The sequence below is a fragment of the Cimex lectularius genome, unplaced genomic scaffold, assembly GCF_000648675.2.
Source record: "Cimex lectularius strain Harlan isolate CLEC.00 unplaced genomic scaffold, Clec_2.1 scaffold71, whole genome shotgun sequence".
Taxonomy (NCBI): Eukaryota; Metazoa; Arthropoda; class Insecta; order Hemiptera; family Cimicidae; genus Cimex; species Cimex lectularius.
Genome location: NW_019392655.1, coordinates 331,434 through 474,046, shown reverse-complemented (window position 1 = coordinate 474,046; position 142,613 = coordinate 331,434). Strand labels below are relative to the sequence as shown.

Sequence of the window (142,613 nt, the reverse complement as noted above, 5' to 3'; positions counted from 1 at the left end):
GTGTCGGTGAGGAATGCCCGGAATGGCACATTTTACCAACACATATTTTATAAAAGATCATGTTTTAATAAAGTAATTACTAGTCATTTAATATGAAAAGTTTTGCAGTCTAATAACTTTTGAACACTGGATCAAGGTTTGATCTTGAAAGAAATAGCAAATTCATTTATTACTGCCAAGCTTTAGATCTATTTTAAGGTCATCATCAGGACGAAACAACCTACAGGTTGACATATTTGTTTTTTGTATACAATCACAAATTTTCTTGAAGACTCAGATGTAACATTGCCAAGGAATAGTCATCAAATATGTCAATCTGTAACATTAAAAAAAAAAAAACCATTTTATTTATACCATATTCATCTTCGTACATTTTACAAATATGATAACAAAATATTTTTTTCACACAGTCACAACAATAACACTAATGCTAGCGCTGCTCCCGGAGTACACATGCCATGAGAAACCAGCCAATGTTGGCACTCAATGCGAGGGGCAAAGAGGTCACGAGGCTATCTTCGATTAAGGGATGGGAATGTGTAGAGAGTAGTTAGCATGGGTTGAGAGATTGGTTTTAAACTTTTGGAATGGATCAGTTCGTTGACAAAAGGAATGTTGAGGTCATTGTGGATAGTGAGGCTAGTTACGTAATAAGGAGCAAAGTTGAGGTTATCGACCTGCAGCATACAATGTTGCGAGTTTGACCTCCTGAAGATCCAACTCCTAACATCGTAATAAGGAGCTTTGACGATTTGTCTGCGGGCTTTTAATTGGAAGATGGGATGTGCTGGATGTTGGACGGCAGAACCCCACAGTTCCACTATGTCCAAAGTGGTCGCAGTAAAGTGTTGCATAATATTAGTTTAGTTTTGACAGTCAAGGCAGATTTTAGTCCTAGAAGTCTTCGTAGTTGTCCAAGTCTTCTGTTGTAGTCTCTTAAGTCTTGTATGGGGATTCCATGTCAGCCTGCTGTCTAGGTACATGCCTAAGTATTTAACTTGAATGGAAGTCTGTATCTCTTTGTTGATGTACAAAACTGTTTTCTCAATGTGAATACATTGAGTACATTTTTCTTCATTCGGTCTTGTCCTCTACTTTTTGCACCAGTTTTCGATAAGCACAAGGTGTAGTTAAGATTGTTCACAGACAATAGTTGTGGGTTATAAGCAGGGTGAAGCAAGTGTCAAAACTGACCTGAGATGTATGAGACGCTACAAGCCTGACTGACAGGCAAAAATGGCCAGTCAGGCAGACAAATGATCACAGGCAATAGTTGATGTAGGTTATAAGCAGGGTGAGGCAAGTATCAAATCGACCTGTGAAGATGGAGAAGAGACACAAGTCTGACACACCACAGCAATAACGATCAGAAATGATTAAGCTTAAAAATTGTTGTAGCTGATGAAATATATAAGCAGGGTGAGGCAAATGTCTAAAATTTCCTTGAAGACCGACTCAGTCCTAACATTGCCAACATGCCTTAAATATGTCAAACTGTAGGCAGATTTAAGATTGTTTTGCCATGATGACCTTAAAATAGGTCGAAAGCTAGGAAGTAACTACTGAATTTGCTTTTTTCTTCAAAACCATAACTTGATCCACTATGGTCAATAGTCAATACTTCTAATTCTAATAACTTTGTTAGTTATTTACTTTATATTCATTAAACTTGTCTCAACCACAAAACTTTAAAACGAAGTGAAGCGAAATCCAATAACTGGCATAAAAAATTAACAGAATGGAGTAAAAGAAACACGGTGACATCTTAGATTTCTTGTTGAGGTCTGCCGATTCATGTATAGCTTGGTCGCTTCAGATTATTTAGGTATGTCAGACCATACAGGAGTTTCAGTAAAATTGATTAGCAACGACCAGGTTATGGGTTTTAGTAAAATTAATTAAGGTTTTTAGTCGAGATAAAAAAAGTCAATGGCACGAGCGGGATTCGACCCCATGAACTTCGGCTAGATATACCGCTACTCTACCACTTGAACTATCGTGACCTCGATCCACTCGGACACTAGCTTCCCATCTCAACCCCACATCTTGAATTTTCTCTCCTTTTTGCCATTTTTTATCTCAACTAAAAACTTTAATTAATTGTAATATATTAATTGGTCAAGCGAACCATGAAATTAGTGAGTTTAAGAGTATTTTTTTCGTCCGATCATCATTTTACGATCGACTGTGTTGCAGCAAATGGAGGCCTGTTCGAACAATTATTATAATGATTTTGAACATTTTTGGTTTGCTAACAAAGGAGATTGTTACATTTATTTAATTTTTTTACTTTACCGGAAAAAAATACTCTTAAACCTTAATCAAATTAATTTGGGAAGAATTTTTTTAAATTTTTACATTGTCTTTGAATAATGTTTTAATAATATTGGTTTTGTTTATTTTCATTCCAACCTACTAAAACTAATTTGTAATGAATGGTGCGTTGAAAAGTGACTCGCCTATTTTTTGGTACGAGACTAACAAAATAAAATGTGCCGAGTCATAATTAGACGCACCAACGTTGATTTTCCTATGGTGCACCGAAAATTGACTCACTTCCTTTTTTTAATGTTAAAATTAAAAGAAATAGGCCTTGAGTCAGATTTAAAAGCACCCACGTTGATTTTCCAATGGTGCATCGAAAATTGACTCACTTTCTTTTATTAACGTATTAATCAAAGGAAATAAGCCTCGAGTCAGATTTAAACGCACCCAATGTTGATTTTCCAATGGTGCGTCAAAAAATGACTCACCCTGTGTAACATATATTAGAATTATACTGCATACACATTTAAGATGGCAGATCGAAAAAAACTATGAATAGGAAGTCCAAAATGATCAAAAATGACCAAGCTACATGTTCAAATTTTCTGACAGTTCTTTTCAAGGTGTGCTTGTAGTTGGGACATTTCAATCATTTTGGTCATCTTTGTTTCTTTTGTCTATCAGGAGACATAACAAAATTGCATGATTATAACTTTTGAAGTTTTATTTTGAACATGAATAACCAGGCTGAGTCCAATTACTGACAATAATTCAATTTTCAATCATCAAATTAAAGCATTTTATAAGAAAGGCCATTTATTTTTTACCTAACTTCATACTTAGATTCTCCATGAATTTTGGCCATTTCTGATCATCCTGGTCTAGCCATTCTCTTGTTTGGTTAATAGACATGTACAATTTACTGATGATGGTGAGAAATGCTGAAACACATCTGACAGGCTAAAACGGCAAGGTGATGATCAGAGATGACCCAACTACCGGTTCATCACACCATAGAGCAAAAAATTATATTATTTATTGTATGATTTTTTTTCCTTTTGTATCGACAATTTTGTAATTTTGGTAATAAAACCATTAATGTCCAGTTTTGAATGTAATCTATATTTTTTTAGATACCTGATAATGGTTCTGCTTTCTCAGGATTTATACCTGTTGGTGAGTAGCTAATTTTAATTATTATCTTTCAGTTTGTTTTTTCAATTAGAAAACTGATTACAGATAAAGTTGATATTACGTACAGCAGGAGTTCGGGTCCTGGTGGTCAACATGTAAACACGGTCAATACAAAAGTGGACGTTCGCTTTCATGTCGAATCCGCAGAGTGGCTCAGCGACGATGTCAAGAAAAGGATATTGGAAAATGTGCGCATGTTATTTCAACAATTATGAGAATGCCTTTCACCACTATTTATTTATTTTTCAGCTAAAAAATAAGATTAACAAAGATGGTTACCTCGTAGTACGTTCGGACAAAACTAGATCTCAAATTTACAACCAAGCGGATGCCATGATGATTTTACGAAGGTTGATTCACTCCGCCTTGGTCACAAAGCCAGCCATCACACAAGAAACTCTCGAAGTGCTGAGAAAACGGTATATCTCTATGAATATTTGAATATTGTAGATAATAATAATAATATTATTATTATTCTTTTAGTAAAGAGAAAGCGAACCAAGAAAGGTTGATGAAAAAAAGAATGCATTCACTTAAGAAAAAGGATAGACAGGATAATTTTTAATCTACTTATGGTTTTTTTGTAAATAATAAAAATTACTAGTTGAGTTCTACCATTTTTTTTGTCAATCATTCCAGGAATTTGAAATATACTTTAGATATATATATGTATTTAATATATATGTAATTTATATATATGTAATTAAAAATTGGTAAATATTAATAAAAACCCATTTTATGTTTAGTGGTCTAATTTTGACCAAATTACTTATTTCAATTAATTATTCTTTTTATGTAATCTTGGTTGAGATAAAAAAGTCAGTGTCACGAGTGGGATTCGAACACACGACCTTCGGCTTAATAGGCTGCTGCTCTAACCACTTGAGCTGTCGTGACTTTGATCCACATAGACACCAACTCCCTGTGGGTTTGAATCCCGCTTGTGACACTAGCTTTTTCATCTCAACCAAGACCTACATAAAAAGAATAATTAATTAAAATAAGTTATTTGGTCAATTAGACCACTAAACATAAAATGGATTAATATTTAATAAGTTAAAAAGCACAACTTCACTAACAGCTCCCCCTGGCCACTTCATAAATCGCTGATTACACAACATTTGAAAAATGGCAAAAAGATGGAAAATTCAAACGGTTGTAGGTTGAGATGTAGAGTTGGTGTCCGGGAGGAGTTAAGTCACAATAGCTCAAGTGGTTAGAGCTGCAGCGGATTTAGCCAAAGGATGTGGGTTCGAATCCCGCTCTTGACACTAGCTTTTTCATCTCAACCAAGGCCTTACATAAAAAGAATAATTAATTGAAATTAATAAAAACATTCATGGCTACTGTTACAAGTGGAAAATGGGAAGACATTTTTTTTTTGGCACTGGGGTGACCAGACTCAGCCAGAAGAGATGAGGGGTTGAGCAAGGCCAAAGATGTGCGGGCGGATTGGAAGCCAAAGGAGGCTGAGCCAGGGCTCAGCGGTGACATCAGTGAGGAGCCCTGCCAGTGAGGAGATGCTAAGCTCAAGCTTGAATAGGTCGGATAAGTCAGAAGAAAGGGTAAAAAGGACTTTATCGTGATTTTGGTACTTTATTTTCTCATCATCGTAGAGTGGAGAGTTTGTATGTGCGAGGGAAGAACTGCTCTGGAACGAGAAGGAAAACAACAGGGAACTTTTCTTTTATGCATTTTTTTTTTAAATTATAGAAGAGAACTTGTTTTATTTCTTTTTTGTTTTCCATTTTATTCACAATACAGAGGACATTTTATTTTCCTGTGTTTATATATACTTTTTTGTTATTTCACCCCGAGGGTTCACTGTTTCCCAAAAAGGAAATGCAAAAAACAGTGTGGTGCTGATTATTTTATTTTTGGAGACAAAGCTGCCACAGGAAAAAAAATTCCACTGAGCCCCAGGTACCCGGAGGCTGGGTGAATTGTAAATGGTCTGAATAGGAACTGGCAACACTACTTTCCAATATGGAAGAACTTGAAAAATTTACTAATTTACAGGATATCGTCAAAAAATGATCTTCGCAACTGGCACATCTTGTTTCATTTTCAAGGGTTCAAGAAATGATTAATTTAATTGATGAAACTCAAATGTTTGCAGATGTAAATCGTCACTGCTGACTCTCCTTACATTGTAGAACTATTCTGACCATTCCATTCTATCCTTGTTGATAAACACTCAAAGACAAATAACTAGACTTTTATTTAGTAGTTTACTATTTTTATTAAATACATTAGATTTCGTGGTCCGATTGACCAAATAACTGATTTCAATTAATTAATCTTTATGTAAGGTATTGGTTGAGATAAAAAAGTCAGTGTCACGAGCGGGATTCGAACCCACGACCTTCAGCTAAATACGCCGCTGCTTGACCACTTGAACCACCATGACTACGATCCACTTGGACACCAACTTCCTATCTCAACCCACCTTTTCAAAATTTCCCTCCTTTTTTCCAATTTTCAAATGTTGAAATCTATTCCATTCTCGCCAACAAATGAACCGGCCACGGAGAGCTTAGTGAAGATATACTTCATTTTACTTTCTAATCCATTAAATTTCATGGTCTATTGACCAAATAACTTATTTCAGTTAATTAATCTCTATGTATGGTATCAGTTGAGATAAAAATTAATAAATAATTCAATTAATTATTTATTTTTATCTCAACCAATAGCCTTGCAGAGGGTTATTGATTAAATAAGCAAGTCTTGTGAAACAGAATTGTATTCTTCAGCGGTTCGAGGGTGTACTATGCTAGTCGGAGGCGGCAAACGATGATCTGTCTCTTCCATGAACTAAGCTGCGATAACTTTTCATTGGGATTCAGGTCAAGAGAAAGTGCCGGCCAATTCATTGTCATAATCGCTACATCTTCCAAGTAATGGGTGACAACTCGAGCTAAATGTGGAGCGAATGCAATCACAGCTTCCAGAACTTGCTCAGTATACCTTAGTGCAGTCAAAGATTCATTCTGTATGATAATCAGTTCAGTACAAGCACGTTGATTCCACCCCTGTTTGAAAAGGTCTTTGAAAAGCTGACATACAAAGCAAAACGTTCTCCACATCTCATTGTTAAGTGTCCAAGCGGGATACTGATTTGCGAATAGTCGTTTTTCTAATCGATGCCTCTCTAGAATAGAGCACCCAATGTGGGACGTCAAGAGACTAGGCTATTCTTACGAAGCCTTCTGATGATTATTTTTGAGCTCACCTTACATTACAGACTGGTTGGAGTTGACCTCTATCAAGGAAGCCATTGATGGTGCAGTAAGATCAATAAAACAATCGTCTCTAGCCGGTGTTCATCTCAATCCACTTTCTCTTCGATTTAGACTAATAGAGGCCAACTGCTGTAGATTATCGCAGATGGTAGACCAGGTCATGGGTTCAAGTTCCATTCGTGACACTAATTTATCTACTCAACAGCCATTCCATAAAAATTAAAAATAATAATAATAAATACAGCTAATTAAATAATCGACTATTAATCACTGTACCTAGTTATGTAAAATAAAAAAATAAATATAAGTGTTCAGTTTTCGTCTTTGAATGCATATAGTTTTAACAGATGAACGAATTAGCTTTTATCTCGAATTTAGCTGTATAAAATGATGAGGTATACATTGAAAACAGCATTAGTTTTGATTTTTTTTTTGTAATTGTTCTTTCACTCTTCATGTGGGCTATAAAGTACAAAATGATTAGATAAATGAAAATAAACTAGGCATTTACAATAGTCTTTTATGATATAACTACTTAACAAATTGAAACCCAAAAATACACTGTCGCTTCGATAATAATTTCTATACCAAGAATTTCTCCTTCGAAACGATAAAATTGGTAATTTATTTGCCAAAATATAAATTTGTTATATAAAAGAAAATTAGCGTACGAGCATTTTCTAAGATCCTCAGTCAAACTAGGTTATAATTAATATTAATTTTGTAAAAAGGCCAAATATACCAATTTAAAATTGTTATCTTTAAACAGCATCTTAAATCACTACGTTTCACAGGTTTATTAAAAGTTTTACTCGCTTATATTCAGCCATTGCTCCTTATGCTGCCATATACTGAGGGAATGAGTGTTTACATTGCCTGTTGTACTACTTCTCATGCCCACTTCCAGGACATCAATGCATACTGTATAATAATAATCGTATGATTCAATCATTACAAATATAACCTAGGACAAAGGGACCGTAGTGGCTGAGAGGTTAAGGCGTCCGACTTATCTGCCACGCTAGCATTTCAGGGTTTGAATCCTGGTAGAGCCCATGGCTTTTTAATTGGTAATAGTTTGCAAAGTTGTCAAGAGGTTTGACCCCCAGAGACTGAACAAAAATTTTCAGTCGTGAGATTCTGTTCAATGAAAGTTTACCGCCATTTTTATGGTGTGGTAAGTTCAAGGCTTTTTTTTAGGAGCACAAGCTAATGGCATTAAATCTTCAAGATAAACAAGCGATTATTGCTGAACTCAGTGAAGTATTGAAAAGTCTATCATGCACAACTGTTGCATAACGCTGAATTTACAAGGTTAAAGGCTAAAGATCCTAATGACGTAGAGCATATAACAACAGCATAACCAAATAGCTAAACTATCACTTTTTACTGCTTAGCTGACAGGGAAATCTGGGGGAGAAGCCAAAACTATCGTCAACACCTAACGGTTGTGACAGGAATTATTTTCCTCTTTTTTTTTTATCTAGGATGAGGACTAGAATCATAGTAGGACTGCTGACTGGACACTACCTCTTGATGCATATGTATGTAGGTGGTGAGTCAAGAAGATGTGACGATGCCCCTAGCGACAAAAAAAGTTAAAAAGGAGAACAAAAGAAAGACAAGACATATAGAAGTAGTGCTGTATATGCTTGTATCTGAAGTCCTGATGTATTTTATTATTCAGTTATTAAAAATAATTAAAAGTATTGTGGTTACTTTACTCCCGCATGAATAGACTAAATAAGAAGAAACACTATGCATGATGAGATTCATACTTTTGAGAGAATAAAAAGGCTTGCAAACATTCAGAAGTCCTTACAAAAGCTTTAGGATCTGATAACAAAACAAAGTGTCATGGGTTCGAATCCCACTCGTGACACTTTTTTATTTCAACCAAAACCTTACATAAAAAAATTAAATTCACTAGTTTCATGGTCTGCTTGACCAATTAATATTTTACAATAAATTAAGGTTTTCAGTTGAGATAAAAAAGTCAATGGCATGAGCGGGATTCGAACCCACGATCTTTCGCTTGATACGCCGCTGCTCTACCACTTGAGTTATCGTGACCTCAATCCACTCGGACACCGACCTCCCATCTCAACCACACCGTTTGAATTTTCCCTCCTTTTTGCCATTTTTCAAATGTCGTATAATCAATTTGATTCTCAGCGACAAATGATTTTTATATTATTATTACATTTTTATCTCAACTGAAAACCTTAATTATAAAAAGATTACTTAAGCTTAATGAAGAGCTCTAGACAATAATTTTATTTTTATTTTTTGCCAAGAGGGGAAAAAGCTGAAGTTTGATCAGGACCCCCCTCTAGGTGAGTGGCACTTGCACCAACCCATAACTGGCAATTTTCCCATCCTGAAACCACTATTGGTACCACAGTGCTTACCAACTCTTATAAGCCACCTCCCAATTCATCTTCTGTTGCCAGACCTCAGATGATGGTCAAGCAGATGAAAATGGCCAACCTCATCCAGCCATTGCAAGACCTAACGGTATTCTCTGGCATCATCTGCCCTATGACTGTATCCAGTTCAAGGCATTCTGGTGCCCATTCACATTTAAAAAAATATTTGGTGAGCGTCATCCCACCAAAAATACACGGGTCTTCCATCTTCGCCATCTTGCTGAGGTACAAGACCTATCAGGAGTTGATGAGTAGTGGACCTCTCCGTATCTCCTCAGATCAAGAATTGGTGACCCGAACCAATCTGACCATCTCCTGCACGTGTCAGATCTTTCCTTCCATTTATGTGAAGTATTCCTTTTAGCCATTTTTTCTGCCTCATCCATGCCGAGTATCCTCATAACCATGTCTTCATTGATCCATTTTCTATCCAGAGCCAATAGATCACTACCGTCAACAATGATAGGACAATAATGAAGACTGCACAATTGACAACTGGTCATAAAGAGGCAAACTCCTTTTATCCCTAACCCTTTATCTTATAATAATTGACTATTTGAATGGAACCAAAAATAAAATTTTCTATGTCGCTAAGTAGCAAGTGAGCAGAACACTGGAGAACAATGGAAGAACTTTCCACTCGTACTGATGCATAAAAAAACCTAGAAGGAGCATCAGGAGCAGGAGCATGGTCGCTCATGTGACCTGTTTGCATAATCATGAGCGATTGCTCCTCATTGCCACAGATGTGCTACATATAAACTTACAAGCATTTATCTCTAGTAACTTACACTTTTGCTAGATCAGCAATTAAATTGTTTATATCATTTGGGTCGGATAATTATTGGAAATATTACAGTCCTATTTATAGTCAAATATCCATACAGTAAAAGTTCAGCTTTCGAACATAAAATCATCAAATGGTCATTTGTTGCTCATCCTTCAAACAATATTTTCCTTTAATTATTTATTAGCAATCAGAAATTTGATTAAAGATGCTGTTCAAATCAGTTGATATTAAATGTTATTCAGAAATTATCAGAAAGTCAAGGAAAAGTCAGTTATTTTGTTTTGAGGACCTTAATTCGCACTTAATAGAGTATGAAAACAAAGTTTCACAATGTATTTCGTGAATTTCAGAAATATCACATGTCTGTGTAATAACCGTTACTAAAAAAGAAAAAAATCAAAATACACAATTTGAATTATCACAGAAAATAATTTATATCTTTGTTTAAAAATAACAAATACTAGTCGGTAAAATTAAAAAATAAGGGACATGCTCGTAGAGTGGATACATCTGTGGTTATTTTAGGGACAGTTTCAGCCTGTTGAGATCAATGTATAATACTTTCTTTTCTTGTTACCTAAATTTCTCAACATTGACATCTAATTTTTTAACAATTCTCTTCTTGACCTGAGCGTCTTCTATACTCGACAAAGCACACTCTTGGCGTAGCTGCGACCACTTCTCTCTGACTCTTTTGACTAATTTTTCTTTGTATCTAAACGCTGTTCTGTCAACAACCGATACGGATTTAACACAATCGTCACCTCCAAATTCACATACTCTGTAATGGTTGAGGATAGCGGCGTCCGACGGTACGTTTACCGTCCCATGTCCGGGTATGAATTCCCAGACGAAGTGGTTTCCCGCTTCTATTACATGCTCCGGTCTGCAGATGTATTTTGAACGCTGCTTGTGAGGATGGAGTTTGAGTCTTCTCCGAGTCTTCCTTAAAGTCGTCAAACTGCTTTCAAAAGGATCGTTCGAAAGCGATTTATCATCTGGCCACTGTAGGTAAAAGAATGCGTTTTGGAACGAAAACGATCCTGTGTTTTTTGTATTAATTCTTGTACCCATCCATCTGAAAATTGTGAACAAAATGTTAAAAATAATTAAATTCACTAATTTCGTGGTCCGCTTGACCAATTAATATATTACAATTAATTAAGGTTTTTAGTTGAGATAAAAAAGTCAATGGCACGAGCGGGATTGGAACCCACGACCTTCGGCTAGATACGCCGCTGCTCTACCACTTGAGCTATCGAGACCTCGATCCACTTGGATACCAACTTCCCATCTCAACCCCACCTTTTTTTTAATTTTCCCTCTTTTTTGCCATTTTTCAAATGTCATGTAATCAGATTGGATTCTCGATGACAAATGAAATGGCCACGGAGAGCTTTAGTGAAGTATACTTCATTTTAAATCATTAAATTCACTAATTTCGTGGTCCACTTGACACGACACAATACAATTAATTAATTAGTGAATTTAATGAATTAAAATGTATACTTCACTAAAGCTCTCCGTGGCCATTTCATTTGTCGTCGAGAATCCAATCTGATTACATGACATTTGAAAAATGGCAAAAAAGAGGGAAAATTAAAAAAAAGGTGGGGTTGAGATGGGAAGTTATTGTCCGAGTGGATCGAGGTCACGATAGCTCAAGTGGTAGAGCAGTGGCCTATCTAGCCGAAGATCGTGGGTTCGAATCCCACTCGTGCCATTGACTTTTTTTTTAATCTCAACTAAAAACCTTAATTAATTGTTAAAAATAATATCAAATTGATAATTAATTTATGTTGAACCAGCACACGGGCACTACTGGGTCTGTCTTCACTCGTGGGTTTATTTGTTTGAGTTATTCAAACGCGTTTCGGCATTATGCCATCTTCAGTGAAAAACTGTTTTTCAAAACCCGCGAGTGAAGACAGACCCAGTAGTGCTCGTGTGCCGGTTCAACATGAGTTCGCCAACTCGCAGACCAAACCCCATCATCTACTGATAATTAATTATTGAAAAACTTACTCAATGAATTCTTGTATCGTGTCATTATGTTTGGGCATGACTATTTCATCTAAATCGATTAAAGCGACAAAACTGAATTTATACATGCTACGGTACAGGCAGTCATTCAGAGCAGCGAACAACCCCTCTGTTCTTATTTCCCTCTGCGAGGCCATGTCCAACTTCCAAGGAAGAACCGTTACACGACCTAAAATCATACCAACAGTTAACAGACAGGTTTTCTGCAATTTTCGACGCAAATAATTGAAGTTTTGATCAAATCTGAAGTTTTAACTGACGGTGTGGATATAAAAATTTATTTACGACATGTAAAGCCAAAAAGGGGGCAGAAGCCGATTGGGAATGGCAGGACGATACAGCACTTTTTGACACTTCATTGGCTAACTTGAGTGGCAATAAAAAATCTCTTCTACTACCAAAGGATGAATAAATTCTTGTATTTTCTGGGTTGCTGTTCCGTATCCCTCAGGTGGACATTAATTTTCAGGGATGTCCATCAGCATCAACGACCTTATTTTGTATTTATTTTTATATTCTTATAAAATTTTGTTTCAACACCATTCTTTTCTCAAAATAGTACTCCTCTTTTCAACAAAGCCCTTACAATCCCTTCCTGCCTTCGCTTCGACCCCGTACACCGTTTTATGGTAAAAAAACATTCACCACGTTTTGCTTTCATGTCATTTTTTTTCCTTGTGTAACAAGAAAACTGTGGCATTTGATATGTTTGATGACAAAGTTTCAACTATTACTTAATTTTAAAACTAGGGCTACTAAAACCCAAAGACAATTCTTGTCATACTGGAAGGCTTAATGTCCAACTACTCGTTGGGTGTCATGGAGGAGGGGTCTTTACAATACTTTTTATATATTATTGACAATTAAAATTCTATGGGCTGTGCCGGGATTCAAACTCAGAACCACACGTGTGGTAAATAAGAGACAGACACACTGCACTCATGGGAAAAATTCTTGCCAAAGAAAGTCATATACATATCTTCATTAGTAAGGACCAGGGTCAATATCATCCCAGGTCACATTCACAGACATGTCAGCAAGGAAAAGTAATCATGCCATCCCATGTTGCATAAACAGCATCGTCAGCAAGGACCAGGGATCCATATCATCCCAGGTCACATTCACAGACTTGTCACTAAGGACAAATAATCCATGCCATCCCATGTTGCATAAACAGCATTGTCAGCAAGGACCAGGGATCCATATCATCCCAGGTCGTATTCACAGACATGTCAGCAAGGACAAGTACACAAGTACAAGGACACACCACATACCACTGATATCTCGCCATATGTTCACTATCTGAGGTTTTTCCAAGCTGAACAAGGGTGTAAAACTGTCCTGTACATATTTTTTAATTTATATTTGAAGCATTAAATAATTATTTACAGAATGGACAATTTGAAAGGTATGTGATTTGGACAAGGTTATCAAATACAATGTTTTTTCAGCTTAACATTGTTTTGTTCTAATTACATTTAATTTTAGAATCTGTTTTTAACTGGTACTTTTCATTTCTGGCAGATGTATTCGTTATTTTTATCATAGTACGTCAACTGGTATCTGATATTCATGTAACTAATTACATGCAATAATTTAGGCAAGTTTTTAGATTTAAAGACAGCGAGAGAGAAAAGATGAGTTCCCACCTAAGCGCATATAATGTCTGAGGATACAGTCTGTAGTCGAAGAGATGGAATCATTGTAAAAGGTAATGTGGTCCATCCCCAACAAACTGTTCAGTTCGATGAACTCCAGCATCTGAAGTGTCTGTTAGGAAAGAGAAAGAATTTTATTCGCATGACTATCATAAGAACAGCAGTCATTCTGACCTGGTTGTACGCGAAATGCAAAGGTTTCACGCAGATTCCGATTTTATCAGGAGGCGGTGTGGGCTGAATTTTTTTATTGCCAGTCGCCCTGTTAACTATCAGTCTATTTGAAGGTGTGAGAACAGATCTGCCCATTATTGAAACAGAATCGGGAACTGTCGTGTTTCCTTGAATCGGACATAGAACGAAGCACGCACTGTATTTTAAATTCCAGTTTTCCCTTATCACCTGAAATTTACCAATTATTTAGATTGCTATTCTTTATTAAATTTTTCATAACTTTACCTTTACTTTTCCTGTTACTGTATGAGTAGTATTACTCGCATTATACCAGAATAAGCACCATACTCGGTCTGGACCTCTTGTTTTGGTCGCACCCATTATTCTTATCAACTTGGTAGTCCTCCAGTCGTAGTAGGCGGAAAATACAAAGAACTTATACCTGAAATTTTGAAACTATTTATTCATGATCTAAAGCGTTATTATATTTTTCTGGGTAATCAGACTGACCTTGTACCCACAACAGTTTGCCAAATTCCATCCTTCGCGGGAATACTGACATTAATGTTGGGCTTGAAGGGCGACAACTGGTTTGGAAGAAGATACTGCGGCCTGGCAAAAAGTCCAACTCTACCTTCTTCGGCAATCCCCTGATAGACCAAATAGTCCTCACCATGCTGCAAATTACAATCAAATGAACAAGTAATCGACCGATTAGATCAAGAGAAAAATTATGTGGGAAGAACTGAAAAATAAAGCATGCAGGAAAAAATATTACTTGAGCTATAATTACAGCATCCTCATAGTTTGATTTCTGGTGTGAATGCGGCCTTCTGTTCCTTGATCTGCTGCTTTGGTCAATTAGGAATATCTCGGTGAGAACAATCACAAAAAATACTGCAAAAAATATGATGACGATGCAAAACGACATGTTGGCACGTTCGCGCAACACGCGCCCAGACACTCTACCCATGTCATCTGGAAAAAAAAGAAGTATTTACAAGAATGTATTAAACTTAATTACACAAGCTAAACTAGAGCCTGATAATATAGATATATACAAATCTGAAAGTCAGAAAAGTCATGCTGGTTTTAATACAATCTGAATGAGCAGAACCAGTGTATTAAATACCACCTTCACTCAGGGGACCACGGTGGCCAAATGGTTAGAGCGCCCAACTCTATTTGCCACATTAGCACTTCTGTGTTTCAACTTGAACTTTTCAATTAGAAATATGAAAGCAGTAGAATAGTAGTTTAACCCCTTGTCCGCAACACCCAATGGGTAGTTGGATGTTAAGTCCTTCTGTATGACAGGAATTACTTCACTTTTTTAACACCTTCACCCTCAACCCTTCCCTGATGTTTGTGTACTTGTTCCAGTGCAGAAGGCATGTTTCCGTCAGTTTGCCCGTTACTGATTGTTAAAACTTGTCAACGAATCTGGTTTAAGCCGTATGAGCTACTGCTTAAATACAAGAATGCTGTTTGGCAAATGGAAACATTGTTAAAGTAGTAGTGGCTAAAAGAACTGTGCCTGGAAACTTATTAATCCACAGGCAGTCACCTCAACCTCAACCTAGCTAGTTCATAAAAATTCAGAGGCCAGATAAACTATTCTTTTGCGGGTCATTCTACTCTATCTTTATCCAACATATAATACATCCCATTTTAAAGTCCTCAGAGGGGGGTTCATGTTCCATACTACATTTTCAAAATCAAAACCTCAAAAACCTGTTTTCTTCAAAAATCGAAACAAGAGATTCATCATGTTCAAGATCAATCAGATGGCATTCCTACTGGCTCTCTATATGAATCCAGGAAATGCCACTCTTCAATTAAGCAGTATAGATCAAGAAATCTCTTTCTGCATGTGGGAGAGAATGATTTTAAAAGGAACGGAGGTGAACAGATGACTGCTGAAAACGGAAAGTTTGCGGTAAATGGTGGGGTCAAGGCAAGGTGATCCCATGTCGCTCAACGTGATAATATGGATGAAATCTGGTAATCCAGGATGTAACATACATCACCTGGCACATGCATACGATTCAGTTATTCTCGCATGGTAGCAAGCAGTTTTAAAATAGGTTTCATTCAAGGAGTTGGAGGAGGAATCTGAACTCCTGTTTAAACACAAGAGTGCTGTTTGGAAGGCGGGTGTGTTGTCAAAATGGTAGCAGCTGCTAGGAGTGTGCCTGAAAAACTGCAGTCACCACAACCTCAATCTCAAAACTATTGCCATTTGACCTCATATTAATTCACGGAAATTCAGAGAAGAGGGAAGACATTCTTCTCAATCTTTATCCAACAAGTAATACAGTACTTCTATTTTAAAGTCCTCAGCATCTAAGTTCCATATTTTCAATATTGCCCTTCACAATGACCTCAAAAACATTTTCACTTCAAAAATCGGCTCATAAGCTAGAGCTAGGTTACTGCCATCATATAACTAAAATTTTAATAATTTGTATAGTTTATGTTTTGAATTTTTCTAAGTGTTGTCGGGCTTTTTTTTGCTAAGATTTTGTTTTTGATTCAAAATAAGCCCCCCCGACTAGGACTAGCTTCAACACATTAGAGTGGTCATAGGTGTGGTAGTCTTGTATCATAAAACATCTAAAGTTTTAATGATTTGTAACCGAGCCTTGCAACAGAGTCGACGGATGACCAAATTTCGTCTTTTTGTGCCATCAACTTGGTTTGGTGTTTCAGCCGTTAAGTCCGCGGGACCGCGTGTTACCTACTTGCTCGTTTTTTATTCATCTTCTAAACTAAGTTTCGAGTTTGTGCTTCTTGTCCTATTCATTTATGGGCGTTCTACTTCATCTAAACCTTAACAATAAATGGTTATAAACCAACAAAATAAATCATATCTTTAATTATTGTTACACCATCTGTAGTAATGCACCATCTGTACAAGCTGCATCTAACGCATAGAATGAAGGTATAACAAATGAACTTGATATTTCTTCAGTGTGTCCTAAAGTAAATATAAAAGTAAATAAGATTAATGTCATTTGTCTTTAGGATTCCTTAATGACAGTATAACCCAGTATTTATAAATTATGGTATTCTCAACTACCATGACGGGCTCGCCCATACGTTTTCCAGTCTGAGAAAGAATCATCAGTATTTTATGTAAAGACTATAATGACAAAAAATAAAAGGGAGAAATAGGGCAAGAAAAAGATGGCCATTTCCACAAAGAGAAAGATATCGACGAACCACAAATTTGGACGATCGTCCCTGACATTCTAACGACCAGTTATCCAAATAATGGGATGGTCTACATTAGCTTCAAATAGGACGTAGGAATTACGAGAAAAAAAATCAATTTAACCAAAATAAGAAAGAAAAGATTCGCGATAAAATAAGATCGAGGTACAATAGAATATTATAAAAAACACTCAACTAGCCGAATAAAAAATAAAACTTATTTAAAAGACCTCGATTCACAGATAACCCACACTCTTACAGATAAGCGTATTCCGCCTGACCTCGGCAAACTAAGTCACTAATTATCGAAGCAAATAGTAAGTAAAAGGAACTACTTTTCACAAATTCCAATCGCTAAGTTGAAACGCACGAAAGGCACAATTCTATTTTCCTTAATCTAGTTCTAACAAGGAACAAAATCGATGGTGATGAGGTTTTTATCGAGTTTTTCTTACTAAAACATTCAGCCGAAGTATCATATAAGATTGTTTAGAAAAGAATAGGAAGTGTTATATTTAAAAAAAATCCCTACGCTCAGTACGCTCGCCTTCTTCAGTGTATGGTCTGAGCGATTTCTGAAAAGTCAAGTCTCTTTTATAACATCGTGAGGGTATGGGTTTGTCGGTGCCTTTGGTATAGTTTATATTGCCTGAAAATAAGCGTACTCGTCTTGTCATATCCAAATCTCATCCTGAATCTTGCGAATCACAAGAAAGCATAGATTTGTGTCTTCGCTCACTTCTCTTAAGACACACGTCGCGGTGCAGGAAAAATCAAGTTTAGCAAGAAATAGTCAATTGAATATAAGTTTATTAAAGCTTATGCTAAGTCCATCTAAGTCAAGTACAAGCAGTTTTAGTGACGTGTTCTTTCATGGCCCTTAGAAAGATTGATGTTTGGAAAAGCAGTTGGGCACTGCCGCTCAGGTAAGTCCAGATTTCGTCGGATGAGCCCCTGCTTGTATACGTGGTGCAAGCTCATTGGCTGTTGCCTGGAAAGCGGAACCATAGCTGAAGCAGTAGCGACGACTTGTCGAAACTTAGTTAATCACAAGCAGTCAGCATGAACAGGAGAGATTTTCTCCTTTTATTTTGAGCAGATGGGATGAACTACGAACAACTAAAATTTTATGGGCATAGTTGCGACGTTAAGGCAACAGAAACCTGTCTGAGACATTCCCACTCATCCATAAGCATCGACACCAAACGCCATTTTTACTTATTCTTAATTAGATAGAATTGGCCCAAATTGATCTTCGCGTCCAGCTAGGTCAAAAGAGTTCTGAGTATACGAAATTTACTTTTGTTGCTGATGACGTCCGCATTAACCTGATGCGCACTGACCTTTTAGTAACAGGGTCGTGTTTGTTGCCCTGAGAAGGGCCTGTGTTGAGCTGTAGAGCGTGACCCGGGTCACTAAAAGCGCCTCAATTATTTGGGGGCAACCTTTACGAGAAGACTGAGGATCCGCCACAAAGATTGATCTAAAAAAGCAAAAGTAGAAAGAGCTATTTTAAGGCCGGTGGTATTGTCTGGTGCTCTTGCAGTTGTGCTAAAGCCAAGCGGGTAGGAAAGGAAAGCAATGGGTCCATAGTATAAAATTTAATGTGCCGAAGCTAGAAGAACCGAGAATTGAGGGACCTTTAAAAGGGAAGAAACCCTTTTACCCCTTAGGCGTCGCATCTTTCAGGCGATGAAGTTCTTTTTCGACTGCACCTGGAGGTACGTGGCTTTGCTTACAGCATGGTGGGAGGGGACACAATTCTACTTACGGAAGAATGATGCTCTTCTCGAAGGTTCACAAGTAGAAAACCCTTAAGGATCAGGACGAATTTCTTCCCCACTTGCCCATTCCGATGGGATGATCAGAATCGATACAACTGACCAGCGCTCACAGTGAGAAGCTCAAAGGACTGAAAAAAGTTCTGTATGAACCTCTCGGTGTACTCCAGAAGATTTGGCTGTTCCATCATTCCCGAGTAGACGGACCCTCTATGACAAGGGACTTCCGAACAACAGGCCGGCACTGGCTTTCCATTTAATAGGAATGCTAACTACCCTTAGGGGAGTCCAGTCGTTCGATAAAGCTTTCTGTTAATCAGGCCCACCATTAAAACCTGGTATCCATCAGGAGTCTCATAAATGAACCACTCTAAACCCAAACCCAATAGCAAGTAACGGGTTTGGAAATTCGCGTCCGTAGTTCAGTCGGCCATGCTCCGTCCTCCGTTTCAGACACAATCTGGTTGTTCACCCACCTGTGATTCTGATCGCGCACCCGCCGTTCGTTCACCGACGATTTCGTCGCTCTATGGGATACACCCCCTCCCTGTAACCAAATTTGGGACTGGATGTTCAGGAGCAATGAAGGACGCAAAAGATTAAGACTCACTCTTATTTACTCTCTGCTAATCATCATTATCGACATTATTTATTCAGGGAAGATGCCATGGACAATTACTGGCTTCAAGCCTCCCCCTTTTATGGAGACGCATGGTTCAGATGGTTCGTAGGCCCACCTCTTCGGGTTGCAATCACTCTACAGCCGAGGGTCCACCCGCATCAGACGGTATTTGGTACTCTTCATAGGGTAAAGTGACGCATAGGTGTGTTGCGTCCTTTTACTAGGTCCACCCCGCCCAGGGAGAACTTAACAGGGGCTGCCACGTGTAAGAATGGGAGAGGTAATGTAAAAGTGAGGGCACTTCATTTCACCGTTCCTCACCTACCGTCCGCGGTAAACCATCAGTGAGACGTAGTAATGTACTCATCACTCTCATTCATACTGGGACGCCAAATGAGTGCGAGAGTCTTGTATAGATCCAATGCACTAGGTGTCGGTGCGTGAGCCCCGTACAAAAAGCCAAGTAAGATGACAGTCGTTGTTGTAAAAAAAGGGAATATAGCTGGATGATCCACCTGGAAAGAATAACATCACGTGCCACGTAGACCTATGGATGGCCAAGAGGGCGGTGGTTTCACAGATGAGTAAGAAGACCTCCGGAAGCTGAAGGAGAAAAGTCTCTCGAACGGCTTGGAACACCATTTAGGAAGAGGACAAGGACCTCAAGGAAAAGTTTCCCTGAATGGCTGATAAATATACAGGCATAAATTTTTAGGCCTAAGGAAAAGTATCAATGTGCCAACATTATAGCTTATTCTACTTAAGTCGTAAATACACCCAAGACGTTAGAACTACTACAATGTACTATGATATATTTAGTTTTTGTTGTGTCGGTCCCTTCATCCTTTCTTTACGCTATATCGATATACCATATATTCTGAATAAATGCAAATATCAAATTACCTACATGTAAAACGACAAGCCGTTAAATTTTATGTGATCTTTCACGATAAGAAAACTCTGAGTTGATCGGTTGGAAAGAATATCCTCGATTCGATCGGTTTTCACGTTTGACATTTGAACGGAAACTGCTATCGGTGGAATTTTGTTGTTCTAGTTGATAGTCGATCGATAGATCAACTTCAAGATAAATGGGAAGTATAGATTTCTTGTTTTTATTAAACTTTCGTTTCAAATTGGATTCGATTGATTACAGATTATGGTACTGAACTTTATGATATTACACCTATTTTCAAACTATTAGACTTTTACATAATTAGAAATGATGCTGAGTGTTGGTCTGAGAATCGGTGAACTCATGCTGAACCGCCTTTGGGTCACTTATAGGGTCCGTCTTTACTCGCAAGTTTTTGGGAACAAACACTAAAATAAGTGCTTACAAATAAGAAACGAATTGGTTACAAACCATTGACTTGCAAATCTCTGTTGACAACCCTTAAAGTAACGAAATTATTAAAAGGTTCCCCTCGATCATCGACCATGTTAGAATTAGTACGAGTAGAACACAGCAAATAATTCAAAGATGTGACTAAACCAAACATTTAGTTGGCTCCATATAGAGAGCGTAAAGGAATGCCGCTCAGCATGAGAACTGTGCTTGAGCACGGCAGCGAGTGCATTGTATATAGTTTTGTGTCCGTTGCATGTGTTGAGAGAGAATATATTAGCGTGAAAGTAGTGTGAGAAGGCCTATGGCGGAATACTGAGTACCACATCGACCCTCAATTAGGTTAGTTGTATAATAGGTGATGGTTTTGTTGCATATAGTAATGATAGTTTTGTTGCCCTAGCTTGTATTGTGATTCAATGTATTTATTAGCGTGAATGTGTGAGAAGGCCTATAGCGGAATACTGCGTAACCCAACGACCCTCAATTAGGCTAGTTATGTAATAGGTGATGGTTATGTTGTATATATCGGGTTGTCCGGAAAATAATGCAGGATTTTAAGTTTTCATTAAAAAAAATCTATATAAAATATTCTGTTTACGTTTACAGGATTACTCATTTGTNATGGCGGAATACTGGCAGCCCATCCACCCTCAATTAGGTTAGTTATGTATTAGGTGATTGTTTTATTTCAAATAGTAATGATAGTTTTGTGGCCCAACTTGTATTGTGATTCAATGTATTTATTAGCGTGAATGGGTGAGAAGGCCGATGGCGGAATACTGGCAGCCCATCCACCCTCAATTAGGTTAGTTATGTATTAGGTGATTGTTTTATTTCAAATAGTAATGATAGTTTTGTGGCCCAACTTGTATTGTGATTCAATGTATTTATTAGCGTGAATGTGTGAGAAGGCCTATAGCGGAATAGTGAGTAACCCATCGACCCTCAATTAGGTTAGTTATATAATAGGTGGTTGTTTTGTTGCATGTAGTAATGATAGTTTTGTGGCCCTAGCTTGAATTGTGATTCAATGTATTTATTAGCGTGAATGTGTGAGAAGGCCGATGGCGGAATACTGACCCTCGTAAGGTTGGTTATATATGTGTAGGGGTGTTGGAGACATTCAGTTTGAAGTACCCCGCCACCATAACGAACGGTAAATAGTAATGATTTAAGAATGAGTGGTAATGTGAATGGGTTTGGATCTTGGAACTGCATGCGTTGGGTGATGAATTGACCTAGCTATTAACACCGCCCGGAGCCAAGGGTAAGACCAAGGTCTGCCCCCAGACCGACAATACCCGGGGTGGGTGATTCTCGAAGCAATTTATTGTAAATTACAAAAGCTGGAATTGCCTGTGAAATGTGAGAAGTGTTAGGCTCAACTCTGAACATTTATTTATGTACATGTGCGGATTTGAGTCTACATAAATGCAAATCCAGACCAAGATATTCAGTGTTCACAGTGAAACCTATTATAAAAAATTAGTTCAAAATAAAAACAGTAACTGAGACAGGTCAAGGAAAACCAAAGAAAAATAGAGGAGAAAAATGATCAACCCAACAATCGATTGATGCTGTGTTAATGTTTGAACATTTTCTTACAGTTTTTTTTCCATATAAAACTTGGATGTAGAAATAAAAGCCAATTTATCAAGAGGGAAATGGTAATTATTTTAAATTGTAAAAGAATTAAGTCGGCCCCTAAAGGTTGGACGAGAACAGCCCCATTAACATTCAAGCGATGACTCAATTTCTCTTCACCATCAGCGTTTTTTCCCCTTTTGGCTAATAGAACTTTTCAAAGGGAAAGCGAGGCGGTTAAAAAGCTTGTTCCTGCAGCCTAAAAAATCGACTTTCAGACTCCATTTGTTGAAAACAGTGTAGAGTTTTTGTTTTTTCCGGCTTCACTGGTGTCTACGGTCTCCCTTTTTATACTGCGACTTAATAGATCTATTGTGAAATTGACCCTACTCCATCTCATAATTCAGAATATGCACTCTTTGAGATATATGCATTGTTAAGAACTTTCCCCCGGTTCTTTGCTTATTTTTTCCTTTCATAGGTTAATAATTTCTGTGGTTTCCCTTTTTCCACATTGACCTACTAGATCTATTACGAATTGAGTCTAGTCTTTATTCATATGCTTAACGTAGTTAAGCACTTTCTGGGGTTCTTCTTCGATTAGCTGTCGCGTGTTTTTTAACCAAACAAGCGAGTTTTCCCAGTGTGTGGCTTACGTACCACAGGGGAGCAAGTTGAGCTTTAAGGTGGGCAATTTTGAAAATAACTCCTTTAGGTTTTTAGTCAACTTCCGATTCTCATTCGTCGTTTAGTTGAAAAATCATCGAATGTAGTTGCTTCGATTCGCCATGAAATAAATGAATTTATTTGTCGGACCTCGGATTATTCAGTTCCTCAAGCATTTCGCGCTATTTTTCAATATTTCGTAATAATTACTGCCAGTAACTTATTTTCACGGAGTTTCAAGTACGGCTTTTCGTCATTACTGCAGTAATTTAAGTTAGTGTTGGTTAGAATCTTTGCGAAGTCTCGCTTTTTCATAATTCAATATTCGTGATCCGCTTGACCAATTAATATCTTTCAATTAATTAAGGTTTTAGTTGAGATTAAAAAGACAGTGCCACGAGCGGGATTCGAACTCACGATCTTCGGCTAGATAGCCGCTGCTCTACCACTTGAGCTATCGTGACCTCGATCCACTCGGACACCAACTTCCCATCTCAATCCCACCTTTTGAATTTTCCCTCCTTTTTGCCATTTTTCAAATATGGTGTAATCTATTTGATTCCCGGCGACAAATGAAATGGCCACGGAGAGCAATCCCACTTTTGTTGCAAGGATGTCCGCTTTCTCGTTGCCTTGAACTCCCACATGTCCTGGGACCCAGCAGAGGCTCACACCTAACATGCTAAATTTGGCTTTGCAGTTCAACACCATCTTTAACCTAATAATGTTTGAGCTTAGTGCTTTGATGACTGCTTGGCTATCTGACATGATAGCTATGTTCTTGTTTTTGTATCCTTTATTCAAATTGAATTGACTACATTTCTCGATTGCGTAGACCTCAGCTTGGAAGATACTGGTGTATTATCCCATGGTTCTGAGTATTTGGTTCCCGGACCGAATACTCCTACCCCTGTATCTTCTTTTGTTCTAGATCCATCAGTGTACCAATAGATAAGGACTTAAAGGAGGTGTTTTCTCTCGTACCCATTCTTTATCTTAGTACCTAAGTTTATTTGGAAATTTTGATTACTTTATCAAGTTTAGATGTTTTATTACAAAACTTGTTATGGCCTTTGCTTTTTGTATTATTTTGCTTTGTTTCTTCCTGGTGAGCTTTTGATCTAGTGTTATGGCAAGTTACATGTATTTCGTTTCCTTGAGGAAACTATATTTTCATTTATCTTTGTTATGTGGTTCTAATATGATTTTGTTTGGGTTGCTTTCAAATTTATTTCCTTTTAGTTAGGAAAGCGAAATGTATATATATATATATTATGCAGGGTGGGCGACCAAGACCCGAGGGTTTAAATGCTTGGGTAGACCCGTACCCCATCCCTAAAAGGTCCGGGACTTGGTCGGGTCACGTATTCTGCATAAACCTCTTGGACATGTTCACAAACCCCAAAATTTTGGACCATTTAATCTCGGGGAGTGATTTCGTGATGTCCTCTCCTTCAAAGATTTCAAATCTAGACCTAGCATACCTATCACACTCTGCGAGTGCCTTGCCGTTTCTTCTTTTATTTCGCAAAAACGGCAAAAGGGATCTGGTAGGATACCCATTACGAAGAGGTGTCTTCTCAGTGGGCAGTGGCCCGTCAGAATACCTACCAGCCTCCTAATTCCCTTCCTTGAGATAGAGAATAGCCATTTCGATTCTGCTGGTTTTAGCGAAGTGTAACTTAGTTGTTTAAAATTTAATAAAGAATTTAATTTAATATTTTAAAATTTAATGTAATATTTAAAATTTAATGTAATATTTAATAAAGATACTTACATTTATTAGGTCTTCGGAAGAGGATCCCTCTTCCCATCTTCCTTATTTCATCCTCTCTCGGATTTTCTATTCATCAGATCATTTATGTGCGGAACTTCACTGTCCAAGAAGAAGAAAATCCATATAAAGGATTTTTGGCAATCCTATCTATCATTTCCTAATCCTCGCCTCCAGACTGGCTGCAACCCTGAAACAAATTGTGGTGTGTAACTATAAACATTTTTTTATTATTACGTCACAACAACTCTAAAAGAAAGAATGAATTTTATACTATAAAGTTTTAAGAGCGGAGAAATGATTATACACGATTCACTATCTCACTAGGGAGGACGGTTGGGAGGGTTCGGAATGAATGAGGCGGAATGAGGGTCCAGGGTTTTAATGAGAAGTCTGATTTTACTTTTGCGGTTTCGATGACAATGGAATTTGAAGTATGAAGAGTAATTCTGGATACGACGTAGAGTGCTTGGGCAATGTTTCGAAGGATTTTGGGCCAGAGAGGCTGGGTTCTTTGGAGGTTGGAACGTTTTGTTGAATCCCACACCAAGGATGCTACCTTGCGGAACACCTGCTTTATCGTAGTGGAGTGCAGAAGGTTTGGATTTGTATTTGAAAATACCTATCGGCCTGGTAATAAATTAATAGAAAGATTCCCTTGAGCCGGGGTGCTGCACTCAACCGAAGGTTAGTCTCACGTCTAGGAAAGTATCTGAGCAGTTTACGATGATATGCCCTGTGGCACTGTTGAGTGGTAGAGTGATGTCGCTTGAACTCCAGTTAATGGAGGACTTCAGAGGATATAGGTGTTTAAGGAGGTATTTTTAAATGATTTTGCCAAATAATGGCAGCAAATCGATGGGACAATATGGCTTTGTTGGCTTCCTTCGGATTGGTAAGTAGGTAAGGAAGGTCGTAAAAAAGGCCATTAGTGCTTCTTGGCTGAGAATATTTATATGCATCTAGGTCGGCCTATCCTCACTGTTTCGCCTTCAGTCCAGCCACAGATCCAACACCGAAGATGGCGAATTGCCGAAACATGTCATACTGATCAATACAGTGAGGATCGGCAGACCGAAATGATAGGAAGCTACCAAATTGTAGGTTCCTGGTACCTAATAGTCAACATGGAGAAAGCTTTTAGTTGAAGATGAAGTAGTCTAAGACCTTTAGTTTTGCTTACATGTCTGAAAGTATACAGGGACAGAGTTTTACTGCATGGACTGATCATCCTGACCTGCCTAGCCTCATTGTGTCACCTTCAGTCAGAACTAATACTGAAAATAGCGACTCGTCTGATAGAAAAACCTAGCGAGGAGAAAGTCCAAAATGATCTGTAACGACCAAATTTCAGGTTTAAAACTTTTATGGGTGTTCTTCTTTATTTAATAACGCTTTTCTTCCATCCATTATCCATTTTCTTAAACTCTGCCTCCCAATATTACTACCTGTTCTACTTCACATCTATAACTACTCACTCCAAAACTGTTTTTCCGACAGCCTGGCAAAAAGCTCTTGTCCACCCTGTCAATAAAACCCCCAACCCATCCTCCCCTACAGATTATCGTACGATTTCCATCCTCTCAAACCTGTCCAAGCCCCTAGAAAGATTAGTCCAAGCACAAGTCTCCAGGCACCTTGAACAGTCCCATCTTCTCAACCCCCTCCAATCTGGCTTCCGCCAAGGTTATTCCACCCAATCAGCACTAATAAAAATTACCAGTGACCTCCACTTTGCAATGGACCAACGGAAAGTTACTATACTTGTCCTTCTTGATTTTTCTAAAGCCTTCGATTCTGTCCCTCACTCTTCTCTCCTCTCTAAACTCGAATCTTTTTCCTTCTCCGCCAGCACCATCCGTTGGTTCCACTCCTTACCAATCGCCACCAAGCTGTCTCCCTTCCCAATGGCCTTACCTCCTCCTTCCTCCCTCTAAAATCTGGGGTGCCCCAAGGCTCTAGCATCTCTCCTATCCTTTTTTCCATTTATATCAATGATCTGCCCGACTCCATCCAGTCCTGTAACTATCACCTATATGCCGATGACTCCCAAATATACATATCCTTCCACTCTTCCGATTTTCACTCGGCCACTCTCAAGATCCAAAAAGACCTAAACTCCATCAACGAATGGGCCCATAAAAATTCCCTAGTCCTCAATCCGTCCAAATCCACCGCCATAATTATCGGGTCTGGGCAACTCCTCAATTCCCTCCCCAGCATCCCACCTCTCATGCTAAATAACCATCACATCCCCTTCTGCTCTTCGGTTAAAAACCTAGGAGTAGTCTTTGACCAAAACCTTTCCTGGCATTCTCACATTTCCCAAATTTCCCGCCATTCCATTGCCTCCCTCAGCCTGTTTCGTCGGTCCTGGGTCCTCTTACCTTTCTCCACCCTCAAACTCCTTGTATCTTCCCTTATACTTCCCTTCTTCGATTATAGCTGTTTGGCATACGGTGATCTCTCGGAGGGGGAGAACGCGCGATTGAAGCGTATTATGAATTGTTGCGTAAGATTTGTGTACGACACCCCACGGGGATCCCGGGTGTCGGGGTTGTATTCCCAGCTTTCCTGGCTATTCCCCTCCTTTCCTAGGTTGCTTTCTTTTCCAGTCCATCCACACTCGTCGTCCTCCTTACATCATCCAATCCCTCCAATTCAATTCCTCACATCTCACTCGTAAGACACGTTCATCCCCAATCGACCTTATCCTTCCGCAACATATAACCCATACCTTCGAAAGATCCTTTCTGATCCGAGTCCCTAAACTCTGGAACTCCCTTCCCCTTTCTATTCGGCACGCTGCATCCTTTTCCTCCTTTAAATCCCACCTGTATAATCTCCTCCTCTCCCTCCAAGCAGAGACCTCAGGTTAACATTTGTTATTTTTGTTTAATATTCTTGTAATTTTTTTCTTCTGTCCTGCCTTACTGGTATACATTGTGTCAAGATTTCTATCTTTTTTTTTTACTTTTAACTTCATAGAAGGAACTTCCTTTATTTATTTCATGTAAATTATTCTTAGGGGACACCAGTCCCAGAATAAAGTTATTTTTCTTCTTCTTCTTTTCCGAAGAGGCTGTTCTAGTTCCGTGACACATAAGATATGTTCGGATCTGCTCATTCATGATATGCTTGGCATTCCCAGACCATGTTTCCTTAAAGGTGGAGGAGTGTACCACCTTTAAGTACCGAGTTCTATTGCGTGAATTTCCTGGATGTTTCTGAAGGCGACCATGTCCGGTTTTGTTGAAAGGCGTTATCTCCTGATTTTGTTAGAAGCATAGTATCGGATGGTTAGGAATGTCTGCAGTGTGTAATAAATTGAGAATGGGACTATGGATGCTGCTTTGCGGAACGCCCGCTTTTGTACAGTGGATGCAAGTACTTGTAAGTAATTACGGGACAAGTAGGATTTTAAGATGAGGTCATGGATGGATCTACCACCCTGTGGCACTGTGGTTGAATGATGACACTTGAACCCGAATTGATAGGATTAAATGACAATAGAGCTTTCAGGGATGGTAAGTAAGCGTTCCAAGAGGGGGTTTTATACGACTTAGCCAATTAATGGCAGCAAACCGAGGAGGAGGTGGGCGATAAAGAAATAATAGGGTTTTTTGAAGTTTTTGATTGCGTTTTATGTGAAATAGGTAGTTCTAAGGACTGAGTTGTAAATGGTAGGAAGAAAAATTATAGGATTTTTTTTTACTGGGAGGTGATTGATGATAAATTTGACCTCTGATGGAGTGAAGGGTTTGGGTTTAGAGGGAGGAGAAAGTACTAGGACCAAAAGAATTAAAAATCTAACGAGGAGTGACTTTTTTAAAAACAATTTTGAAAGAATTTGTTTTATTATGATACAATAAAAAAAGTGTAGGAAAAGAGGGTATTTAAAAAAAAATATAATTGACCTTTGATATCAGTGATAAATCAACTAACCGATACTACACTGACAGGCAAAATATTCCACCCGATTTTTTTTTTCATTTTCTCGATGAAAGAAAATTCTGCCCTTAATTTGTCTCATTGTTTAATTTTTACGGAATTTAAAATGTTTATTCAGTTTCATTTGAATTCTGAAGCAATAAACTTTAATTTTCATCTTTGTCTTTTTAATTTCAATTTTTAAACTTAAAAATGCCACTTAGTGCTGAGGATGATGGGCGTAGTGTGGCACTTATTGATGACTGACGTTCCAGCAGGTATGCGGCTATTGCCGTCGGATTTCCCTACGAATCTCTGCGAGACGTCGTTAGACGTTTTTGAGAAACTGGGTCTTACCACAGAAAGCCCTAGGGTATTAGGAACATAGGATGACCTTTCTTTGACTTTGCGAAGTATGCGAAACCGGCACCTTACTGTTCAATCGAGTCATCAGCTCCAGGAATTTCAAGGTGTCCAAATTTCTGAACGCACTGGTCGAAGAAGATTAAATCAGTATGGACTGATGGCATTTCGCCCCATGAGAGGACCAGAATTGACCAGAACACACAGAGTGCACGGCTCGAACACAGCCGATTGGTCTGCTGTCCTTTTTACAGATGAGGGTAGATTTGCTCTATGATCTCCAGATGGGATTGAAAGAGTGTGGAGAAGGCGAAATGAAAGGTACGAAGCTTGTAATTTTCCCAGACCTTTTCAACGTGGCTCAGTGATGGTGTGGGCGGGAATTTGAATGAAGTAGTTGTTCGTGAAGGGTCTTTGACGGCCACTCGCTGCGTGGATGAAATTTTGGAACATCAGGAGTTGCCTATCCTTGATGAAATCAGCGATCCTATTCTAATGCATGATAATGCCCGTCCCTCACGCCACTTGCATAGTACAAACGTACCTTCAACAGCTTAACATCAGGGACTTAGCCTGGCCAGACTTGAACCCAACCGAACATTTATGGGATAACCTCGAAAGACGAATAAGAACACGTTCATCATTTCCTGATAAAATCCACGATCTTGAAAGGACTTTTCGTGAATAATGGGCTAACCTCCAGCAAAGAGACATTTCCAGACTGGTAGAAAGTATGTCGATGAGTGTTCAAGATGTAATTAAGGTAAGAGGAAGAAATACACGATATTAAAATGTAATTAAAAATCTAAAACAAATTTTTTCTGTCCGTCTTGTTTAAATTTATTAATTTAATTTTAATACATTTGTACTCTCTCACCCAAGAGCGTGCAATGAAATCCCTCTCATTAAAACGAACTATATTAACTCGAACGTTCTACTTTTCAGCCTGTAAAACGTTTAGTAAGCCGCTTACAATTATTTTGTTCAAAATATTTGTTTATTCTTTTGAAAACTTTACTTTGAAAAATTACCACGTAAGTCAGTATATTCTAATGTGAATTCAACCCTAATAATTTTGCCACATTTATCTTATCTAGACAAATAAACGGAAAACATTTTATTTATTTACCATATTTTCCTTGTTATAAATGAATAAACACGGTTTGCCGGAATTAACAAGGTAAACTTTAGAATCTTACAAGTGCTGGATTGGTATGGGTTATTTACCTAGTGTAAGCTAACTAAATTATTGGAAGATCCCAAAAACAATGTTGCTATACAATCCTCAAGGCGTATAACTATACTGTTATCATACAATTACGTTAGATGCCATCAAACAGCTTAGACTCATGAGAACAAAAAACAATTATTTATCCTAGCTGAATTTTACATTAAATACTTTACAATGTATTGAAAGGAAATATTCCTCATGTTTTCATCAGTATGTATTTTCCTTTGTTAGTGATATTTCAAGGTTGTTTAATTCCTAGTTTCCAAAGTAATCAGCTTTACTTTATTTGTCAAAGATAATCAGGTAGTTTGTAAAGGAATTTCGACAATTGGTCTTTTTCATCCTAATCTAAATAGGGAAACCTGTCCTCAAAGTTATTAAGAGGCCTCATTACGATCTTAAGCACCGCGGCCGATACTGGTCTATTGTTCATCTCCTTCATTATCTCTATTCGTTAACTTAAAGCTTTTAACAAGTCCCAATGCTTTGTTAAACGCTCTTTGTGTATCTTTCAGGCCTTGGATTTTCCTCTCACAGGAGTAGGAAACACAGTTCACTATCTTTCCGACGAAAGCACGACTAAAGGATCCACGAGAACTTGTCATGAACTGCAGTAGTTCGAGTCGGTGCTGATAAGCCTGAGATCGTTCGTTTCAAATTAACCAAAGCGTGTACCAAATTGCATACAATTCCGTCATGTAAACACTACAATGCGGCGGGAGAGATTATGAAGTGGCCTCGCTGGAAGTGTTTAAATAAAGGGTAGCTGCGAAGACCATAACGGTCACTGCACGGTATTCCCCTCGTTGACGTTTTTTCCTAAATCAAAGGACAGCCTGAGCGAGTCCCTCACTTTGATGCTGCCACAGAAGTATTTTGGGGAGTAAATACTGCAACGCGAGGAACATTGCCAATGGTATTGTGGGGTAGACCACTTGGCTAAGACGGCGAGATCGTCCCAGTTGAGTACCAAGAAGGACCCAGGACGGAATTGGCTCGGTTGTCCAGTTCGAGTCATCCTTGCCTTACCTAAGACAGGTGTAATATACTGTGCCTTTCGAAAGCACCCTTATGTTCCTGTAGCACACCGGCGACTCCTAGTTCATAAAAAAAAGATTAACAAAGGCTTCAGTTCTTATACGGTTATACACCTCAAAGTACTTTCTCCTAAGACCAAGTATGTCACCACAGTTTGGTAGTAGGTGCATTAATGTCCCTGCTTCCTCCCCTAAGGTATCTCTGAAGTATATTCCAAGAGGTCGCGGGCGGGTTCGGAGTTGTTAGTGTTGCACTGGCATCACAGGATCGCAACCGAAAACGGATGTCACGGTGTGGCCTTGAACCCCACTGAATAGCCAAGGGGAGTTGCTTTCCGAAGTTCTAAACCGGAGACAACTTGAAGACGCTGGTAGTAGTCAATCAAGCCCCTCCGAACGTGTATGGTATCACCGACAATAAATGCAAGCACGTTTACATGCCCAGGGAGATGCCATTCTAGGTATGCCAATTGATGCCACCACTCCAAAATACAACTTCACCAAGAAGTACATAATACTGATACCAGAACGGGCCAAAGGAACACCTCTAAAGGCAAATTCCTACTGATATACTGACGGCTCCAAAACCTACAAGGGTACAGGAGCTGGGGCCTTTGGGATGAACTCCAAGACCGAACTGACGGTAAACCTAGGCAAGTATGGTACAGTTTTCCAGTCTGAAATCATAGCGATTGAACAATGTGCCAGAGAAATAAAAAGGCTAGGAATACATTCTCGGAAGATATCTATTTTGTCTGACAGCCAGCCAGCTGGGAAAATATGATTTTGATGCGGAAGGCGGTATGTCACGGCTGTGCAGGAGGGTGACCCTATGGAAGAATATTATGCTCATTACGTTTATAAGTATTTATAAGGGTTTGTACAGTCATATTTATATTTGCTTGGAATCTGCCAAATATTAAAAGCTGTTGCGATATTTAAGTTTGCATCGATGTACATTCTTAATAATTTGCTCAACTGGCTCTTCAATATTCAAAATACGTTATCGCTGAACGATTGTCAGCCTATAATTGCCTATAATCTCAGGAAGGCAAATATATCGAACATCCGCGCTTATCACTTACGGGTGACCTGTTTGGCTGAATGAGATGACTTGACTGGCTTGTTTCGACCAAAACGGTAAGCAGTCCCTGTGTACGTAGATTTGACAAAAAGTAACGAACAAAATTTAAGCTGTTTTTATTAAGTTTATTTAAATTTTCGTTCGGGTTTTTATTTAATTTATTTTGGTAGAAATGGCTCTAACATTTTGAAAACTAAGATTTCCGACTGCGAAGATAGATAACCCTAAGCGGTTGCAACCGAGTAAATAATATGGGTTTTTCACATCACTCGTTTTTTTCCACATTGCCTGTAACAAACTAGCCGGCCTTTATTTACCAAACGATTAAAGGTTTATTTTAAAGCGTTGAAGGTGAAATTCAGTAGAAGTTAACAAAGACGTAAAAAGAACTCCCCATCACCTTCATACTACTCGCAAACATAAATTACTGAACCAAATCCCTAGGTCATCGTCTGTTCATACGACGTGGAGGATTTCCATGTAGGGTTAGTTAGGAAAAACCGGAATATGGAGAAAATTTGGAGAGTTTTATTGTACAAGGGAGCATTCAGAATTTTTCTTAGGGAAAAAGAGGATACGAGATGAATTTGGATGTTTGGTTGAGCCCCAATCTCCTTACAAGTGATGAACGGGTGAGATTCTTTTGAATGGGATCGTTGCTCGAATAGTTTCAGCAAGAGTTTGTAATGGAGGTTAATGTCTTGTAGTTTCAGGCGTGTGTGTGTGTGTTTGTGTGTGGATTCCATGGTCTGTATCAGTGTACTGTCTCAGGCATCGTACTATTTAGCAGTAGGTCACAAGACGTCATTTATCCGTAGTGACTGGTGCAGTGAATTTCTTCGTGTGGGAGTAAGATTAAGGTTAAAGAAGTCAGCAAATGTCGACTTCTAGGCACTCTTCATTATTATCTATAGCTCTTCGTTAAGCTTTAAGGATTTTTGTTAAATCCCTTTCAGGTCATGGCTTTTCCTCTCCCAAAAGTGGGAATCTGAGCCAGCTTTCGCACCAACCGAAGACATGTTCCGCTGTTTCTTCTTCTTCCTAGAAATGTCTGCACAGACTTCTTTCAACAACTCCTGCGGAGTCGGCAGTCCTATAATTCTAGTCCTAACATGTTCTAGGTTTAGTACTTTGCCGTTTCTACGATGGGCCGTTGATGAACCTCACACTCCTCTGCCTGGAATTTATAGATTGACTTATTCTTAATCTATTGTTTGATTGATCTATGTTCTTTGCAATTTGCCATTGAATACCATCGCAAAAGGGTTCAAGGGACGATAGCCTCCTCATCAAATTTTCCTTTGCCAATTTATCGACCTCCTAGTTCCCAAACAAGGGTAATTTTGTTGTCCTCAATGTCTGAAAGGGCCTTTTGTCATTTCCCCCACTCTTCTAACAGAGTTGTCTTTACAGAAAGGAGCTTACTGAGAAATGGGATATAAGGATCAAATGCCGGTAAAGTTGGAGATGAATGTTTGGGAATGTAGGACTGTCGACAGTGTACATTGTAAATAGGATCGGGACAAGAATACTTCCTTGGGGGACTCCATTTTTTTTTAATATAACAGGTAAGGAATAAGGACTACATGATAAGGTTATGAGTACTCTTCTTACGTTTTTACAGTGCCACATCTGATCGGAAGTTGGGGATATGCCTAGGAAGATACCAGAGCAACCTCTTTCCACAATACCTGCTGCAGGGTGTGGTAAAAGAACGGCACCAAAACCTAATGTACGATAAGATCTTTGCATCTTCGAAATTACGGATTAACTTTTAAGATTTAGAGATGGCAGTTGCTGGGAATTTGGACTGGTTTGATAAGTTTCGTGAACATTGACTAACTGAATTGTAAATAAGTCAAGAAAATAGTTCATTTCATAGTACTTTGTGAGACTATCACTCTTAAGGCAAGAGTTGAACTATACACCTCTGAAGTTAACGAATTGCCAGAACTGCGGGATAAGCAGACCAAAGTTATAAGAGAAGATTAAACTACAAAAATGTGTTGCTATCACTTTTAAGACGAGAGGGTATAAGAAATAGTCACTTCTGAAGATGACCAAGTAGCAAAACTGCGGCATAAGCAGACCAAAGTTATAAGAGGAGATTAAACTACAAAAATACGTTGCTATCACTTTTAAGACGAGCGTGGATAATGAAATACAAACCACTGAAGATGACCAAGTGGCAAAACTGCGGGATAAGCAGAACAAAGTTATAACAGAAGATTAAACTACAAAAATACCTTGCTATCAGTACTAAGACGAGAGTGGATAATGAAATACCCAACACTGAAAATGACCAAGTGGCAAAATATTTCTGAAAAAAAGTGAAATTTCCAGTCCCTTCTTGTATTCGTTCAGTCAATTCATAGGGCGGAGTGCTTTTCAATTCAGCTGAGTTCCTTAACACTCTAGGGAAAGGCACTTGACAGTTAAGTTTTCTGGCCCTGGCGCAAGAGCTTTTTGCCCTTTGTCAAAACTAAGGCACGTCGAACTCAATAAGAGGTTGACGATATCAATTATATCCACCCTTTCCCAATTCGTTTATTGTTATTTTATTACGCTTATTTTTAAATTGAAACTATTGAAATAAACATTTATCAAATTTATTTTCTTTCGGGAGAAACCGAGCCCACTACTTCGAGGACAGAATGTCTATGATATCATGGGAGATTAATGTGGTAAAAGGTTTCAGCCTTAATCCTCCTGAATTGAATTTAGAACAAAAATATTTTTCTGTAAAAAAAAAAATTAAAATCTATATATATATTATGCAGGGCGGGCGACCAGGACTCGAGGGGTTAAAAGCCTGGGTAGGCCCGTACCCCATCCCTAAAAGGTCCGGGACCTGGTCGGCTCACGAGTCCTGNTAGGGCTGCAAATAGAAATCTTGGTAGTATGATCGCGGTGTATATCCATTTGGCCACCCATGGTTTAATACCCCATGTTCTACCAACGATTCTCCTACTCTGCACCATGGATATAGTGCCTTTCCTATGTATATTTTTAATATGGCCTTTCCAATCAAGTTTCCTCTAGCGTTATCCCAAGGAATTTGATTGAATCCTTTAATTTTAATTCAATACCCTGACATATTGGGTTTTTAAAATTGCCTATTGATGAACATTATCAGTTCCAGTTTAGTAGGATTTATCGAAAGACCTTTGTCACCACACCATCCGGTTAGCAACACCATCGCCTCCTTCATCAGTAGTGATAGAGTCAGAGGATCCTTACCCGTGATCATTATGGTACCATTAAAATCTAAGGTCACACATTTTTAAATTTAGCCCAATTTTTATTTAGTTGTCAGTTGAGAGATTTATTTATAGTTGTCAGATTTACCCATTAGAGAAAAAAGGGTAAATAAAACCTGATAGCCACTTTGACGATTATCTGCGATTTCAATTATTATTAAATAAATTTTGCCATTTCGTTGAATCGTTAAGACGAAAGCTGTTTTTTGTCAGGCACTGAATTCACCATGAGTTCATTTTGAGCTGTGCGGGAGTGAGGGGGAACAACATAAATCTAAAATTTACGCCCTCGCTATTTCCACAGAATGGGCTGTATTCGGCTAAAGTCTGGTCGAGAGCATTAATAATTTTTCACCACAGCTGAATTCGATTAACAACTTAGCTGGATCAAAAGTATAAAAGACTAAACCAAAAGCGATTAATTTCTATGCTCTTTACTGCGAATTTCTCGCGTTTTAAATGTGCAATAAATTACTACAATTCTGCTACTGTCAATTCGGTAAAATTTATTATATTCTACTTTTCTCATTAGATGCTTGTTTTCTGCCGTCTGGTCGAATTCGATACATTAAACTGAGATGATTAAAGAAGATCAAGAGCAATCCGGAAAATTCGCTGTAGTTTCATTAACGGTTTACATATTTTAAAAAAAATTCATTTTTGAATATATCATTTTTATTTTATGAGATTTTTTGGACCAAAACAAATTCGGTAAGCAAATATGAGAATTTTGAGCTATATTAAAAACAGCTTGGACATTTACGGTCATTTGGGTCCACCTATCCTGAGTGTTTTGTCTATCCGACATCGTCAGCAGCGGGTTTATCAACAGAGGATAAAACTAGAGAGAATAAGCAGACCATTGTGATTGGAAACGATCTAGTAAAAAATTATTCTGATAATTGTAAGAACAAGTAAATCCTGACAGCCACTACGGATAACGATCAAACGTCAAAACAATTGTGACAGACGAAAAGAGGGATGGTAAGCACGCCAGGTCGATTGGAAGAGACGGAACTACAAAAATATTTACATATCACTTTTACGAAAAGATGTGATAATGAAATGCCCACTATTTGAGATGACGAAGTGCCAAAGCAGCAAGGATAAGCAGGCGAGGGTGATTGGTGAAGATTAATGTACAAGTATGTTTCTAGCACTTTTAAAACAAGAGGTGTTAATGATGATGGGGAAGAACTAAAACACTTCTTAGAGACCAAAAGAACGATGATAAGAAGGGCAGGTTGATTGGAAATAATCAAGTTAGAAAAATAAATGCTATAACTGTTAAACAAGAGGTGTTAATGAAATACACACCAATAAAAATTGCGAAGAGCTAAAACACTTCTTACAGACCAAAAGAACGATGATAAGCAGGGCAGGGAAGGTGGTGATAAAATACACACCACTGGAGATGGCGAATTGCAAAACAAGGAGGATAAGCTGGCCAGGGTGATTGGAGAAAATTAAACTACAAAAATATATTGCTATCACCTTTAAGACAAGAGTGGATAATGAAAGCTCACCACTGAAGATGACCAAGTGGCAAAACTGCGGGATAAGCTGACCAAAGTTATAAGAGAAGATTAAATACACAAATATATTCCTAGCTCTTTAAAAACAAAAGGTGTTAATGAAGTAAACACCACTGATGATGGGGAAGAGCTAAAACACTTCTTAGAGACCAAAAGAGCGATGATAAGAAGGGCAGGTTGATTGGAAATAATCAAGTTAGAAAATAAAATGCTATAACTGTTATACAAGCGGTACTGATGAAATACACCACTGAAGATGATCAAGTGGCAAAACTGCGGGATAAGCAGACCAAATTGCTGCTTATCTTATGTGCTTATCTTCTCTTATAACTAAGAGAAGATTAAACTACACAAACATATTCCTAGCTCTTTTAAAACAAAAGGCGTAAATGAAGTACACACCACTGAAGATGGGGAAGAGCTAAAACACTTCTTAGAGACCAAAAGAGCGATGATAAGCAGGGTAGATTGATTGGAAATAATCAAGTTAGAAAAATAAGTGCTATAACTGTTATACAAGAGGTGGTGATGAAGTACACACCACTGAAGATGTGGAACAGCTAAAACACTTCTTACATACCAAAAGAGCATGATAAGCAGGGTAGGTTGATTGGAAATAATGAAGTTAGACAAATGAGTGCTATAACTGTTAAACAAGAGGTGGTGATGAAATGCAAACCACTGAAGATGGCGAAATGCCAAAGCAGCGGGATAAGCAGGCGAGGGTGATTGGAGAAGATTAAACCGTACAAATACGGTCCTAGCACTTTTAAAACAAGGGGTGTAATGAAGTACACACCACTGAAGATGTCGAATGACTAATCAAGGAGGATAGGCAGGCCAGGGTGATTGGAGAAAACTAAATTACAAAAATATATAACACCTTTAAGACAAGAGTGGGTAATGAAATAAACAACACTAAATTGACAAAGTGGCAAAACATTTTTGACGAACAAAAGCGCGAGAATACGTTTGGTAAAGATTAAACTACTAAAATGTATTGTTATCACATTTAAGATAAGAGTTGATAATGAAATACCAACCATTAATGAAGACGTGCTAAAACACTTCTCTTCTGAATTTTTTTGGTTCTTAAACGACTAAATTTCTCTCTGAATACATCTATCAGAAAAACATAGTGGATTATCTGAAATATATACCTTTTTTACTGAGCCTAAATCGATAACGAAATCCACGGAAATTAAGGGCTAATTCCGTAACGAAACTTTAATAACCCCGTAATTCGTTTGATCCTGATTTCCTTTCTGCTAGGTTCGACATTTTCTGTTTAAGACCTCTTTTTAAAAATTTTGTCATGAACAATTCGACTATTTCGGACTAGAAAAAATCAAAAATAAATCTAAACAAAGAGCAAGAGTTATTTTTCAGTAAATTGTAACCATAAATCAAGGGTGAGGAAGGTCCTCCTTGCCAAACTTCTTCTTTTAATGAATCCTTGGAGGTCAACCTTAATCTTTGCTTTAAAAAAAAAAAACACCGAAAAAAAAACACGTCCACTATTAAAAGTCATTCTGCAGGGTAGCTTTCAAAATTAAATAAATGTCTTGATTACAAAATGCCATGACAAAAATTCGACATACTGACAAATTCAGCAATCTCCAGTTCACAAGGCTGAATACAATCGTCATTTAAACTTTGTCAGTACAGAAAGTTTTAAAAAAATTTAATAACATGTCAGTTTTCACGAAACTGTGTTTCAGTTCGAACTTTTGTTTCAAATGAGAAAGATATCTAAAAAAAGCGCATGAGAAATAAAATTCCGTATGGGACAAGCAGATGGTAAAAAAGGAATCAAATCCGTAACATCGCAATCACTGTTTTTGTCAATCTGAAATGGAAATGCTTTGGATATGTTTGTTTTATGGTAACGCAACTGATAAAAATATATTATTCCCAACATCATTAGTTATCTCCTCTATCGCTATTAGTATTATAAGTCAACGTACAATTCCGCCGGATTACTGCTATGGTCAGGCAGTACATGCTCTTCGGACTGAAGTCGCGCCGGTTGATCCACATCATAAAAACAAAATTTCAATTCTTTAAACATTTACGAGGTTTCGCTATGTTTTTAGTTGTTGGAAATATTTATAAATTGCTTGTCATAGTAAGAATTTATTAATTATCGTACTGATAAAAATCTGTAGGGGAATTTCTGATTCGATGGTCAATATAAGACCTAATAAAATACTTTTATTTTTATAACAAAATAAAAATATGTACTAAGATTTCATTGAGCTCCAAGTACGAAGCATAAACACGCCTAGATAAAAAAAATTAAATAGTCATTTGAACCTTCCGGGAGTTTCTCATCCTGAGGTCGTTACTAGGCTGTATAAAGAGTAAAAGGACTGTGAAAAATATGAAAAATTTGTCATACCTTAACGAAATTTTGGTGGTTTGGTTAAAAACGTAAAAAAGTCAGTTTCGTCGAGCGACAGCGCCCCACGCCGACTCGCGACTGACCGGCATCGATTTGGTGTATTCCTCATGCAAAGGGACGAGGCGCATGCCTGAGTACGGCACCCTCTCGCAACGCCACCCTACGCTCCCGCACCTCCACGCTTTTGAAAAACAACTTGAAAAATCACCCCCCCCCACGACGAGGGGGTCTTTCTTGTCAACGAGTGATAAAAGACGATGGGCTTTCTAAGAAGACGAAGGTTGCAGGAAGTTCCGTTCAGTCGGAACCATCTATCTAAGATCTAACCGTGCGATGGTATGAATGAAACTTTACAACATTCATTTTGTATAATACTTTCATTATTATCAACCGTGGAGTATTTAAATACAAGACAATACTAAGGAAAGCTAATATCCACTGTTAATCTCCTTATTACTCTAAATCTATCCTACTGAGAGGAGGTCGTGGGGCTATCTCCTCATTAGACGTCGGTTGGGATTATAGAGATGGGTTCTGTAGGACAAACTTGAACAATAGGGGTGAAGTTCATTGTGAAACATGGAAAATATTTGGGGAATTACAAGGTGGAACGTAATATTCGCCACTTAATACAGAGCATTAACTATTCACCTAACGACTTTTGATTAAAATGTTTGAGAAAGATGAGTTAGAGGTCGGAAGAGATCCTTTTGGTTTATTGTAATTTTCCTACTTCCTTGAACTGACTAGATTTTCCTTTCAAGAAGGAGAATACTATGGTATGCTCTTAAGGTGCCTGCGAATTTTTAAAGATTCTACTAGAGGTCACTAGTTATGTTACTAAATAGCATCCAATGACGTGCAGAACTCCTGTATTAAACAGGCACTATAGCGATATTTCTCTGATAGAGGAATAAACCATTAGAAACCAACTCCTCCAACAGGTGGATGACACTCGCCAAAGGTTCTCACGAAAACGCACAACACTGCATCCAGCCGACTTGCTAATTCTTGCTGGACATTTTTGTCTAACAAACTTTTAATAATGTTATTATTGCCACCACGTATATACTGGCAGTCACCACGACAATGCTTCTGTCTCCCAACCAACACTAACCGACTATTTAACCAGGGTCTAAACCGAAGAGTTCTCCCTCCTCACTTTCTTCGACTTACATTCACTAATGGAGCATTAGTCAAAAGAAGCCATTCTTTCTAGAAAGTAATCCGGAAAAATGGTCCTCTCAACAGCTCGCACTCATCTTACACGTGACAACCCCCGACATGTATTAACCTTAATTATTCGAAAGGTCGTTCTGGCAACGAGGTTGATAGGAAGTAAACATTTTCCGCTGGAAAGTTTCAAAGACAGCTTAAACATAACTCAGTTTGACCTTAGATGCCAAATCGCGTCGGTTACAGTGAATCCATCTGCCACGCCTAAGTGTAAGACTGCATTTCGATTTTGACAGTACGGTCTATGTAAGTATTGTTTTGACCAAAAGTACAAGATACTTGGACAAAATATTCCTTATCTTTGCTTTAAGATTTATATTGCGAGGTCTTGTACCAGCGCTGGTTCACAGGTATTACCACGAGGGGAAGATGTACGAGTTCTATGTATGGTATTTTCAAGCGGAAACTGTGGCTATTAAACACTGTGACAGGGAGATACAAAGGCTGAGGATTATCAATAGAAGAATAGCCATCTACTTAGACAGCCAGGCGGCACTGAATGCAATTGCCGCATCTAGAGCCGTTGCCACGGCACCCAGGGCAGAGGGGCAACGAAGAGGCAGATAAATTGGCCAAGAAAGTTCAATGAGGACACTTATTGGCCCTGAACTCGTATGTAGGAGAACTAGAATAATAGGAGGACTAGAATAATAGTTGGACTGCTAACTGGACACTGCAGACTCCGGAAGCATGTGTATACTCTCAGAGTGGCAGAAACAAGCCTGTGTAGATGTTGCCAAGAAGAAGAAGAAACAGCGGAACACGTCCTCTGTTGGGGCGAAGGCCTATGTAGGCTGAAATTCTTAATACTGGGAGAGGAAAAGCCAGGGCCTGAAGGATACACACGGAGCCTTTGAAAAGCTTCGGGGTCCTGGTAAAAAGCGTCAAGCTTAACGAAGAGCTCTAGATAAAAAAAAGAGATGCATAATAGACCAATACTGGTCGCGATGCGCAGGTCGTAAAGAGGCTGGCTCCTTTATAATCTAATGGTCTTGTTCATTGGAACAAGAAGATGGCCTGTACCTAGTATAATACATGCTAAACTGCAAAGAAATGATCTCAGTGATCTCCAGCCGTGATCACAAAGACAGGCTTTGAAAAGAGGCAATTCACGGAGGTATTCCATGCCCAGTCCCAAGACGAACATGTTTCTCGCAAACTGCTCGGTAAAGAAGGAGGTAAGGTGGGTGCAATGAAAAGAAGGCGCAGTTTAAGTTTCCGAAAGGGTACCGCGGTAGTCGAAGCTCGACTCCAACCGTACTCACTGTAATTTCTGACTCTTCTCCCCGCAAAATAATTCTATTTATTCATATAAAATTAACTCTGCAAATAGAATAGAAAGCCAACTTTTAAAACTGTATTTCTTGAAAAAAACAAAAGTTGACAGGACATCAGGCGACACCGTCTGGAAATTTAATACCTTTGAGCGGCCTCTGAGCCCATTCGAAGAAGTCGCTCGCGTTCATCTCGCCGTCACCGACTCCGTCCGTTTTCAGTTCCAGGGTTGCCAAATTGATGTCGCTGATCGTGTTGGGCATCGAGTTCGGTTTGTTATATGCCTCTGCGAGCTGACGAATGGTGTTGAACAATCTGTTCTTTGGCTGCGGGAGTGTGTTCAGATTAGGGTAGACTCCGGGCCCCAGGTCACTCATTTTCAGGTTTTCCCTGACGTCGAGGGCGTGCTTTTCGAAGTCGTAGTCGTCGCTCGAGAACATGGACTGGCTGCTCAGCTCTCTGTTGAGACACCAATCTTCCGATTTCTTTTTTGGAGCTTTGCTGTCTTTGCGTTTTTTCGATGCTGTCGACTTTTTCTTCGTGGCGGTGTTCGTCGATTTCTTTTTATCTTTGGATACCAAATCCTTTTGCGGCAGGTTGAAATCCGGCACCTTCAACGCTAGAAACAAACGTTCAATTTATTTTCTAATTAGGGTTAATTGCTCGATAGTAAACATAAAATTATTGTATTTTAAACGATTGAACTACTCATTCTTACAAGTAAATTATTAATGCAGAATTCGTGTGAACCTATACTTCTAATAGTCGCAATACTATCTTATATGATATGATCACCGAGACAAGTTAAACTGCTGTTCTTAGAACATACTTATACAAACTTAACAGGCAACTTGGTCGACCCAGGTCTTAGGTCAAATTCACTCCTAGGGGGAAGAAGGCACCCAAAATTCTAGAGAGCTGCTTGATACTTTAAAACCGTCCACAATCTTTCATAGCAACACGGCTGTTCTGAAGAAGAAAAATCATTACTTATGGTCAGGTTTCTGAAGCAGATACTTAGCCGGGCAAATTTATGTTTTTTACCGCATTAAGACTGAATCTAAAAAGCAGACTGGAGTGGATCATACAAGTCTTAAGCCACAAAAACTCAACAGACGACTTGGTCAACTACATTCTTGAAAAAAATTTCACTAATACATACAACAAATCGATCCTTTTGGACATACGGACGGAGCCATAGGGTACCATCAAGACATCTAACCCGTTCAGAAGAAGTCTTGAAACGCCTTACTACGTCACAAACCACACTATTCGTTCCTGCAGCCTCACTCCGATCTATAAACCCATCCTAACCTTTCTGCTCAACAGCCCGCAATCGTTCATTTAACAGCCAACTTAGCTCACAGTTATTGGCCTCCGATCGCTTCAAACGACTATTGCCTCGAGACCCGCGGGATCGCACAGCGCGGCATACAACCTCTCAACAACTCAACAACATAACACCTTCTCAAGGCAACTTCACAGACAACAGCACCGGTTTCATTAGCCCGACTCATCGCACTGGACACAGTCAATGTGGCTTGAAGCTCAACAATACCTTCTCAGAGCTACTCCACCACTCCTGTCACTAAAGGTTAAAGGGTTAAAAGGAGTCGCTTCTTTACGACCTGAATACCACGACTATCGTCTATTGTGTATATCCTTTATTACCTAGAGATCCTCATTGCGAAAGGCTTTTTACCAGGTTTTAAAACTTTGTTCAGGAGTAGGAATCTCAGCTTACATGAGCCTTCGCACCAACAGAGGACATGTTTCGCTGTTTCTTCTTCTTCTGGCAATATCTGCACAGGTTTGTTTTGTTGCATATTCCTCTGGGGTCCAACTATTATCTAGATCTAACACGTCCTAAATTTAGTAGGTGTGCCGTTAGCTCCTGCGACGGTCATTTGCTGAACTTTTGCCTCCTTTCTCTGTCCTGGAATCCCATTATTCTTAATGGGGAATTATTCTTAATCCTGTGGCTGATTGATGTACTTTTTTGCAAATCTGGGATGTCGCAAAAGGGTTCAGAGCCACTACGTGTCCTTTTCGACCTTTCCTTGGCCTGGTAATTTTGTTGTTTTCCGTCAGAGCACTCCAGTCACTAAACCCGTCACATTGCAAGACCAACATAGCTTTATACACCTTCCGTTTTTATGGAATGACGCAATAGGAAGTGGAATTGTTTCCTAAGCACTGTTGCCTGGAGGCTTTTTTTAATTTTCTTAGCTCTTTAATTCAGTTCAATTAGTCTATTATTCTACTGCCTGTGGCGCTTACTAAAATTTTCCCGAGGCGTCACCACTTTTTCTACAATTCTTCAGGCTTCCAAATTGCATCCAATGAACGTGCAGAAACCATCTTAAGCAACACCATATAACAGTTCTATTTACGGCTCATACATTTTAGAGACGATGTTACTGATAACTGCCCGAGGCCCTAAGCTCACTACTACATCGGCTACCACATCTATTTGGCTCAACAACGAAATAGCTCCAAAATAAACCACCACAACAAATTTCCTTCTCATTGCATAAGCTAGAATTCGGTGAATGTTCAATAGACCAATTTTGTTGCGAATGGTAATGCAATTTTTACACTTTCCGTTTTTATTGGGCTACAAAATTTGCTGCCAAAGTCGTTTTGTTTCAATTTTTTTTAAAATTTAGGTCTTAAGTTTAATTTCAAGTGATGAGTGGGATACCTGATAATTCGTCTTGGAGATTTTTAAGACACCTTAGAAACTCTTCCCTTTTCATTTCTAATATGTTCTTAATATCTGATTTTTCCGCGTCTGCAATCTTTGAACGCCTTGATTTTTTATTTTCCGATTTTACTTTTTTCCTGATTTTGAAAAAAAAAATGGATAAACGAATATTTTATACTGTCATTGGTGTAGGACTTACGTTTTGCTTGCGACTGAGGAACTCGAGTTTTGACGAGTTAATTTAGACCTCGTTTTCGAATGTAATTTCTTCTCGTTGACGGATGAGTTAGTTTTCTCGGCGGTTATTTTTGAACTGGAATATTTTTTAATTCTGGGTACTTTGCTCCTTGAAGGTTTAACAATCTGGAAGAAGTAACGTTAATCTCAGCTTGGGTTAGCTGGGCTACACACGGCACAGCTGCAATGGCTTCCATTGCACACTTTTTTTTACCTTTGCTTCAGTTGTTATCGGTATGGCTGATTCCGAGGCCAAGTCTTTGAACCTTTTCGAATTTTTGGTCAGTCGGTCGACGTGAGCTTGCATAGACCTGAATACCGTCCTTGCTATTTTCGTCGCCGGATCCAACTTAGTTCTTTTCATCCTCCCTTTGCGATTCGGTTTCAGCTTGAACTCTTTCCCTTTGAATCTGAAGCTGGTCGTCTTGGTCTTTTTCATTACTCTTTCCAGCTCAGGTACTAAACGTGGAAACGCATTACAATCGTAATAAATTGCATCACATGTGACCCTGTGTACTTACGGTACTGTTGGAAGAAGGTGAGTAGCCCTTGCATATTTGTGTAGTTATGTCACTGGAATTTCAAATATCACTGAAGCCATCTTTAAACTGTCATCAGCTTCATTTTTAAATTATTATTTTTAAACATGTGTACAAAAAATATTTGCCGCAAATGTATTGAAAAATATTTAGTTTTAACATTCAGCTAAAACAATTCCTAGTCAGGTTTATGCCGGTATTTTTCTCTGTTCGAAATGACTAAATCCTTACTAAATAGTCTTATTATTAATCCCTTATTACTAAAATGAAAGAAGTGTAAGTGCGGCAATCGTCAACATCATTTATTAAATAAGCTTTTGTCCCAAATCGTTTATATTTTGAAACAATGAACTTAAGTTAAAGCTCAAATATTCAAATGGTAGAATAGAAAGAAAACCTTCATTTGAGAAATTGCTAATTGAATTTGTTATCAATCCTCCAAAAAATCAAGTGAAAAAGGATAAAACTTGAGGTAACTGCCTGTGGATTACTGAAGTTTCCATCAGGCGTACTGCTAGAAGTGCTGGAAGTCACCACGACACTGGAAACCCTTATGGATTGACACTGTAAGCAGAGGTTCGACCGGCGTATGTCAGACCCGTTGACGGGTTTTCAACTTGTACATTCACAGTTCTATATATAGCTCAATCTCGCACTCAATGCTCACTCGAAAGCTGATTTGGCTCACAGCTGTCTGAAACCCGAGTCTTCTTAGCTGAAAATAGCACCAGCTTCCAAAACTCCGCGCTCACAACCGTAGTTGCACGAAGCTCAACAGCTCCATAAAACCGGCTCTTATTGCCAGCGCCACTACACGATCACAAAACATGTCTTATTACAGAGCTAACATCGCCATACCATACAATACTTTCGCCGTCCAAACAATAGTCAATGACCATAGAGTAACCAACTGTTTAAGGAGCAAGCAGTTATCAGAAGCTTCAAACAACAAGGTCTTCTCTGAAGCTCATCCTACTATGATATATGTATGTATTATCGTCTTCCCTAGTTAAGTTAAGAAATACTTGGTCTCATTTTTGAAGCATGTTCTTTCATTGGGATGGTAATGGCAGAAACCAATTTAAACAGTCCATATTATATCCGAAGCCAAAATTAATTCATAGCTAAATTGCCGTGATGGTTTTAGTATGATTTTTATCTCGCCCCCTGTCCAAATGAATTATATTTTTCTGCAAAAAAAATTCGACTTCAATATATACAAATTTATTTACGAGAAAATGGAAAAAATCTAAATAAATCTGTGATCTTTTTCAAATTATTAGCAGCTATCATGGCGGTAATTATTTATCAGCGAAGTGGTTCGAAACGAATGTGTCAATCGATAGATTCGTAAAGGCAAAATAAACGTCATAAAATTTCAAAGTCAAAAACTATCTTTAACATTAACAATTTCGTACAACCTACTTCCTATAACTTGGAAGCACTCGTATATTCGAATGTTCCCTAAGCCAAAAAAGCCAACACATTGTACTACTTCATANAATACCAATGGGTGTTTTCTCCACTCTTGGTTTTAATTTTGTCTTGTTTTAATGAACTTGCTCACTGTTACTTATTACCTGCTTTAAGGTAGTTGTAAAGTACTACAAATTATATATATATAAAAAAACATTAACAATAAATAAATATACAAATTTTAACAATGTAATAATGTAAGTCATTGTAAAAACTCCGTTTAATTATTTTGAACAGGCACTGTGTCACTTTTAGGGCCCTTCATCATTCGCGAGTTTATTGTACTACTGAAACGCGTTACGGCATTGCGCCATCTTCTGTGGAGAACGGATCCAATAAGTCTCTCATAGACTCTGCTCTCTACTCTACTTTTAATTACATTGGATTTTCGCTATCTGTTTGTTTTTAAATATTAAACCGGAGTTTACTCAAATATTATCTTCTTTCCCTGTTTGCCAAGTTTTAATTGAACATAGGATCTTTGTGTGAGATATGTTACTACACACGCAAGAAATTTTTAAAATTTGTCGAGAAGTTTTATAAAAAATTGTCTAAACACATGTTTTATTTTACTTATGATTATAAGTGTTATCATTCGAACAGAAACAGAATGAACACTTAATCTCAGTGTTTTATTTTCATTCAAGTTTGTCATGATTAAATTTTTAAAACTACTCGATTCTTTTCTGATTTGTTAAGGATTCAGAAACATGCCTCATTACATTCCTTAATTCCTTAGTCGACGTCTTTTCCTTTGGCAGTTGTTCGGGCTCGACATCGGAGGAGTAGGTTGTGAAGGTATAAGTTCGATGCCTTATGACCAGGGAACCGTACAATAATAAAATTATTAAAACGATTGTTATGTTGATTTGAAGCTGTTTGAAATCTAAAATGAATTTGTAATAAACATTCCAAAAGTATAAAAAATTCGGCATATTTTCAAAAAAGGTCACTGCCGATATGAAAACCGATCTGAGGGGCGGCGGGGCCTCGGTAATAAAACATTTGGTCCTATGAAATATAACTATTCCAGCTCCCATACCGAAAAACACCGCAGACGGTATCAAACTTTGTACAGGTAGTATCCTCGAGTGCTTGACGGTGAAAATTTTTACACCACTGACGGATGTCGGTTCGAACAACAAAATAGCGTAAACACAGTCTTTATAGGTTTCGAAGTTACTGTAATGCACTGTGGTCTTCCCTTGGGCCGTGACCAACACGTCGAACGTTCCTTCAAAAATATCTGCATAATTGAACTTACTTGAATTTATTCTAGGTATTTGGATGACACGACCGTCTTTGTATCTCACAGACAGTTCTGCGTCTTTATACGATGAGACAAAATAAGCTTTTGGATTCATTTCTAGTCCTTCCATTAATATACTATAGAATCTCGGGCGTAACGGCTCGATACCGGCAAACTCAAAACCTTCATTTCCCACGTAATAACACAGTGACATACCATCCACCAATATGACAGCAGAAGTCTGGTGTATTCCGTGTTTGTGGTTAATTATTTCCATTATTGTTTCAAATCCATGGATGTTTATTTTTATTTTCGTGAAAATAGCGAACGAGATGGGTTGGATAACGAGATTCGAGAAACTGGAAATTACACCTGTAGGCGAATCGAGGATATTGAAGATTCTGATTTGTGCGAAGTCGTACTCAGGTTGTGCGGCCTCATGAAAATCCATCACCACGTGTATAAACATCAAATATAATAAGGATATGACCATGAATATTTTCCCCACGCCTATCAGACCAAAATCATTATAAAACCACTTATAACGCTTAGAACAGTAATAATAAATCGGAAGCAATATCGTCGTGGTCAAAGAAGTATATAAATAAAATAAGTAAAACGTAGAAGGCGTACTACCGACTATCAAAATCGACAGCACAGTGTAAGTGGCACTTGCCAGCATTTTCATATGTCCAAAGAACGCAATAAATGACGCCAAAATTGTAACAGCCCAAAACCTTTTGCACATGAATTGGACATTCGGTGGAAAATTTCTTGGATCCCTTCGTTCTTCGGTTTCTACCCCGAATTTTTCCCTTAGCCGAATTTCACATGTGTACGCTCCATACAATAATGTAGTGCAAGGCAAATTGAAGAACACGGGCGGCTTGAAACCCCATCTTGCAAATAAGAGTGTTACGAATATCAACGAGGCCAATATGAGGGTCGTTGTTAAAGACACAAAAAAATACAGAAATCTGTAACCGATATATCTCACAATAACGTCATATAATGTTGCAAAAATGCATTGTGTAACAAAACGAGTCCAGACGCAGAAGAATGTTGAATTATTTAAACCGAAATCTGATTTTTTGTATATCACCTGATCAAAATAAATAGAAAACGCTATCGGATTCCATGTGAAAAACAAAATGTATTCGTACTTAAGAAATAATTGGAAGTTTCGTTGATGTGGTTTGTAGTCGATAGAAAATACGAGTGTCAAAAAAGAAGCTATGAAAGTGAAAGTCAGAAATATGGTATGCAGTTTAAATTTATGAATCCAAGAATCAGCGATCCAGCCAGCAGCTACACCAATACATATACCTAGCAACATTCTCACGTTTAATTCGTCCTCTATTTCAATCAAGTTCAAAGATAATATAGAATACAAAGATGAATACATACAGTTCAACGAAAACTGAAATACGAACAATCCAATTCGGAACCAATCGAATGACGATTCATGCACCGACTCCATCTTCTCAAAAAACGTGACCCACGTCTTCAAATGTATTATATATATCCTAACCAGCCATTTACTAAAAATATGTCATATTTCTAAAATCAGCTGCCTATTATGTAGTTTTATATTTTTAGTGTTGAAAATAAAATGTAATAAAATAAAAACTTTATTTGTTGATTTAAAAAATATGAATTTCTACTTGTTTAAAACTTATAATTACCGAGATAAACGCAAAACAAAACAGAATTTTCATTTAATGGTTTTCCCGAAATACACTTCTGGAATCGTTGAAGCCAAAATCTTAATTTATTTGTGGATTGTTTTTTAAATTCCGGATGATGTAATGAGTGTGCTTATCCATTTGGCCTATGAGATGTATTCATGGCTAAATTTCTTAGATTCCAAAAAAAATTCTAGGATTTTTGTGTAATGGTATGCATGAATGAAGGTCACTGGCGAGGTTTAAAACTCCGTAAACCCATGTGTACAAATGTGAAGAAAAAGAAATTATTACATCGAAAATTATTTCAAATTTTCTCCTCGACCTATCTCCACTTTGTCGTAGTGAGGGGGCTTTCACACGAAGAGAGATAGTGGTTGTTTCTTATTTTACTTAACCAAGCTAATAAATTAAAACAAAACGTTAACAAAAATAATACACTGTAACTTGGATATACATAGCTAAATAGCATCCAGATAATATATTAGATCATAAGATACATTGCATTAATTTATTTAGAAGAATTCATTGTTTTTGTTTCTCGTTCTTTATTTTAAGATGGTAATTTGACTGGAAGTTTGCATTCGTTTTAAATGCATTTTTAAACTCTGGGCAAGTCCGTTCCAACACGGTTTGAAAAATAGGAGGAGAATATGAATGCAATACTACAAATTATGACGAGTAATAAAGGTGGTTAATTTAATAAGTCATATTTATAAAATTATAAATAAGATAAAATAAAAAATACAATGGAGATCGGATTAGGAGAGGAAAAGTCAGATACGAAAGTAAATATTATTACACTTTAATTCGTATTTGTTTTGATTTCATGCTTGCTTATCACCTATTTTGATATTACTTTAGGATATAAAATAAAAACATGTTCGTATTCTATCAATATTTAACATAATATTTGTAAAACTCTTAGTTTTAGCAAGTATAAATTAAAGGCTATAAACGGTTTATCAAAACGAAACAATTAATAATTGTTTGTATAAATTCGGATGGAATTTATAAAATGGACTTTATATGGACTTTATGGAATTTATAAAAACAGATAAAATGGAAAAAAAAAAGAATTGGTCAGAAAACCTAAATTATCTACAAATCGCACTAAATATAGCCCACAATACATCGACACAATTCACACCGGCGCAAATATTTTTGGGAAGAAGCTTAAACACACCATTAAATGGGATGTTAAATACGACGACAACTTATCAACAACAAAAGAAATGTGGAAAATAGCATTAAAAAATATCCACAAAGCAAAAGCCCAAACAAAAACATATTATTATAAACGCCATACAATAATCGATTTGGACATAGGAGATTTAGTTTTCTTACGCGCTTACAATCTATCTGACGCCTCCAAACAATTCGCAGCAAAGCTAGCATACAAGGATAACGGACCCTACAGAATCATAGAAAAACTCTCAAATGTGTCTTACCTTCTCCAAAATTTAGAAAACCCCAATGACATTAAAAGAGCACACGTTTCCCAATTAAAACCATTTCAATCCCCAAATAAATAAACATAATCAGAGTACTAACAAGGGTTACACGTTCCATTACCAAATCACATAGTCTAAATAGTAAATAACAATAAATGTGCAATAGAAATAATAATAAACCAATCATTTATATATATATATATATATATATATATATATAAGTTATATATATTATAATATTATATCATTCGATATTAGTTATAGCTTTACTTGTACAGAAAAATGCACTCGGCTTATCAGATGTCGATTTAGCACAATTGCATTTTTCTCCCCCTTAACCCGAGGTGACAATGATTGACCGAGGGTAAATAGATTAGATTCTATGTACGCTTCCTCGAATGTATATCAGGGAGCTACTACTTTTTAAATAAACATTTTTTAAAAAGTAAGATCTCGAATTATTATCCATAATTGGCGCAGTCGGTAGAACGGCAAAGGTCTTCAAGAGAATATTGAAACCAAATGTATCAACGGTTAATTTGCCGTCTCGAACTTCATCAACCTACTTGTACTTCAGTCTAAGGAAGAAAGAAGATCTAGAATTGGACATGGTACACTTTGTAGTCATACTGTGAGTAAATATCAATTTATAACAAAATATTATAATAATTGTAATAATATATTAATAAAAACTCACACAATAACTTCAATTAAAATTATAATTTTAAGAAAATAAAAGTTGTAATTATAAAATTTTAAAAATGGCAAATTCGTCAGATTTGAAACTAATACTAGATGCTATACCAACTTATAACGGTAATCCTAAAACTTTGACCCAATTTATTATAAAAGTGGAAGAAATAAACACTTAACTGAGCAATGTACAAAATGTTTCTACTTTACAGCGACAATTAGTGTTCCTACACATAAGGAACAAATTGACAGACAAAGCTAATGAGTCTATGAGAAATATTCAGTTCACTACTTGGGAACAATTGAAAGCACACTTGATAAATAACTTTTCAGATATTCAAGATCCGGCGAGTTTAATCATAGAAATTTTGAGGCACAATACGAACAAAAACGCATTAACTTCACTCGCGGAAATTCAAGAAAAATTCGATCTGTTCCGTTCGAAAATAAATATTTTAGAAGGCACGGAAGCCAACAAAAGTTACCTAATTCAGTTTCAAGAATTAGTAATATGCCACAATTTCATAAGTTCGCTGAAAGATCCTTTACGAAACAACTTAGCGACCAGGAACCCGAAAACTCTGTTACAAATTGAAAGATTGCTGGTTAATGACTTCCAATACATGAATTATGAACCACACACACAATCATCACATTTAAAACCTTTAAAAATATTTCAGAATCCTCAACTCAGGAAATTTTTTAACACAAATTTCCCAACTGGACCTGTGAATATAACACAAAGACCCTTTAACCCCCAAGGAAAATTTGCACCTAGAATGCCAATAACCAACACACAAAACACAAAACCCACACCGATGTCAACACAAACAACTCAAAGTTGGCAAAGATGAGTCGAAAGAGGAGGAAAAAGAAATAATTGAAAATTACCATGTAGTTAAAACAAATCATCGGGGAATCGATGAAACTGATACTGCAATTAAAAGATGCAGTATCCAACCAAAGAAAATCCGTACAAACTTTTATCAATCAATGCGAAAATTGCCTATTAGTAAAATATGACCGAAGGCCCCCCAAATTAAAATTCAATATTACCCCCACACCAACAAAACCGTTCGAAATAGTACATATTGACACCATAACACTAGATAACACAAAATTGCTTACGGTAATAGATACATTTTCAAGATTTGCACAAGCCTATAAACTTAATTCTGGGCAAGCGATCGAAGTAGTGAACAAACTGATTAAACATTTCAGTAGGCATAATACACCAGAACAAATAGTACTAGACAACGGAGTAGAATTTAACAATGCTCTCGTTATAGAACTCTTAAAGTTATACAAAATTAATGTACATTTCATATCTTCCCAACACCCTGATTCAAACGGAGTAATAGAATGCTTTCACTCTACACTAATTGAACATATTCGACTCTTAAACAATGAAGAACATTATCAAAAAGAAACAATAAAAAATAAAGTAAATTACGCGATATTAGCGTACAACAACACTATCCACTCAGTTACAAAACTGAAGCCAATCGAAATAATTACAGGTCATATAAAGCAAGAATCCCTATTACCAATAAATTTAGAGTCACAATTGTTAAACGATTACATTAACAAACATAAAGATAAAGTAGAGATTATATATAGAATAATTAATTAAAGCAGTTTAAAATATAAAGAAAAAATTATAGAAAAACTTAACGAGGATAGAGAAGAAATATCAGTTATCCCCGAAAATGTGTACGTAACAAACAAACAATAACATTTTGCAAACTAAAGACAATGCATCCAAGCATTATAAACACCCGTCAATTATTTTCGGAATTAAAAAGATTGGAGAACCGATTGATTATACACTCAGTTGCCCTTAGAAGTGAAATATGAGAATATCATAGACTTTGAAAATATGTTAAAAGTCGACTGTAGAATAGAAACAAATCAAATAATCTACTTTTTATGATTACCATTATGTAGTAAGGATAAATTTGAATTATATAAATTACAACCTATCCCAACAAAAGTTGGCCAAAAAATAGCTACAACTATTCCAGACAATAAATATGTTCTTAATACCAAAAATAATGAGCTAACATATTTAACAGACGAATGTATTAAAAACAAAGTTTACCATTGTCCGCAAATTCTAATATCAAATAACAAAATCATTGCGAAAAGGAAATCATCTTACACGGAAACAATACACAATGCGTCTACACGGAGCTTCAGATAAGCAACAACCATGTGGTATTCATCCCAGAAGTCAACCAATTTTTATGCACCTTCATCACGCCAGAGAAAATCCAGATCACACAAGACAACGCGATAGAAACAAAAATCCTGGAAGGTATATTTCTGCTGAAACCAGGCAACAGCGAAATCATATACAAAGGACACCCACTCGTCTATCGGACAACGAGCCATGGAAAACCAAGCACTCACAGTTGAACCAACCCAGATCTCCAACTTCAGCATCAAGCTTCGTCATTTTACTCTTCATGATATTTTTCCAAACTTTGTGACAAAAAATAATGTTATACCATATGTACCTATACATGTTAATCTAAGCCTATGGACATTATTCCTTTTATTTTAATCATTATTATAACAATAATATTTATAATTAAATGCATAAAAACTAAAATTGTAAATAAAAATAAACAGTACAGGTAGTAAAAGACGACCCCCCAGGGGAAGCATTATTCTAAGGGTGGAGGAGTTATATATAAGTTATATATAAGTTATATATATTATATCATTCGATATTAGTTATAGCTTTACTTTTACAGAAAAATGCACTGGGCTTATCAGATGTCGATTAAGCACAATTGCATTTTTCTCCCCCTTAACCCGAGGTGACTTAATGATTGACCGAGGGTAAATAGATTAGATTCTGTGTACGCTTCCTCGAATGTATATTGGGGAGCTACTACTTTTTAAATAAACATTTTTTAAAAAGTAAGATCTCGAATTGAACCACTGCGACAACAGCAAGGGTACTCGCAGCATTAGCCTCGAACTCGCCTTCTCAACACAGCTGACTTGGCTACAGGCCAACTGCTGCACTCGGCTACTTGCTGCACGAGAGTCTCTCCAACCACTGCAGAATCAACCGACTCACGGCTTACTCGTCCCCGGACCTCAGCCAACGGCTCTCTCGGTCACAGTCCTCTACCAACGGCATACACGGTCCCGGCCTCATCCATCGTCTCTACACTTCTAAACACCGGCCTTTGTGAGGGCCATCAAAAATCTCCCAGTTACTAAAGTTTCCATACTATCATGACCTTTCGCTGCTTCTTCATTTACCCCGTTTGCACAAAGAATAATTTATATATATTTAACGTTCGCTAGTCAATCAGTAATTATTACTTGGCTATCATTCAATTTAAAGTAGTGTTTTTATTATATTTGTGGGATAAAGCAATTTCAGATATTTTCCATAGTTCTAAAATGGAGGTTACCGGAAGAATATCATTCCCGAAATATGATGAAATGCAATAAAATATATAAGTATGTTATGCAGTTTTTTGGTGTTTTTCGTTCGCATTACATCGGCTCGTATGCAGAACAATTTAGATGTACGTTGGTTTTTAAACATCCATTCGAAAAAATTTCGTCCTTTTGCTATATTCAAAAAGGAATTAATCTTGACCGTCTGTCAAGAGATTTAACCGACATGTGTCTCTAGAAACAGTAATTCAAAACACATGTAAATTCATACAACACTTTAGTGAATTTACAACAAACTATGCAAGAAAACAAGCATACAAACAAACACTTTTTGAGGAGACTTTAAACAAACCGAAGCAGCAAAAATGTTAAATATAATGGACTTAGCAAGTAAATACCGTGAGTATTTCAATAATTGGATATTTCTTATGTATCGTCGTGTGCTCAACTGTTGCCTAGTATCGACCTCAGAAATGTTAGTTTTGATTACCTAAATAGCCGATCACGCGTACATACAAATAAAATAAATCTTTCAAATCTAGACTTTTGCATGTTAGATTAAATTTCTTAGAAATTTCGTTCATTCCGTCGAAACTGTTGTTTAAAATCGATCACACGAGTAAATTAAGCATTGGATCTTTATAGATAGCAAGTAATGTTATGACACAATAAGAGACCCTTACTTAAGCACAGCAGCAAGTTGCTTGATCCTCTATTTCAAAAGAAAATTGGACCTTCTATTGTACATAACTGTCTTAAACGTACTTATTGTCAAGATATAATACAATTTGGAATATATATTATAATAAGGCTGATGCATATAACCTTAACTCCTTTACCCTATTGGGTGAACAGTGGGAACAAAAATGAATGTGAATATTTAGGTTTCACACATCAACTATTCCTTCTTTTAATAGAAGCATTACTGCTCAGATGCTTTCTCGATGTTGCAAACCATTCTATCGGATGCTGGGATCCTGTAAACTCAAACCTCACCTTAAAATCCCAGCTTCCCGACTCTTTAAGTACTATATGGCTCTTCCCACCTACCCATTCATCCTGCCCGGACAGGCGTTTCTCAAGGTAGATTGGTTCTACCCTTTAATTAATATATTGTTGATATCCCTAATCATCCCTGTTCACATTAGCAGACACTACTTCATTCCATACAGTCCCACTGTAATGCTTAAACTTTAAGCCCTAAAGAAGGCTAAAAATAAAGGATAAAAACAGAAATAAATGCTTATGCATTACCTTCAAACTGTTGTGAGCAATCCTTCATCCTGTATTCCTCTACCCATGACTGTTCGCTATATAGGACTGTACAGCAATAAGCGTCTCATGTGGAATCTTCATGCAAGGCTGAAACAAAAATAACTTAATAGACAAACCTCTCTTTACTCTTAGACAATCAATAGCCTCATTATCAAAATACTACAAACTACTCAAGCCAACATAGACTTAATATGGAAATATTGGGCTCTGCCAAAGCATACTCCTATAGAATTCATTCCTTTCATGCCAAAACGTTCTTTTGACCTTTCTATGTTAAGTTTTACCCTTCACCATGATCTACATATCCCTTACTGGTAATACCAATTAAAACTTAACCCAGCTATCCTCAGCCTCCTTTCCTAACAGTCCTTTCCTAATAAAACAGACTGAAACACCAGTGGCCATGTGATCTTATTCTGAGATACAACAGTGTCACTACTGAGTGACTTCTTCAAGAATATACAAGTCATTATATTTTGCCAATTTGCGTTTGCTTGTAGTTGCTATAGTTGTAATGTCCAATAAATTTTTTAAAAAAAAGTGTGCTAAAATGACCTATCTGCATAATGGACCAAGGTCAGCACCAAGGTCTCAACAGCTTGCATTGAGAAGTTTAATTCTAATATCACAATCACTCATTATTAGGTAGTAGAACCATTTTTGAATGGTTTACTACTGAAAAATGTATTATCTTCTGTTGCTTTTTCTTGTAACTTGGACAATTGACTATACAATGGTTTTTTTGCAAGTAATTATTGTAAACCTTTTCCAGTTCCGGATCTTGATAAGATTACAGCCGGAATCGCTAAGAACTATTCAAAAGATGACACCTCGACGGAAAGCAGCTACACACCGCAGAAGAAAGTCTACAAAAGCAAGCGGCCAAGAAAGAAGAAGAAGAAGAAAATTGTCTTGATCAAAAGGAAACTGCAAATTCCTGAGCCGCCGGTTGTGCCCAAACGGGTTGTGACGGCAGTTACCAGAGCGAAACAAAAAACAGCGGTAAGAAAGATTCTTCTTCAAATATAAAATTGTTGCTATAAGCAATAATTATTAAATAATTTAATATTTGAATTAAAAAAACCATAATCCCTCACCCCAAAAACAATTTTCAAAGCCAGATCATATGATGATCATGGAAGATGAAGTAACAAATAAAATGTTTTGATTTATATGTAACATTTAGATTGTAATAATTTTCCTTTATGACTTGTATGAGATTTAAAAGATCTCAATCTTTTGAAATGGAACAGGCTGAAGACGTTCTTACTGCTGTTTCTTTTGCAATAACAATCACTTTTGCAACTTGTTTCACGAGATATATAAAAAAAACTTAGATGCCAAGTGAAGTCCAACTTACTCCTCATTCCATATCAATTTGTTTTCAGAAAAGAAAAACTTCTCATTTTCTTAAGGCACTGTCATCAAGTGTAAACGGCAAAGAAACAAGAAAAGAGACGAAGAAAAGGCCCGAAAAACTATTGAAGCACGTATTCAAACTTCCATGTGACTTCCATAGCTGTTAATATTTTTCAATGTGGTTTTTTAGGGGTGCTGATGTTAAAAGTGGACAAGAAGGTAATAAAGCAGGAGGCATTAAAGAGAAATTGAAGAAATCAGGCGCAAAGAAAAGTAAACCTTCTGTTCAGATGGACAAAGCTTTGGAAGAATTCAACAGAAGGAAGTCCCAGTTTATGGCTTCTCTTAGATTACTTCAGCAACATTTGTCAAGTAAGTGAATCAGTTATCGTTGATCAATTATTCTTTAGAATTTCAACATTTTCTATTTTTTTCTTTTTTTTAATTCAATACTTCACAAAATGCTGTTGTGGCCTCTTTTCAAGTTGAATTTTAATTCTTAAACAAAATGAACAATGCTTTCTTTTTGTTTAAATTTTAATCAAGTTCCCCTAGATTAGATTTCTGTTCTTAGTTATATATTTCTTCATATTTAAATGTTGAATTTGTTCTGATCTGTTTCAGACTCATTGTCTTTATTTTTCTTTTTATAGTACTTTTTATAGTACTAAATATTTGAAGGATTACATTTTTGTACATGATGAAAATGTAATTTAATTTGAATATAGAGAACCTACCTTAAAAGCATATCCTGCTTAAATATAAGTTTAGGTCCTAAACGGATGAAACCGCGGTGAAGAATCTGTAATAAATGAAACGGAACCGCTTATGTTTGAGAGGGAATATTTTTGAGGGATCGTCAGAATAAAAGAAGAAGAAAGTGTAATTTTACTTGTAATGAAGATGTAAAATTTCAGAAATTTAGATTTATTTCTAAGACTCACATTTCAAATTAAAAACAAGAATAGAAAAGTGAGTTTATTTGTATCCATTTGGGTCATCTTGACAAGAGGCAGACTATTAAGGAATTGAATTGTTTTTGTTTGTTGAAATTCAAAAGAAACAATTGTTTTTGTATTAAAAACAAAAATTGACGTTAAAACCCTGTTTCAATTTTAGATTTGAAAAGTGAACAATTAAAGCTGAGCGTGCCTAAATCAAAAATAGGTAGTCCAACAAAAAAACAAAAGGCTGTAAAAAGGAAAAAGAAGACATCGAAAAAGACCAAAGACGGTTCGACAAGTAGCAAACTCGATTCTGTCACTAGTACATCAACTGGTTCTTCGGATTCAGGTGCAGGTTCCAGTGAATATGAAACCGCTTTTGCATCTGAGCCTGCTTCTAGAGCAGTAACAAGTGATAAATACCCTGCCAAAACTTCTAAACCAGTCCTACTTACAAAACAAAGTAATCCGGATGGAGAAAGGATAAAAAATGACGATATCTCTTGTCCTGAACAAATCCACCTACCGACGTTGAAACTTTTGCATAGTGTTCAAGACGCTGCCAGTGCCTCATTAAATAAAACTATAGACAAAAATATAAATAATTTTGTTTCCACCGCCACTACCAGAGCAGAAGTAAAAGTACCACATGAAACAAAAACAACCAATGAAAGTGAACAAGCACCGTTTGAGTATTGTAAAATATTTGAACCGAAACCGATATCAAAAGAGGTGATAGAACAAAGAAGAAAAAAGTTAGATTTTTCACCTGGTCAAAAACTATTATTTACATCAAAACGTCCCTATGGCAAACCTCCTGTCCGGACAGTTCAAGAGATAATAAGAGAAGCGCAGAGACCTTTTATTCTGGAATCTGATTCAAATATTACTATTGAAGAAGAAACAAAGATCACCAAATGTCAATGCATGGCAAACTGTATGGGGCAATCTGTTGCTACGTGTAATTTAAAAACTTGACCTTTGTTCACGTGTTATAATTATATTCCAATAATGGCTGTGCATGTACAATCTAAGTCCAAGAATAAAACCACAGAATGTTGTATGTTTAGTTTACATTGTTATGATTTTATTTTATATTGTAAGCTTTATGAATAGCAGTATTTGTTTATCAAATTGATCATACATCCAATCAAATTTAAAGTTTAAAACAATCGCTATTTAAATAATACACAAATATTCAAAAGACATCCCTTTATTTATAATACTGATAAACTCTGCCCACTGAATTTTGTAAATTAAATATAAATGCAAAAGGGTGTCTTTTACCGCGACGTTTTGTTTATGTTGTTGATGTTTAAATATTATCTTTTCACTGTTATGTTCTACACTTGTTTGGTAAATCTGTTCAATGAAACTTGAAAGAAGAGATGAGTCTCAGAGCTGAGATTTTAAAAATAATGATGATTCCTATTGATAATAAATTTGAAAGAAGATTGTAAAATTATTTCTAACTTTTAGGTATTGATACTGAACAACTGGTTGCCGAGAAATCAAAAAGGACCTGTAGTGAAATAAAATCACCAAAGAAAGACGAATCGATCAAGAAAACAAAAACCGAAGAATTTCCAGTGCAGAAAGAAGAGACATCTGTGATAAAGGAAACTGAAGAATGTATTTCTAAAGAAAGTTCTGAACCGTCAGAAAAACTTGTACACAAATCCCAGATAGAATCTGAGCCTGTGCCTGATCAAATTCAAACGTCAGTACGAAAAAGTGGGTATGAAGAATTTATTCGTACTGTGAAACTACTTAAGAAACAGGGACTATTGAACAGTATGATGAAACAAGAAAATCACCCAAAAAATATCTTCCCTGGAAATTTCAGTGATAGCAACCCGAGCTGTAGCAGTGAAAGGTGTCCCAATGCTGATTATCGTATAAACAAACTAAAGAGTAATCTTACACTCAACAATGATGGGCCTACTGAAAAAATTCAACTTAACTCTCACTACGCACAACCCATCAGTTTTGTAGAGTACATGGACAAAAGCTTCGAACAGCAAACAAATAAGGAATATAAAAACTTGGCACAACAAAGGGCTCTGAAACTGAAACCTCTGTTCAATAAGAGCATCCCAGTAAAAAGACAGATATTCGATAACGAATACAAAATAGAAGAAGAAAACGCACAAACTGGAAGTGGTGACAAAAATAAAAATGAGTCAATTGTTAAATCAATGAAATCATTACTGCCAAAGTGCACTGTTTATCGCGGAAGACATTAGTGTCATACAATGTATTGTCTTTTTACAACCGAAGGTCTTATTTCATCAGATGTACAGTTTTACAGAGCAAATAAAATACTGACAATTTATATTTATTTATTTTGTTATATTTAAATACAGTTATATGTTGATATTTAAAATGCCTATATTTAAAGGTAAATGTTTTAGAAAACACTCCCTGGAGTTGTCGGTGGCTGCAACAGTTAAGGTGTTGACATGACACTTGTCATTGCAAGATAAAAGTCCTGGGCTCTAATGCAGGGCTGAAGGATTTGAACCAGACATACAATTTTTTTAAGATCAGAACCCCAAGGTTCATAATATATAACCTCATAGTTAATACCCTCTTAAAAATATTAATTAAAAAAAAAAAAAATCACTAGGAAAGTCGGAGGGGCTGAGCGGTGCCTGAAGTGCATCATGAACTGTTGTGTCAGATTCGTGCTCGGCACCCCCCCCCCCAGGGGTTCCGGGTGTCTCGTTTATTCTGATCTTTCCCAGTTCTCCCCTTCCTTCAGATCTCAATATTTCCTAGGATCCTTCCTTTTTCAATGTTTTCATACCTGTCGTCCTCAGAACATCGTACAATCTCTCTAATTCAAATCCTCTCACCACTCCTACAAAACCCGATCGCCCCCAGTGACCTTATTCTCCCCCAACTCAAAACCCATTCCTTTGAAAGATCCCCAAACTCTGGAACCTCATTTGTCAAGCCACCTCTCTTAATTCCTTCCCATCCCCCCTATATAATCACCTCCTCTCCCTTCAAACACGTTTTCTTAATTTTTTATAAAAATTTTAATTTTTTTTTTACTGTCAGTTTAATTGATATGTAACCATTGATTTTCATCATATTTCTCCCGCCAAAAAGTTATTTGTTTTATGCTGTTTTCACTCTGTTCTATTTTGCACTTTATGATTTGTGGAACTTCCATCCTCTTAAACCACTGTATTATTTTGATGGGACACTGTCCCAGAATAAAGATATATTTCTTCTTCTTAGGTTAATAAATAACAACACAAAAAGATGAATTGTTGTTTTGCTGATTGGCAAAAGGATGAAAATCAGACATTCTAGTTCAAATACATTATGGTTATACTATCTTCCCTGGATGTTTGTAACTTACCATTTATTTTTAATTGTATAGTTAAAGGATCATGATGTAGTAGGTAAATAAAAATGTAATATAATATAATAAAAATAACAAAAAATCAGTTCTTACAAAGAAATCCCTTTATTGAAATCGGTTAAGTTGCCAAATAACCACCATCGACAGGCAAAGTAGTTCCATTCACCATAGAAGATTTATCACTCAATAAAAACAAAACAGCGTTGACCACTTCATACGTTTCTGTAGAAATATTATCTTAAAAACTTAAAATAGAACTTAATTTGATATTTAGTACCTGCAAATCTTTGAAGTGGAATTCTTGCCTTCAATGGATTTCCTTTTGAAGGGTCTTCCCAGCCAAGCTTCCCCATGGCTGTTAGTACGACGGTCGGGTTGACACAGTTGACCCTTATTCCATACTCCCCCAGCTCAAGAGCCATCACTTTGCTCAGCATATCCAAACCTCCTTTTGAACTGCAGTAAATTGCATGATCTCTCAAGGCCGACTGGAAAGACAGCTTCATAATTGTTCTATTATACCTCAAAACTACTTAATAATAAAAACCTTAGATGCTTGAGAAGAAATGTTAACAATACTCCCTTTGATATTGTTTTTGACCATCTGCCGCACGACCAACTGGCTTATGGTAAAAACTGCTTTCAAGTTAACTGCAAATACTCTTAAAAGAATCAAAATATTTTTTTGAGGTTTAATTTTTGTAGTACTTGTCAAAACTGTCTTCTGTAGCTTGAAGAAAAGGCTCAAGAATCGCAACACCAGCGTTGTTGACTAAACAGTCAAACGGCCCAAGTTTTTCTAAAACATCTCTTACATTGTCAGCTGTAACGTCTAATTGCTTAACGTTAATTCTGGGTTCCTCTTGTTTTAGCGAATTAAGAGGTCCTTCTGATTTAGAAATAGCTGTAACATTCGCTCCTTGAGATGCTAATGTCTTTGCAATTTCTCTTCCTATTCCTAAACAATTAAATAAAAAATGAAATCAGTTCAAGAATAACGAATAATAGTAAGATTTTACTACACTATTACTACTTAACTATTAACAAGATATATTTTATCCTTTAAATTCAGTCAACCAGTAATCGACTATTTAACTAATAACACATTACCTTGGCCTGCTCCTGTAACAAGAATTCGCTTTCCTACAAAATATGGATCCATTTTCTATTTTGTTAATTTACTGAACAGTTTCCTTGAGTTGTGTTTAATGCCTCACTATGCCTGCAATGCGTTTATCAACTGTTAAACAGTTTATCAACAATCCAAGGCCAAGGTATTTTCATTTCCACATTCAAGCTATGCTCACAGATATTCACCATTCTATGACACAACCATGCTGTGATGGTTTACCTAGAAGTTGTAAGATTTTGTTGTAAGATATTTACCTTACACCAAAATTAAAATTCAAGTATGTCATAAGAAAATATTCTAGAATGTAATTAATAAAAAGAAAATTATTAATTAATGGTAAGTTTAAGAATATTTTGTGATGGTATTTACATGGTGCGTAAATTTTGTTGTACTATAAATTTGTTTCATGTTTTTAAAGAAGAAAATACTTCACTAAAGAATTTATACATTCAAAGACAAAAACCGAGCCACTAATAAATAAATGGCTAACCATAAACTTGAGATAAATGAGAGATACCATTTTAAATTAAAAGAGTTGAAATATGACCTGTTAAAAATGGCAGATTTGACTATGTATTGGAAGTTAACATTAAAAATTTTGTTCTGCCTATTGTTGATTTTGAGCAAAAGTGGTGTGGCATTATGTTTCAGACACCATGTGTTGTCAGATCTACATCAACATAGGCAATTATTTGTTCGTCTCTTGTTAGCCCACCTGTCTGTGCAAAAATATTATTCACTTTAGATCAATAAGGTTCACTTTTATTGCCCCACTATGCTGATGTTCGTTGACTAGTGTTGACTGACCTTTTACAATCTGCAAGTGTGTTCAGATTGACCATAGCAAATACACTGACCTTGCCTGGGCATTCCCAGCTGCAATGATTACCAAATGTGGCAATTAAAACTTGGGCACAGTTTACTCAAGCTTAATGTAATGAGGCTTTATGCTATGCGTATTGCGGGAGGGTATCATGAAAAAAGGCGATGGTGGGAATCGAACCCACTACTGCGGGGTCTACAAGCTGAGTCTTATTCACGCTATTCACTCAGCTACAGCAGTCCCCGGATGAGTATGTAGGTAAGTTCACTTTTTGTAATGATGGTTCTACTCACAGATTTGTTGTTTACAACTAAGCGGATTTCAAGCATGAAATGCCCATCACCAGTTTGAAGGAGTTACAAACATGTCTCTCGAAATGAATTGTAAAAATGATGATGGGCGGGTTCATTCTTACAATCCATGCTGAGAGAAGTGTTTGCAACTGCTTCAGCCTGATGAGTGTTTAATGCTTGCAATTCAGATAATTGTAAACAGCAAATCCATGAATAGAACCAACATTTACAAAATCCAAACCCTTGGCTGTTCTGCTTTCCCAAACCGCCCATGGACAGCGATTGACTTGTAAGACTCCGATCCTGCCAATCCATTGTAAAGGGCCTTCATACATTTCCTTTCCCTTAACTACTCAGGAAGCGTTAGTTGGAATAAGTATGACAGTGCCAGGGTCATAACATTATTAAGCAAGAGACCGCATTCGGGCCTTCCAAAGATATAATTTTGTATGAAAACAATCACTGTCTCATCTGCTTCCTTCCACCTTTCCATAAGCTCTCCAAGACAATGGCAACATTATGACACTGAGGAAACTCCTTCTCCAGTGTTGTCTTCCATCGTCCCCCAACAGGCTCAAACTTCTCAAGCTGGTTAAACCATTTCTTTACAGCACCCACTGCTGCTGCATTATCAGGACTCTTTATGAAGTAGCTCAAGCTGGTCTGGACTCAACCACCAATATCATCGGGCTCTATGGATTGAACTATACGCTTCAACTTCCGGCGGATTATGGATTGTTATGTACAAATTTAACGCACTACTCAATTTATTTCATTGAAAATTAGATAGATTATTTTACATTAGTTACAGGTAATTAGAAGCTATTGCAATCAAAATAAATAGTAACTAATGCTTTGTTTATTTTTGTACTGATTAATCCCATTTGCACAAAAGTTAGCATTGTACCCTTCCATTCTACTATGTCCAGAGATTGCTTTAAGCTAATATTTTTTCTTTATTGATTCATTTGATATTATTCTTATTCTTATAAAATTTTCGATGGCTCCAGTCAGGCATTGGAATGAGTATGACAGTGCCAGGGTCATAACATTATTAGAGGAAGGGTACAGCAAGCGTGAAGTCGCCAGGAGACCGAGTGTAAATCACTCTACAATAGGAATGATTCTTTGGCGCTTCAGAGACACAGGGCTTCCCATTATGTCAGGTCAGGGTTGACCTATATCTAAAGATGAGAAAGATGATAGATTCATCCATCATCAGACTCTATGGAACCGCAGCATTACGAGAAATGAGATAAGAAATCTGATAAGACAAGTCCCAAATGTTTTGATTTCATCCAGGACTGTAAGAAGACAGTAATTCTCAGGGTCTGGCATGCCCATGGGCCTCTTCTTACCACAGCTCAAAAAATGGCCAGATTTTTGTACGGGAACATGTGATTTCGGAAGATTGGGGTCGATTTCTCTTAATGGAAGGTAAGTAATCACACGAAGAAGACGTTTTAATAAAAGAAACTTCATTGTCAGAACTATACAAAATGTAAATTTAAACCGACAGAGTGACGAGGGAGAAGGCTGTTGCACAAGTAAGGCGAGGATATTTGGGGATTAGGGTTTTTGTACTAATTTAAAGAAATGCTGATTAAGATGATGGGCGGGCGTCTGAACCCGCTAGACTTTGGTGACGTGTTGGTCTGAGGGGCATTTGGTTATTCCATAACTTTCTTTTTTTTTTTTTTTTTTGGCGTTATGAACTATGCATATTAGCCATATTCCATAACTTGGAGGTGAGAGTTGCCTCAAATCTTGCTGCATGGTTCCTCAGGTGGCATTCCACGGTGGGTCATTGACGTTTTGGAGTGGATTTTCTTGGACGTCACGCACCGCATTGGTTGTTGTGCTTGGAAGATCTCTAACTTCACATAAGTACTTACAAGGCATAATTGAAGAACATGTAGTGCCATTTGCCTCCCACATCCGTGAGCTATTCTTACTGAGGCTAACGCCAGACTTAATAGAGCATGAATTGTGGATGACTAACCTGTATGAGGCTGGAGTTGAATGCTTGGTATAACCAGCTCGAAGTCCAGATTTGAATTTGAACCCAATCGAACACTTTTTGCCCATTTGTGAACACGTAAACGGCGGGAAACAAGCCAATGAGGCCTCCACCTTCGTGGAGCCAAACCTATTACATTCCTCAATATCCTTACCAAAAAATAACAAAAATTAACGAATATTTAAAAATTAATTAGTTAAAATGAAATTAATTATTGAAATTCTACACAGGGAAATCGACAATATATCAGATCACTGCCAGCATGACAGTCTCCCGAAAGTACTATATTATTCTTAAATTTTTAAAACAATTGGACCTAATTAAAAAAAAACATTATTTGGTTTATATTATTTTTCAACATTTTCCAACGTTTTTTAAATCCAGCTGTGATAGAATTGTAGGATTAATAATCAGTACGTGGGAAATAATATTCCCGCCATTCGCCCTTTTTCACCTGGGAGGCCATGCGATAACGTCACGAATTTTCTTCCTTGAAAGAGATATTTTTCATTTTTTACAATTATTAGTTTAAAAAAGTCTTGGTCTGAATTTTTTTAATGAATTGCATTGCAAATAGTCAATTGATCAGTTTTGAATTATTATATTATTCGGATATTGATTTATTTTGGTTACATATCAGAAGCCTTTCAACTAATGTTTCTTCAAATCGGCTCAGATGGTAAAGATGTTAATTTACTTTAAGAGTTAATTTCATTTAAACTCTCAAGTAGAACCCTAATCATTTATTGAAGAAATGTTAAACATGATAGATTACTCGAGAATATTTACTGATTTATGTTGTCCAGTCAATTTGGCGGCCGGATTGACTGAGAAGTTCTTGCGTATCAAGTCCACTGTAGATGGGTGGCTCTCGGGAGGATCTGACTCATCCTTAGCCAATTAAGAATAGGCCATCTGAGGTTGACACACGGACACTACTTTTGGGCCAAAGCCCATGTATGTGTCCGGCATGCAGAGAAAGGTACTGAGAGTCACCTGATTGAAAATTGTGCGTGCTTGAGCACAAGAGCAAGTGTTTGGAGTCCCCTGATCCTAATTCTTGGAGGAATTGGGGGTGTTCTATTGTAAATAGTAATAATATTTTTGTTGTGAGTGAATGTATTTATTAGCATGAATGTGTGATGTTAGAGGTGGAATAATGTGTACCCCATTGCCCTAATTGAATGAATGTAAATAGGAGTGAATGTATTTATTAGCATGAATGTGTGATGTTAGAGGTGGAATAATGTGTACCCCATTGCCCTAATTGAATGAATGTAATTAGGAGTGAATGTATTTAAGAATGAATAGGAGTACGAATGGGTTTTGGAACTGCATGTGTCAGAGGGACAGCCCCCCCCAAGCCTAGCCTCGGAGGCTGGACAAATAAGACAGAGTTCTGCTCCCAGATTACCAACACCTGAGGTGGGTGGTTCTTGAGTCTGCCAGCAATTTACTGTAAATAGCAAAATCTGAAGTTGCCGGTGGAGTACGAGAAGCGAATATGTTTAACTTTGCACTAAGCAAATTTGAGCCTATATAAATCCAAATCCAATCAATTTATGATAATGAATAGTGGATATCCATTGGGTATCTGAAATTCAAAAAACAACGGTAATTTAGTTTGAAGAAGGATATTTTACACTTTTTTGTTCTCATCACTTTAAGGTTGAATTGCAAGATTTGTAAAAAAAAAAAAATTAACACTTCTGTTGAATATCCATTTATAAAATAAGTAAAAAGTAAAGGTGATGGTGTACTTGTCTACCAATCTCTGATTTTAACTTTTTTTTCTTTTCCCAGGAGGGATTTACAAAGTGTAATTCCACTCTCTCTGCTGGTCATCAGGTTAGTAAGCATGTTTATTTATTTATATATAGATATCATACTTCTACAAAAATATATAAATGTATTATAAGTAATTACACATAAAAAAAGAGCTAACAATATTAAAATGTTTACACATAGCATGGTGTTATTGTAATATTCATATGAATAGAAGATAAAGACAAATTTTTGCATAAATTCAACAAATGTATATGCCTAGATTGTCAAGATTTGTTTAGCGAATTGTGAAGTTGGTTCAGAAAAATATTGATAGAGTAATTAAAAAATTGTAAGTGAGGGATGTCATTTGCAGAGTGCATTATTCTGTCTAGTTGTGAGTTTTATATCAGTATAAATATTCTATTACTACCCATATATGTAATCATATTGGTTCAAAATTGTGCCAAAAATTGAATACAAAATTTAATGGAATCAGTGTTCCAAAAATTATGACATCTATTTTACCTATTAAAGATGTGCAGTTAACTGAAAACAGAAGTTACTAAAATATGTTTTCCCAACTAGATAAATTTTTCATTTTTAAAATTAAAAAAATGTATTCATCCTTTTTGATTTCTTTTCTCACAAACGTACAGTTCCTCATAGAATGAAAAGGCAATTGCTAGAATGTTACTCCCTTCTTGTTTAATAGTTTTTTCTCCATCTTCTAAGGCAGTGTTCCAAGTTTTCCCATTGAGGAAGCATTTTTCCAGTTTATTCATTGAATTTTGATTTTCCAGGGCTTCCTTAATCAATTGAATGTGGTGATCCCAAAAATCTTTGAAGTGATATTGTACTGCTTTACATAAAATATTGTATTTAAAAAAATTTCAGTTGATTAAAATGATTCAGTTGGTTTCCTCTACTACCTTTGCTTTATTTATCTCTTGACTGTATTTGTAAAAAAGATAATGTTTTTCTATTTCATTATAGTGCTTCTCCACTTTTTTTTTTTTTTTTTGTTATATGCATGATCTCTTATAGCTTGATTTCTTGGTTTCTTTCAAACTGTCTTATTTGCTTGTAAGTCTACTTCTTTCTTTTATGTTGGTTTGGGTTTAGGTTTAATTCATTGTTGCACATTTTTGTTTTTATTAGTTTACAGTCTGTTTGAAATTTAAATTTGCTAATTCAATTGATATATTGTTGATATGTTCTTTAACCTTTTGCTAAGACAAAATTTATGGTAGTCCCATTTTTCCCATTTTATGCCAACCGAGTCCAATTAAAAGATATGATTAAACATTTAAGATTTAAAAACCCATTTCTGTAGATATAAGTGGAGAGACTGTTTGTCCACTATCACACATCGCATTGTGCAGTCTGACATTAATAATTTTTAATATAAATCACTGGTGCAATAGATTTTAATTAAGCAGGAGAGTCTTTTAAATAATGAGGTACATTTTCCCTCTTTACTTTATTTTCATATTCAAGAATACCATGTTGACCAGTTGTGAAGTAGGATGGATGACTATGCCTGCCACAACCTTAGACACAAGTGTCTATATGATTTGATTTTTACTTCTGTTATAATCCACACATCTGAAATCAAAAGTTACGAAAGGATGATTCATCAAATGTCAGACAAAGTTAATTGATTTATCAGCTTTTGGGTGTGTACAGCCCAATGCAGTACTTTCCAGGAGTTATTGCATCATTGGTATTTTTTATATATGATACATAGTACAGGGAAAGAACAGTAACTCCAAGTGCCAACACATCTACTAACAATTTGCTTCAATTAATCCATATTTGTTTAGTGGTCATAATTGACCATATTAATTATTCCAATTAATTATGCTTTTTATCTAAGTTTTTTGGTTGAGATGAAAAATTAGTTCAAGAGCGGGATTTGAACCCCCGACCTTTGGCTAAATAATTCGCTGCCCTGTCCACCTGAGCTAACGTGACTTCGTTCCCCTCGGGCACCAACTCCTCATCTCAACCTACAGCCTTTCGAATTTTCCCTCTTTTTGCCATATTTTCAAATGTCTAGTATGCTTAAAATCTGTGGGGTATTTTCTTGAGCTCTGCTTAGCAATGAACCTTCAGCTTAGTCATTGAAAACCCGATGACAGGTGATGACCTAGCTACAATTCAATAGTAATATTATAGTAAGAGATACATCGTAATGGCATTACCGTAATGCCCTCATTGTTTGGAAAAACACAAAGTGTGTTAAAATATCAAAACGCAAAATAAAATCGATTTTAACGGACATGTTTAATGTTAAAGTACGAAACACGATACGATTCTTCTAAATCTTCCTTTAACCGAAAGTTTTCTTCCGGCCCCTTTTGAAGATAGAAGGGGCTGCGCTATAGACGGTCGTCCGAGATCCGACTTTGAACACAACATCCGGAATCTTCGTGTTGCCTGCTGAATTTGCGTGATTGGCGTTTTTGAGAACGCCTTCTGACATGTTGAACTTGGATTTCATTTTGACGATCTCTGTCTTCTTAGCGATAAGAGAGGAAAGTGCTTGATCGATGCGTTTTTCCGTCTCGGAGTCCAAGTTGGAAAGGTGTGAGGTTTCCGAGCGAAGAGGAGTCACCGTCATCGCAGAATTCGGTGGCACGTTGGTATTTTCTGGGTAGTTGTACGTGTAGAAACTCACTTGGCTGACTTCACCAGGGTCTTGGCCGTCCTTGGTCTCCCTGCTCTCACCCGGCTCTTCGAAAACCCTATTCGACTTTTCGGAATTGTTGGAAGACACAGAACTGGCCGAGTCCTTGCTTCTCGGCAGGGTCAAAGACGCTGTCTTCGGTTCTTCTTGCTCTAACTGCTTATTATCCACCTTGTCTCCTGATTCGTTATTGGCTTGAGTTCTCAACGCTGAAAACTTTATCTCGTTTTCTTCTTCGGGCAGAGAATTTTTGAAAGTAACTTCAATAAACTTCATCTCCAAAAGCGATTTTAAGTCACTCAGGTCCAAAGCTGTAACGGCAAAGGTCAATTCAATTTTAGGCAAAAATAAACCTCAAGTTATTAGTTGGTCAAAAATAAACCACTATCAATTACTACTCTGATTAATTTTTCGTTTTACCTTCCATTTCCTTGTAGAGAGTCAAAACGCTGAGAAGAAATTCTTTCTTTTTCCTTGCAAAATACTCAAGAGAGTTGCGTACGTTTCGAAAGAAGTCGTTTTCCAAAACGATTGGGTCGGTTGGAACACGGGAAAATCTGATAATCGCAGAGAACGTTTTAGTTAATCATTTTACATTCTAACATATATAAAAAAAATTACAGTCTGCTTTTTTTCTTCTTCTTCATACTCGTCTTTTGGGCAGTGGCCTTTCCCTTCTTCTGCACCTTCTTCTGCACCTGTAATATTTGGTCTATCTCAACCGATTTTTTTTTTTTTAAATAAGACACTACTCACGCTAGGCTTCCTCGAACGATCTTCAGAAGTGTCGGGTCGCTCGCTGAAGGAGGTCGGGTTGATGCGCATCGCGTGGTTGGCAATCTGTATGTCCATCGCGTGCTGCTTCCACTTCTTCCGAGAGCTAATTTTCTTTGCCATCTTCTTTCTGAACATGTTGAGCAGGTAATCCTCCTTTCCTCGTTTTCTGTACTCGGCAGCGTTCTGCGAGATTCTCTTATCTACCTCATATCCTATCTCCTCCAAAGCTGTGGCTACAAAGTAACTCAATATATCATTTGTAAAAGGTAGAAACTATTTTGTTTTAGTTTTGATACGATTTTAAAGGTATTGCATGTTTAAAGGTATTGTAGTTAGTTTTCCTACCATATTGATCTGCCTATTCTCGCAGTTTTTGTCTGTCGGACGCGTTTCGTCTTCTTTACTGGCAGGTTTGTATTCCCCCCCCCCCCAAATGCCACACAAATCCACCACTGAAGATGGCTACTTGTCTAAACCAGTGTAAATAGGCGGACCGCGATGATCAGAAGCCAAACTACAATCACCTCGCATACCTCAACCAAAATTTATACTTTTCTGTTTTTCTGAGAAGTACAACAATTGGAAATGACAAGAGTAAAACATGACTACTCAGTATCAAAGCTATGAACCAAAACCTTATAAAGTTTACGTATATTGCTTGTAAATAATCCACATTTTAAAGTTAAGCTGTTATTGGACTTTGATCCAATAATTTATGACAGATGTCTGGAAAAGACATTCGGGCTTAATTCTAGGGACATTTGTGCCTATAAAACGATCGAATACTGAGATTATAAATATTGCGGTCCTGCCATTTTTCCATATCGAACCTTTTGTTTCGTTAAGTTACTTGATGAAGCTGTTGTCAGTATATCTTAAAAGTGAATTCGTACTTACCGTATTTATTCGTAAAATCGATGTGGTTTAACATATTACAGCTCGAACGATGGGGGATGTTGTGTGGTTTGTTTCCGGTAAAGTTTGTGTAATCTTTCAAGAATAAATTGGCATGTTAACTTTTGAAAATCTTTTACGAAAACTGTTGTATATCTATGGTTTAAAATAAGAGAAGAATAAAGAGGTGAGAAACATATGATTTTTTTTAACACAAAGTTTTTTGTGACGATTTTATTACGAATCCTCGTGTTATCTCATTTTTGAGCTTTTCCTTATTCACAAGGCGTCTCATGGCTTTATGACACTCCTTTAAGAGAGAGAATAACATTTTACAAATATCTCGAATTTAAAAATGGGAAATTGGAAATATTAGAGACGAGCACCGCGTAATCGCGCGTCAACTACTGGCCTTCTCCATGAGCCTTTGACTTACCCTAATAACTGATTTTTGGTCATTATTAGGATAATAGTTTTACGATACCCTGGTAAAAGCTTTTCAATCTGACCTGAATTCGATTATTCTGAGTTGCTCTGATTTATCATCCACCATCGAACCACTCACAATCCACCCCTGATTTCACAATTTTTCTATTAATCCTCCAAATTTCTGTTAGATGTCTTTTCACATTTTATGTTTTGTGACGGGCAGTATATCAAAGAAGCTTAATGCGACCCATGTTAAAAGGTTGATACCATGCAACTACAAAGAGGTTTGTCAGCTAAAACGAATCATTAGTAAGTTCTATTCTATTCTTATAGTAAAAAAAAACAAACAAATTTACAAGCGGGATTTGTTGCCCCATGTTGCGGTTGCTGAGTTTCGAAAGGAAACCTCCAGGCAGATAGAAAAATTATAAAAGTGGTCTCTATCTACCCAGAAAAAGGTGAATTGCTAGTTTATCATAGAATCACATCAGTCTATCATACCCAGTTCATCCTTAGTCTCTTACTTTATCCTTGAAGACTCAGACCCATGAACATCCACTCTCCAAAATAGCAACTATTGCGTGAGATATCCTTCAGGGTGGGAAAACGAAAAAAAAATATAAAGGTAATTTGAATAGCCCACGATCGCGCAAATAGCACGGAAGTCCACTGAGGTCTGCCTGCAGGAAAATATTTAATAATTTAATTAGCTTACAATGCTCAATAAAGAAAAATATACAGAGAATTTGCAGTAATAACTTGTTGAAGAATTCATAGGATCCATGATACGTATGTACCTATTATTAGCCATCAATTCCCTTTTACTACCGATCGTTCTATTTGATTGAATAATGTTGTAATGAAGGAAAATCTATATTTCGTCAAATTTTCTTTCAAAATTTTATTTTAGAAAAATATAAGTAAAAAAGTACAAAAAAAATACAAAGTCCAATCAAATGTACTTTATTGCCAATGCATAGCAGTCACCACAAAGATTACATAATAATAAATAAATGTAATTAGACAATGTTTGCTTTTCTTAATTCAACTCTATCACACATTTTTTAAAAAGAAAATATAAGTACAATTTTAATTTAAATCATAATAACTGCTTTCTCACTTTTAAAATTGTTTTAATAGAAATATTAGTTTAGGTTTTTAGAAAAAAGTATTTAAAAATTTAGTTTTTTAATGGGAAAAGATTAGTATCAATATAAAAAGAAACAATAAATAAAGTTTTTAAAAGGAGAAAAGAAAAGTAAATTTCTCGAGTTATTTAATCCAAATTAGCCTTCATAAGGGTGACTTAGTTTTCTCGTATTTAATATTTTGATTTTTTCTCATTTCCCTTCTTATAGGAAAAAACGGGACTTTTGAGTACTAATTTGCCTATTATAAGTACAAAATTTTTTCCTCCTTTTCCCCGAGAAATATTGAGCTTACAAATCGTTGTGGAACGTAAGGGATACGTTGAATCTGTTGTTATGATAAATCAAAAAATAAAAGTTCAGTCTTCCGTCAGCCTCGAAACTTCCTCGGTCAGAAAAGCTTGTAAGAAGACTCCCCCTGGCGCATGAAGATCTCAGGAAGGTTGCATTTATACGAGGAACACGACACTGCATCTTTAGCTGCACCGGCTAAATATGCTGAACGATACGAGCCGACCCTGGCCCTGGCTTCCTCCTGCTTGCCAAGCATTGACTCCAATGATTTCAGCATCCTTTAACAGACAGAGAATTCAGTGAATATTAAGCAACTTAAGAAAGAAATAAGTTGAATGAGGTAACATATTAGATTTTGGAGCATGAGTCATTTTTAGGGGGCTTGAAAAAACAAAAAGTGAGGAGCCATTTTGGTTTTTGAACTGTTCAGTATAGCAATTAGTGTCGGCGTTAACAAGTAGTTCTTTTTGCCATTTCTGGAACTATAATTTCTTTGTAAAGCCTAAGAATCATTTCACCCATGTGTGTTGCTTCGTTTTAATAAAATTCCCACTATGTTCTAGTTGCTGAGTGTCATGAAATAGTATGTGCTTGCATGAATCGAAATACAACTAATCTTGCTTTATCCTGAATAAAATATGTTGTAGTGTTAGCTGTATTAACACCTGCAGAGCAGTAGTCGACCTTATGCCCAATTTGCCCTCATTTAAAGTCCTCCCTTACCTTTCTTCTCTTAGTTTAGTTATTTGGCAGACATGAGTGCCACATGAATTAACCGAGGCATATTTAGTCGATTAAGGCTCTGAGCTCTAGTTGCACAACTGAAATTAGCCTTTCATATACCGTTTTATCACATGTGATGAAAAGTTGTACGACAACCCAAAGGATCAGTAGAGTGAGATACCCCGACACATAACTCAGAACAATTCCTCAAACCAAAAATCACAGTTCGGTGAAGTATGGCTGAGTTAATCCATTATTATTTTTGCCAGCAGGCGAAACAATAATTTCTAGCAGTTAAGAATTGCATAATCATTTATTAAAAGTAAATTGGAGTAAGTGACTGCTTTCTGGCATCTTAATGCGGTCGGAGAAAAAGCTGGAAATATGTTAACGGAGGTTCTGTTGCGCACTCGATACGAAAAAATCTCTTTGTTTTGTCTCTTACATGTTTTAGTTACCTTTGATGTTAATTAATTAAGGTTTTTAGTTGAGATGAAAAAAAGTTAATGGCACGAACGGGATTCGAACCCACGATCTTCGGCTAGATACGCCGCTGCTCTACCACTTGAGCTATCGTGACTTCGATCTACTCGGACATCAACTTCCTATCTCAACCCCACCTTATGAGTTTTCCCTCCTTTTTGCCATTTTTCAACTAAAAACCTTAATTAATTGTAATGTATTAATTGGTCAAGCGGACCACGAAATTAGTGAATTTAATTATTTGATGTTAAGTTGGTTTTATATGACATCCGGTGCTAGGTAGTAGTTGGATAAGGATGAGAAACATCAACATAAGCTCAGATATTTTCCCCCCTCCCAAAAAAAGTGAATTACCCAATTAATCAATTATCTGGAAAAAGATCTACTCAGGAAATAGAAAAAGTGTCCATTGCTACATGACAAAGCTCGCCCCCACGTTTCAATGTTTATCGTTCAAAAATTAAGGGATGTGGAAATGGATGTGCTTTCATTAACCCGACTTTTCTCTATCTTACTTTTCCTTTTTATCGGAGTTTGGATAACTTTATAAAAAAATAATAATTAATTGGTGAGGGAAATTCACCAATTAATTATTCACCAAAAATTCGTTCCATCGATGACACCTAATTTCAGCAATGTTTGTTCCTTGGTGGCAGAAGTGAAAATATCAGACTCAAGCTTATTTTGATGAATGAAGTAATCTATAAATAATTTTAATTAACACCGTAACATTTCATATGTTACAAACCAATAACTCCAAAGCATGCAGTACAGTAGAAAAATAGACGAATAGATTGTTTTTGTAAACATTTCTGTTTAGAGAGATAAATTACGTACTGCGAAGATTTACAGCGAGTCCCAAGCTAAATTGTGGGAAGGAAAAATCGCGACATACATTTATAAACGAGTTGAAACTATGAAAATAAAAGAAGAAGCGCGTACAGAATAATATGCTAGGATTTTAAATGAAGCTCCCACACACACATATACACAAAAAAAAGAGACAATGTAGGCCAAATGGACAACCATTACCAGCAGGGACAATTTCGTGAATATCGCTCGGTCACTTTCTAACGCCGTTTGAATAAATATCAACCAAGATAACTAGGTCCTAACGGAGCACCTGTTATAAATGTAACTTTTTTCGGCCATTCATTCATTCGCGTTCGGGCCGAATGGTGGAGAATAAAAGATATCCAGGACGTAAAACCGGGTGCGTGCCGGTCGGAATAATTTGTCCGCGGGCGTGCCGTTGTTGCCAGTAAAGAAGAGAAGACAAATCGTTTGTAAATTCCTTCTCTTGTTCTATTCGGACTTGGACTGATGATTGATGATAGAGGCACGCCACGATTCAGGAGACGACAAAAGTTTCGCTTGTGGCCAAATTGCACTCAATCTCCCTTTAGACCAGATTTCCACCCTCATCTTCTTTGAGGACTAATACACTGAGAAAGGAAAAACAGTGGCCACCCTTAATATTTTTAATTATCTTTTAGTCTATCCTCCAATGATGTTCTTACAACAATTAGTCCGTTTTAAAGGATTAGAGGTAAATAAAACATAAAATTTCCCACTTGTGTTTACAATTGTATTTTGTAACAAATTTTTGAATAGTCAATCTCTTCTTTGTTGGCTTTTCAGTAAAGCTTCTTTATAACGTTCCGATGGTTTGATTTTTTTAAGTAGCACCATTTTTAATGTTTCAAATTTGTTTGAGCGATGTTTTAAGTAATACAAATTCGGTTAGAATCATAGTAGTGTTGGAAGATGGGAAAAGTCAAGCGTATGTGACCAGGGTACTTAACGTACCCAGAAGAACGGTCCAAAGGGTCTCCCATCGCTATCAAAATACTGGAGGTTACCTCCAGAAGACTTGGATCAGGTCGTCATCGAGTCACATGTCAGAGAGAGGATCGTTTAGTATTTCGAGTGTACTCCGTGAACTACATCCTCCAGCTGTTGAAATCAAGCAACAACAAGCCAGAAATGTTAATATCAGTTTACGCACTGTAAGGCGAAGACTTTCAGAAGCTGGATTACGTGCGAGAAGGCTTGCCACCGGTCCAGAACTTTTGACCGCAAAAATCAATTGGTTTGATTAAGTTTGGACTAAAATCATGTTTTCGGATGAGTCAAGGTTTTGTTTGAGATCTTCTGACGACCGAGAGAGGATTGAAGAACAGAAGATTTTATATATATATATTCACTACGGATACGCTATGGAGGTGGTGGTGTATGGGTTGTGCAGGTTTCCTAACAGCTGCGCAATACATTGGAGATGGTGTTATCAGAATAAGTTGCAAATGAGATATATCGAAGAATATAATAAAGACTTGGTATAGAAGAAACCCGAGAAGATATTGCCATGAAGAAGAAGAAACAGCAGAACATGTCATCTGTTGATGCAAAGGCCTATGCAGGCTGATATTCAGGAATAGTCAAGACCTGAAGGATACAGAAAAACCTTGAAAGCCTTTTAACCCCCAAAGCATTAGGACCTGGTAATAAGGTTAGTCTTAAGGTTAACGAAGACTTCTAGACTAACGTGAGCTCGTTAAAAGGCCGAATCTTAATCATTGATAACCTAAACTAACATATTATCTTTGCAATAAAATGAAGGAAGAATACTTACCAGGAGAATGCTTTGACTGTCGGGGTTTTCGATTGAGACCGCCCGACGGAGCAGGCGATTCGTTCCAGGCAGGACGACGACTCCAAAAATTGGTATAGAGCACGACCTTCTTCCATCGCTGGTGGTTTAGGCGTCGACGATGAAGACTCTTTTCCCTTCGAGAAAAACATGTAAACGAGCGGAAGGGCGAGAGGTGCAGCTGCTGTCAGTAATCCGAGAGGAAGTGCTAGTTTAAGCAGCAACAGTTTCGCCGCGATGAGGACGGGCAGTTTGAGCAAGGCGGCCCCGACAAGTCCCGCCAGAAGAGGCTTTAACAGAGAACCTCCGCAAGCCCCGACTAAAATGTTTTATTGGTTACTTAAATTAAATTTATTGTTAAATAATTAAAAAAATTAAAAGGTTAAATAATTTGATCGTCGAACATTACTTTGGATCCGTTAATTCTTGTTTATTCGCTATTTCTTCAGAGTAGTATATTTATTAGTTATTATATTGAATTATGTGATGATATTGGTCTCGACAAGACAATCCAATGTCATTAAACTCTCCATTTTCGTTTGGACACACGAAATGCGATCTTCAGCACTTCCTCGGCTGAAAACCAAAAAACTAATACCTAGCTGTAGATTCAAGTCCGTGACAAAATCCAAGATAATAAGAGAAAGGACACAATTTGCTCTTAAATTCCAGGAGCAGTGTGTCAGTCCTTACTTTGGTCTTACTTAATTCAAGGAATTTTTATTGCTGCAATATCTAACTACATGAATATGGAGCCATGAGGAGATGATTGGCCGTTGTATAAATAAGATAGCTCTTGTGTTTTCGTTATTGTCCACCCTGATATAGATGTCTGCATGCCACGGGTTGGGGCTGATCCAAGTGAGCATATAGCTACAGAAATAAACCAATTCGGAAATTCTGCAAGTGTCACTGTCTTTCACGTGTAGACTGTGGCAAGGAGGTCACAAGATGGCAACGAACTAACAAAAGAGTAGCCATATACGCGGACAGCTTGGCGGCATTACATGCAACTACATCAGTAGTAAATTTCAGAGCCGTTTGGCATGCATCAAACATGTCAGACATTAAGGACAACAACAAAATTCCGCTTGTTAGGGTCTCCCAGGCAACGAGGTCACCGATAAATTGAACAAAGTTCGAAATAGACATAGAAATAGAAATAGGCCCTGAACACTTTTGTTGCATACCAAATTGCCAAAATCGTAGATACATCCATGGTTTATGAATAAGTCCTCAGTTCAATGGCACTGTATTCTAGGACAAAGGCTTGCAAAAGTCAAAGAACCACCACAAAAATGGTAGAACTACTAAACCTACGACGTGTTAGGACTAAAATAGGGCTGCTGCCTGAACATTGCACACTCCGGAGACATATGTATAAACAGAGCTATGACAAACCTGTGCAGATATTACCAGAAAGGAGAAGAAATAGTGGAACACGTCCTCTATGCGAAACCCTATGCAGGCGAGCTTGCTACTCCTGGGTGAGGAAAGACCAAAGTCTGAAGGAGGTGAGCCATTGATAAAACTTTGAGATCTGACAAAAGCCTCAAGCTCAACTAGATTTTCGCAATAGATCAATGTTGGTCGCAGTATGTAAGGTCGCAAAGAGGTCTCTTTTTGACCTTAGCCTTAAAGAGATTTCAGGTCAAGGAGTGAGCTAACGATAAACGTGATATAAAAACAATTTTTAGACATTTTCAAACATTTTCCCTTTTGACACGACGTTAGGTGGTACATTCATTCAACCTCAAACTTCGATGAAGCTCATAACTGGCCCAAGTCGTCAGACGATATCAAAGATTTAGGGGGGTAGGTAAAAACCTGTAAACTCTGGCAGAAGAGGAGAGGTTGACTACAATGGTCGACACATTCAAGCTGTACCATCACCTCACAGATCTCAAGTAGAAAATTCAAAATTTAAAAAAGTTCGAATTCGAGTTTCTCCTTAGTCCAACTTACAGTCCAAGTCATTCAAAGTACTACTCATCCACGGCTCCATGTTACTATGTAATGATTCACCAACGTACCGGCACAAGCCTGAGTTGAAGTAATTAACGATTACAATCTAGTAATATTTACTGCTTTCAAAAATACAGTGAAAAATATGAAATTGAAAATTATGCGTGTAAAAACGAGATTAAACGGATCCAAAGTTGAAGGTAACGCGAAAATAAACATAATGAATGGTATACTCACAACTCGGTAGCGCTAAAGAAGTCGGAGGCCATTTTTCAACAGTGTTGTAAGTTGCTGAATTGTCGTAAGTCTCATAACCGACCGGGGATGGATTGTATCCCATGAAATCCCTGCTCTCCTCGTTGATCGTACAGCTGGCGACGCCCAACATGATCGCAAGAAACACGACCGAGAACATAGCTATAGCAAAGAATAATAAGATCGTATTAATTAATTCACAACATGATATTTTTATATTTAGAACTTTCAGTTAGATTGAATAGAATTTTCAAAGTAAAATAGTCATTTTTTTAAAAACACCCGCACCCGGGGTTAATATGACCTCTGTTGTTGCGAACCCCCGTAAAAATGGTTAGCTGTTCGTTATATAATTTATGATATTTCTTGTGATGAGAGTAATTTTTAAAAAAATTGAGAAGTGGGTGATTTTATTATATTAACATTGATGTCTATTTGACAATTCCATTGAAGAAGATAGAACAAACCCACCCGACTACTACTACTAACAAGTAAAAAAGGTTTCTATGTACTAAGTTGATATATAGTCACTTTTGGGCTGAAGCCCGCGGTTGTGAGGGGAAAAATTGTTCATTGTGTCCTACATAATTGAAGGGTGTCATTCCTTGGATATTTATAGAGAGCGTGTAGGAATGCTCCTTGAAATGAGAATTGTGCTTCAGTACGGTAGAGTCTTTGGGTCACCTGTTCCAATTCTTGGAGGGAACGGGGTTGTTCTATTGTGTATAGTAATAATAGTTGTGCTATGAGTGAATGTATTTATTAGCATGAATGTGTGATGTGAGAGGGTCAATGGCGGAATAACGAGTACCCCATCACCCTAATTGAATGAATGGTATGTATGTAAATAGGAGTGAATGTATTTAAGAAAGAACGTGAGTACGAATAATTTTGGAACTGCACGTGTCAGGTGCTGAATTGTCAGAAAACACAGCTGTTTTATTGTATTGTACAACTTCATATGTTGCTTTGTGGTGTATACTGACATGTATTTATTAGGGTGAATGTTTCATGTCCATCCGATGGTGGAATATTGACTACCTCAACGAACCTCAATTCGATTAGTTATTTAATAGTGTAAAGATGGAGAAACCACCCTACTTGAAAAGTTGTAAATATAAAAGATAATGAGTACAAAAGCGTTGGGACTAAAATGGTAGACAACCCCCTGGAGTCCTTGTGGTACTCAATGTTTTTTTTAAATAGTCTGTTGTGGATTTTTTACCAGGAAAATGAGCTTAATTTAACAAACAGGATTTAAATAATAACAACTAGGGTGAAAAAGCATTTTATATTTTTCTTTTGTCTGAATCACTTAAGGTTTTGCCGATATCTTCTTGTTTATTTCGAATTTATGAGTAGCAATGATAAAGTCGACTGAAAAAGTATTTTAGTAAATAAATCAGACTGTTCAGAGAAAGAGAGAGATGTCAAATATTTAGGGTGGTTAGGGTGGACAAGCATGTAACAGGAATCTTCTTGTTTTATTTTACAAACTTAATCAGCAGTAAATGATAAAAATCAATAGTATTTATGGAGGGTATTTAATTTTTGTGATATAGATAGATGAATTTTTTAAATACCAATAGTGTTATTTATTGATTGTTTCAACAAAACGAGAGTTTTCTCCATGATGTTCATAAGGTGATAACCTGAAATTTATCTCACTAGGTTAACTAAAAAAATTGACCCACTGAAGATGACAAAATGCCGAAACGCGTTAGACAAACCAATCCAGCGAGGATAGGCAGACCTAAATTATTAGAAAATAAATTTTAAAAAATAGCGATAAAATTTAGGTGTGGGTTAGGTCTCACCTAGAGATCACAAGAAGTGTCACGAATTAAGAAAAATCAATAAAGTTTTTCAATTTTTTGTGCTTATTATTGGTATTGAAACTTAAGCTTTGCAACAAAGGATTTGATAATTGATTTGATAATTCTATGTGGTTGAAAAAATTGGGAAGTTACGATTTGAACTAATAATACGAGCCTCCTCCTGAAAATTTTTCTCTCTATTGGCAGTAAAAAAAAAAAAAAAATCAATGAAGACAAATTCTAATTCACCGATGAGAAACGCTTTTCTTATTTTTCTTGATTCATAAATAAAAATAATCTACACAATTAGACTTATTTGGGGTGAAGGTATCGACTGTAGAGGAAATCCGACTCACCTGTCATCTGAGAGTGTAACACGGTAAAGTTCAGACTGACACTGCACGTGTGTCGGCCAAGTAAACGTCTTATATAGCCGTTGAAAAAACCGTGGCCCTTTGTCATGTAAACGGCGACTCCCACCAAGCCGAAGATCCACCTAGGAAGGCACAGCAATTTCCCTACTAGAGGAGGATGGAATCACCACTGTTAGAGCTTTTCATTAACAAATAGCTTACGATTAATGATCAACATTGATAGATGTTTATTTCATACATTTACATTATACACTGACAGGCTAAAAATTCCACCCACTTGTAATACAACTTGATTTGTATATATTTTTATATAATAATCAATGTTTCACGTTTTTTAACGTTTAATAATTGAGTCTTTGTCTAAAAAAAGTTTTTTAAAAAACAGAAAATTGCTAAGGAAAATTAAAAAAGAAGGACAGATAAAATTTGTTTTAATTAGATCTTTAATTAACATTTCAATATCGCGTATTTCCTCTTCTTGCCTTAATTACATCTCGAAGACGCCTCGGCAACTTTCTACCAGTCTGGAAATGTCTCTTTGCCTGGTGGTTAGCCCATTCTTCACGAAGAGTCCTTTCAAGATCGCGGAGTGTCTCAGGAAGTGATGGACGTGCTCGTATTCGTCTTTTTAGGTTATCCCATAAATATTCGATGAGGTTCATGTCTGGCCAGGCTAAGACCCTGACATCATCACTGAGCTACGTTAAAAGATTAGCTCTGGGAAAAATTACAAGCTTCGCACCTTTCATTTCGCCTTCTTTGGGAGATGGTAAAGGAAATCTATACTCATCTGTAAAACGTACAGCAGACCAATCGTTCAAACACCCATGGCTCCATGGCTGTGTTCTCGAGCAAATGCGAGTCGTGAAACTCTGGATGTTCTGGTCCTCTTGCGGGGTGAAAAGCCATCAGTCCATACTGATTTAATCTTCTTCGAGCAGTGCGTTCAGAAATTTGGACACCTTGAACTTCCTGGAGCTGATGAATCGCATGAACAACATCCGAACAACAGGTGCCAGTTTCGCAAAATTCTCAAATTCAAGAATGGCCATCTTGTGGTTTTGTTACCCTAGGGCATCCAGACAGCTTCGTATGTTAGGACCCAGTTTTTCGAAAACTTCTAACTGCGTTTCTTAGGGAACTCCGATGGCAATAGCCCCATACCTAATGGAGCGTCATCAATAAATGCTACACCGCGCGCAACATCCTCAGCGCTAAGTGGCATTTTTATATTTAAAAATTGAAATTAAGAAATTTGTTGTCTCAACAAATGAGACTGAACAAACATTTTAAATCCCGTGTTTACCTCTAATTGATATTCCCAATTTAAAACACAACATAAACAAATATTATTGATAAAAACAATGAGACAAATTAAGGGTCGAATTTTCTTTTAACGAGGAATGAAAAAAAATCAATTGGATGTAATTTTTTACCTGTCGGTATACACATTTACATCAATGATTCAGGCTCTCTTTCATCTATCTCGCCCTCTAAGGCTATTTATATGACCAGAGGTCTAACCACTGTTGTATTCATTAGGCTAGTTTTGGATTTATACTTTCACACTACAAAATCTTCAGGTCTTCGCTTTTTGTATTTTTTTGTCTTAATGAGTGTAACTTCTGCTAGTTAGTACATTCGAAAAGATCATAATACCACGACATAGATAGCTGTTTATTCATTGCATCATCGCGATAATTTCATGAATTATGCTGTATCATCCAATGTCTCGTATACTAGGCCTAGAATTCTCTCCACCTTCTTTCTTCCAAAGACCTGTAGCTATTTTTAAAAAATAATTGACCACATTGTTCCACCACAGCAGACAACAGTACGTACAAGAATCTTGCACAGTCTCACTTTGAGATTTCGCCTTTGGATCTTGATCTATATATTGTACTTTTTGCGCACAATGTTCAGTTTCCCAGCTTTTTCTAACTACTCACTATTTTTAAGCTATAGTCTTGCGAATGTTTCGGCTACCGTATCGTCTTCTTTTTTTCAGCAAGATTCAATTTCGTTTCATTGTCATTTGTTTACAACCATAACCTTTTGCTTTGCTATCCAAGAACACAGAACGTTTTTCGAATTTATCTTTTTTTAGTTTCTTACTAGGATTAATATCATCGGTGTATGAACGTAGCCCAAACATTTTATTTAAATAAGCAGCCTACCTTGCCAATTTGTGTTCTCTAAAAGAAAATATTGCCTAACTCAATTTTGACAATTTTTCATCGGACCATGCTAATTTAATTGTTTCGGCTTCACCAAAATGAAATGTACTCGTACCTTGTATTTTTTTCAGCAGTTCACAGTTTATTTCAACTTCGCCTGGTACTTTCCAGTTCTTCAACTTCCTTTTGCCTCTTCTACTTCGTGTCTGTTGTATGCTTCTTCAATTCTTCCATAGTTTGCTTATGTTTAAGACTTATTCTTCCAAACTGATGTGTTACTGTGTTTAGTAGCTCAATAAAGTGCTCGGTCCACTCTTTCAACATTTCTGTTTCATTTTCTCATATTTCTCCTTTTTTATCTTTACATTTGGAGTGGGTGCTTGGGCTGGTATCCTTCGATAATTTTTTAACTATCCTATGCTTTTCATATTAATCTCTCCATTTCTTCAATCTATCTTGCTTTATTTTCATTACTACGTTTTCTAGAGCAAATTTTACTTATCTAAGTTATTGATGTTATATTTATTGATTGTTATCCTAGTTTTACTTTTGCGACAGTTCTCTTGATTAACTAGTACCCAGGAGCATTCGGCAGCAGCCAAGTACTATCTTAGTTAATAACTATTTAAGATTTAATCTAATAGAATTTATGTGAGAGACAGCCCTGCCATGACTAATAAATCTTTCACGTTTACAATGTAAAACCTTTGGTATGTCCAAGAATAACATGCTTATTTAAAGTCCAAATGGCTTGGTAATTAATTTGTCCAATTAATTAAGTTTGACGGTCATGTATTAATCAAGTGGCAGATATTAGAGAATACAATTTGTCAGACATAACTTGTACCTACTTAGATGGATATATTTACCACCACTTTAGTTGGTTTACTAAAGGTTTTTACACTATTTAGAGTCAGTTAGTCTATAGTTGGATCTTTTTTTTTAATGTTGGTCCGTTTCTTCTTCCTTTTCGCCATCTTACCAGGGGTACGCCTGTGTCAAGAATAATAAGATCAGTGAGGATAAAGAAAAGAGGAAAATCTGAAAAGGACAAACAATAAATTACTAGTAGTTCGTTCGTGTCTGAGCATCTTGCAATCCTGGGTTTTTTATCTATCAGGCGCGATTTGCCTCTTCATCACATAGGATTACTAGATCAGAAAAATAAGAACGACCACACGAAAAATTATAAGTGGTTTACTTGTTTCTGATCACACTGGTCTGCCTAGCCTCGAAGTTTTAGTCCCATTTGTTTGGAGGTAAAATAAATCAGCGAAGGTAGGTAGGCCAAATGGACGTGAAACTACCAAACTACAAATTGTTTTTTTTTTTTTTTTGCTGTTTCTCATCCTGGTAATACGACAAGGTACAACTACAAGATACTTAGACTTTTCTACAGATACCTACACCGCAGACTTTTTTTTTTTTTTTTCTTTGCTGTTTCTCATTCTGGTAATACGACAAGGATTTGTCACCTTTTTACAGTATCTTTTATACTTGTTTGCAAAATACTTAATTTATATTTTGAAAAAACAACAGCCTTACCCTCCACTCTACATCAACTACAAGATACTTGGACTTTTCTACAGATACCTACACCGCAGACTTAGTTGGAATCCTCCACACAAGAATCAAGAGACAACAAAACAGAATAATTGGACAACTACGAAGACTTTTAGTCAATACAAAAATTTGGTCAAAAGCTGAAGCGAGCTTAACATACCAAAACAGCGAAAAACCTATTACTGACGATGGCGAAATGCGTTTGATAGAAAAAAACAGCAAATAGACGGACCATGATGATTAGAAAGGTTCAAGCTACACGTAACGCATAGTTTGGAAGTCAGGTCTTTCTGGTCTGCCTGCCTTCGTTGATGTATTTTGTATTCGCACAAACGCACCACGGAAGGTGGTGAAATAGCGAAAAACGTCTGACAGGCCGAAACAGCTAGGATAGGGGGACCAGGATGATCAAAGTCGTCCAAAGCACATGTAATTTATAGTTTGGTCGTTCCACTTCTTCATAGTTTGTCTATCTTCACTGTCTTAATATTTTCACACAAAAGCCAAATGAAATAGAGCAAATCGAAACAGGTCTGACAGGTCAAAACGGCGAGGTTAGGCGGACTACGATGATCAGAAACATCCAAGTAAGACATTTGGTACATTCAGGTTTTCCTAGTCTCCCTATCTTTGCTTCTTAACTCAAGCTCACCACTGAAGAGGGCGAAATGTTGAAATGCTCCTTTATGCAAAAACAGTGAGCACAGACCGACCAGGATCACCAAAAAGGTCCAATATACAGGAAAGTTTTACTTTGAAAATGTTTCTTGTCTGCCTATTTTAGCTGGTTTATTCATTCTTAACATAGCCCTACTACTGAAATTGCGAAAAGTCGAAACGGGCCTGATACACGAAAACATCGAGGATAGGCATACCAAGATGCTCAGAAACGAACAAGCCACTAGCAATTTATTTTTTCCCCATTTCAGATTTTCCTCGTCTGTTTATCATCACTATTTTATCATTCTTGACACAGTCATGCCTCTGTAAATGGCGACTCTCGTAGGCTGAAAAAGTTTGCCAGTGGTAAAGATCGTCAACCCGCACAACAATGTAGCTTTGCTGGTTGCCTAATTGCCCTTTTTGCAACCATGCAACCTCTATTTAATAATAATAATAATAATATCTTTATGAACGGCATAATTTACATATTCAGCTTTTATAAATGATCTGTATGCTAAGTATTTTAAAACTCTATTCTTAATTTTTTTCAATTTTATTTATATATTTTAAATAATAAGGTGACCAGATTGGTGAATTGAATTTGAGAATAGATCTAACAAAAAAAGAGTAATATTTGTTACAACCGATGTTTCTGAGTTCACTAGCATTTCTTTTAATGAAGACTTTATTTATGATCATGACAATATGTTCAGAGTTAGTGATGAATTCTACAACATAAGAAACGACCACACGAAAAATTATAAGTGGTCTCCTAGGTCCTTCATAGATTTAGTTATCTCGAATTCAGAGTTGTTAATCTTGTAGTTATAGATAATAAGGCTTAATTTTTTTCAGCGCATACATTTGCATTATTCTATATTTAATTATTCCACTAGAAAAAGTCCAATTGGCTAGATTATTTAAGTCTTTTAGTTCATCACAGTCCGATGGTTGATTTGATGATTTTTTAGATCTTTAAATCATCAGCAAATAATTTATATTTACACTAATTTATTTCGTATATGCAAACTAATTATTTTTATGTTATGGCGAGTTATTTATAAAAAAAATTAATTGCTAATAACTAATTGGTCAAGCGGACCACAAAAAATAGTGAATGGAATTAATTGCTAATTTTAACTTCAACTGAATCAGACATCTAGGTCAAACTTATTATTTTTTAGGGTTTTACTTTTTCCTCTGCACACTTTTCAGTTTTACCACTCAAATCGACTCCATTTGATTTTCGTCAAATTTATTTTTTTGTACGATAAAGCCTCCAAGAAAATTGAATTTTTCGATTAGAAAGATAGGAAATTTTTCGGTGCGAGGTCAGATGAGTGGATAGACGAGATTTTCATCTCATCTTTCTAACTTAACATTCTAAATCGAATTGAATATTTTAAAATAATTGAAGATCAATAAAAAGCAACTTATCCCTGGCGAGAAATCACCCCTGTTTAAGCGCGCGCACGGCATAGTGTGTGCCGAGTAAAAGGATTGCTCATAAAAGAAGCGGTGTCGTTCTAAAAAATAAAAAATAAAAGGAAAAGGTAATATAAACGAGGGTCTTGTCACTTGGCCTGTGTACCCAAGCAAAGTGTGTCATCGTCCTAAACAAGCAGTCCAAGGGAGTCTTCGTCCCATCTCTTGAGGGTTCAATACTTTAATTCCGACGTTGTTTCTTTCTCAAATCGTAGAAATCGAATAACACGTCAGTTTTGAATTAAAATTATAAAAATTGCCTAAAGATACAGTTTAAGACATTGAAAATGACCTTTTATCTTAATACATATTTTGTTTTTGGAGATATAATCAAAAAGGTCATCAACATGCAACCAAAAGCCATCCATCTTAGAAATAGGTTAAATCACTATCAAATATAAAAGTTTTTAAAAAAAAAACAATAAAAGTCATTTTTAAAAGAAAATTTAAAAGGTGTTCTTTGTCAAATAAAAATTTTTTGTGTGAATCTCTGTTGCCTATAGGATGATGAATTTGAAATTTAGTCATTTCCGGTCAAATCTGCCTGAACTGTTTTGGTGTCAACGTTGCCGTTTATTAATAATAGGTCAAAACTTTAATCTGTAAGCATTATAATCGAAATCCAATCAATGAGGGAATCAGGAACGAAATAAGAACAGCGAAGAGCAATTAGCTGTTTCATCCTGGCTGTCAGACGTATATGGCCTGTCAGCAAACTTTAAAACCGGACAGGATGACAGACTAACACACAGGCTAAAGTGAATTTTGTGAAATGCCGAAACGCGTCTGACTGACCTACCAAACGAGGAAAGGCAAACCAAAATGATAGTTAATGAACAAATTTCAAAAGGAAAATAAACATTGATATCAATAATCCTATATAAAAAGGATTATCTTCCATAGTTCTATTTCAATAAAAAAAATTAAACGTTATGAAAAATAATGGAGAGAGGAAAGCTAATAATGCATATTTTTTATGTTTTTGTTCAGCATTGCATATTATTTTTAAATTTAAGGTTGAGCTCGTACATGTATTTTGTATATTTCCAATCATCCTGGTCCTTTTATTCTCGCCGCTTTGGTCTGTCAGGTGCGTTTCGGCGTGTCGCCGTCTCCATTTAGGTTTTGTGAAAACAGGATAAATCGAAAGATAGGTAGACCAGGATAGGCACTTGCAATCATCCTGGTTCACCTATCCTCGCTTTATTGTCCGTCGAACGGGTTCCGGCTTTTCGCCGTCATCAGTGGTAGGTATGAAAACAGACTAAATCATTGAGGATGAATAGACCTCATCCTTCTGCTATCCTCGCTGTTTTGGCCCGTCAGAGATGTTTCGACTTTACGCCATCTTTAGTGGTCGACTTGAGTTAAGATTGACAGAATCGGTAGGGACAAATAGACCAGGATAATCGAAAATGACCAAACAAAAAATTACAAGTAGCTTGTTCGTTTCTGATCATCCTGGTCCTCCTGACCTCGTCGTTTTGGCCTGTCAGACGTTTTTCGATATTTCACCATCTTCAGTGGTGCGTTCGTGCGAAGACATAATAAATCGACGAAGGAAGACCAGAAAGACCCGACTTCCAAACTGTGCATTATGTGTAGCTTGAACCTTTCTAATCATCCTGGTCCGTCTGTTTGCTGTTTTTTTCTTTCAAAAGCATTACGCCATCTTCAGTGTTTAGTTTGTATCAATAATAAATAAATCACCGAATATAGACAAACCACCTGTTTAAGGATTTTTTTCTGGAGATGTAAAAGTGTAGAGAGAGCTTGGCCAATAGGGTTAAGGCTAGTACACACTCGTAGACAAAGTGCAACTCGTGTCTTCAGTCAAAGTTCTACAATTGCCTACAGACCAATCGAGAACAAATGACTTGTTCTGCAACTTCCTGTAGACAAAAATCGCAAAAGTCTATGATCTCCCAGCTCGGATGGAATACTTGAGACATGTTGCGCAACATCAACAACAGAGGCTGGAAGGGTTGCTCTGACTCGTTTCTGGCTTGCATATTTTATTTCCAATCATAAGTAGCAAATTTTCACTCGGTGGAGGTTAGCCGGGTGAAATTTCTGAAACCTGAACTATCCTCCGAACTATCCATCTGCTAAAACGTCCCTTGTCCATTGAAACAACAGAAGCAGCAAAGCCGCCGACCGCTATCTCACTCGTCATGTTATCCCGAAAACTATTGGGTTGTTTCAAATGAATGTTCGATTTTCGTGTAATATAAAGTGTGTACGAGTTTAAAAATGGTCATTCGGCATCTGAGACTGCAAGAAACATCAGTAAGGCGTTTGAGGAAGAGAGGGTAAATGAACCATTCGCGTTAGTTTGCTATGTTTTCGGAAGGAAAACCGAATTGGAAAATGAGCCCCGCGGAAGACCTCCAACTTTAATTGACGATATCCTTAAGCTTCAGATGGAAGAAAACCACTATCAAACAGTCAGACGACTCACAGCACAACTAAATGCAATTGCAGCTACCGTGTTAAGACAATTAAGGAACATAGGAAAAGTCAAAAAGTTTGATCTATGGGTTCCTCATAACCTCACTGAGCGACAGCAGATAACGCGCCTTGAGACATGCGTTTCGTCGCTCGCCAGGCAAAAAACTAGCCTTTTCTTGAAATAATAATTGAGATGAAAAATGGATTGCATACGACAATCAGCGTCGGTCAGGGCAGTGGTTAAACATCGACGAAAGACCAGGACACATGCCCAAACCAAATTTCCACTCAAAAGAAATTATGGTGACCGAAGAAAAGTATGGTGGTCCATGGCTGGAATTATTCACTACTCTCTTTGCCTAGGGGTGAAACCATTACCTCTACATCTTACTGCAAGGAAATTACTCAAAAAACAACCTGCATTGGTAAATCGGAAAAGGTCCTATACTCCTCCATGACAACGCCAGGACTCATGTTTCGAAAACATACTGTAAACAAATTGAAAGAGTTTGGCTACGAAGTTCTTCAGCACCCACCTTATTCTCCAGACTTGTCTCCACCAGATTTTACTTTTTACTACTTCTATAGACAGTCGCGCGATTTTGTACGAGTGTGTTCTAGCTTTTACTATGAATGTTATGTGAAACTTGTAGAAGCTAGATCGGGGATCAGTTGTTGGCAAAAGGAATGTTGAGGTACTGGATAGTGAGATTAGGTAAGGGTATTTGATTTGTCTGAGGACTTTTTATAAGGAGGATTGGCTGCGCTGGGTATCGGATGGCTTGGAATTACCCCACAGTTCCTTATATCCAAAGTGGTTGCAGTGTTTTGTATTGAGTTAGTTACAAACCCAAAGCTCTATTTCATCAGGCTGCAGACCCGAAGAATAAATCGAACAGTACAAATAGCACCCTATTCTTCAAACTGTTGCATGGTTTATTATTTTTAACGAATTAATCGTTGAAAATTTCCCGGCGACGCTTAGTTTTTGTGCTAACTTTTTGACTGTCTTATCGGCTGTTTGCGATAAACTTTCTAAGTAGTTCAATGACAAAAGGAAGAAATACATACAAAACACTACCCAAATAGAAAGTGTATGTCCATTAGGCGTAGTACAGATTATTATTTATTTTATATCCTCTCGAGAACATCCGTAAAGTTCTGTCATCGAGCCGACAGTAAAGGACCGTCATATTCCCGAAACGTAGTCCATACGTGCCTCGTAAAAACGAGCGTTTTTCTCAAAAGAAAAAGAAAGTAGAGAAAATAATTGTCCCTGTACTTTCCGCGTCTCTAATTTGAGGTTTACGGCCCAGTAACCTAGTAGTTATTCAAACTTGTTGATTCATATTTAAATAGGCGTTTGTCTCTCTTTTTTCCTTCCTTCGGCCACGCCCGCTTTTGTCCTTTTAACTGGAACTGGGAGTTAGGCACGTACAGAAAGTACGTTCTCCTCAATTGAAAACAAACAGCACTATCTTCTTTAGCCGTTTAAAAACCAAGATGTTAACTGAACCAGGCATTTCCGACGAAGAATGAGGCAATTATTCGTATTTCTTAGGCCGGGCTTACTATGATTTGGGCTTTATGACTTACAGAAGAAAATTGAAGGATTTGAAAACGTCATAACTTTTAACATTAGTCACCCCGTGCATTAATTGCAGAACCTAGAATAAATTGAATGTTTTTTATGTGTCAATACAAGACGCCATTGTCTTTCAAATAGCAAATGTATTAGAAGAGGACCTTAGTGTACTTGGCCTGTGCAATATTCATTAATTATAAACTATAAACGTTTTAATTAATTGATATTCATTTATGTTATTTGGCTTAGTCAAGAACCAGGAATTATTTAAACTTATGCTGAGTTCTTTCATTGAGCTTTCGAAGATTAAATCTTATTCTTCAGAACCCTAATAATGACTAATGTAAAAACAAATAAAACAAACTAGACTAAATGATAAAACACGAGTCAAAAATCAAAGAATTGATGGAGCATATAAGCAGGGTGAGACAATTAAACCCTCTAGAGTATATGGTGAAGAGCCGAAAGGGACTTGACGGACCAAAACAGCAAATGACAAACTTAATTTTTTTAAGTTTAGGAGGGTATAAGCAGGGTGAGGCAAGTATCAAACCCACCTATGAAGATGGAGAAGAGACACAAGCCTGGCAGGCTAAAACAGTCAGGAACACTCTGGATGGTCTTAAAAGAAAAAAACTTGTTACAAAGCGTGGTAGTGTTAGAACTGAGTCAGTCTTCAAGGAAATTTGAGATCGCTTATAAAAAACTTAAATATGAAAATCTGTAGACATATCCAAAATTGTTTTGCCTTGACAAACCCATAGGTTGAAAGCTTGGCAGTAACTGAATTTGTTTTTTTCTTCAAGACCTTGATCCAAAGAGTTGGTAAGGGAAAAAGTGGTCCTTCTAATACTGAAAACCAAACAGTCAGGTCAGGCAGACTAAATGTTTTCAACTGACAACCCAATAAAATGAGATAATCGATCATGATTTTGTTTCCTGTCCAAGACGGCTGGTATTTAATGTCTTTATTTTTTAAAACTATGTCAATTAATTAATCTCCAGATTGTTTAATTTTTGAACATGAATTTGTTTTTGGGCTAGATAGACCCATTTTTTTGCTCGACCATTTAGAGTCTCATTACTGAGGAGTGACATGGGTTGGGACAGGTTAGATTATGAATGTTTTAATTAAGTAGGGTTTTGGTATGATTACGGTTAAGCTAGGTGAGGGTTAGGATTTATTAAAAAACTAAAACTATTATATTATTTAAAAACTAAGGAAAGTAAAAATTACACATATGGGGAACCACAGTAACGGAGTGGTCACCATGATAGATACACCCTCAGCTCATAGATCCTGCAGTCAGGGCTTCGATTCCCCCCGTCGTCCTTGGCCCTTTTTTTCATGCATCCCTTCCATCCACCACCCCTCAAAAAAAAAAGAATACACATCGCATATGATATCTTTCTTGGCAAAGTTCATAAGGCCATAAAAAATTAAGTAAAAAAAATAATAAAAATAAATCACACATGCATACAAAACACACACGTATATATGCGCACATTCACAGGTATATATGATTATGGGAGGATTGCTGTACAAAAGTTGTTTAGAATTATAAACCTGTTTCTAAATCTTATTGCACAAAGTATATCGTTCATGTACTGTGTTTTTTCTATTCGTTTTGCTCCAGTGCTTCTGATATTGTTTGGTACGTTATTTCTTGGCAATACTGAGTGAAGGGCAATATTAAATGAGTAACAGTCTAACATCAATGGGTTGAACTTTTTATACATATCAGATGTACTGTGCCTTTCATCACCTCCAATTTGTAGCATTACCACTTCCTCATATCATTCATGTTCTAATGTAGACACAAAATTGCACCGTTTGTCAATGTTAGTTTATCTCATCAGTCTCACACGACACCTAGTATGAATGCTGCTGAAAAAATAATGCAACTTTTGTTCCTCCTGTGGCGCAAACTCAATATGCACTCATATATTTCAATTGATATATCTATTATATTGATGTTATATATGAAAAAAATATATAATTTAATATACANTATTATATATATTTGATTTAACTTCAAACAAAATATGAAACGATTATTTCTTAAATGCAAGATGAATTTTTTTTAAAGTCTGAAGTTTATTTTAGTACACAATAAAATAGATAACTGTTTATAGAAATTAACAATAATTTGGGTGTTTAAGTGTCTCAAGAAACAGTTTTCATCCAAAATCTTTTCCAATTTGTTTTAACTTTAATTTTTACGCAATGCCATCTTCACTGAGCTTGTTATTGAGTTGTTAACACGGTTATGGAAATTTATAAAAACTGTTTTCTTACTTGTCTTAGGCTACAGTTTCCATACACAGTATTTTAATTTTTTTTAAATTTATAATTCAAGTTTTACACTTTGTTAACTTCACTTAAGTGATTTTTAACTGTGTTTGTTAATAATTGTTCACTTTTGTTTCAATTTCTTCAAACATTTAAAAAAATTTCTTGCATGCAGTTAACAACTAAATATTAGTGTTTTAATAATAAAATAATATAAAATTTAATTATTAAACCCTAAGATTAATCGAAAACAATGAAAGAAAAATTGAATTTCAAATATGAGTCACACAGGATGTAGAAATTTATTTATTACAAATCCGATCATTTTGGCCGATTATTTTAACAAACAATTTAATTATTGTTTATATAACAACTTATTTAAAGCAGATCAATAACAAAAAATTTTTTTGCTGTTACATATGAGCATTAAGAAATATAACTTTTTATGCACTTTTCAGTTTAACAATATTTGGCTTATAGTTTTTGTAAAAAAATATATATTTAACAAATAAGCTAATTGGTTTCTGCAATGTTTATGTAAATAAGTGATTTTATGCAAAATGCATATTTTTATCCTTATTTTCAACCGACGCACATTTGCACCTAGGCATCACTGCCAGTAAAGATAACTTAATTACTAAAATAAACTAGCGTAACGTAAAAATAAAACAAATTATTTAATACATAGCACAGGTCTTCAATTTCTTGCACTGCAGACATTGATTAATCATTGTTCAGTTGCCCTTTAGAACATTCTTACCCTTCATCTTACCATATTTTATATTTACTAATTATTTGATCAACAAAAAATCCAGAAAATGAAAGTGTAATAAATTACGGCCCATCTTTCATCAAGACATAATTGGATAAATGTTTAAAACCTTTTCATTAAGCAGCATAAAAGCTTACACACAATTTAACTTGGATCCAAAACAAACTGACAACACAATATTCATTATATAAAAATAAATGTATTAACTTTTAAATACAAATATGATGTACGGCAATTTATTAACTGTAAGAATGTATAATTAATCTTACAATACATACATAGAATTTATTTGATCATTATGTCGATTATAAAGGAAAGAGGAAGTTTGAGTAATAAAGGAATGCAATATCTTCTCAACAATTAACATTCTTAACTGTACTCATTAAATGAGCTTGTAAAAATTAATGGTAACACTCTTCACAATAAAAAGTATATTTAAAAAGAAATGTATATGTGAAAGGAAAAGGTCAATAATGCAACTCAGCACTATAAAAATGAACAGTACAAAACCGTAAACAAAACTTAGCATAAGACTAAAAATCAAAAGTTGTACAGTGAATTTAGAGGAAAAAAATATTACTAGTATTTTATTTATAAAGCTGTCTTTTATGTAATTTTGTATCTCACTACAACCGCACCAATGGCAGCCACAGCGAAACTGACAACAGCGATCAAAGTTATTGTTCCGTAATTGGATGACTTTTGTTTCTTCTTCTCAGTCCCATTGTCTTGAGTGCTATTTCCCATCATTTTCTTGTAAAGGTTTCTCTGTTTGGTATTATCTTTCCGTTGTGCCGCCAGAAGCAAGGAGAGTTCCTGCTGGAGGCTCTTGTCCCCTGGATCGACAGTGAGACCATGCCGCACGACTTCGATGCTCTCCTCCAATTCGCCTTTCACCTTCAGGATCTTAGCTTTTCTGAAGATCGCTTTGATATTCGTGGGCTGACTGCTTAGAACATGACCAAAGGAGGTTAAGGCTGCGTCATAAGCAGATATCTTCATTTGGGATGCTCCTAAGTTGTTGTATGTCTTCAGCCTTTCATCTAAGAGAAAGTGTACTCTCGATTCATCGGGGCTGCCAGGGATGTCCGTATCATCAAGGTACTCTAAAGCACTGCGGTATGAGTGAATCGCCAGAGTGTGCTCATCTCTCGTATACCACCAATTGCCCCTTTCCTTTTTCTTCAGTCCGATCGCTATCCGCTTCTCGATGTCAAGTTCTTGCACAGGGAGCTCTTGTCTCACGTTGTGTAGGGTCAATCGATACGTGAGGACCGCATCCGGCGGGATGTCCGGCTTTCTACCGAGAGAGCCGTAAGCGAATCTAGAAGCGATTACCACTTCGGCTTCTTCTCCTTTGTCCATAAGAGCAAGAGCAAAATCAATGCCTTGAGCGGTATCATTGTCGCCTAAGAAAACTTCGATCCTATCTTCTTTGTCGACGACCGTACCATCTTCGAGTCTTCCTTCGAAAGAGATCTCGCACACGTCCGGTTTCGTAGGCCTGGAATCCGGTTCGCCCGGCTTCAGCACCTTCTTTTTCAACTGACCATTGCCCAAAATGTCCATCCATTCTTCTTTTTCTGCGGGTTCGGGTTCGGACTCGGGTTCAGGTTGCATCGGCTGCGGTTCCTCGTCCGTTTTGCTCTCCCCCTCAGACCGGTTTTCTTCCGATTTGAACTCATCAGCGGGTTTCTGATGAGGGACATCCCCTCTTTCGCCTTGTAAGAAAGATTCGATCGCGCTTTTATCTCCTTCGGCGCTATTCTCTAAAGGCCGGTCCAAATCCATTTTTTCAGTCCAATCGGTTTTTTTTTCCCCCAGGTTAAACCATAAAATACACAAATAATACAATGACAAAAACAACTTACACCCTCGAAGGCAGACGTCATGCAAAGCGATAGCCGACGATAACAACTCGATTACCTCCTATCCAATCCGAGTCGAAACATATGCTGTTTCATCCCGTCGGAAGTCATCAAAATGCATAAAAAAAACCCTAAAAAAACGTCTCCTGTTCTTCTTTCCCTTAAAACATTTTCTATTTTGGCGGTTGAAAAAATCCAAATCTTCTTTCTTTATTACACAAAATATTGGGAAAAAAAGAAAATTTACTATATTTAGGTATCGGCGAGTGAAAGTTTGAGCGCGGAATTTAAGTCAATTTGAATTTTCCGTTTAATTTTTTCCATTTTTTTTCTGCCAAATCATTGAAAATTTGTATTAATGTGGTTTACAAAAACATATGAACTGCACTAGTATTTATTTCTTGTTTAAGAAAAAAAACAGCCGCAGTTTATTTTCATTTTTTTTTTTTTTATTCTTCATTATATGTGGTGTTTTAAGTCACCAAACAATCACTCTTTAGTTATAAGCTATACATAAACCCATAATAATAACATGCAAAATACAGCTTCTCGAGCTAACAAAAATAAACTATAACTTTTACCACTGTTTATTACAGTTATTATTAATTAATCTGGATATTTACATTATTGCTTGTGTTCAATTTGTTTAATTTTTAATAATGTTGAGAATTGTTACAAATGAACTATCCACATTAGGTCTTGCACATCAGAAAATAATCTCCAAAGGTATCAAACTTAAATGGAGTTGCAAGAACTGCTTAGAGCAAATAACCAATACTCATGGTCCCCGGGGTGTTTGAATTTAAACAAAACTTCCAGGCCAACTTTGGTACAAAAAAAAAGAGTGGGCAAAGGCAAAACACTCTGTTGATTAAGACACCACTGATGGTACTTTGATACAGGGAACAAGAAGGTACATGGATCTCAAAACCAAGTACTCAGAGCCCATGGCTAAGTACATCAATAATCTTAACTCACCAGGCCAACTTTGGTACAAAAAAGAGTGGGAAAAGGCAAAACACTCTGTTGATTAAGACACCACTGATGGTACTCTGGCAGGGCACAAGACGGTACATGGATCTCAAAACCAAGTACTCAGAGCCCATGGCTAAGTACATCAATAATCTTAACTCAACGTAATTGTGAGAGGTTCTCAGTTCAATTTGAATGGAGGGAACAACAATAATTTAAACAAAATTTTCGGATAAACCTGTCCAAAAAAAATTTGGTAAAAGAAAAACTTACTTAGTCAGAAAAGACACTATTTGCTGGGATGCTGATGAGGATGCAAAATAAATGTAGGACGCAAGAAGGCACATGTGCCCCAAAAGCTAATATTCAGAGCCCAAGTATTTTTAATATGAAATCCACACAATGGAGAGACATATTCAATTCACTTTGACTAGAGGATACAAAAACATGGACATAGGAATTTAAAGAAAATTCAAGAAGGTCCTCTTCTAGCCAGGACATGCAGGGAGTAGAGAGAAATGAAGAAGCGGTTCCCGGGGGGGGGGGGCTTCTACACTGCTGATAGGTCTGCTGATATTTTGTTGTATACAATTCCCAAGAAATCATATTTTCTAAAAAATACCAGCATCTCTCAAGATCATAATGTGGCAATTTACCAAAGAAGAAACAGCTTTTCATTATACAAGTTGTCGTGTGAATCATTTCCTTACTTAGATTGCCCTCTGGGGAATAAGATGTAGTCATCAATAATAAAAAATTTATTTTGGGTGACTCCGCTGGGCTTACCAATCTTGATGCACATTTTCCTGTCAGTAGTTGTGTGTGATTCTCTCCAAAGTAATTTATTATCTATGCCCCGTCTTAATACTCTGACTTCTCAGAAAAACAAAGATATGTCTATTTATTTATTGATTTTTTTAAAAGAATTTATTTGCTCTTTTTTTATAGCTTGTTTTGTTTATTTTTACTTGTTTTAGTTATGCACTAGTACAAAAGAATACTTCAGACCTCCCCAAGTAGTAAAGTAATTTCTGTCATACAGGAGTCCAACTACCCATTGAGTGTCATAGACTGGGGGGGGGAATCACTTTACAATACTTCTTTCAAACAAGGTTCAATTAAAAAACGATGGGGTGTGGGATTCAAACCGAGAACTGCTTGTTGCATGGTTAAATATGAGTTGGACGCTCTAACCACTCGGCACTGTGTTCCCTTTACTCCTATGTACAAATAATATGGAACAATTTTGCTTTAAAAAAAAAAAAAAAAAAAAAAAAAAAAAAAAAAAAAAAAAAAAAAAAAAAAAAAAAAAAAAAAAAAAAAACTTATTCAGTTGTATGTATAGAATGGCAAATTATGAATAAAGGAAATAGGAGTAGTTGTGTGCTGTGTTGATAACTAATATTCTGTACTACTCATTAAAAGATTTTCAGCTGTTGCATTTTCCTTAAACAAATATTTAATGTTACTTGGCTACATTGGGGGACATTATAATAATATAATTTTTATTTTACAAATATATTTACATTCTTTGTAAATTTTATTTACAGATAAACTTGGTAAAGAACACTACATAAAACTTGTGTTTTCAAAAATATGAAAATATTTGTAAATATATAAAAATATTTTTGTACTTAGAATATACCTGCTTTAGCATTGTGAATACTACAATTATTCAACAATTTGTATCGGTATATATATATATATTTTTTTTTTAATTAATCAATAGCTAGAGATCTAAAACTGCCTTCCATTGCTGATAACTTTTTCTTCTGAGGCCTCTTTTTCAGATCCGCAATCAGATTACCACTGTCTTTGAGCCAGTCGGAGTACTCATTCTTAAGTGTCATGTATTGTTTTTCTGTATTCAAAAAACCTTTATTAAATTGAATAGAAAGTTAAAATTTAAAAAGCTCCATTACCATGAAGCTCTGCAGTTGGTTTTGCTAAGCCACCGTAATCCTCAGGAAGCAAGTCTAAGGGTACATGAGGTGCCAGAGAGTCAAGAGTACTGTGCATATGCAGCTAAAGAAAATAATTAATTGATTAATAAAAATGGCAATGTAACAGATTATATCAATACCATATCAATTAAGCCAGATTTCATCAAAGGTTTAATGAGCATCAGAATCTTGTCCATGAATGCTGCTGTGTTTAAGATATGAACTCCTTTGAGCCTTACAGGATGACATTCCTAGTAATTATAAACAAGAAATGATTTATTTAATTTGCCATGACAATTTTATACAAATTAAACTCTGTTTTAAACTTTTTACCTGAATGTAAACCATGAACATTTTGACGAGGTTCATCACAGTCGTAGCTCGAGCAAGATGTCCAATCGTACATCCCTTCATGTCAAACAGTACAATGTACCCAGGAACAATGCCATCCTCAGATATCTTAACATCATTGTATGCAAAAAATGCTCTCAGGGCATCTTGAAATATGAACTTTGATGGATCTGTGTCTTTCAAGCGGTACAGGATCACTTTGTAGCCATCAGGAGTGACTTTCGAAAGGGATGCTAATTCACTGCAATAAGGTGGCAAAAGTGAGTTAAAATTGATATAATACATTCAAATCTGCGAGTAAGCCAAAAGCTAAAGGTCCAGCGAATCCACTCTACAAAATGTTTTAAAAATTAAACATGCCGAATTATAAAGAAATAACAAAAGAAGCTTTCAAAGTTATAGTAGGAGCATTTGGTAATACATGTCATTACATCATCAATGATTTTTTCCTTTCTCATTTGGAGTCATAGGGATTTGGCACATGAATTTTTGTTTATTGTGTCGATCTGTGCTAAAGGATTTTATGAGGTAGAGAATCTTCTCAGAGGTTTGGAATCTATATATGTGTGGTTTAAGAACAGCTTTCTGAAGTACCTTTTTTAGCTATTGCAGGACAGTTATTAATTATTATTGTTGTAGGATAAGTTCTGTTGTTTTTGTCTCTTCTAGACATATTCAACCCATCATTTGTTGATAGTCCTATTTTGGTGGTATTTAAGAAGAACATGTCATATGAATATACCAGTTAGAGTTTTTAATTGCTTAATTATAAGTAGGATTTCCTCTTTCTCCAATTTGGGTTGTTTTTGCAAGATGTCTTTTTGCTAAGATTCCAGTTCTTTTTGACTTTGCTATGACTTATGCCAAAAAATGGATTTGGGTCTCTCAGTTCATCCAAGACTCCTTTTAAGCAAGTATATTTTGCACAAAGCCCCCCATCAATTCAATTCCAGCTTTTGCCATACAATAAATTACCAGCAGATCTCGAGAAACGTCTAACCCGTGTGTTGGCAGTACAGGGTCAGACCTCTGTTTTTTCCAAGAGCTATTAACAGCTAGTTCATTTCAGCCTCTAATGTAATCAGTCTCCCATTCTTACTCATTCCTAAACATATTCTTTCCTATTTACACGCCACTCAGTCATTTAGATAGTGGAGTACTTACATTCCTTTATGAATTTTTGTTTTATGATTTTTATTTAAAAGTAATCGAACGTTTAGTTTTGCATATTGACTGAAACGCCATTCAAAATGCCAACTATCAAAAGAAAGTTTGAGCACTAGGCACTAAAATTCGGTGTAATTATGTTAGAAGTCTTGAGCAAAACAACACGGAAGAGAAGACGCCGGAGGAAATCGGATCAGGGCATATTCGGCATAGGTCAATGTGGGGAGGGAAGCATAGTTTCTTGGATGAAAGTCAGCTGAGAGCCGAGGACGCAAACGTCCTTGTAGGTGTGTTCCGTGTCTGTGTGTTTGTGTGTGTTTATAAGTTGTCTCTGATGTAATCCGAGAGAGTATGTGGGTTAGTCGGCTAACGGCGTGCGCTGACCGATTGCCATCCACTTACATCACTTAAATGGACCAACAGATTTCCTATTTTCACGATTTAAAAAAAAATCCCTTATTTACAAAATCACACGATTTCACACACGAAAGAATACATCAAAAGTTATTGTTTATTTCTATTTGATTTAATTGTAATAGCCTGAAATTGCCTGAGGCTTTAATGATCTTTTGGATGAAATGATTTTGGACAATGGCTGTTCCTTTCTAAAACCGAATAAAAGTTTTAGAAAATCGGTCGTAGGGATCTTGAAAATAGCCACAAAATCAATAGTAACAATTAGCAAGCCTTTATAAACTTCGTAAGTTCGTAAGCCAAATCCCTTTCTACAAGAGTATTTTCCCGTTATAAACGGCAACTTTTCCTCCTTTGTTAATACAATAATGTCACGATTGGTAGCGATTACCGGCGTCCGATCCGCGAGAAAGATAGAATTTTAATAAAGGTCGTATTTCATAATTGCGAAAGTCCTGTTGGAAACGTTTCCGCAATAGGACTTACTGTGTAGTAACGGAAGAGTGGGCTCAAGGAAAGAAAATTGGTGTGTTATTTTGCAACTGTCGGTCTAGGAGGTCAGTCAAGTGTGAACGCCCACGTCGGAAAAATGCGCGTCTTCTTAGAGAAAGTGCAAGAATTGCCCGATTTAAGGAAAGACACAAATTAAATAGTCCCAGGCCTTAAAGAAAGCTTTTATGGTACTAGAATAGGCCTTGCTCCGTGAAAAATCGGCATTCCTTCCAACAATCGTTAACACAACAGTTAAACAATATATATATATAAGCTCAACTCAGGGCACGAGATAGATGCATGAGTACAGAATGTCCTACCTCGGGTATTGGCAGCCCGGGGTCAGACCTCGGTCTCACCTGTCCTTCTGAAGTTAGGCTCCAGGGGCAGAGACAGCTAGGTCATTTCAGCCTTCAACACATGCAGTTTTCAAATCTAGAAACAATCTCACTCATTCTTAAATACACTCTTTTCTATTTACATATCTTCACCCAAGTATGGTGCTGGAGTAGGAGTATTCGATATTCCTATATGGTATTTCAAACCCAAAATATTAGTGGTAAATATTTATAAAAGTAAAATATTCCACCACCCAATCACATTATGTATTCACTCTAATAAATACGTCACTCTCAATAAACACAAAAGGAAAACGAGATAGGTGGAATCTCTATATGGAGTCAAGGAAATTATGTGAGACACATCGTGCAACCTTTCTCTCTCTCTGCCAGACACATACGAGGGCTTTGGCCTAAAAGTAAGTGTCAATGTGTCATCCTTCTATGGCCTATTCTTAACCGTGTGGGAACTACCCCTTTTCTTCGGTTCAGATCCTCCCAGGGCCGCTTTGTATATTGTCTTGTGGCCTTGCTCTTGAAACGCAGAGCTTCTCTACCAATCAGACACACCGACACTGCTACTTCCTTTGATCTAATTTTTTAAATTTTAAGTTCTTTTAAATTGCATTCTACACTCTTTTACCATTTTTTTAATTAGAAAATTTTTAAATTCCTGTCTAAAAACGTCATTTCAACAAACTCATTTAACGATGAATTTTTTAGTTATTCCTATTTAACCAAAGCAATGATTTAAATTGGTTTGTAATTTTTATGTCAAGTGTGGTTAAGATGAAAAATTAGTGTCTCGAGCGGGCCACGAACCCACGCTGCTCTAAACACGTGAGTATCGTTAAGTTGGTCCCCCGAGACACCTACTTATCATCTCAACCTATAAATTTTTTAAATTTCCCTCTTTTTGCCATATATTCAAATTTCGTGTACCATTTCTATTCTCGGCAACACATGCCCCACTCGTGACAAATTTTTCATCTCTACCACACTTTACATAAAAATTATCACTCGATTTAAATAATGAACTAATTTAAACTAATAATCAGATGGAGAATCTATATAGTTTCCTTACACTCAAGGAGGAAAAAGAAATATTAGGGGGTTAGTTAACAACGTCTCGAACACTGATTCATCCATCACAGTATCCAACAATGACAAAAGGACAAGTGGATAAATTCTAGAGATGCTGACACAGTACACAATCTCACCAAGAGTGACAAATTCGCTGCTTTACCGGTGACGGCAGAAAACATCTACACAACATGGGCACATTCAATGATGAGCCCATTTGTACGTTATGCAATGAGAGGGAAGAAACAGCCACCCATATCATCTTTGAATGAGAATTAACCGCTCAATGGAGACATAACCTGGATACGAAGAAAACCAAGGGGAAGGAATTGTAGCAACGACTGTCAATGACCTAGTACTTGTTAGGAGAAGGATCTAGTCGATTGCACTGAAATAAGGAACTAGGAAAGTACCAGAAGGCTGCAGCACTTGGGAAACAACCCTTTCGCTTCCTACTATCCATCATCACAACCTCTAGTCATCCATTCGTTCCAGACATCAGCACCATCATCGTGGACGTACCCTTTAACCAGCCCGTATTTCCACCTCCAAATAGGCCAACAAATCCAAAAGTCTTTTAAGGCTCTTCTGGTCTTGCTTAGAAAACTCCAGATTACTTTGTTCACCTGGAAATCGACCTAACCCACCTAAAATACTCCACATCCAAGTCAGTGTTCAATTGCAAAAAATACTTTTGATGGAATCTGTCGGAAGGCCAAAAATTTGCTACGACAGACCGCTCGCTAGAACTGTCCAATTTAATGGATATGCTACAACTTGACAGTTAAACCTCGTCGAAGCTAACTTTGAAATTGTTCTTCCTAGTTAGCCTAGTTAGACCTAGTGATGAATATTAAAAAGGTAGAATCTCCTTCTCGTCTACTTTGTTATATGTTACAACATATACATGAATCGGTCATGTGCTTTTTCTTTTGCCCACTCAGACTTGCTAGGAAGCTAGTAGGAAATCAATGCTCCAGCGTAAACGAGACTAGCTGGCTGGAACTTGTCAAGAATTCAGAAAATTCTACTTGAATTTTTCGCGCACATGTACGCTCTGCAATATTTATTTATCTATACCTAGATAGTGAATGCCTCGTTTTCATCGGCGAACGATGTGGACTATTTTTCTTCCCCCAAGGAGAAGCGAACAAACTGAAGTTTTCAGTTTTGTACGAAATTCTTGCTTAATTCTCAAAAGATCTATGATTATGATTCAATCTGATTGATTAGCACCTTAAGCTCAGACACTTTATAAACTCGTTGGTCAGCTCAAACCCACAAACTATGTCAAGGCGAATCCTTGGTACCAAATGTGTTGTTATGTATAACTTACGACTTATGTAGGCTATTTATAATATTCACGTTAAGTATAAGAAAGGCCAAGAGACCTAACTTTGCGTGATACAATAAAACGATCAATCATTCAATCACCCGCCATCACTACTCATGAAAAAAATTTAAATAAATATTTAAAAAACGATTTTTTTTTGTTCAAATATAATACATTGGGCTACTTTGAGGAGTAGGTCAGTTTCTTCTTTCAGCCGACAAGAAAAATAGCACAACAGAGATTGTTATTGATCGAGAAAAGAACGATAATTAGAAAATAAAAATAAGACCATACAATTATATTATATATTTGCATAACTTATTTATACTACATTAAGTTGTCCTGGGTTACTTTAAGTTATTTTGGACTTCACATTCCTATGTTTTTGTTTTCTCCAAACTTAAAGGTTCATTTTGATACCCACATTTACCCCCCCCCCGGAGTGTAATCTTGTTTTGGTTCAAGGACGTCAACGTGCAGACTATGTTGCTAGTGTAGAAAGTGAAAAAATTTTCATTCTAAGTGGTTTTAGTTTTTCAAATTGATTTGAAGGTTATCTTATAAAAACCCGGATCGCATTCGTTTTCGCAACAATTTTTACTGGACTATTCATGGAAAATTTCTTTTGAATGGTTTCATCTTGACTATAAACGAATGTTTGATGGATAGAGAAGAACACAGGTTTCGTTCTGTCTGTTTCAGTTCATTTGGATGTCTGTCTATCTTTAATGATCCGAAGTGGAGCGCCTTGAACTTCAAAACTTGTACTTGATTGTTCAGTCAATTTCTTCAACTACCGACTAAGTATTAGCTCAATAATCGAGAAAAAACAAATTAGTTCCTAATTCTTTCTCTTAGTTCTTTACTTTCGTTTCTTAACTTCCCCTATGACATAAAATGAGAAAGATACATAACAATAAATAGTTTAATTAAAAAAAGACGATGTAATGAATTGTATTTACTATGTTTTGAATGCAGTCTCCATAGCCGCCGTGTCCCAGTTGGAGAAGGATTCAGGGTTTTCAGCCCTGATTACGAAATAAGAGTCAATCGTATTTTTCGTCTTCTCGACACTGTAGTAATTGCTGTGTAGAAATAGTAGTATGTGTTCATCTAAAACAATAATAAATTATATTAGAATATTCCTGGCAGTGTCGCAACATATTTGAGTCGTGTTAGCGAAGATTTCAAAATGGTTCACAAATACTGGCCGAAGGGGGAAAGCTTTTCTTTTCATTAGCATCGTTCAACATGCGGCTTCTTTTCTAGCTTTTGTTTCGATTTATTTACTTGCGTAATGAAGCGATTTGACTTTTGAAACGTACAAGAACCCCAGCGCCACGAAACGATATTACGGGGCCGTCCATCTGACCTTACTTTCGACATGTTCATAGGAAATTCGAAAATAATTTGACTATTACAAAACTCGATTTGAAATAGTAAGTAAAGCCTAATTTGACACGTGGGTGAAACTAGAAGTGAGAATTGTTATTTAACGTTTGATCGAACCGGCGTTCATGCCATTGGCAAACAAGAAAATAATTATTGACATAGAACAATAAATTGCCCAAGTGTTAACAACATCAATAACTTATAAACTTAACAAAATCAACAAGCATTCATTCTATAATCAACTGATTTATTATTTTCGTGCAAAGTATGATTGAACTGAAAAATTAGTCGTGACTTCTGCCCTCAAGAGACCAACTAACCACCTCAACCTTTAACTTTTTTCCCAGTATTCAAATAACGTGCAATCGTATTAGATTATCGACGTTTTACTTTGTCCTATTAACCAAAGCAAATATTTTAATTGATTCATTATTTTTTATACAAAGTATGGTTGAGTTCAAGACACCCAAAAATTCATAAATCCTCTGAACTCTATCCAAATTCAATATTCTTACAACCGTTATAAAGCTTAATCGCTCTTTTTTAACTTTGTCAACAAGATTTTATATTTTATGTTATTATATGGGAGGGAAATAAGGATGAAATCAACAAAAACTTCCCAAACTTTTTCAGATTCTAATTTTTTACTGAGGCCAAGTTTATACCGTTGCTCGTAGTTTATATGGTTCTAAGCTCCTGTAAAGTTGCCCGTAGATCGGTGGAATCATTTCAAAGTTAGTAGTAATATTTTTGTGATTTTCGAAAAAAATCGGATGTGAGGGATTTGAGTTAGTGTTTTATTTTCCCAAAAATTGTATTACTTTGCAAATATAGGAAAAGAATCAGCAAATTAGGGCTATTTATTGAAATAACACTTATATTAATATATTAACAATTTTGAGATCAAGCGATGTAGCTAATCCCTATTAAGAGCTTTAAACTGTTCTTAAAACAAATCTGATTTTTTTTTCTCGGATTTTCATGTCTTCTATATCGCGTTGCCTGGAATGTGCATTGCTGGGTTAGATTGGGTTAGTTTGGTTAGGGTTATGGAGGGGTAGGGTAGTAGGGTACCTCCTGTAATAAATGAGCATAACTGAGACCAAATGCAGACTGCTTTGCACTGCTGTTTTAAAATAATACTCATTAACAATAAGAAGATTTCATGCTATCGGTTATTTAATGATTTAATCACCGCTTAAACCCTGGTTAAAGTCAGGGACAGATTAGGTTAGGTTAAGTAGGGTTAGAGAGCATAAGTTCATTTAGGTGAGGTAGTGTTAGGGTTAGAGTTAAGGATAATAGTTGTACAAACTGCGAGTTTTTGCATACTTTACTCCAATGGTTTTTTCGTTTTTGACTTTTTATATATCTAATCTCTTTTAATACGATTTTCCAAATTATTTCCTTATCCTAGGTTAATTTTTTTTAATCGACTTATCTAACTTATACCTATAACCTTGAAAGACATTTACAACAAAGCCGAAAACCGTATTTTAAAAAATGTAGATTATTGGGTTGTCCGAAAAATAATGCAGGTTTATGGTTATAAAATAAAACAACATTTACAATAATTAATTAAGGTTTTTATAAGTTGAGATAAAAAAGTCAGTGTCACGAGCGGAATTCGAACCCACGACCTTCGGCTAGATACGCCGCTGCTCTACTACTTGTGCTATCGTGACCTCCATCCACTCGGATACTAACTTCCCATCTCAACCCCACCTTTTGAATTTTACAATTAGGACAATATTTAAAATTATTTTAAATAATTTTTATTAATTAAAATACCCTCACTCTCAATACATTTGACCAATGATGATGGCAACACTATACACTCTGAATAGAATCTTGGGTCTTTATTTGTACCAAATTCTGTAAACGCATTTTCTAAAGACTTTTGATCAGTAAATTTTTTATGTTGTAAAACTTCAGAACAAAATAATGTAAAATGAACAGCCTGCTCTCAGTAAGTATAACTTGTGCTCGAGAGCTAACAAATCGTCTTATTCATTAAAAAAATAAACAAAAAACAGATTTATACAAATTAGTTGTAGCAGTATGCATAAAATTTATTTGACTATTGTCATTTTATGTAATTTTTTAAATAATTATTTTATTAGTATATTACTTTTAAAAATTTCTCTTCTGCATATCAAGTGCAGAATCAGCCGATTTCTGATTGGCCAAAGATGGCTTCAATTATGCCAGTTTCTGGTGCATTGCTGCAGTTTGAGAGCAATTTCTGCATTCATTGTTTCGCCAGGATTCACGAAACAGTAGTAAATCAGCCCAAATGAAGCCCATCAAAGAGTCACCATCACCTTTTTTTGGTGAGTTTGGGGCTTTGGAAAATGTGGTGCTGCTTCTCCTTTGTCGAGCCACTGGACAGTGGCTGATATCCTAGACAATCCACTTTTCATCACAAGTGACAATTCTGTCCAGAAAGGTTTTGTTGCTGTTCCGGCAAAGAAGTGCTGCGCAAACTTCACAACGACGATTGTTTTGTCGGTCGTTTAATACCTAATTTTCGAGCTTTTTCACCTTTCCAGTTGTCTTAAGATCAGCGACGATCGGTTTGCTAACTGAATGATTTTCTGTAAGTTCTGGAACAGTTTTTCTGGGATTTTCTTCCACAAAAGCTCGCAGAACATCAACTTGGGAAGAAATCCTTCCCCGACCTTCTTTCTCTTCGAGGATAAAGGCTCCCTCACGATGCTCTCAGTGACACTGCCCCCCCCCCAGACTTCATTAATATTTCTGGTCGTTCGGGCACTGTTCCGAGTTCAAACTCGTAAAGCGAAAATCACGCGTTGACATCTTATTAAAGACTGAAGTATTCCTAAGTAACGAGATGCTTAAGTAAACAAACATTTTTGTTTGGAAGAGATAAAAAGTTTTAAAATTCGCATCCATCAAACGTAACAGTTCATTATATAGATATGGTAAATGAAATTATAGGTAAATGAAAGAAAACTTAAAAACCTGCATTATTTTCCGGAAAACACAGTAGTTAATTTTCTTCTTGGTTTCTAAAACCCATTGGCAAGAAAGTTCTGACACGTGAATAATTTCGACCTAGTATTTCTAATAAAAGTTTCATTGAAATATGTGATCCCACATCCATAGTCTTCCTTTAAGATTAGAAAACTTCAGACTGTTGAGGATCGATTCTCTTTTAATTATGCTGGTACTTTAAAAAAATTTAAATTCAGTTATCAAACATAACAGCAAAGAAACTTTTCTTCGGTTTGAATCATCCACAATTTTTTTTTATACATTGCACGGTTGTTACAAATGGCTCGATACATTACAGGGTCCGACTACTCTCTCTAATTAAACGCGCATTGGCTTCATGCCGTCTTCAGCGAGGAGCAACAGTAAATTTTATAAAATTGTATAAAACGATATAATAAAATATTTTTAAAAAAACACTGGAAATTGAAAATTTTGTGAACCAGTTTTATTTCGTGGATCGGTATCTGTGAGTTTTGGAATAGCCCGAAGATGAGCTGCCCCACGCAATTGCCACCTGTAAACTTCTGAATCCCAACGGCCCGGTGGCGCAACAGCTCTTTCTCAACCGGCGAGTGCCTCACGATAATCCCACCACAGGGCTGAGCGATCCTGATTTGAACTCCCAGTTCAAGTTCGTCCAGATGTTTTAAAAAGGTCGATTTCCACTCCGGAAGGTTGTGACTCTGTGATTTAAACATCGAGAGCGAAAGTGGCGTATGGACGGGCTAAATCACTTGCCAAATTTTTGATCGTGTGAAAACTGAATTGGGAAACCATTTCTTAACTTAGTCGTAAAAGGCAAATGAAGGGCCGCCCGGTTCAACGTAAACACCATATCAAATAAATTTGGCAATCAAAATCGATTGTTTACGTAATGCATCTTTTTCAAATTAAGCGGTTTAACCTAATTCAGCCGGGTTGAGAGGAAAGGAAAGTATGTACATTGAAATTTAAATAAATGCAGATAAGGGAGTACATAGAGAATCAAGGGCGCCGTCGGTATGTGGCCCTGAAAGTATCTGACTCTACGTGCTCATTTAAGTCAGATCATACGCTGACATACAGACATTTTTGGTCCAAAGCTTGAAATGATGTCCAGGATGCAAAAAAAATGTTCAGTTGCCGATATAACAATAAACAACAGATGAGGGATATAAGCTGGGTGAGGCAACTGAGCGAATGCAGTTTCTCTGTCCCCTGTTCCAACTTTTCAAAATTGGGGTTTTATGGACAAAGTCCTAGGTTTCCCGAGCTCAGCACATGAGTAGGCTAGCCCTAAGAATTCTGTAAAGTACTAAAGTGTACAAATAATTGTGACATTTCTTCTTGAGGTCAGCGTGGTGATGAATCTGTATCTTGGTCGTTTCCGATCAACATGGTCTGCATATAATCGAAGTTTTTATGTCAGACGTGTCTTTTCAGGATCTTCAGTGATGGATTTGTAATTGGAGAGGGGTACCCGAACAAGATTCTAAAAGTTACGAATAGAATAAAACGATATGATCTATCAAATACGTCTTTTCTTGCCCAAGGGAGCTGGCATTTAATATCTTTAGTTTTTATTTTACAAAATTATGTTTTAAATAACAAACTATTAATTATTGAATCTCCAAGATGTAAGCGGGGTGAGGCAAGCATCAATCCACCGATGAAGATCAAAATAGTCAAATTAGGCAGACTAAATGGTATTTGATTATGACTTTCAAGCATTACACCCACCTCTGAAGATGGTAAAGAGCTTAAACGAACTTGACAGACCAAAACAGCCAGTATAGGCAGATTAAAATGAACAGAAATGGCCAAACTTATTTGTTTGTAGTTGACGAGGGATATAAGCAGGGCGAAGCAAGCATCAAACCCAACGCTGAAGATTGTGAAGGCTGAAATGAGCCTGACAGACCAAAAAAGCCAGTATAGGCAGACTAAAATGAACAGAAAAGGCCAAACTTATTTGTTTGTAGTTGACGAGGGATATAAGCAGGGCGAAGCAAGCATCAAACCCAACGCCTAAGATTGTGAAGGTTGAAACGAGCCTGGCATTCCAAACAGCCAGGGTAGGCAGACTAAAAATGATCACGAACATCAGTTGATAAGGATATAAGCAGAGTAAGGCAATCCTCAAACCTACCGCTGAAAATCTCTTCAAAATCACCGAAAGCCCGCAACCAGGATAGGCAGACTAAAATGAGCGGAAACGAACTATCTACAAAAATTAATATTAATATCAAGTAAAAGATTTTGGAATGTAAAGCTGTTTATCCATCAGAAAAAGATCGAACAGACAAGAAACAACTCTAACATATGCTTCTGTAACTAATGATCAGGAATGGCAACCGTCAAAATTTGTTTGCTTGATAAGGCAGGACTCAAATTCCCACTGAAGACTGCGAAGAGCCGAAAGGCGTCTGACAAAAACACCAGGACGAATCCTCTTCAGACTAAAATGACCGAAAACGACAGTTTATGAGGATATAAACAGGACGATGACCTCAAACCTACAGCTGATGATTGCCATGAGCCGAAACGCGTCTGACCAGAACAGCCAGGGTAAACAGACTAAAATGATCGGAAACGACAGTTCATGAGGATATAAGCAGGACGAGGCAAGCCTCAAACCTACCGCTGAAGGTTTCTTCACCATCACCGAAAGGTCCGCAGCCAGGATAGTCAGACTAAAATCATCATAATCGACCAAGCTACAAGAACCAATTTTAATATAAATCCTTTTGTCCACGAGAAAAAAAGATTGAACAGACAAGAAACAAATCAAGGATAACCTGGAAACTATACAGTGCTCTATCCTTTGTTACAATCCATTATCACCTTTTATAAAAAGCCCATATAATGAAAATAAATAAAAAATATAAATATATCATTAAAACCCATATATTTTAGCAGTATGTAACCAATGAACATTGAACCTGTCTAAGAATTACTGTCTTAAAAAAACAATTTGAACCGCCTATGAAATCAAATAGATTCTTAATTTTCCTCGGTTATGTTTTTTGAATTCGACAAGACTGTGACCTAAATATTTCAAAAACGCGATTAGAATGGCAGAAAACGAAAAATTCGAGCGTCAGCGTTTAACAAATCAAGTGCTTTCGTCGTGAATGGCTTTTTCTCTTACATCAAATTTTAAGGATAAATAGACAATACACGACAGGTACAAAACTATCAACAAGGGATCTAGTGATTTCTATTCTGAAATGGTGCAGGAACTAGTTATATAACGCTTAATATTCTTCGCCGTCCAATATTTTCTTATCAGAAGGACCGTCTAAGAGCTTATAAATTCCTTCTAATACAGAATTTCACGACTTGCTCTTATTTATTTGGATATAAAAGAAGCCCATCCCATTTGCATCTTTCGGAACGCAATAGCTCTCATGAGGAGAGAATTCTAAAACCGGGAATGTCTTCTCCCTCCAGGATCTATGGAAAACACGTATTGCAGCAGGCCGACTTCTTGTGCCATCGCGTATAAGCAGGCAAGTTGGATTATTTTATAATCCTCTACGCGACTAACTTGCAAATGAAACGACAATGTGAATAGGATTTTCCCGTTTTCCCACCCATGCTATCGCCTTTATGACATTCCAATCGCCAGGAATCTACCCAATTAATTTTAAAATTGAAATATCCCGTTTTGAAATTCAGGGACAGTTTGAATCAACAAACGTTGGTGTCGCAAAGTTTGTCGGACGTTGAGCAACGACCCGTTTACAGGATTTCTCGCATTATCCATTCAGCGAGCCGTTAGTGAAACCTATCACTTTTATCTAAATACTTTGCTTTTCTGCTTATGATTAATATCCGATTTTTATCTCTCACAATAAATAGGAAAAATACTGCCTAATCTTATTTTTAAAATTTATTTATTTTCACCACGTCATTTTCTGCACTTAAAGTTGACATCATTTTGTAAATTAAAATAAAATTAATAAAAATAAAAACAGAATTCATTATAATAGTAGTCCTACTTTGAAGATCGCGGTTAGGGCTATCGATTCGTTTTGCTACGCTAGCCGGTCCTGGGTTCGAATCCTGGCATAGCCCATGGATTTGTAATTACACTAATGGACAAAATGAATTCATCATCCTTAAATTGTAATATATTTAGGTTTATTCATATTTTGCATACCAAAATTAGGTTTGGTTGTAAAAATAATATTAAAAATCCTGAAGAATTATATCCCATTCATCATTCATTTTCAACCCTTATATGGTAGGATCTGGGTTCGTTGCTTAAGTTGGTCCAAATGTGTTCGATTGGGTTCAAATCTGGACTTCGAGCTGGCCACATCAAGCACTTAATTCCGACCTCATTCATGTAATCATCCACACTACGTGCTCTATGGAGCCTGGTATTATCTTCCATAAGCAAGAATCTCTAATGGATAATGGGGGGGGGGGGGGGGACTATACACAAAATGGCACTATACAGGGTGTCCGTTTTAGATGGCCCGGCTAAATTTCTCTTGAACCAATGACGCTATCCAAAAAAAACTTATTTAATATTTTTTAGTCTAGTTTCAAATTTTTACCTTTTGTTGTAGAAAAATTATATAGGTTTCCATATGCCCTGTTTAACTTCAAAATTTCGACTCTATAAATCCTGACGCATAATTTTAAAGGATTTTTGACGCAGAAAAGAATGGTGCAGTCGGATTTTAAATTGGTCAAAAAATGACAAAGTTATGGCAAACAGTTTGAAGGGAAAAAAGTTAGTCATTTGGGGTCATTTGGTTTGCTATTTATTAATCACATTTCATGTTCAACTGCCTGCCTTGCGTAAAGAAGCAAAGATTTGCTCTTTTTAACTTAGCTGGTACTCAAAGCGATAGAGTCAGGGGGGAGATGGATTGACAACCATTTAAGTTGTCATCCTTTGCCGCAGTTCTTTCAACTGAGTTTGCTGGCGTAGACATTGCTTTTTAAGTGGCACCGCAGAAAGTAGTCAAATGGAGTTAAATCGGGTGACTAACGAGGCCAACAGATCGGGCCATGAGGTGCCATCCACCTATCCTAGAAGTGACGATTCAAATAACGTCTCACCTGCAAAGAATTGTGTACGGAGCGTCCATGAAGCTGGAGAATCATCCTTTCTCGATGTTGCAGAAGAACATCATCTAATGGTGTTGTTAAAACCTACCCCAAAAAATTGAGGAACCATTCAAATTATTTTGGTAGAAATAAGGTCCGATTAATTTATTTCCGAGAAGTCCACACCAAACGTTGACACAGTGAGCCAACTGATGATGACAAGAATACGAAATTTTCAGATTTTCCTCTGCCCACGTTCGAAAACCAACGGTTTTGTATGCCATTAGAGATGAACTTGGAATTATCAGGTCCGTAGGATGTATGGAAAAACTTTTTCTTCAGCCTCCCAAATCGATATTTGTGCAAGGAACGTTAGGCGCCTGTCATAATCAGAGTCCCGAAGTCCCTGGGCAAGTTGAGAACAATACGGCTTAAAATTGTAAGTCCGGAGTACATCACTAATTTTATTTTTTTGAAAAACTTAAATCCCTTCCAACATGTCCGACAGAAAATTCGGATTTTCACGAACATACAGTAAAATATTCAGCACCTTGTCGAAATTACCCTGCCGATTTCTTTTAGCCTTTACTTTGTCATTTTTTGACCAATTTAAAATCCGATTGCACCATTGTTTTCAACGTCAAAAATCCTTTAAAATGATGCGTCAGGATGTTAGGGTCTATTTGAAAGTTGAACTGGGCCTGTATAATTTTTCTCTAAAAAAAGGTAAACTTTTGAAACTAAACTAAAAACTATTAAACAGGTTTTTTTATAGCATCATTTGTTCAAGTGAAATTTAGCCGGACATCTAAAAAGGACACCCTGTATGTTTTTCCATTATGTTTTGTAAGTTCCTCTATAAAGATAGAGACCTTCCTCGCACAACAACCAATTTGGTGCGGGCGTTCAAGGAAATGCCACCCCAGAAAATCAATGACCCACCATGGAATGCCACCTTAAGAACCCACCATGGGGCGTACCTTTCTCCTAAGAGTATCTATATGAAATTGCGCCAATCTGAAGATTTGATGCCTACTGTCATCTCATCTGTTAAAAAAATCGTCCCCAATCTTCCACTGTCCAATTCACTTGTATTGGACTTGTCTTATCAGATTGCTTATAGCATTTCCCGTAATGCTGCGGTTTCGTCGAGCCCGATGACGGATTTTTCTGGTCTGTCAGATTTATTTCACCAGTTATTCAACTTATAAAAAGGACACGATTGGCAATGTAACACATATTTCAACCCCTGAATATGACGAAAAGCATTCCTAAAAAAAATTGCTTAATAACAAATCATTAAACAGATACACCCTGATTGGAGCCAACAATCAGGAAATATTTATGCACTCCCTCCTCGCTGTAACTAGGAAAAATGTACAAAAAACACAATTGTCCCTGTCTTTTGAAACGGTTTTAATTGACGCATTTCGGTTGTTCCACAGGATGTAATACCAGTACTGTTAGGTAAGTTTTAATAAAACCTCTGAGAGTTATTTAAGAAGTTTTGCCAGTCTGTTGCAAAAGACCTGGTCGTTCATAACGGCTTTCCGCTGCATGTTAATGTCTCGAAAGCCGTCGTCTAATATGGAAAAGGTAGTTTGGGCTCCCTTAAGTTCTTTCTGCATAGAGCCTACTCTCAGAGTCATTTCACAAACTTATGCTAAGCATAGTCACTTTGTAAAAAAAACGTTGATATATATAACGAACGACCTTATTGTCAGGAATTCTCTATTGTTAAGTATATGTAATACCAGGTCTTTGTTTTCGCAATAAATTTGAATTACTAATATACTGCTGAATAACAAAAATAACAATTAGACTAAGAAAAAAAAAATCACAACAATTTAAATAGTATCATTTTAAGCCTGAGTGTGGGCATTTTTTACTGCATTTTTAATTGTTTTGTAAAGAATAAGGCTGAAAAAATATATATTTAGCTTTCAAAGTTAATTATCATTGTAAAAAATTCGGAAAAGCGCTAAATTGTTTTAATTCAACAAGTTCTTTTGATTCTCAAGATTTGCATATCTTCACGGTTTTGTTCTGTCGAGCGTTTCGCCTCTTCTGGTTCTGGTGGGTTTAAAACGTACAAAAACACCCATGACTAACAAAATATCATTCAAACCAACCACTGAAGATGGCGAGAAAGCGTCTGACAGACCAGAATAAGCGTGAATCACCGCATGATGTAAATTCACCATCACCTCGCAGACCTCAAAATCAAACCTCACAATGGAAAATTTTATTTACGTATTTTTGTTGATGCCTAAATTCATTTCATACTGAAATGTTTTTGAGAATGATTGAATTGTAAACTGCCTATCCGAAGTCATCGATTTCCCGTTAGCGGGGCGTTCGCATGTATTGGGTTATGTTCATTAGGTTAGGGTTAGGGTTAGGTTACGTATCTGTTTGTTTTTATGTGAAGCAAAGGCGAGTGCAAAGAGTTTTTACTGAGACATACCTTTCATAATAAATAATATAACTGAGCCCAAATACATATTTCTTTGCATCGCTTATTAATACTGAATAATAATAAGATTTCACTCTATAATCATTTAAATCCCAAAATTAAATTAATTAATCAAGATATAATAGTACTTTTCAAGGCTGATTCTCTTTGTTTATCAGCAAAAAACTAATATTTTTTCACACAAATTGCATGTGTCTGAGAATGATTACATGTCTCTGACGTTTTATTTCGGTAGGTTAATCTTATATTTTCTTCTTGCTAATCCTTTATACTAAAAAATCCTAGTTCTGCACGGAAAATCGCTTAGTTTGGTCGTCCATCTTTGTACTGGGCTTGTATCTTGCCTCACCTTGCTTATATCCTTCATCAATCACAATGCCATTACTACATATCACTAAAACAAAGCGAAACGCGTCTGACATATTATAATAATATCGAGCATATACAGACCGAGGTGATCGAAAACGTCCAAAAACAGGCTCTTTCCTGACCTCAAGATGAAAACAATCTAAAAATTTGTTTGCATATTTTTAAACGTTTAACTCATTATACTATTAATTTTTAAGGGTTGTGATGAAGCTCGCCGGAAAAAGGACAAAAAATAGCAATAAGTACTAGTATAAAACATCTTTCAAAATTGGTCATTGTTTTATCAAAAATTGGTTTTTAAGTCGATTTGTTATTGAGCTAGCCATTTTTATTGAGTCATCGATTAAGGTTAAGTTAGGTTGGTTAGGGGGGACAGGCTAGGTTAGGTGAGTCAGGGTTAGGGTTAGGTTACATATCGCGATATTTTGGTGACATACCTTCCGTTACAAATCAGAATAACAGAACGAAAGTAGTTTTACGGAATAATAATTTGATAAATGCTCATCCCAAGATTAAACTAACCAGTTTTTCAGCAAAAGCCTACTAAAATTTTTCATTACTATTATTTTAGTCAAACAACAAAGATTTAGTCTGATGATTCCTTCTTTCTCACGCTTTATCGTACTATTCTTATCTTCTTATATTTTCTTCTTACTTTGTACCGTTTGTTAAAAATTACAGTTCTAAAAATGGTAGTTTGGTCGTTCCAATAATTTTCATCTATCCTCGCCTGTTTCGGTCTGTCAGACGCGTTTCGACATTTCCGACTGTGGGTTTTTGTCTTGCCGCCCTTCTTATAACCCTCAACTGCAAACATCTCCGAAGATGTCGAAACATATTTGACATCATAAAAACCTCGCGGATATGCAGACTACGACGATCGGAAATGACCGAAGTGTAGGTTGTATTGTAGGTCGTGATTTTTTTTTGTATGTAGCCAATACTATGAGAGACAGAAATTCTTATAAAGCAACAACAATTCTTTTAGAAGCTGCTTAGTAGAAACTAGCAAGCATAAGTGGACATAAATGAACGAAAACAACGAAATATAGGTTCATCACTTCGCACACTCCAAAAGCAATCTCACAATGGAAAATTTTGTTGGATTATAAAAACTCGTTAATTCAACAATTGAATACGGCGAAAAGCTTCAGCGGCAGAAAAAAACCTAGCGAAGATATGCGCACCAGGATGATCAAAAACAGTCAAAAAAAGTGTTCATCACCCCACATACATCAATAATAAATCTCACAATTCAAAATTTTGTTTGCATGTCCCAAACTTGTTCTTATCATTGTTATTTTTGTGAGGTGTAAAATGCTTCAATTTGTTTTTGACTTTGGTTTAATTGTATTGAACCTTTCCGAAAATGGTTGACATCGAAATCGGTAGAACGGCCTCGGTCTGGAAACCCCGTCCTCGTGTCGATAAGGGCATGAGATGGCAGTTACATTGTACATTGCCGAATTTTTCAGCCGTCCTCAAAGGTATGCAAGAATCTATCGGTATGTTAAGCGAGTCCTCTGGCCCGGTATTTCCGTCTCTCGCTTAAAAATTTCAACACTTTCTGAAATAGTTGCCACTATCAAAATATGATTCTGTCCAGAGTCGAACTAAACTGGGGCACCTTTCACCACACCAAATTCCGTCCTTCACCGAGAATATATGTTGAACTGGAAGGGATACAACTTCGACAAGTGCAAGCTTACATCTATTATTTACACGGAAAAAAAGAAAATATGCAACATAGATCATGCAATGGTTTTCTGTTAAGCATAAAATACTTTATTGGAAAAAAATTACGAATCTAAAATTAGCCTGCCGATAGATAAGCCATCAATCATTCTAAACGCGACATCGCTTGTCATTTGTTCATTACATATTAATCTCTTCACAGGATCGACCAAGGATGTAGTTTGTTCCTCGTCCTTGTTCGAGAAGAGGTGCGAAAGGTCGACGTCAATTCACACACATCGGGTGGGGGTTCTGAGACCTTCGCTCATTCAAGTCACAAACATTACATATATTGTTTATAAACAATTGACTTAAATAAACTTAAAATTTGTTTTGCAATTGTATGTCATTGCTTCCAAGTACAGCTAACCAGGTGCCGCGAAAGAATTATGCATACCGCTCGATTGGAAATTTATTTACATTAATCTTTCCTTAAACTGGACAACTTTTAGCATGTCAATTAAAAAGTTCATATCCTCAAAAACCGATTTAAAAGTTATAAGAAAAAAGTTAAAATGTACGGGATGAAGCTGTTAGGTTATTTCTATCCGAAAATAGGAGGACTAAAAGAATCGAAAATCGATTTCAAAAACTAAGATATGGGGTTTCCTAGGGTGGTCTGAGAAAAGGTAAATGCACCTGTAGTTTGGTCGTGCTCTGTCATCCTGGTTTGTCCATCACTGAAGCTGCCGAAACGCGCCTGATATACAAAAACCGGCGACTAAGATGATGAAAAAGAACCAGGTTTTCCGGTGAAGTGAGCGGACAAACTAAAAGCACCAGTAGTATAGTCCTTTCCGGTCATCCTAGTCTGCCTATCCTCCAACGTTTGTCCACCACTGGAAATCCGTTTGAGAGGCAAAACTAGCGATGCTAGGCGGACTGAACGAAAGATTGTCAGGTTTCCCGTGAAGTTTGCGGAAAAACTAAACGCACCTGCAGTTTAGTCGTTCCCGATAATCTTAGAGTGCATAATCTGACTTTGTTCGCCACTAGAAACGTGTCTGAGAGAAAAAAAAAATAGTAAAGCTTCTAAAAACTAAAATCCACTGCAAAATCAAGAGATTTGAGGTTTCCCAGTTTCGTCTGAGGATAAACTAATTGCTCCTATAGTTTAATAGTTTTCGATATCCTCCCTGGTTCGTGTACCTATCAAGGATGCCGAATTGGTGCCTTTTTTTCTCCCAGACAAAATTACAGTGAAGATTGACGGACTAAAATGAACGAAAGCGACTAAAAAAACAAAATATTTTGCAATTCACTGTGAATTTACGAGGTGATAAAACTGTTTGGTCGTTTTCTATAATCCTCGTCTTTAAATCCTCCTCGGTTTGCCCTTCACTGAAATTTGTGATATGCCGATCACTCAGTTGACAGACAAACCAGCGAACAAAGGGCGGACCGATATGAATCAACTACAAAAACCAATGGCTTTGGAGGTTAATCAAGTGAAAAACTAAATGCACCTGTAGTTTGATTTTGCCGTCATCTAGGCTACCTGTCCTTCCTAGTTCTGACAGGCGAGGATGGGGGCCAAAATAATTAAAAAACTAGTGTAACAACTAAAGATAAGAGGTTTCTCGGTGAGGTTTAAGAAAAACTAAATTTGTCTTTAGTTTCATCGTGGTCTGTCATCTTGGTCTGCCTATCCTCCACGGTTTGTCGATCACTGGATTGCGTCTGACAGTCAAAAACAGCGAGGAAAGGCGTACCAAGATTATCATACACCAACACAAATAGAAAATATTTGGAGATTTCCTGTAGAACCCAACGAGGTGATGAACCAACTGTTTTTCATCATCCTAGTCTTCAAATCCTCCGTTTGTCCACCGCTGGAAACCCGGCGTCTGACCGACAAATCCAGGGTGCTAAATGGACTAAAATGATCGAAAAGCGACTAAAAAAATAAAAGAAGGTGACGTGTCCCGTGTGGTCAGAGGTACAATTAAATGCATCTGCAGTTGGTTTGTGTTCTGCCATCCTGGTCTGCCTATCCTTGGTCGACCAGTTGAAAACGCATCTGACAAAAACCCAGCGAGGCTAGACGGCCAAAATTGATCGGAAACTTCCATAAAACAAAAGAATTGTAAAGTTTCCGGTTGGGTCTTGGTAAAAACAAACTTCACCTGAGTTTGAATGTATCCAATTTCTTGGTCTGCACAATCACGTTTCGTCCGCCATGCAAGATAGTCTTGACACATAAAATGGATAAAATAGCTTGTAAAGGCGGACCAGGTTGATCGGAAACGACCACAAAAAATAAATGAATTAAGAAGTTTATCGCTGAAATCGCGAAAAAACTAAATGCACCTGTTGTCTGGTCGTTTTCTATCTTCCTGGTCTACCGGTCTTCCCTGGTTCCCACCCTAAACGCGTCTGACAGATAAAATCAGAGAGAATAGTTGGGATAAAATTATTGAAAAACGACAACAACAAAAATAATATGATGTTTCCCGATGAAGTCAGGGGAAAAGTAAATGCACTTCGTCCATCACTGAAGCTGTAAAAAATGTCTGAATACAAAACCAGCAGAACAAAATGAAAGAAAAGGATTATGAGATTTCCCGATGATTTCTAGAGAACAAACTGAATGCAACTTGTTCGTTTCCGATATTCGTCTGCCTATGCTCTTTAGTCCTCCACCACTAAAGATAGCAAAATCTTAGGCAATGTACGTCTGGTTTTGATCAAGCAGCCATAGACGGACCGAGAATATCGTAAACCACCACAAAAACAAAAGAGTTCTGAAGGAATTGCTCAGTAATCGATAATACCAATTTCGGAACCCGTCTTCCTTGGAATCTTTCAACGCGGTCTTACTAGATTTGTCCAAAACAAATAAAGGGCTCTGGTTTAAAATAAAACCATTCCAAGAGCAGACCCACCTGAGATCCTAGGTAAATGAGCCTGGTGCTGCAGCCAATTTCGAACCGAGGCCACGTCTTCTTTCCTCTCTTTGGGAACGGAAGTACCTCCGTTTTTAAATGGAAATTCCTTCAACTGCATAATACCTAAAAATAACAATTTATTTAAAGTTTGTTCTACTCATAGAAAATATAGTATATTGTACATTTTCTTTAAATGAGATGTTCATTATTGAACGAGAAAAGTAAAATATTGATTAGATTTCAATTAATTATTCTTTTTATTTAAGTTTTTGGTTGAGATGTAAAATTAGTGTCACGAGCGGGATTCAAACCCACGACCCACTTCCCTCTATCCTGTTTAAGTCACGATAGCACTCAAGCGGCGCATTGAGTCGAGGATCGTGGGTTCGAATCCCGCTCATCACGCTATTTTTTTCTCAACCAAAAACCTTAGATAAAAAGAATAATTAATTGGAATAATTAATATGGTTAATTATGACCACTACCACTGATTAGATACTTGAACTGAAGAGAGCCAAGGTTGAAGACAATGTGTTTGACTTGGTGAAATTCTGCATCTCGAATCATTTCCTTGAAAGTTGCTCAACTGTTTAAAAAGCCTCTCTGGTTGTCTCAAATGAGTAGCAAATATTATGTATTAGTTTTTAAAGGAAAGGTATGATAACTTGTGACCTAAACCTTCAAACTTAAGATTCAATCTTGACGGTAATTTTTATTATTTTACAATATGTTAAAACCTTTTCGCGTGTAGTGGAATTGTTTTTCGTTTCTTTATTGCTGGAATTTAGCCAGTAATAGTGTGACATAAACAAAATAAAGTACAAAGGAAATGCAGTTATGCTTTGTCACTAACTAGCCGGATTCAGCAAGTGTCCTATTACGCAGTACTGGAAGATTCGCTGATAGCTTCATTTTTTTCACAACAGTAATTTCACGTCCAATTAAACGGTTTACGTCGTGGTCTGGCTCGCCGTAAAAACTATACACGCATGGATTAGTCGCGACAAGAAATTAACACGATTTTTTAATAAATATTTTTCCACTGGAAGTTTTACGCGAAAATGGAAGAAAGTTATGAAACTTCCGCCCTGAGATAGCTATACAGTGTCCTGTGACAGAGTAAATTACAATATTGCAAAACAGCTTGTGTTAAAAAAATTTTTTTTTTTAAACTGCCTCTTATCAAACTTCTGCAATGTACTCGTTAGATTTTTATATTGGAAAATCAGGGACAAGGCTAATATTGAAAATACTCAGCTACTTTTTAGAAATTTTCGAAAAATTTGTATCCTATATAAATAATCTGGATCTCGGTATGGTCTGTGTGAAAAAAATCAATTATCTACCAAGCTTTCGGTCTATTTTAAGACATCATCAGGGCAAAAGAATCTTAAAGATCTTTCACCATAGGTAGATTTCCTAAAAAAACATCTAAAAAGATCTTAAAACAAGCAAACAACCAAGAAGAAAAAAAGAATAAATCTTAAAGATGTTTACACATTGACATAATTAAATTTGAAACCATTTATAAAAACTTAATTATTTCAATTTCTAGACATCTTTAAAATTGTTTTGCCCAGATGATGACCTTAAAATGGGTCGAAACCTTGGCAGATAGTTGAATTTGTTTTTTCATCCAGACCAAACCGAGATCCAGATTATTCGTAAATAAAAAAGTGGTCGATAATTCCAAGACTTTTAACAGGAACTTCATAAGCATATTAATTGTTAAACATTTACAAGGTAAATATAAACATCCTCGAAAGGTCGAGGAAGGAACTCTTTCCAGATTGGCCTTAACCCTGATTTTTCAATATAAAATTATAATTGAAGGCTGATATTAAAAAATATGAGAGGTGTTATTAGTTAATTATCAAATGATTTTTGTGAGATTTCCTCCTGTGGCCTGCGGGATGATAAATCTATTGTTTGATAGTTGACACTGAAGTTTGGGTGATTTCTATGGACTCCACATGTCCGAACTAACAAAAATCAGCGAGGATAGGAAGACCGAGATAATAGGTAACAAGCAAACAAACAATATTTTGCCGATACGTGGACATAATAGGCAATAAAGTACAAAGACGTGGAAATTTGGCGGTATACAGCATATTTCAACCAAAAGCACTACGAACCGAAAGACGTATCCGATTTAATTTGAACATATACAAAAGTACAGATATGGTGACAGATTGCCAAGCTTTCAGAACAAAACTCAAACATGGGATACCAAATTTAAAAATTTGGGATTGCAAAACAGTCTACTGGGCAATATGCAATTGATGGAAATTAAGAACCGGATGGCGTTGAAAGAAAAGGCTTGGACAGAACTAAATATTTCATTTTGATAGACTATAGGGTGGAAAATAAAGAGATCAGATGGTTTTTCTAGGAGTTGCGTTCAAACTTTTTATACATCAAAGAAAAATGTATCTACTAGGCATAGAATTATACCATTTACACTTATTAATTCGTGGGTTTTTGTAATGAAAATTAATTCCATTGTTTAAACAAGATAAATTTTAAATTTTCCAACGAAAATTTTCTGATATATTTTGGTGGAAATCGGATTAGAATCGGTTTCGTCGTGGAACAATGCGTTGTTTTCGTGCGGTCTCACGGTGACTATGAATTTATGTATTGTTGAATTTAAAATTATAAGTTTTGTAATTAAGGCATTAAACCGATTTCCAATTGTAAATATTTAAAGAAATACAGACAAACAAACACATTTTTAAAAAAAGTGTTGGCTCCATTCTAAGAGTAATTCAATGCAAAATTGGGCCATCTTTTATGGCCATATTTAGTTAATGCTTATAATAATTATAGATTTTAATTTAAATCAAGTTTAAAGTTCAATTTTTGTAACGATTTGGACATTTAAAAAAATTCACTTTATCTTAAGTGCATCAGAAAATCAACTTCGGAATAACGAAGAGCTTACATTAATTTATTACGTTAATAGTACAAAGTAATGGTTTAAACAAAATAAAAATTATTATTATATAAGGGAAAGATTATTTTTTCCTTGATCTTTCAAGGATGTCAAATGTAAGACATAAATTTTAAAAAAAATTTCAATTTACGGTAAGCGCAAATTAAAGATAATTCGGGAAATTATTATTAATAAAAAATCAGCTAAATCAAAAATAAATCAAAAATTATTATTGATAAAAAGGAAAGATTTTATTTTCCTCGATCTTTCAAATAATAAAAAAGTCAAAAATGAAAGACATAAAAAAAAAAGATTTGTAATTTACGGCAAGCACAACTTTAATAGATTTCGGTGTGTATCTGATACATAAAAAATTATTATTGATAAAAAGGAGATTTTATTTTCCTTGAACTTTCAAATAATACAGAAGTCAAAAATGTAAAACAAATTTTAAAAAATGTAATTTACGGTAAGCACAAGTTAAATAGATTTTTTCGCATACTGATAAATCAAAAATTATCATTGATAAAAAGGAAACATTTTATTTTCTTTGATCTTTCAAATAATAAAAACGTCCAAAATGAGATTTAAAAAAATTTGAATTTTAAGATAAGCACAACTTTAATAGATTTCGGCGTGTATCTGATAAATCAAAAATTATTATTGATAAAAAGGAAAGATTTTATTTTGCTTGAACTTTCAAATAATAAAGAAGTCAAAAATGTAAAACATACATTTAAAAACCGTTAAAAAAAAGTAATTTACGGTAAGCACAAGTTAAATAGATTTCTTCGCGTACTGACAAATCAAAAATTATTATTGATAAAAAGGAAAGATTTCATTTTCCTCGATCTTTCAAATAATAAAAATGACACAAATGTAAGACATATTTTTTTTTTAATTCTAATTTACGGTAATCATAAGTTTAATAGAATTCGGCGCGTACCTGATAGTCGAACCACCTTACTCTCCAGTCAAACTGTTGAAGACTGAAAGTGTAAGTCGAGGAAAACCCTTCATTCCCCACTCTTCAAGTCCGGCCGGGGCACCATTCCAGAAGAATTGGCTAATTAGACAACAATCTTATGTTTGAACCACCGTCGACGACGATTTTCTTTCGTTTGCAACAAAAAGTAAATTTTCTCCACGCTACACTAATTCGTCAGTACGACTATTGTCAAGTATTGAAAGTTATTCCTGTTCAAATACTGTATCGTCGTTAATATTGCAGACTTTGAAAACGACATATTTTGTTAGCCTAATTGCTTAACCGAATCCCAATTTTGCGATATTTGGCATTTTTAAAATCTGGATTAGATATCTACTCAAAATGATACTTTTACTTCGCCAAACTTCATGAAGTTATCCTATATAATTTTCACTTTTCATCCTTAGTTTCTCATGATCTCGATCCAGGCGATGTTAAAAAATTCTAAATGATTGTTCCAGACTATATGCCTCCAGGTCCTTTATATTTACAAAATTAGATGACAATGGAGTCAAACTACGTGCATTTACGTTATTTGATTTTTTTCCGAAATAGAAAGATTAAGTGACATCGGTGCTGAAACTGTACAAGAAAGTATTTAATTTTAAGTCATTTCTGTCATCCTAGTCTTTCTAGCCTCAATGGTTTGTCAACATTGAAAACACGAATTCCTGGAGAGGCCTGAAAAAAGTAAATGCTACTGAAGTTTGGTCGTCCTGTCACCATGGTCTGTCCATCTTGCCTGGTTCATTTACAGCTGAAGCTGCCAAAATGCACTTATACAAACAAGCGATGATAGATGGATTAAGACGATCAGAAAGTACCACTAAACAAAACAATATGAGGTTTCCCAGTGAAGTCTGAGGAACAACCAAATGCACCTGCAGTTTAATCATCCTGGTCTGCCCATTCTACCTGGTTCGGTCACAACTGAAGCTGCCAAAACGCACTTGACATAGAAAACCAGCAAAGATAGACGGATTAAGATGATCGGAAAGTACCACAAAACAAAACGATTGACATTTCTCGGTGAAGTATGAGGAACAACCAAATGCACTTGTAGTTTGTCCATCCTGGTCTGCCCATCTTGCCTGGTTCAGTCACAAATGAAGCCGCTGAAACACTTGGCATAGAAAACCAGCAAAGATAGATGGATTAACATGATTTGAAAGTACCACAAAACAAAATGATCATGAGATTTCTCAGTGAAGTGTCAAGAACAACCAAATGCACCTCTCGGTCAGAAAATTGTCCAACAGGCAAAACCAGCGAACTAATATGATGGAAATGATCATAAAACCAAAAGATTATGAGGATTCCTGGTGAAGTTAGTGGAAAAACTAAAGGCACCTATAATTTAGTCCTTTTCAATCATCCTAGTCTTCCCATCATAGTTTGTCCACCAATGAAGCTGGTATAATGCCAGCTCGGTGCGGTAAAAGTAAATATATGCACCTTTACTTTAGTTATTTCCAATCATCCTGGTCTGTCTAATCTTGGTTCTCCCACAACTGAAATCTGAGAAGACAAAACCAGTAAAACCCTCCATCTTCTAAAAACAACTTTTAAAAAATTGTGAGGTTTCCCAGTGTGGTCTGAGGAAAACTGTAGTTTGACCAATGAATTGCCAAATTGGTTTCTTTCTACTGTCAGAAAAAATCAGCAAAGATATTGCTTTCAAATGCTTCATCATTAATGTTACTATTTTCAAAACGACATTCAATATTTTTTTATTCTAATTACTTAACTGTATCCCAATTTTGTAATTGCCACTCGTAAAGAAATCTTGATTAAGTATTTACTCAAAAGTGATATTTTTACATCGCCAATATGACTTCATAAAATCATTACTCGGTCCATTCCTTTTCACAGCATTTATTAATGATATTTATCCTTGTTTTTACTCAGCTAATTTGGGGATAGTAGTAGCAGAGTGGTCAGCGTGATAGACTCTCAAAGTCTCAGCTCTAGACCCCGTGGCCGTGGCTTTGATTCCCACCAACACCCCTGGCCAGTTTTTCATGCAACCCTCCTCCTACTTAAAAAAAAAATCATGTTTCTTGGCTAATATGCAAGTTCATAAGGCCACTAAAAATAATTAAAATCATATTCAGCTAATTTCTCCCTCTTCGCTAATGACCTGAAGGTCAATGCTGCTATCACGTCCATTCATGATGCTCAGCTTCTGCAAAAATCTTTAAATAATCTTGTAGAGTGAGTTCACGCCACAGCATGAAACTATATGTAAATAAATGTAAAGTTTTTGGTTCAGTCTTGGATGTAACGTTGTCCTGAAGGTCAATGCTGCTATCACGTCCATTCATGATGCTCAGCTTCTGCAAAAATCTATAAATAATCTTGTAGAGTGAGTTCACGCCACAGCATGAAACTATATGTAAATAAATGTAAAGTTTTTGGTTCAGTCTTGGATGTAATGTTGTCTTTTATATTTACACTGTACGAGAAATCCAAGTGGACAGGCAAACCACCATTAAAAACTTTGGAAAAACCTACTCTAACATGACGTAACTTTCACTACATTTCAAATATTAATAAGGCTAATCAAATTTTAGGTTGTGTACATAGAACAAAAAAAAATTAAGGTTACAGAAGCAATGATTGTACTGTTTAAGCCTATGGTCTATCCCATTTTAGTCTACTGTTCAGTTTTTTGGTCACAGCATCAGAAAATACTAGTAATTCAATAGAAAATGCAAAGCGACAATTTATTTGCACTATCAGGTTTAGAATTACTTGAATATACTTGGACACACCTTATGAACTTATATACGTCATAATATGAGTGTTGTGACAAAAACAAACCTTTACATGTATATTTGTAATATGTTATTATTTAAAAAATAAAGGTTTATAAAAAAAAAAAAGGGTCGGGTCTTCCAAATAAAAACGAAAAAAATGTAATTTTTTTTTACAAAACTTTATTTGTAAATTGATACAGCACAGTATTTAACAATGACATTGTGATGTAATCTTACAATTCAAGAAAATTATTTAACAAATGAAATATTTAATTTGAAATTTGTTTAATCAAATATCTTATATTGTATGTTGGTTGAACATTAAAAAACAAATGTAAAAGCTCCATATACATATTATTAACAATGTGGAACATGTACAAAATTAGTTGTAATTAAACTTCATCTTGAGTAAGTATTGAACCTTGACCTGCGCAACATCATAGACAATGTATCTGTACAAGAATATAAGGAAAACAATAAATGTGGATTTAATAAATACTATTTATGATATATATACATATTATACATAGACACATATGCACACAAAACATATCCACTATCTGCATTGTTTAGTCTTTAATAGTTGGTGTGTATGACAGACGCACAGAGTTTAGTGTTTTACTTTAGTGTTGTGGCATAAGTTTTATTTATTTATTATTATTATTATTTTACATTAGATGTATCGACCACTTTTTTACTCACGAATACTCTGGATATCATATGGTCTAGATGAAAAAACCAATTCAGTTGTTATCTGACAAGCTTTTGACCTATTTTAAGACCATCATCGGGGCAAAACAATCTCAAAAGATGTTTACAAATTAACATAATAAAATTTAAACCATTTGTAGAAACTTAATTATATCAAATTAAGATTACTTTGCCCTGATATGATCGTAAATGGGTCGAAAGCTTGGCAGATAACAATTGAATTTGTTTTTTCACCTAGAGATCTAGTTTTCAATTTTAACTTTCACCCTTCCAAATCCATTACTACCTGCTAGCCCTGATGCTCTATTGTGGAAAAAGGTCCTTTTAGAAAGAGATTGATAAGAAAGAGGTAGTTGAGCGCAAAACGGCAGGCTAGAATAAACTGCACACAGAATGCACGAAAGCCGATAAATTTTATTTGGGGCAATGCTTGCCTGTTGAAATTTATAGGGAATTTACAGTGATAATGTTTGTAATAAGTGAACATGTGTGTCAATAGTGGATCCAACAATTTCATAATGGCAAATTATAAATCAAAGAACAGCTTTATTGTGAAAGGTCTAACGAGCTTAAAAGCAACGGCTTATTATTGGCAATTAGAGGACAATTAACCATAGCAGGGCTATTAGAGAGATTTCAATAGAAAGAGGAATCCAATCTCTGTGTTACGTTGTGTTTAAAAAAAAAGGGGGGGACTCATGACTCATCCCCTCAGAAACCAAAAATAACGGCTTTTTCTATTGGTGGCTGAGTATGAGAAGTGAGTCCTTTATGAAAATGTTAAACACCATAGGATCATTTGCAAGAAGAGAGGTCGCCATAACATCAAGAGTAACCCCCCAATAACATTGTTGGACGTCTGTATGACCAAAATTAACAAAATATTTATAAAAGGATACTCATTGTAAAGAAGAGAAGTAGTTGATCTATCGGTCAATTGAACACCCTTTCCTAGAGGTATCTCAACCCCTTCTGGAGTCGTTATGCTAGCAGTGGGGTCCGGTTGAGTTGCACCGACACCTTTAGTGCTATGCTTGCCTGAAGGAAGCTTTTCAATAAATTCAGCATGAGTTCTCTCATACCTAGAATAAAATATTAATATTATCCCGCTTAAAATTAAATTGTTAAATCAATCCTCACATATTTCCAAGTGCGACTTCACAAAGCAACAACAATCCTTCTGGATTAGCAATGGACGTCATGCAGTAGTTTGCTGATTTTGAAACCATATCGGCGAAATAAACACCTTTACCGAACATGTATCCGGTAACTGGAGCTTCAGGTGGTGCAATCCGCAATCCCTAAAATTGTACATTTTAGTTTATGAACTGAATTGTTTGTTTTGTTGAATTGATTACTTGTGAAAGGATGCCAACAAAGTTGGTAATCCTAGAACCATGCCATAAGAGTTTCTTGTTAGGCAACTTTTTGAATGGCTTGTATCTTTTATCTTCACCATTCCTCTTCGCTTTGAATATCTACATTCAAACATTAAAAAAATGTTTTAAAAAAATAAAATAAAGAGAAAAAACTAAGCCATAAAATTAAACATACTTCCATGATTTCAAGTTTATAGTTGGAATGAGTTTCTGCATGAGTGTTTTTAACATAATTTTCAATAATTTTAAATTCATCGCTCAATCTGTCTAGGACTTCAATATCCGTATTGAGTTTTTTGTAGTGGGCATCAAGTGGATGTTGACTGTCGTCTCCTTCGCCCTTAGTTTCCTTCAGCAAACTGTAGGCGACTTCCATCTCCATCAAACTTTCAAGCATTTCCAGTTTCGCCTAGGAAATTATCGTTAAATGGTGAGAATCTCGAGCTCAGATTTCATTCATTTCAAAAAGGCCAAATACCTGAATTATTTCCTTATTGTCTAATAAAGGAGGAGTGTCGGTACCAAAATCATGTGGAATAATTGTATAAAATCGATTGGTGGCATCGATGATGATTCCTTTTTTCAAATCACAATCTTTCTGTTGAAGCTCAGACAAAACAGCATACGCCTTCTGGATTTGCTTACGGCTCAGTTTTCCTAACGGCATTTTTTCTAGATCCAACTAAAAATTAAAACAACCAAATTCTCTTTCAAATTCAAATTTGAATAACATTAAACAAACTGGATACCTCAAACTCCATCATGACTTTTTTCATTATTTCTACGTCAAATAGCATTGCAACAAGATCTTGAACAGGCTTTGGTAACTTGGATTCAACAGACGACTCATGAGACATTTTTATAGTATCAGACTTAAAAACGAAAATTGATATTAACTCATAACTTCATTGAAATTCTATTAACATTCTAAAATTCTCTTTATATGTTCACCTGCCCGTAGTCAACCTCAATGGGATACATAAGCTTCGGCTTTTTCTCAAAGTTTTCCCTGTCCTTCCATCGGTTGCCCGTTTTCTCTTCAAACAAAGCTTTAAACTCTCTCTTGGCAGTTTGAATGTCTGGCATCTTGTCGAGTTTGTTGCCTCCAATGTTTGTACCGATTCTTCCCCAAGCTCGCCATATGAAGAACCTTTATAAGACAATTGCGAACAAATGAGAACCAGTTGCACACATCTTTTCATTTAACGACATACTCTCTTCCAGAATCTGATACAAGAAGTTGAAATTTGTAGTAACTGTTTTTATTAGATTGGACATCAGAAAGCCCGAGTATACAGTTGTACGTGTCATTGTTTTCTTTATAAACGTGAGCAATGTCAACAAGCCCTGAGTCAGGATCGACTGCCGATCCATCTTTCACTTTTAATTTTACTTTTGATGCACTTTTCTTAGTGAACCGACCTAAAAATCAAATTTTTGAAAATCTGCCATCAATTAGAATTTATATTAATTTACTTGAACTTTTAGATTTCTGGGAAGACTTTTGAATGATGTCTTGTATTCTTGCTTTTGGCTGAAACAAAATTACATTTAGAGATATTTTTTACGTCGTTTTTTATTTCAACAATATAAGTAAAAAACATCAACTCACATCATTTCCCCAAGGACTGATGATTTGCTCGGAGATTTTATCAATTGGATTAGCCTCACTGCAGGCTTCGATGTAAAGTTCAGGGACAACGGGAATATTCAGTTCTTTCACCTCTTCCATTTTGGAGCCGAGCCTATCCACCTCCTCTGAAATTTGTACAATATAAAAAAATTTTTTCCTGTAAAACACAGAATTCAGCCTTATGAAGGTAATACCTTTCGTCGAAATTACTAGTACGACATCAGTTGTCAATTTCGATGCAACTTTTCCTCCCCACATCTCTAACTTCTTCTTCAGTTCAGCCTTGGGAGTCGGGGTTTTTCCAACTAAGAAGAACACCATATTCCTAAATGGTGCAAACCTTTCTACCTTACTGAAACAATTTTTTTAAAAATGAAAATGCTGTTTATGTAATGTTTATTTGTAAATTTTTTAAAATTCTCACTTTGTTTCTACACTTTCTGAAGAGACAGTAGGTTTTACATCTAATATAATTCTATTTCCAATTTTACATTTGTACTTTTCTCTAGAATGAAAATCAGTTTTATTATTTATATTTAACACATAATAATATTGCTTGGACCATACAGAAATGGGAATTTGTTGGCTAAATCTTCAGGAACTTTAAACAAAGTGCGTTTGGGAGTTTGCTCCACCTGTTCACATTTGGACCATTCGCTGATATCACCTTGACACTGGTAGCCTACACCTGTTCGATAGACAAAATTACCCTTGCAAGCCTCGCAAGGAAGCAAGGCCCCAAAGGTCATCACATCGGCTAATCTGTCTAATTTCTACAACAATACAAAATGCATGTTCATAAAAATTGCAAAGGTTTAAAAATTTAACTTTTAGGTGAAAAAAATCTACTCTGTCAGTTCCAACAGGATCTTCCTGATTGTTGTAAACTAAGAGTTGAGTAAGTTGAGTCTTGGTAAGAGCTTTCAACGAATCCCTGTATTTGTACATAGTTTTGTTTTGTTTCTTCATCTCTTCATTTTCGCCTGTTGAGTTTGATTCTTTCTTTTTTTTCTCTGGGGGTGGGCCGTCTGTTTCATCTTTAACTGTGGCCGGACTTTAATATAAATACAAATTATGAAATGTCATACAAAAGAAACTATGTTGTTTTGGCCATTACGGGTCAATTTTAGGAAGAGCGTCTTTGACTGTTTTTTGGTCTTCAGCTTTTAGCTCATTCAGGCCAGGTAAAAGTGCGCCTGACTCGTAAAACTCAAGATTGGTTCTCAATTTTACAAAACACTCGACATGGTGCCATCTGTCTTGCCCGCCATACATCCTAGCATTTTCGCTTTCAAAATCTTTTTTGGAAATTCTTACTTCTCCCTTTAAGGAAAAATTTTCAATTAATAAAAAAAAGGTATTTTAGGAAAGAAAAATTATAGTACCTTTGATAATTTCAAATCGCAACCTCTACACATTGCTCTCGAAGATTTGGCATATTCAACTTTGAAATCTTTCAAGGCAGGATTTTTCATGCCTTCATTACCTCGTTTAGAAGCTTTTTTACCAGCTTTTGCAGTAATTGGAGCACCACTTGCTTCCACTTATGTAAAGAAGGTTTTATTTAAAATTAAATATATGGATAAGATCAGATATTTTATGATGTAACCAATTGAAATAAAGTCATGGAGCATTTTCTTGTTTATTAAAGGTAAAATAATGTTTTTCAGCTTGTATAAAATGATAAAACGTTTGAGAAAAAGTAATCAAAATCGTGCCTGAATTATAATATTTATAAAAACTTTGATTAAAGCTAAACAATGAAATAATGATTTTCACACAAAGGTATACCAGGGAAATATTTTCATTAGTGCTCATCGCTCACTTTCTTCTTTTTTTTACCTTAAGTGGCTAATCTAAACACATACATTAACAATTTTTGAAGATGTCGGATATCACTTGCAAATATATTTTATTTGTCCAAATAATGTTCCATGACTTTCTTTTAAGTTACAAGTGCCTTAACCGTACCAATTAAAGAGTAGCATTAAAAATGTTTTTTTCTTACTAAGTTTTGCCTTTAATTTCTCTTGGTCATCCCACCTCAGAGAATCGAAATGAGCTATGTCTCCTACAGATTTTGGCCTTTGTTTGGTGAAGAAACAAATAAAATGGTACCAGTTAGGAACAGTGCCGTCGAACAAGGGAGACTAGAACAAATAAAAATGATTTTTTTTTTAATTAAAATGTTTATTAAGAAAACAAGTTTGCCTTGTTTGAACAAGTATATTAGGAAAATGTTTTGGATAATGTAAATTAGACTAAAATCCTACATCTCCATGTTTTGCCAAACTACAATTTTATTTTACGACACTGCTTTTGTTGTCGAATTGCATTTATATTTTTTACACTTGCACTACCTACAGGCTTCACGCGATAAATTTGTGAAAGTTGTGAAATTTACTACTAAAACATTGAAGTAAAATTTAGAAAAGTCGGATCATGCAGTACTTAACAATGTTTGCAGTGTTATTGACGATGACTTAATCTCAAGGTTTTTACTATCAAATGATAGTAAAAATCATCAAGAACAAATTTAGCTATCAAATGATCAAGCTCCCCTCTGTTAAACTTTGTCAGGATAAAAAAAATGCAAGGCCAACTAATGAAAATTATGGGATCAGGTGGCTTAATAGTTAGTCCAAGCCATGTTTGTCACGCTAGTGGATCTGGGTTTGAATCCTGGCAGAGCTCATGGTTTTTTAATGGATTATAGTATGAAAAATGTATGCTTAATCCCTCATCTGCATCACCCAATGGGTAGTTCGACCTTAAGCCCTCCTATGTGACAGAAATTACTTTTTACTTATGCTGATCCGGCATTGGGTCAATTAATGGGTCCTTCCTCACTCGAGGATTTGTTGAACTACACAAATGCATTTCAGCATTGTGCCTTCATGGCGCAATGCCAAAACGTGTTTGAATAGTTCAACAAACCAGTTAGTGAAAACAGACTCAATAAATGACCCAATGCCGATTCAGCATGAGTTCACTGAGTTGCAGACCCACACCCAGCATCAACTCTACTTTTTACTTATCAAAATTAATTAAGTTGCAAGGATCCAAAAATTCTACAAAGTTCATGATTTAAAGATTCAAAATATGAACCCAAATAAAAACCTTGATGAATGGACTAGTAAAATAAGTTAAGAGTACTATCAATTCTCAAACTTCCTAATTTTAAGTTGTTTTTTTTTCAAAATTTGTTTATGTCGGTGGGATGATGAATGCGTAGTTTGGTCATTTACAATCATTCTGATCTACTCTCACATTTTTGATCTGTCAGACTCATTTTGACATTCAATTTTACAAAGGGCATGATTAAGTTTTCAGAGGTGGATCAAAGTGTAATTTATTTCTCATAAACAGCACGTAAACCCACATCTGAAGATTATTAATTACCAAATCACGTCTGTCAGACATAACAGAGAGTTGACCAAATGATAAAAAAATGACCAAAGAACATGCCTTCATTTTTTTCTCCTCAAATTCAACATTTTACCAATAGGTGGATTTTTGGCAAAGCCTAGCCAAATTTTGTCCTCCGATAAGATTTATCTAGCATTCACATGCCTCACGTGAAAAAGTAATGGTTCCCAGACACATCAATGTCATGAAGTGGATTGCTTCCAATTATTTTAGTTTGTCAGACATATCAAGTGATCAGTATGCTATACTTATGAAAGTACTCTATTGACAAAATAGACACAATAATACAGACCCACCACTGATGATGTCGAAAAGACAAATGACATACCATACAGCAAGGGTAGGCAGGCCAAAATAGAGAAAAGGCCAAACCTAAAAATTTTTGACTACATAAAATATGGATATTTCAGCTTCATTTGAACAATGCTTTAATAACAATTACATAAATTTTAATCATTTCAATACTAAGATGTAGTTTACTGAAATGACAACAGAACAAACTCTAGAGGTTGTTTTTTTTTTATTATATATATATTTTTTTTTTAATTTATTACCAACCGTAAAAATATATACATTATGTAACGTGACAAAATATTTATCATTTGCATATATCCTGAGGGGAACCAGCACCCGTTGTTGCTCTCCCAGCTTTCTGAATAGTTATTTACGAACTATTCATAATGCCATCTTCGCTTCAATCGCCTTTCTGGGTGTAGGGATGGGTAATGTTGGACCCAGATCGGGCTAATGTGTTAGGATGTGAGGATAGTTTTTCATAGATGTGGAAAATTTGGTGGGGATTTATTTATTACAAAGGATATTTTGAGGTAGTTGTGGAGGGTGGTATTGGAGACATAGTAGGAGACTATGATTCTGAGGACTTTGGATTGGAAGGACTGTGCTTGTTGGATATTGTTCGAAGTCCATATGACAACATCAGTAATGTTTTGTAGAGTGTCAGTTTGTTGTTTTGTAAACATGTTAGATTTCCATCCAAGTAGTTGTATGTGTCAGTTCCAGGTTAAGCATTCAAAATAAAACCCAAGGTCAAGGTTACATGGCAAGTCAGTAGGGATAGGAATGTTGTCGAGGGATATTGTGAGGGGTTTTGCTTCTAAGGATAACATGGGTGCATTTGTTTTCATTGATTTTTATCCTCCAAAATTTGCTCCATTCGGTTATTCGTTGGACATGGGCCTGGAGGTCCTCCGAGGCGACTGCAGGATTGGGATCAAAGAAAAAAAAATGTGTAGTTGGGACCTCTGAGGTGTTGAAAAGGTACAGGAGTGGTCCAAGCACACTGTCCTGAGGCACTCCCTTTCAGAGTTTGAACATTGGCGAACTCGGAAGTTTCATCCTATGAGGTAGGACCGAAGGATTAAGCTGGAAGGGCTGTATTCGTTGGATATTAGCAGGTTTAGCAGTGTCCCACTGTTCGAAGTCCATATGACCATATAAGTTTCAGTAATGTTTTGTGGAGTGTCAGTTTGATTTGTTGTCAAAATTTAGAGAAAAGCACGGCTGAGTCGTCTGAAATTCCGAGCACACTGCCCTGAGGTACCCCGTTCCCACCGGTCAGTTGTCAGAGCCCGACCATTGGCGAACTCGGAAGTTCTGTCCTGTGAGGTAGGACCGATGAATAACTTGTAAGGTTTATTAGATCTGCTTTTGTAATGACCCTAACTTTTTCAATAATATATATTTGTTTAGAAAAGTAAAGACAAAATACAATTAAGAAGCCTTCGAGTTTGACTGTTAAACGCTTTTTAAGTAACGTACTTTGTAGTGCATATCCCGTACGCAAGCTGTCGTATAATACAGGGGCTATGCAAACTGGATTACGTTGACTATTGTATGCAGTGTATAAATTTAAAATTGGCAAACCAGAAGATTGCATTGGTGTGAAATAAATGCCGGTATAATTGAAATTTAAAGCTTACTTGGACCATACAGGCAAGGCGTAGGGCGCCTTTCTCAATAGATGTTTTGCATGCTTTGCAGTTGGATCTTCCGCTTTTGGCATACTCGGCCCTGTAGGGCAATTTCTCGGCGACATCTCCTTCCATCGTCAGGTTTCGCTTTTTTTCTACTAGCAATGGGATTCCGAGTGGAAAAGCCAATTAAAGGACGCCGTACGAGCGGGATCCTGGTGCAGAAGTAGACGGTTATTCGGACTGGACTGGGGAGCCTTGACGATTAGCGGGTATTACATCGATCTTTTTTCGATTCGTACTTGTACACTTGAACCTCCACTAATTCCCGCTACTCGAAAAACATTTCAAAAAATTTTCGTGGTTGCAACGTCATTTAACAAATCTCAGCTCAATCCTTCGTCAGTAACTCCCGCCTCCGAGAAATACATCAGTCATCATTTTAAAACAAAACCTGTCAGAAAAGACATCTGCTGGTACGCTGATGGATAGTGGATGGATCTAGAACTACCCGTGGTAGTCCCCACAAGAGACAAAAAAGAAACTCTACTCAACCCACCTTTACTATTTCTAGTTTTCTACTACCCATGTACGTACACTACTACATATTACGCCAGTATTTTTCAAACTGAAATCCACGCAATTCAATTTAAAAAAGAGGTACCAAAACAAGGAAATGGGTGTATAAACAAAACATGCAGAAAAGACACTGTTTGCTGGTACACTGATTGATCTACAACTGTCCACCGTTCAAGTATTTATCAAATTGGAAAAGTGGGACGTCGGTGGCCGCAACGGTTTAGGCATTGATACTGTAAGATAAAGGTCCCGGGTTCGAATGTAGGACCGCTGGATTCGAACCCGATACATGTACTTACAAATGGGCTTTTTTTTCAAAAACATCGGCACCCTGAGGGTTCATATAACCTCGTAGTTGAAATACCGTTATTAAAAAAAAGTAATTAATATTTTTAAATTATTTTATTTGTACCCTATACATATTCGTACATATTACAAATGTAATTATAAAAAAAATTTCACACGGTCACAACACTAACACTAATGCCATGAGAAACCAGCCAATGCTAGCTCCAAGGAGGTCGCGAAGCCATCGGTTAAGGCGACGTGGCGGGTTCTCGGTATGGCAGTGTGTAGAGAGAGCTCGGACAGTAGAGTTAGGATGGATCGAGAGGTTGGTGTGAAACTTTTGGAATCGGGAACGGATTGACAAAAGGAATGTTGAGGTCGTCGTGGATAGTGAGGTTAGTTACGTAGTAAGGAGCTTTGACAATTTGTCTGAGGACTTTTGATTGGAAGGATTGGATGCGCTGGATATTGCACGGCTTGGCACAGCCCCACAGTTCCACTCCGTATGCCCAACGTGGTCGCAGTAAAGTCTTGTGTAACGTTGGTTTAGTTTTGAGGGTCAAGGCAGATTTTATTCCTAGAAGTCTTCGTAGTAGTTTTCTATTGAATTGTCCTTAAGTCTTGTATGGGGCTTTCAAGTAGTCTGCTGTCTAGGTACAGTCCTAAGTATATGACATGAATGGAAGTCGGTATCTTTTTGTTGTTGATGTACAATGGAGGGCAAGACTGTTTTCTCAATGTGAACGTTCAGTGAATACATTTTACTTCATTCTTGTCCTTCACTTTTTGCACCAGTATTCGATAAGCTCAAGGTGTTCTTGTATGTTGGAGGTAGCTCGGATAAGATTCGAGATAGAGGACAAAATTGCAGTATCGTCTGGGTAGGTGGTAGTGACGGTATTAGCGTAGAGGTCAGCAGTATAAATTATATAAAGAATGGCACCAAGAATGCTCCCTTGTGGGATGCCGGCTTGTATCTGTCTGATTTCCGAGAACTCGTTGCCGCATCTCATTCTGAAGCAGCGGCCTGTTAGGTAGAATTTTAGGATAAGATAACAAGGAGTGGGTAGGAAGCGTTTAAGTTTTTAAAATATACTGGGTTGCCAGACCCTTTCAAAAGTCTGTGCTACATCTAGGAACGCAAGCAATACTTTTTATTCCCTAGAACAGAGGTCTGCTTTTCTGAAGCCTTGTTGGATCGTGGAATGATGTGGAGGAAACCGAATTGGTGGGAAGGACTGATTTCATGAGTATCTATGAGGGGTATTAAGCGTTTCTTTCAACAATTTTAGACATTAAAGGAAAAAGCTGAGAGGTCTGTAAGAGGATATGTGGTTGGGAGGTTAGTGAACTTTAGAAATGAGTATAGTAAAAGACAATTCTCACACAAAAAGACAATCCTTGAATGAAGTGAGAACATATCCACTTAAACAACCACGAAACAAAGTTGGTAGAAGCTGCCTCTATGCTTAAGATTTGAGTAGCCGTTCTTAGCTTAAGCAGAGAATCAACATAGTTAATCTAGAAAGGCCATAAAATTGATATGGTTTAAGTAGTGCGATTTATTGCACCACCATATTTGCGATTTACATAACGCTCCAGTACGAAGAACAGAACCTGGTCCGAAATCCTCCAGTCCTAGTTTGTTTCTATTTCACATATTTCACAAACCATATCAAAGTCGAACAGGTTAAAATGTGATCAGCATCACTCTCTGTCAACATAGCCATTCTAGAATTGAAGTTCTGTAGGGTCCTCACTTACTGTCACCGTTGCATAGATAAGACCTGATTTTCATCCTTGTCCCAGGCGTTTTTCAGCCCGAAGCAGAGAATTGAGATATTCGTATTGACTCTGGGTGACTTCATTTGCCTAGTCATTTTCATGGCCAGTATTTACATCCGAGTAGGGTAATTACACTCTTACGTACCAGAGAATTGGTTTTGAGTCAAGGAAGTTTTGTCATTTTCTAGTTTTGACGTTATGTTAATGCCCATGGGACTCGGCCTTACTTTCTCCTCTCTCTTTCTCTGGCCCGCCTTTTTTTCTTTTTTGAACCCAGGCGGGAGATTTTTAGACTATGCACGTTCTTCTCCGGGGATTTTTTGTTGGGTCGTACCGGGGTCGTCCTTAAACGAGTTCTAAAAACTAAAACGCCTCACGATTTTATGATTCTGCTTTGGCCTTAATCCCGTGGCTATCTTAAAGAAGGCACAGGAACTTATGTATTATCTACAACGACGTTGTATTGGACGTGAAGGTCATACCTCAGGAAGTAAAAGCACAGATATAGATAGCCTCTATGCCTGCGGGCAGAGCCTCTTGAAAAAAGTGGCAACAGCATTTTAACAGTTATTTTATCTAAATAGGCTCTCTTTACAATTCACTAATTTCGTGGTCCGCTTGACCAATTAATATATTACAATTAATTAAGGTTTTTAGTTGAGATAAAAAAGTCAATGGCACGAGCGCACCTCAGGTTTCGAGGTCACGATAGCTCAAGTGGGAGAGCAGCGGCGTATCTAGCCGAAGATCGTGGGTTCGAATCCCGCTCGTACCATTGATTTTTTTATCTCAACTAAAAACCTTAATTAATTGTAATCTATTTACAATACGGGCTTTTATTTATGTCTTTTGCCCATAGATATTCCTCTCCTTGGTCACATCCCAGATCATATTGTTTTGTTTTGAGCACAAAGCACAGGGTGGCAGATCAATTTTAAAAGGAAATCATAAAATTTATTAACTCAGAACATCGAGACAAATCTTCCTCATAAAATTTAACAAATTCGTCCGAAAAACTCATAAACTGTCGTTCAGGAAAATCAAGGAGCACCAACTGAGAGAATTATATAGAAAATGAATTAATTATGTAATAAATTATAATATAGCATATTAACATAGCAAATAAAAAAGGCGATAAGCCTGTATTTTTCCCCTTTTTACTTTGTAACGTCAAGATATTGGCTACAGAATAGAAACAGCTAAACCATAGTCGTTTTGTAAAATTT

At 36.5% G+C, this 142,613-nt stretch overlaps 11 protein-coding genes and 1 long non-coding RNA gene across 19 annotated transcripts in view; 3 read left to right on the top strand and 9 right to left on the bottom strand.

Annotated features, from left to right (window-relative positions):
- The window catches only part of LOC106668221 (peptidyl-tRNA hydrolase ICT1, mitochondrial), a 4,333-nt gene extending 260 nt beyond the window's left edge, over positions 1 to 4,073 (top strand). The window contains exons 1-5 of the mRNA XM_014396752.2: positions 1 to 6; positions 3,399 to 3,441; positions 3,505 to 3,647; positions 3,709 to 3,878; positions 3,943 to 4,073. The exon at positions 1 to 6 is cut by the window's left edge and continues 260 nt beyond it. Of these exons, the coding sequence (XP_014252238.1) occupies positions 1 to 6; positions 3,399 to 3,441; positions 3,505 to 3,647; positions 3,709 to 3,878; positions 3,943 to 4,024 (444 nt within the window). The 3' untranslated portion in view covers positions 4,025 to 4,073. The remainder of the gene's footprint in view (positions 7 to 3,398; positions 3,442 to 3,504; positions 3,648 to 3,708; positions 3,879 to 3,942) is intronic.
- Positions 4,074 to 8,875: 4,802 nt separating this feature from the next.
- LOC106668281 lies at positions 8,876 to 39,930 on the bottom strand. 3 transcript variants are annotated; one of them, XM_024224622.1, is made up of 9 exons: positions 39,634 to 39,930; positions 24,796 to 24,982; positions 14,592 to 14,776; positions 14,309 to 14,475; positions 14,084 to 14,240; positions 13,799 to 14,026; positions 13,616 to 13,736; positions 11,949 to 12,135; positions 8,876 to 11,001 (listed from the first exon to the last, which is right to left on the bottom strand). In XM_024224622.1, exons 2-9 carry the CDS (start codon positions 24,830 to 24,832, stop codon positions 10,497 to 10,499), a joined length of 1,587 nt encoding a protein of 528 aa, XP_024080390.1. In that variant the 5' UTR covers positions 24,833 to 24,982; positions 39,634 to 39,930; the 3' UTR covers positions 8,876 to 10,496. The 3 variants fall into 3 exon arrangements, with proteins under 3 accessions (XP_024080390.1, XP_014252373.1, XP_014252374.1); XM_014396887.2 differs by having other exon boundaries at positions 14,577 to 14,776; positions 39,634 to 39,928; XM_014396888.2 differs by lacking the exons at positions 24,796 to 24,982; positions 39,634 to 39,930 and adding an exon at positions 16,543 to 16,676 and having other exon boundaries at positions 14,577 to 14,776.
- Positions 39,931 to 42,202: 2,272 nt separating this feature from the next.
- On the bottom strand, positions 42,203 to 45,778 carry LOC106668267 (micronuclear linker histone polyprotein-like). Its single transcript, XM_014396863.2, has 5 exons — positions 45,613 to 45,778; positions 45,306 to 45,550; positions 45,054 to 45,217; positions 44,852 to 44,991; positions 42,203 to 42,766 (listed from the first exon to the last, which is right to left on the bottom strand). The coding sequence occupies exons 1-5, from the start codon at positions 45,644 to 45,646 to the stop codon at positions 42,264 to 42,266; spliced, it is 1,086 nt and encodes a 361-aa protein (XP_014252349.1). The 5' UTR covers positions 45,647 to 45,778; the 3' UTR covers positions 42,203 to 42,263.
- A 1,521-nt stretch (positions 45,779 to 47,299) lies between these two features.
- LOC112126155 lies at positions 47,300 to 49,976 on the bottom strand. The gene is made up of 2 exons (XM_024224625.1): positions 49,763 to 49,976; positions 47,300 to 49,681 (listed from the first exon to the last, which is right to left on the bottom strand). Exons 1-2 carry the CDS (start codon positions 49,833 to 49,835, stop codon positions 47,778 to 47,780), a joined length of 1,977 nt encoding a protein of 658 aa, XP_024080393.1. The 5' UTR covers positions 49,836 to 49,976; the 3' UTR covers positions 47,300 to 47,777.
- Positions 49,977 to 55,774: 5,798 nt separating this feature from the next.
- LOC106668259 lies at positions 55,775 to 61,529 on the top strand. Of its 3 annotated transcripts, none has more exons than XR_001340733.1 (6): positions 55,775 to 56,009; positions 57,658 to 57,887; positions 58,274 to 58,371; positions 58,435 to 58,616; positions 59,364 to 60,248; positions 60,668 to 60,807. XR_001340733.1 is itself a non-coding variant. In XM_014396845.1 (5 exons), the coding sequence occupies exons 1-5, from the start codon at positions 55,976 to 55,978 to the stop codon at positions 61,432 to 61,434; spliced, it is 1,311 nt and encodes a 436-aa protein (XP_014252331.1). In that variant the 5' UTR covers positions 55,776 to 55,975; the 3' UTR covers positions 61,435 to 61,529. The 3 variants fall into 3 exon arrangements, 1 of the variants encoding a protein (XP_014252331.1); XR_001340734.2 differs by having other exon boundaries at positions 55,841 to 56,000; XM_014396845.1 differs by lacking the exon at positions 59,364 to 60,248 and having other exon boundaries at positions 55,776 to 56,009; positions 60,668 to 61,529.
- On the bottom strand, positions 56,883 to 67,056 carry LOC106668260 (D-erythrulose reductase-like). 2 transcript variants are annotated; one of them, XM_014396846.2, is made up of 7 exons: positions 66,815 to 67,056; positions 63,675 to 63,915; positions 63,273 to 63,522; positions 63,112 to 63,226; positions 62,842 to 63,052; positions 62,658 to 62,786; positions 56,883 to 56,972 (listed from the first exon to the last, which is right to left on the bottom strand). In XM_014396846.2, the coding sequence occupies exons 2-6, from the start codon at positions 63,724 to 63,726 to the stop codon at positions 62,683 to 62,685; spliced, it is 732 nt and encodes a 243-aa protein (XP_014252332.1). In that variant the 5' UTR covers positions 63,727 to 63,915; positions 66,815 to 67,056; the 3' UTR covers positions 56,883 to 56,972; positions 62,658 to 62,682. The 2 variants fall into 2 exon arrangements, with proteins under 2 accessions (XP_014252332.1, XP_014252333.1); XM_014396847.2 differs by having other exon boundaries at positions 63,675 to 63,786; positions 66,815 to 67,023.
- A 335-nt stretch (positions 67,057 to 67,391) lies between these two features.
- Positions 67,392 to 70,440, top strand: LOC106668227. The gene is made up of 3 exons (XR_001340726.2): positions 67,392 to 67,511; positions 68,636 to 68,680; positions 69,400 to 70,440. It is a non-coding gene; the product is annotated as an uncharacterized LOC106668227 (long non-coding RNA).
- Positions 70,441 to 70,861: 421 nt separating this feature from the next.
- Positions 70,862 to 73,163, bottom strand: LOC106668287. Of its 2 annotated transcripts, none has more exons than XM_014396898.1 (5): positions 72,963 to 73,163; positions 72,045 to 72,298; positions 71,910 to 71,986; positions 71,709 to 71,845; positions 70,862 to 71,599 (listed from the first exon to the last, which is right to left on the bottom strand). In XM_014396898.1, the coding sequence occupies exons 1-5, from the start codon at positions 72,994 to 72,996 to the stop codon at positions 70,932 to 70,934; spliced, it is 1,170 nt and encodes a 389-aa protein (XP_014252384.1). In that variant the 5' UTR covers positions 72,997 to 73,163; the 3' UTR covers positions 70,862 to 70,931. The 2 variants fall into 2 exon arrangements, with proteins under 2 accessions (XP_014252384.1, XP_014252385.1); XM_014396899.1 differs by having other exon boundaries at positions 72,045 to 72,292.
- A 1,432-nt stretch (positions 73,164 to 74,595) lies between these two features.
- LOC106668226 lies at positions 74,596 to 83,114 on the bottom strand. The gene is made up of 4 exons (XM_014396756.2): positions 83,080 to 83,114; positions 80,889 to 81,068; positions 78,669 to 79,005; positions 74,596 to 75,108 (listed from the first exon to the last, which is right to left on the bottom strand). Exons 1-4 carry the CDS (start codon positions 83,084 to 83,086, stop codon positions 74,928 to 74,930), a joined length of 705 nt encoding a protein of 234 aa, XP_014252242.1. The 5' UTR covers positions 83,087 to 83,114; the 3' UTR covers positions 74,596 to 74,927.
- Positions 83,115 to 96,265: 13,151 nt separating this feature from the next.
- Positions 96,266 to 98,355, bottom strand: LOC106668268 (peptidyl-prolyl cis-trans isomerase FKBP8). Its single transcript, XM_014396864.1, has one exon. It carries the CDS (start codon positions 97,875 to 97,877, stop codon positions 96,693 to 96,695), a length of 1,185 nt encoding a protein of 394 aa, XP_014252350.1. The 5' UTR covers positions 97,878 to 98,355; the 3' UTR covers positions 96,266 to 96,692.
- Positions 98,356 to 100,632: 2,277 nt separating this feature from the next.
- LOC106668286 (alpha-tocopherol transfer protein-like) lies at positions 100,633 to 126,949 on the bottom strand. 2 transcript variants are annotated; one of them, XM_014396896.2, is made up of 7 exons: positions 126,852 to 126,949; positions 122,968 to 123,093; positions 107,010 to 107,160; positions 101,203 to 101,461; positions 101,010 to 101,120; positions 100,849 to 100,951; positions 100,633 to 100,802 (listed from the first exon to the last, which is right to left on the bottom strand). In XM_014396896.2, the coding sequence occupies exons 2-7, from the start codon at positions 123,086 to 123,088 to the stop codon at positions 100,645 to 100,647; spliced, it is 903 nt and encodes a 300-aa protein (XP_014252382.1). In that variant the 5' UTR covers positions 123,089 to 123,093; positions 126,852 to 126,949; the 3' UTR covers positions 100,633 to 100,644. The 2 variants fall into 2 exon arrangements, with proteins under 2 accessions (XP_014252382.1, XP_014252383.1); XM_014396897.2 differs by having other exon boundaries at positions 100,633 to 100,787.
- A 3,038-nt stretch (positions 126,950 to 129,987) lies between these two features.
- LOC106668272 (poly [ADP-ribose] polymerase) lies at positions 129,988 to 139,008 on the bottom strand. The gene is made up of 19 exons (XM_014396875.2): positions 138,745 to 139,008; positions 135,384 to 135,525; positions 134,761 to 134,918; positions 134,493 to 134,698; positions 134,225 to 134,429; positions 133,943 to 134,148; positions 133,800 to 133,880; positions 133,570 to 133,727; positions 133,355 to 133,500; positions 133,219 to 133,276; positions 132,957 to 133,164; positions 132,694 to 132,892; positions 132,492 to 132,614; positions 132,221 to 132,424; positions 131,918 to 132,151; positions 131,722 to 131,841; positions 131,504 to 131,664; positions 131,263 to 131,445; positions 129,988 to 130,104 (listed from the first exon to the last, which is right to left on the bottom strand). The coding sequence occupies exons 1-19, from the start codon at positions 138,868 to 138,870 to the stop codon at positions 130,035 to 130,037; spliced, it is 2,988 nt and encodes a 995-aa protein (XP_014252361.1). The 5' UTR covers positions 138,871 to 139,008; the 3' UTR covers positions 129,988 to 130,034.
- Positions 139,009 to 142,613: the final 3,605 nt, after the last annotated feature.

Coding starts and splice junctions, on each gene's coding strand:
- LOC112126155 (XM_024224625.1), bottom strand. CDS start 49,835: ATGGAGTCGGTGCATGAATCGTCATTCGATTGGTTCCGAATTGGATTG. Junction 49,682..49,762: donor ATTTCAGTTTTCGTTGAACT/GTATGTATTCAT, acceptor GAATGTTGCTAG/GTATATGTATTGGTGTAGCT.
- LOC106668268 (XM_014396864.1), bottom strand. CDS start 97,877: ATGGATTTGGACCGGCCTTTAGAGAATAGCGCCGAAGGAGATAAAAGC.
- LOC106668259 (XM_014396845.1), top strand. CDS start 55,976: ATGTTAAATATAATGGACTTAGCAAGTAAATACC. Junction 56,010..57,657: donor GGACTTAGCAAGTAAATACC/GTGAGTATTTCA, acceptor AACCTTTTCCAG/TTCCGGATCTTGATAAGATT. Junction 57,888..58,273: donor GAGCGAAACAAAAAACAGCG/GTAAGAAAGATT, acceptor ATTTGTTTTCAG/AAAAGAAAAACTTCTCATTT.
- LOC106668272 (XM_014396875.2), bottom strand. CDS start 138,870: ATGGAAGGAGATGTCGCCGAGAAATTGCCCTACAGGGCCGAGTATGCC. Junction 133,728..133,799: donor TCAGAAAGTGTAGAAACAAA/GTGAGAATTTTA, acceptor AAATTGTTTCAG/TAAGGTAGAAAGGTTTGCAC. Junction 132,615..132,693: donor TTGAGGTTGACTACGGGCAG/GTGAACATATAA, acceptor TTCGTTTTTAAG/TCTGATACTATAAAAATGTC.
- LOC106668286 (XM_014396896.2), bottom strand. CDS start 123,088: ATGCAGTTGAAGGAATTTCCATTTAAAAACGGAGGTACTTCCGTTCCC. Junction 101,462..107,009: donor GAGACTGCATTCAAAACATA/GTAAATACAATT, acceptor ACCTTATTGCAG/TGAATTAGCATCCCTTTCGA. Junction 100,803..100,848: donor ACCAACTGCAGAGCTTCATG/GTAATGGAGCTT, acceptor AATTTAATAAAG/GTTTTTTGAATACAGAAAAA.
- LOC106668267 (XM_014396863.2), bottom strand. CDS start 45,646: ATGCAAGGGCTACTCACCTTCTTCCAACAGTACC. Junction 45,551..45,612: donor CACCTTCTTCCAACAGTACC/GTAAGTACACAG, acceptor TTCCACGTTTAG/TACCTGAGCTGGAAAGAGTA. Junction 45,218..45,305: donor CGATAACAACTGAAGCAAAG/GTAAAAAAAAGT, acceptor TACTTCTTCCAG/ATTGTTAAACCTTCAAGGAG.
- LOC106668281 (XM_014396887.2), bottom strand. CDS start 24,832: ATGGGAAGAGGGATCCTCTTCCGAAGACCTAATAAAT. Junction 14,241..14,308: donor CAAACTGTTGTGGGTACAAG/GTCAGTCTGATT, acceptor TCAAAATTTCAG/GTATAAGTTCTTTGTATTTT. Junction 11,002..11,948: donor ACGATACAAGAATTCATTGA/GTAAGTTTTTCA, acceptor CACAATTTTCAG/ATGGATGGGTACAAGAATTA.
- LOC106668260 (XM_014396846.2), bottom strand. CDS start 63,726: ATGGATCCATATTTTGTAGGAAAGCGAATTCTTGTTACAGGAGCAGGC. Junction 63,053..63,111: donor TTTCTTCTCAAGCATCTAAG/GTTTTTATTATT, acceptor CTGTCTTTCCAG/TCGGCCTTGAGAGATCATGC. Junction 62,787..62,841: donor TCCACTTCAAAGATTTGCAG/GTACTAAATATC, acceptor ATATTTCTACAG/AAACGTATGAAGTGGTCAAC.
- LOC106668226 (XM_014396756.2), bottom strand. Junction 79,006..80,888: donor TTCTTTAGCGCTACCGAGTT/GTGAGTATACCA, acceptor AAAACATTTTAG/TCGGGGCTTGCGGAGGTTCT. Junction 75,109..78,668: donor ACAGTCAAAGCATTCTCCTG/GTAAGTATTCTT, acceptor TGTCTGTTAAAG/GATGCTGAAATCATTGGAGT.
- LOC106668287 (XM_014396898.1), bottom strand. CDS start 72,996: ATGTTAAACCACATCGATTTTACGAATAAATACG. Junction 72,299..72,962: donor CGATTTTACGAATAAATACG/GTAAGTACGAAT, acceptor GTTACTTTGTAG/CCACAGCTTTGGAGGAGATA. Junction 71,600..71,708: donor TCTCTACAAGGAAATGGAAG/GTAAAACGAAAA, acceptor TTGCCGTTACAG/CTTTGGACCTGAGTGACTTA.